A 144,179-nucleotide genomic window follows, 5' to 3' on the forward strand; every position below is an offset into this window, starting at 1 on the left:
ACCTCCAGAGAGCTGCAGCATCAACTTGCTGCAGATGGTGTCACTGTGCATCGGTCAACTATACAACGCACTTTGCACAAGGAGAAGCTGTATGGGAGAGTGATGCGAAAGAAGCCGTTTCTGCAAGCACGCCACAAATAGAGTCGGCTGAGGTATGCAAAAGCACATTTGGAGAAGCCAATTTCTTTTTGGAAGAAGGTCCTGTGGACTGATGAAACCAAGATTGAGTTGTTTGTGGTCATACAAAAAGGCGTTATGCATGGCGGCAAAAAAACACAGCATTCCAAGAAAAACACTTGCTACCCACAGTAAAATTTGGTGGAGGTTCCATCATGCTTTGGGGCTGTGTGGCCAATGCCGGCACCGGGAATCTTGTTAAAGTTGAGGGACGCATGGATTCCACTCAGTATCAGCAGATTCTTGACAATAATGTTCAAGAATCAGTGATAAAGTTGAAGTTACACAGGGGATGGATCTTTCAGCAAGACAATGATCCAAAACACCGCTCCAAATCTACTCAGGCATTCATGCAGAGGAACAATTACAATGTTCTGGAATGGCCATCCCAGTCCCCAGACCTGAATATCATTGAACATCTGTGGGATCATTTGAAGAGGGCTGTCCATGCTCGGCGACCATCAAACGTAACTGAACTGGAATTGTTTTGTAAAGAGGAATGGTCAAAAATACCTTCATCCAGGATCTCATTAAAAGCTACAGGAAGCGACTAGAGGCTGTTATTTTTTCAAAAGGAGGATCTACTAAATATTAATGTCACTTTTCTGGTGAGGTGCCCATACTTATGCACCTGTCAAATTTTGTTTGAATGCATATTGCACATTTTCTGTTAGTACAATAAACCTCATTTCAAGGAAGAAACATTACTGTGTCCAACAGTTATTACATATATCAAACTGAAATAGCTGCTGCAAAAACACCAATTTTTATAAAACAATAAGCTTAAGATTAATATGGGTGCCCAAACTTTTTCATATAACTGTACATAACATAGCTAACACTAAGGCTGGTGCATATACATCACATAGCAAGCACTGGGCTGGAGCATATACATCACATAGGTGACAATTGGACTGGAGCATATACATCTCGTAGGAGACACTGGGGCTAGAGCACATACATCACATAGCAGACACTGAAACTCCTGCCTAACAAGGGACAGAAGTGCAGAGCGCGCTGACTCCGCCTGCAAAAATATCATGAAACTAGCACTGGCCAGCATCAGGATGTAATCCTTCATTGCATGAGCCGCAGTGTTCCAATTAATGGAAACTATTGGCCGCAGGGAGAATAAAACTTAATTTTCTCCTTGTGGCCGTTGCTCTAGTACACCAGTCGGATATGATTGAAATGCTATTTACCTGCAGATTACCACAATGCTTCGAGGTGAATAGAGTTTCTGTGACTGACAGGTTCCCTTTTATGCATCTCAGTATTTCACTACTATTTGTATTGTGATTTCATCTTGTTGGGCAAACCAATATAGAATGAAAATACAAAAGGGCCGATCTGAGGTGTCAAATTTATAGATGGTTCCTGCTAAAATCTCAGATGCATGGCATCATAAAAGAAAAAGAATATTAATGCCATTTAAAAGTCAAGTATTTTACCATTCTGTCATCGTTCCATGTTTAATTTTAATGCTGACGTCAAGACTAATTGTAGGCTTGCCTTGCGCCCCGGGTTGTTGCCTAATTTTTACTCATAGACTGAAAGCCTATATTGTATATTACCTTGTTTTATTCCCAATTTACCCGAACAATAAATTTTTATTTTATGTGTGGTAGATTGCCTTTAGGAGATTATCATTTGTCATTACAGCAATGCTAGGTTATACATTTTCAGCAATTCACATTTTTTGACAATTCTCCACAAGGAGATCCAGTTAAAACCAAAGAAATGAATATTCTATTCCTAAAAAAATACTTTAAAATTCAATTGTTTCTGATCTAATTTACAATGTAAACTGGGCATTAATATTAACAGTTCATTTCTAGAACATTGATGTTATTATATGGCACCAAGTGGTCATTGTAGATTTTGGTGGAAATTACTTCTTCTTCTTTCCTTTCTTCCCTTTCTTTTTGGAGCACCAGACCAGCTAAATCCACGAAATTCCAAGCAGTCCACTGCATTATGGGAGATGTAGTAGGCAATCAGCATGGCGGCTGGACTAAGGATGTCCACTTCAGGTTTAGGTTCCTTACTCTTCTTTGACTTTTTTGACTTCTTTCCTTTGCGGGACTTTGAAGAGCCCTTGGATTTGGCACTTTTTGTGGGCTGAAAACATACAAATTACTTCAGTATAAAATGAAGGCTAACATTAACTATTATAGCATTTTGGCAAATGATAGGACAGGCAGCTTACCTCCACTTATAACAAAAGGGGCAGGTGTTAAGATTTAACATGATAACCCCACCCCCCTAAGAGCCTCAGGGACCCCATACTCATTAGGCTAGGCTCACACGTCCAGTGGCCGTCAGTTAGAACAGATCCAGCAGCAATCAGTTGACAAAAGACTTAGTTCTGATGGATTATTACTGGACATGTGAACTTGGCCCTAGATGATCGGCCAATCTAGCAGAAATTAGAGGGTTTACATGACATTAATGTAATGTAGAAGGCTGGCCATACACTTTACTTGGCTGTGGGTTGACAGATGCTTCAGCTAATCATTCGGCTGAAAGCCATCTTAGACGACTCCCCCATACACAGCAGCACTCGTTTGCCTGAGCTTTCCTGGGTTCTTTATGAGAAAGCCGCCCGCTAACACATCTGCTAGTGACTTTTCTCCAGAAGAACCATGCAGTTGACAATTCAAAATTAAACATGCGAGATCTACATCTCTCCCAACCAACAATTGGCCGGCACCCCCATACACATTAGTCAGTCGGCTGAAGCCGTTGATATCAACGAACTTGGTCGACATTACCCTTATATGTATGGGAGCATTAAAGGGGTACTCCCTCCAAGATCCCAATATGTAGTAAGTGTAATAATAATAATAATAGCAAAAGGTTCTTCTGATAAGCTATGTCACTTACCCCATGTGCAGGGCATTGCAGTAGCTTTGGAATCCATGGTTACGACAACTAACTAACTGTCACTATATGAGTGGTTGTAACCATAGAGAGAGACCGGCCAGAATGCCTCTCTGAGAAGAGTCTGCACAGGCCACGTGCAGAGAACCGTAAGTATAACTGGTTGCTATGGACAATAGCTGTTTTGTTTGTCCGAACTGGGACTAGCTCAGCCCTGTATGAGTAGCCAAGATCTGTTCTGTTCTGTTTAGTTAGCACCTGGACAAGGCTAGGGATTTATATTTGAGTTTGTTTTTGTGCTGTACAACCCATGGAAAGCAACAAAAACTGCATGTGTTTGGAACAAAACTGCATTGCCTGTGTGAACGCTACCAAATGCATTATGCCTGCCAGAGATGGAAACCCATGGATATCTAAGCTACTGCAATGTCCTGTACATGGGGTAAGTGACATCGTTTATCAAAAGAACTATACTACATTTCTAATTGGAGGTATTTGCTAATATTGTTATTACACCTTCTACATAATGGAATAGGATCATGTGGATAGGAATACACCTTTAAGGACAGCTTTACCTGGATAACAAGAACCTCTTTTATTATTTTTTACATGTCCAAACCATCCATTGTTTACAAGGCAATTTAGGCCAAAATAGTTAATGGGTTCCCTTCTTTATCACCATGTTCTATAAGACCTTTTTTAGGTGGTCAATCATTTCTATGCAATTAAACAGTTAAAGTGTTAGATATTTTATCACTGGATATTAAGAGTCTTATCTGATAATAAAGGAAATCAAGACAGAAGATACGTGTTCTTGTAGACTTTACTGAAATGCTATATTCACAAATGACGAAAAGACTTGTTATTACTAGGAGTCCGTGGGATGTTATGTTGGACAAGAGGGGAAGATATTTGAGTATGTTTGCTGTCCATACATCTAGTTCCTAGATTGACTGACTGATTTTGTTAAATAATGGAGTTTATGTTGCCATAAAATATCTTAAAGGAGTTGTTCACTACTGGTAAACTTTTTGAAAATAGGCCTATTGTGGCGCTGATATAGACAATCGTACCAGCCGTAACCCTGCTTCTCCTTGTACTGCTGCAGTTGCCACTGCCAAGTTCCAGGCTTGCTGTTATGGTGAAAGCTGTCAGATGTGCACTGTGGCCAATCAGTGGCCACTATTTGGCTGAAGATGCCATGTTCCATCCAAGTTGGAAAAGAGAGCTATGGGACTGTTTCTTCCGGCTCAGACGGAACATGACGTTGTAGCCATTCATTTATCACCTGCTTTTTTTTAACCCCATTACAGGCCCATTTTTAAAATGTTTAATAAAAGTGGACAACACCATTAAAATAAAATATCCTATCTGGGACTTTGAATTAAATTGACGGTCTGTTAGTTGGCGGTCTGACCCTGGACACCCCCTCAAATCAGCTCCAAAGAGCCACATTTCCATCATAGCTTACCAGGGATAGTTCTGTACTTTTAGTAGTGGCTGTGCCCAATATTACAACTCACTACAGCACTATGCCATTTAAAGGGAATCTGTCACAGGTTTTTGCTATCTCATCTGAGAGCAGCGTAATGTAGGCAAGAGAAGCTGAATCCAACGATGTGTTACTTAGAGCACTGAGTGCAGCCGTTCTGACACAATCAAAGCTTTTAGATTTAGAACCCGCAGAGGCGCCTGTTTGAGCGCAAAACAGCTGTTGTCTGTTCCTTCTTCCCAGCTCCCCCTGCTTGTTTGTCCCACCACATAAAATAAAGGACATATATTTTTATGGCATGGTGAGTGCTGCTTTTCTTTTTTTTACGATATATTTGAACATTACAGCACGGCATAGCACCACCGCAAGCCTTTAGCGCGGTACCTGGCCCAAGTTACAGGTGTATGTTTATACCTTTGTTAGTTTCGTGCCAATTTTCTTTTTTTACAAAGCTTTTAGATTTAGAATGCAGCAGAGCTGAGAAAGCTAACCCTGCCCACACCAGGCTCTCAGTGTACATAGACAGTGAGCTGCTTATCACAGGGGGAGAGGGCGTTGCTGAACTAGTGTAGTTCAGCAGTGTTAATCTCTTAGTGATAAATCCTTCACAGTTAATAAACAACAGTATGCACTTTGACAAGTGAGTGACACATCCCTGAATTCTGTGTTTCAGCCTCTATTTCCTACGGTCTTCACATTACATAGCAAAAATCTGCTGACAGATTCCGTTAAAGCGCACCTGTCAGCAGGATTGTGCTTAGTAAACTACATACACTGTCAGGTGGGAGCCTTTACACTGAGTAAAATAATACCTTTGTTGATGAAACCTGTCCAGCGGTTCTTTTATAATCTTTATTTTCAGTTCTGCCATAATGATATTCTCGTGCTTCAGGGTGGGACTTTAGGGAGGGGCTGTAGCTGGTGCTCTCATTATGTATGCCTATCTCTGGCCTCTGACAGGTCACTGTGCTTTCAGTCACCTGCCTACTATTATAAAAACTGCGTGTGTAATTTCTGTGGCAAGTGAAAATTTACATCCTTCAAAATGGCAGCCAGCGCATGCGCAGTAGCATCTTTCGGTTGCCGAGATATGCTACTGCGCACGCATGGGCGCCATTTTGCTTTTGGAAAAAGAATTTGGATGCAGAAATATGGCACCGCGCATGTGAAGTAGCATCTCTCAGCAATCGAGAAATACTACTGCGCAAGTGTGGGCGGCGGGGACTATACTTCTGCAGGCAAGTTTCTTTCTCCTCTAGCAAAATGATGCCTGCGCGTGCGCAGTAGCATCTCCCGGCAACGGAAAGATACTACTGCGCATGCGCGGGCGGTGGCAGCCATTTTGGGGATGTAAATTTTCACTTTGCCACAGAAATTACACAGGCAATATTTATAATAGTAGGCAGGTGACTGAAAGCACAGTGACCTGTCAAAGCCAGAGATGGGAATACATAATGAGAGCACCAGCTACAGAGCCCCTCACTAAAGTCCTGCTAAGAGCACAAGCATATCATTATGGCAGAAATGAAAACAAAGATTGTTTTATAATCACTGGACGAATTTCATCAACAAAGGTATCATTTTACTCAGTGTAACGGCGCCCACCTCACAGTGTATGTAGTTTACTAAGCACAATCCTGCTGACAGGAGCGCTTTAAGTAATAAGGTACCACAGCTGCACAGATGTGGTATTGGTGAGCTATCCCAAGGAGCAACTTAGTATGGGTACAGTAGTAAAATTAGTAAATAAGAAAAAACTTGTCTTATTACCATTTTTGTTAGTAGAGAGGTGGCTATCTTTCCATAATATCACATATTACCTATAGAAAAAAGCAGAAAAAAAGAACAAATTAGTGCAAAACTGATTCAAGACCTGAGTATTTCTATATTAAAGAGGACCTGTCACCTCCCGTAAGTAAGTGTGAGAGTTTGTGTATTATTATTTTTTTTTTAACCTGGTGTAAATGCTGCTGTTGTCCTGTTGCTAAGATATGGCCCCCTATTCCTTGTATATAAATCTAGTCTTGTTAGCCAAGTGGGTGTGGTCCCCACCTTTTATCTGTGTGTATCTACAAGACGACATTGCCTTTTTGGCTACAAAGTCTAGATTTACAGCATTTACACCAGGTAAAACAACACATATTTATGGGGAGTGACAGGTCCTGATTAGAATAATAGCAGCAGTGATATTGTATGGAAATATCCTGAGATCTGTGCTATAGAGAGAAATGATGAGTGGGGATATGGTGCAGCAGAAACCCTAGAAGTAAACCACTACAGGCCATTCGCAGACTGCCTCCTTATCTGCTGCTGTTCTCCTCTCACCCACCTAGTGACACAACGCCTATGGCGGTGGCCTCACGTGACTATGGCGGCCACCGTGCCATTATCAGCTGTCATGTCACGCAACATCATCATGGACGTGATGTCATCACTTTGCTTTATAATAGAAAGATTTTTCTTTTCCTATAAACTATTGATGGAAGGGAATTTCCATCTTGAAGGCTTATTTCTGGGAGCCCCAATAACCCGTCCCCTAGTAATGATAGTGATGCCTGCAGCCACCATGTCATCCTTATAAGAGCTCATGTGCACTGGCAGGAGGCGCCTCCGGGCTGCTGGCGGCCACACATGGATGGCTGCCCGTAGGATACTGTGCGCTCACCGGGCAGCGCTGTCCCCGGGGCTCTCCGGTGGTTTGATGACTGCACCGCCTGCCTCCTAGCTGTATACTATAGCATCGTTGCCTTGACTACGAAGGCAGCTCAGCGTGGAACGGTTGCCGTGGTGACAAGGAATCCCGCCTACCGCCTACCCGGATACAGGTGTCACGTGCCAGGAGCCAGGTGGGCGGGGCTTTACATTCGGCAGTTGTGTTGTGGTGGTCACCGATCGGGTTGTGAGGCTCTGATCTGAATGAAAGGTCCGGGCCGCAGTCTCCACCCGTGCGGATGACAGGAGGCGGCCATGTTCACACAGAGGCTTTAAAGGAATTGTCCACCTTTGGGGTCAATTTCATTTTTTTTCCTTAGTTGCTTGTATTTTAGGTTAAAATCATTTTTGCAATTAGGTTTTATTAAAACAGTTCTGCTTTTTCAGGCTCTTTGCTTCCCGCACATTCAACTTTGTTGCCAGAAATCTGCTACATTCAGAAAAGACATAAAAGAGGGTTACATAGACCCTATCAGACGACCACAGGGGGCTGCCAGACGGACCCTCAGATAACTCATCCAGACCCTATCAGACCACCATAGCAGACTGCCAGAGAGACCCTCAGATATCTCATCCCGACCCTAGCGGACCCCCAGACAGACCCTCAGATAACTCATCCAGACCCTATCAGACCACCATAGCAGACCGCTAGACAGAACCTCAGATAACTCATCCCGACCCTAGCGGACCGCCAGACAGACCCTCAGATAACTCATCCCGACCCTATCAGACCACCATAGCGGACCGCCAGACAGACCCTCAGATATCTCATCCCGACCCTATCAGACCACCATAGCAGGCCGCCAGACGGAACCTCAGATATCTCATCCCGACCCTATCAGACCACCAGAGCGGACTGCCAGATGGAACCTCAGATATCTCATCCCGACCCAATCAGACCACCATAGCAGGCTGTCAGATGGAACCTCAGATATCTCATCCCGACCCTATCAGACCACCATAGCGGACTGCCAGACGGACCCTCCGATAACTCATCCCGACCCTATCAGACCACCATAGCGGACCCTCAGATAACTCATCCGGACCCTATCAGATCCCCAGAGCGGGCTGCCAGACGGACCCTCAGATAACTCATCCCGACCCTATCAGACCACCATAGCGGACCCTCAGATAACTCATCCCGACCCTATCAGATCCCCAGAGCGGGCTGCCAGACGGACCCTCAGATAACTCATCCCGATCCTATTGAACCACCATAGCGGGCTGCCAGACAGACGCAGATAACTCATCCCGCAGTTAGATGGTGCAAATATTTTAATGAAAGTCAATTGAAAAAAGATTTTTCGCCCTAAATACATGCATTTATATAATTGACCTTAGAGGTGGACATCCTCTTTCATTGTTGAATATATCCATGTAAAAAAAAAAAGACAGTGTGAACATGTGATAGAGGTGCGTTCACAGAGGGTGTTTTGACATAAAAAAATGATTCAAATATTCTTTGATGTGAATTATGAAGTAGATTCGCTTCACAGTGCACAAAATCCACGCTGTGTGAACACCCTCCTAGATAGGCAGTTTGCCCTGCTGTTCGTACTGTTGTGGACTGTAGATTTAAAAAATAAAAATGTTATTCTACCATTCTCGTCTAAATTGGACTTTTCCATATACGGCCCGCAGTATACTGCAGTATAAAGTAGTGTTCAAAATAACAGCAGTCCAATATGACTAACCAGATTAATCACTGTTTGGTATAAATTATATTACCACATGTTAAACAATGAAGCTAATCACTTAGCAAGAAGTCCCCGCAAAGTCCCACTGTTAAAAAAAAAAGAAGACATGTACTGAAGCGGATACAATTTGCCAAAGAACATATCTAACTGGCCTAAAGAGAAATGGAGAAGCATTTTATGGACCGATGAAAATAAAATTGTTCTTTTTGGGTCCAAGGGCTGCAGACAGTTCGTCAGACGACCCCCAAACTGTGCATTCAAGCCACAGTACACTCTGAAGACAGTGAAGCATGGTGCAAGCATCATGATGTGGGCATGTTTCTCTTACTATGATGCCGGACCTACAAGTGCTTCTCACTAAATTAGAATATCATCAAAAAGTAAAATTTATTTCAGTTCTTCAATACAAAAAGTGAATCTCATATTATATGGAGTCTCCACGAGTAGATACATAACGCTCAAGAACATCCTACATGAAGCAAGCATCCAGCATATCAGCAAGGCATTACAGTACTACAAAACAGTAAAAAGCAAAAGATATCACTCTGGACAAACATTTTTAACCCCTTTGCCCTGAAGTCTGTTTTCCCCTTCCTGATCAAGCCAAATGTTTCCAATTCTGACCAATGTCACTTTATGGAGCAACAACTCTGGAACACATCAATGTATCCCAGTGGTTCTGAGACTGTTTTTTTTCGTGACACATTGTACTTTATAGTAGAGGTAAATTTAGGTTGATATTTTTTACATTTGTGAAAATATTGGAAATTTGGCAAAAATTTTGAAAATATTTTCAAATTCTTAATTTCTATGCCCTTATAACTTTCTGGTTTATCAACCAAAATAGTTAATAAATAAATTAATAATAGAGTACACTATCGCGCTGCTCATTAATCACAATCTATCATAAAACTAATCTGAACTAGGTGGCTAGATCATCAATTGGAATGTGCATACAATATGGTGATATGTCCTCAAAACATATGCAAGTGCTTCTCACTAATTTAGAATATCATCAAAAAGTTAATTTATTTCTGTTTTTCAATACAAAAAGTGAAACTCCTATTATAGAGTCATTACAAACAGTGATCTATTTCAAGTCGTTATTTCTGTTATGTTAATGTTGATGATTATGGCTTACAGCCAATGCAAACACAAAAGTCATTATCTCAGTAAATTAGAATAATTAACAAAAAACACCTGCAAAGGCTTCTGATGCGTTTTGTGACACAGCACAATAGGGAGGAGAGGTAACACAAAACCCACAATTCTGATATTTTGATTATTTTTCTACCTATGGCATTTTCCGTAGGGGTTAATTAATTTCATATTTTGATAGCCTGGACTTTTACAGCGAAACCAAATATGTTTTTTTTTTTTCTGAAGAGTGAACAGTAAAATTTTAGCTGAAGCAACCACAATATAGGAGATTGTGGTTGGATGCTAAACTGGTCCCCTGTGGCCTGTGGCTGCCATATTTGATGTAACAGCTCGCTCCCACTTGCGATGAAGCCAGGCAACTAGATGTACCAGACAACTGGATTACCTTCATGTCAGACAGGTGAGGATTATGTTGGTTTATTATTTTTATACAGGGGACATAGGTTTCAGTGGATTAAAATTAAAGGTGAGTATAACTGTGCTTTTTATTTAAAATAAAGGTGTCTGTCAGGAAAATATTAATGTCAGGGACATATTAACAGAATATTAGCCCCTTCTCCCATGCCATCTCCTGTAGTGTTTGTCCAGAGATGACAATTATACAGTGTCTTACTGCAAATTATCACCACTTGTCAGCACCGAGCTGTCCCATTTTCCTCAGCACAAAAGCCCCAATTAACACACACCTGGGAAATAGCTTATGCAAACAATGCCAGCTAAGGAGTGTTATAACTTCGTTAGGAAGCAAGCATCTGGTCTCTGAAAGACGAAGGAGGTAATTAAAATGCAGGCTTGCACTAATTTGCGTGTAACCGTGAGGCTGCTTCCCGAGCCTCAAAGGGAAATGTGCAGACACGCTGACTCCGATATGAACTATGAAATATTATGAGTTCCATATGTCTGACAGTAACGGGACCAATATGTTTAGTGACAAAATCAGCCCAGGAATATATAGGTAGTTTTCCAGGGCTGTAGGCAAAAATCAGGGAGCTGTAGCGCAAAAACACCATAATAGCAGACTGCACCTATGTGATGTGTGGTCTCTAAATAAAAAGATAAAATCATAAGGGAAAGAATGGCGTAGTTTGCAAGCTTCTGCGATCAACGAGCGATGAGTTATTGCAGAAGTTAGCGTTTTTAATAAAAATTGACAGGCAGGAGACCGGCCCACACGATGTTACCACAAGGAGCGTGTGGGCAGATCTCCCCTTAGGTATAAGAGAACTTATAGACAGTACTGAAGCACTCATTGCCAGGGGGGAAAAAGCATTATAAGCAACGGGTTCAATAACAGCATAATCCATCTGGGGAGCCCCTCCTCCACCTATATTGAATCGTCTCCACGATTGTATAGTATAAGTTATCTTCTTTCATCCTGTTTATTTTCTGTAACTGCTTATGTATTTTAATGTCTCCTTTGTAACATCCTTATGTATATATTTTTCCTAAACACTGCCTCCCTTTTGGATTAAACATAAAATGTAATAGTTCTGTTTCTTTTGTTCTGTAATCGTTCCCTTCCCCGAAGCCATATACGCTACCAAAAGGCAGGCGTCCGGCCAGGCCTGTATTATATTTCAAACTCGGCCGGTGGTGGCAGCGAATATTAATAATTGGGCTATCGTGAAGCAGACAGTGACCATACGGAGGGTGTTAAACATGGATTCCAGGCATTCGAATCCCCGAAGTGTGGCGCCATACGCTCACTGATCGCTTGCCGATATCCACGTAGCGAGTAGTCTGGATCGCGTGCTCGCGACTCCGGACGAAAGACGGATGGTGTGACGGCAACGGCGAGAAATTGCGTGATATTCCCGGTGTCGTCCCTCAGTGTGGGTTGGAATTCCTGACAGTGTCATTGTCATTATTTCAATTAAAAGAACTTTATTCTGGGTGTTTTCTATTTACAATATAACTATGGGGTTAGTAATGGGGGCATCTTATAGACGCCTCTCCATTACTAACCCCTGGGCTTGATGTCAACAGCCAATACAAAGCTGACATTAACCCCAACCCTATTACCCCATGTAATGCAGCGACTTGCTGGCATTACGGTAATGGTCCAGGATGTGTTTTACCTGACCATGTACCTTCCCCCTCAGGTGACTGGTCACATGACTGTGACATAGCACAGGTCCTGCGTGCACAGAGTGTCTGTCTGATCACATGACTGTGGCATCAGCAAGGTCCTGTCAGTATGTGTGTGTGTGCGCACGGGATGCATATATAAACCCTGCTTGATGGGAGACAGGTGTGTTCGGTGTGAGGCGTGAGGCCTGTGCTCCGTGTGTGTGGGACACCGTTTGTGAGAGGCCTAGTGAGGCCGAGTGAAGCCTGGCAGCCTAAAAGGCAATGACTGGATCCTGTGTAGATGCTAGTGGCCTTGGAAGGCAGAGGCTTGAGGAAGAGTCCTGAAAGGCAGAGCCTGGATCTTGTGTGGATGTAAGTGGCCTTTGAGGGAACGACGGCTGGAGACCCCTACCTGGGAAGCCGTAAAGCCACAGTGGTGGCAAGCCTAATGGACTGCAGCAGCTAAACCCGGCAAAGGTAATACCCTGTGTTATATGGACATTAATATGGACATTGCTATTTTATTACCTTGCTGAAGGCTGTTACTTGGGCCTGTCTGCTACTTGAGAGACTCCCGGATGTTAAGTGTGTAAACATGCCGGTCATAAACTAAGATGGACTGTGTGAACTGTGGTTTATGAAGTGTAATAAACTGCAGCTTTAAGAAATACCGGAAGGACATAGCTGGTGTGCTTTGATTTACCCGATGCAGCGAGTATTCCCCATTATGATGTCTAACGCTGCCTTACATATGGTTCGAGAATGCGGGCAACTGCAGCCCGGTTGCTAGCGGCAACGACAACCCAGTTGCTAGGGGCAACTGCAGCCCGGTTGCTAGCGGCAACAACAACCCGGTTGCTAGGGGCAACGGCACAGGACGAGTGTGGATTAAAGCATCTGGCTGCAACTCGGTGGGGTTGCGAAGATTGGCGTCGCACTCAAACCTGGTTTGCTGTGGATCGGTGGGGCTCACGAAGTTTAAAGCATCTGGCTGCAACTCGGCGGGGTTGCGAAGGTTGTCATCGCACTCAAATCCGGTTTTGCTGTGGCTCGGCGGGGCCACGAAAATTTTTCCGGGGGAGAGCGGTGTGTGAATAGTGTCCTGAGGAAATGCACGAGCAGTTAAAAATGGCTGTGAAAGGAGCAGCAACTGAATCTGAAGCTATTGAGCGATTAGAGCGATTCAAGTGCCTGTTAAAACCGGAGCAGGTATTTGAGAAACGTCTACTGGACATGAAACTGGACATGGTGCAGGAACCACAGGAGCCGTGGGCACCGTATAGAATGGTGGCAGTGGACCATTCTGTGAACTCTCCGGGGGCGCCCTTGTTGTCCCAGAGTGCCCGGGGAGGTGGTAAGAACTGAGTCCTAAGACTATTGTTGATTTTTCTTGTAAAAATTCCCCTGCCGGTGTGGTTGTTTAAAAGGGGGCGGAGTCGGGGGAATGGGGCGGTTGTTCAAAACAGCGTGGAGGATAGAAAATAAAAAAAAATTACTGGTGGTGGGTTGGTACCTCCTAAAAATGACAATGTGACCATTGATAACGGGGTAGCTCCAGTAGAAGGGGGTGACGTCAAAGTGGGAGGTGACCTGTTAGTCCACAACACCATGGGGAGTGACACAGACCCCGTAGCTGACGGTTACACTACGAAAGTAGAAGGAGAGGTCAGTCAGGAGGGGCTAGACGAGGTGAGAAAGTCCCCATCTCGTAGACGGCGCAAGGGCCACAAAAAGGTTGCTCCAGTAGACTTGGCTGAAAATGAAAATAAAGAGAATGTAGTGTGCCTTTGCTTCAAGTGTAGATCCTCCATTAGAGGTAAAAGAGGAGGCGGCCAGTCGTGACCAAGAGCTGGAGCCTATCGGCCAGCAGGGTCAGAGTGACATGCAGCAATTATGTGAAAACCTGGGGAACGTGTCCTCAGACCAGTTGATCCTGGAGTCTGAACAGCAGAAAATACACCAGCTTATGAGGGAACTGGCAGCGAGACGTGGAGCAAAGCCACGCGGAAATTAACCAGTGGAAGGAAATATTCTACGCAATTAAGGAGGACCGCCGCAAAATCAAGGAAGAGGTTTTGCAGTTGAAGCTTGAGAAGGAGGCGCGGCAGGATGGTGTTTCTGGACGCGAACAAATCCTAGAACGACTGCGCAAACAGCTCAACCAGGAGCTGTGTGACTCCAAGAAGGAGTGTGGTGAACGCAGTAGGGAACTGCAACAGAGTAAGAGAGATTATGAGGATCTCCTCAAGGTGAAGGAAAAACTAGAGGAGGATAAGGCGGGTGCAGAGCAAGTGCGCCAAGTGGTTGAGACCACTCTGCAAGACACCCGTGAGGAGAATGACGATCTCCGGGGAAAGACCCTTGATCTGGAAGCTCAGGTGAAGGAGCTACAGATGTCCTGTGATACTCTCCAAAAGGCGGAGACGTACCTTAAGGAAACAGTCAGGAAGATGGAAGCTGAGCGAGAGAGGATGGAGGAGTCCATCGGAAAAGCCACAGACCAGGGCCAGGAGTTGACCGCTGGTGATGGGAAGTATGAAGCAGATACCTCCTCGAGTGATGTGGGCTCGGAGTGTTCGGTGGATGTCGGAGCCGAGATCAAGCAGCTCAAGGAGATGCTACAAACCCAGTGGACGCAAGAGAAGCGTGAGAGACTGGCTATTGAGAGCCGAGTGGGCGCATTGGAGACGGAGAGGTCTGAGAGAGCTCTGCTGCTGGAAGAGCAGTTGAAACAGGAAGAGCTTCAGAGACGGGCCGCTGAGAGGCGAGTGGCGGAGCTAGAGGAAGAAGTTTCCGGGCTCAAAAGTCGCCTGACAAAGTATCACTCAGTGAACGAGGCCTTCTTGGAGAAGGAAAAGGGCGAACACATTGCACTCACTCCCTTATACCATGAGAAGGTGGACCTGAGGAGAGCTAAGAGAGTGTTAACCACAGATAAATATGAGATGGAAGTGGTCAAGACGAAAATTCGTGAATTTGTAGCTGTGAGTCAGCTCAGGGGAAGCATACAGGGTGAAGAAGCTGGAAGTCAGTTGTCCCTGTAACCTGAGCTGGTTGATCGTCTGAAAACCACTGGTGAGACCGAAACGTCTCGGTACAAGTGCCTCGTAGATGTACCCGAGGATTTGAGGGAAGAATGCACCAGTGAGTCCGTGCATGAGGAGTTTAAGAAGGCCGTGGGAGCCTGTAAGGTGTACTTGACCTCAGAAGCTAAACAGCTGGTGGTCCTGTCCACGACCGAAGTCACAGTGAAGAGGGTGGCTATCCTAAGTGACATGCACTGGCGATGTATTCGCACGAAGCGGTTTCTCCGGTTGAAGACGGAACAAGCCGTCAGACAACTGGAGTTGATGAGGAAAGCTCACAGTATGCGTGAAGAGGTCATCCGGGTGCCTCATGTTCTAGTGAGGAAGCTCGTTGGGAGAAATGGTCGAGCCATGCAGATGATGGTCAAGAAGTCTGGTGTGGTGAAAGTAAGCAGTCCACGTGATCGTCAGGACTGGATACCAGACGAAGACGGCATGGTATCATTCTCCACTGTAGGAACAGAAGAAAGCCTGGGATATATGCGCATGCTGTTGGAGTACCGAGTGACCTACCTGCAAGAGGTAGAACAGTTGAATCTCGCTAGATTGCGAGTGGATAGACAGCATCGTCTGATTAGCAGAAGATGGCAGCCGTCTAGAAATTATGAGACCAGACAGAGAAAGGGCCCCCCAAATAACAGAACAGCGATAGCTGGAGTTAGGGACCTTTCAAGATGTCCTGAGAGTAGTGGGCATGAGTTTAGAGGTAGTGAGACCTCCAGTAACTCAGGTTTGAGCAGCCCATACAAACAACCCAATAGAGGACGGGACATTACGGAGTCGAACCGGACCTTAGATACCAGGGCATGTGAGTCACATCGCTGTATGACTGACCGCTGGGAGCAGGGGAGACCTGACAAGTTAACGACTGACCGCTGGGAGCGGGGGAGACCTGACAAGGTTACAACTGACTGCTGGGAGCGGGGGAGGTCTGACAAGATTATGACTGACCGCTGGGAGCGGGGGAGCTCTGACAAGCTTACGACCCGGAAAGGTGACCTGACGAAGTCAGTGGCTGTGACAAATGGTAGGTCCCTAAGGAATGGGCTAATGTCGTTGACTAATGTTCCAGGGGCTGAGTAGCACAATTGTAAAGTACATGGACTCTATGTGAGCTGGGGGGTTATAGTGATTGTGTATATTATGTGTTGAACCCCACAAGTTTGAACAGAGGGGAGGGATATGTAATGCAGCGACTTGCTGGCATTACGGTAATGGTCCAGGATGTGTTTTACCTGACCATGTACCTTCCCCCTCAGGTGACTGGTCACATGACTGTGACATAGCACAGGTCCTGCGCGCACAGAATGTCTGTCTGATCACATGACTGTGGCATCAGCAAGGTCCTGTCAGTATGTGTGTGCACGGGATGCATATATAAACCCTGCTTGATGGGAGACAGGTGTGTTCGGTGTGAGGCCTGTGCTCCGTGTGTGTGGGACACCGTTTGTGAGAGGCCTAGTGAGGCCGAGTGAAGCCTGGCAGCCTGAAAGGCAAAGACTGGATCCTGTGTGGATGCTAGTGGCCTTGGAAGGCAGAGGCTTGAGGAAGAGTCCTGAAAGGCAGAGCCTGGATCTTGTGTGGATGTCAGTGGCCTTTGAGGGAACGACGGCTGGAGACTCCTAGAGAAGCCGCAAAGCCACAGTGGTGGCAAGCCTAATGGACTGCAGCAGCTAAACCCGGCAAAGGTAATACCCTGTGTTATATGGACATTAATATGGACATTGCTATTTTATTACCTTGCTGAAGGCTGTTACTTGGGCCACTTGGGCCTGTCTGCTACTTGAGAGACTCCCGGATGTTAAGTGTGTAAACATGCCGGTGATAAACTAAGATGGACTGTGTGAACTGTGGTTTATGAAGTGTAATAAACTGCAGCATTAAGAAATACCGGAAGGACATAGCTGGTGTGCTTTGATTTACCCGGTGCAGCGAGTATTCCCCATTATGATGTCGAGCGCTGCCTTACACCCACTTGCCAAAGCACCAGGTCAAGTGGGAAGAGCGGAGGCTAAGCCCCAGAATTGGTGCATCTTCTGGATACGCCATTTCTGGGGAGGCTGAGAGGTGATATTTTAGTCTGTGAGGAGGCCAATATCCATGGCCCCTTCCTAGCTTATTAATATCAGTCCGCAGTTGTCTTCCTAGCCTTTGCTGGTTAATAATTATAAGGGGGGGGGGCACTTTTTTATTTTGGAGTCCCCCATTTTAATAACCAGTAAAGGCTAAGTATACAGATGTGAGCTGATATTTATAGCCTCGGGAGCTCCATGTGTATTACCCCCTTCCCAGGCTATAAAAATCAGCCCCTAGCTGTCTGCTTTCCCTCTGCTGGTTAATAACATTTTGGAGGATCCCACGCCATTTTTTTTTTCAGAAACTTATTTTTTTATTAGTAAAATACATGTACAGTAAGCTAGACACGCAAAGCACTGATTATATATGTCACACATTTCTATCTACAGTGGGGAAAATAGGTATTTGTTACACGGACGATTTTGCAAGTTTCCCCGCCTACAAAGAATGCAGGGGTCTGTAATTTTTATTGTAGGTACACTTCAACTGTGAGAGACAGAATCTTAAAAAAATCCAGAAAATCACATTGTATGATTTTTAAATAATTAAATTGCATTTTATTGCATGAAATATGTATTTGATCACCTACCAACCTGCAAGAATTCTGGCTCTCACAGGCCTGTTAGTTTTTCTTTAAGAAGCCCTCCTACTCTGCACTCATTACCTGAATTAATTGCACCTGTTTGAGTGTGTGGACAGGTATCTTTTATCCAGGTAACGAGTTTACTTAATCACACTCCAACCTGTCCACCCATGGTCAAGACCAAAAAGCTATCTAAGGACACCAGGGACAAAATTGTAGACCTGCACAAGGCTGGGATGGGCTACAGGACAATAGGCAAGCAGCTTGTTGAAAAGGCAACAACTGTTGGCACAATTATTAGAAAATGGAAGAAACACAAGATGACAAAATGTCAATCTTCCTCGGTCTGCACTCCATGCAAGATCTTGCCTCGTGGGGTAAGGATGATTCTGAAAAAGGTTAGGAATCAGCACAGAACTACACGGGAAAACCTGGATAATGGCTTGAAGAGAGCTGGGACCAGAGTCTAAAACATTACCGTTAGTAACACATTACGGCATCATGGATTAAAATCCTGCAGGGCACGGAAGGTCCCCCTGCTCACGCCAGCACATGTCCAGGCCTGTTTGAAGTTTGTCAATGACCATCTAGATGATCCAGAGCCGGCATAAAAAAAGGTCATGTGGTCAGATAAGACCAAAACTTTTTGGTATCAACTCCACTCGCCGTGTTTGGAGAACGATGAGTACAACCCCAAGAACACTGTCCCAACTGTAAAGCATGGTGGGGGAAACATAGTACTTTGGGGATGCTTTTCTGCAAAGTGGACAGGACGACTGCAATGTATTGAAGGGAGGATGGATGGGGTCATGTATCGTGAGATTTTGGCCAACAACCTCCTTCCCTCAGTAAGAGCATTGAAGGTGGTTTGTGGCTGGGTCTTCCAGCATGACAATGACCTGAAACACACAGCCAGGGCAACTAAGGAGTTGCTCCATAAGGAGCATTTCAAGGTCCTGGAGTGGCCTAGCCAGTATCCAGACCTAAACCTAATATAAAATTTTTGGAGGGAGCTGAACCTCAATGTTGCCCAGTGACAGCCCAAAAACCTGAAAGATCTGGAGAAGATCTGTATGGAGGAGTGGGCCAAAATCCCTACTGCATTGTGTGCAAACGTGGTCAAGAACTACAGGAAACATCTGACCTCTAATTGCAAACAAAGGTTTCTGTACCAAGTTCTGTTTTTCTATTTATTTCATGCAATAAAATGCAATTTAATTATGTAACAGTCATATAATGTAATTTTCTGGATTTGTTTTTAGATTCTGTCACAGTTGAAGTGTACCTACCATAAAGATTACAGACCTGCCAATTCTTTGTAGGTGAGAACACTTGCAAAAATCGGCAGTGTATCAAATACTTTTCCCCACTGTATATAGGTATTGAAGAATATTTACTTTGAAAACTGTTTAAATGACAGAGAATTACTCTATGTAAAAGCTACTGTTAAAATCACATTTCATGAGGATTGCATTTTGATGATAGGTTATAAAAAAAAAAAAAAATCGCATTATACTCTCATGAAAATCGCATGCCACTTGCATGACACCCGTCCAACTCTTCTGCATCAAAATTGGACCGATTTTAAAAACGTTAGTGTGTCTTTGGTCTAAATGTTCTGCTTAGACACTTAGGCACCGGAAAAATAAAACTGGCAGCCTCCAGTGGCTGAAGAAAAAAATACATCACTTAATTTCAAACAGCCATAAATACATTTTTAAACAAATTATAAAAAACATTAAAGAAAAATTTGACACATTCTACTTAACAATAACAATCTACACTATATCCACGTTCACATGTTCAGTATTTGGTCAGTATTCTACATCAGTATTTGTAAACCAAAACCAGGAGTGGTGACGTGTTTCTATTATACTTCTCCTCTGATTGTTCCTCTCTTGGGAGAGATATTATAATGTTGCTTATTTTCATGTGTACTATTGATTTCTGAAATAAAAATGAAAAACGACGGTTACTCTTTAATCCCAGAGTACATCACAGCTTCAATTGGCAAGTTTTGCAAAGTAGTAAATGGGGCATATTACAGTATGACAACTATAGCCTTATGCAAATATGCTCTGTATTATATCATGCCAAGTCATCTCCTTGTGTCAGTATTAGAAAGCTGCCCAGGTGTTTGTCCAGTGAAGGGCCATAGCTTAGGACACGTGCACATCACAGAGGTTTTTTGAGCAGGTTCGCTACGAGAGGAGGGAAGAGGTTAAGGTGGAAATCGCTGAAACCGCTTGAAAGATTCTCTTATTCTTTGTTATTGTAAAACCACTTTGCTGTATTTTTTTTTAGCTTTTTTTGTGCTTCAAGCTTTGAAAACTGCCCGGTGGGAGAAAAGAAAATCTATGTCAATTCTTTGAAGCATCTCCTAATGGAAAACACCCAAAACTAAGAATTGTCCAAACAAAAAGCTATGGAAAAATGATTAAGAAAATAAACTCTTCAAACACACTTGGAAAAATTATTCAAAACCACTTAAAAAAAAAAAAAAAAAAAAAACCTCCAAGAAAAAAAAACTGTCCAAGGAACATTTCCTGAAGCCCTTTCCATTGGAAAACTCGTCATTTTTTTACCACACATACCCTAAAGATTTCATTCAGTTGAGTGTATTTTCCATCCTTCTAATAATCTAGTTGCCCACCTTTGGACTGACTCAACTTCTGAATATCCTTTTAAGCCCCAAACTGGATCCCATATTCTAGATGTAGCCTCACCAGCGCTTTATAAAGGAGCAAGAGTGCGTTGGGATCGCGGGATTTTCTCTCTTTTTATACACCCTAAAATCTTGTTTGCTTTTGCAGCTGCCACTTGACATAGAGTACTGCTGCTCAGCTTACTTGTAACCAGAATACCCAAGTGTCTTCTCCTCTTCTGTAGTCCAGAGTATACTCCCATTTAATGTGTATACAGCAATAGGATTACTCCATCCTAGGTGCATTACTCTACATTTATCTACATTAAACCTCATCTGCCAAGTGTTTGTCCATTCAGTCATCTTATCCAGATCGTTCTGCAATATCATGTCAAGATCAGATTTTAATATCCTACATAGTTTGGCATCATCAGCAAAGACAAACACTTTAAGGCCCCTTCACACTTAGCAACGCTGCAACGATCCCGACAAAGATACGACCTGTCAGGGATCGTTGCTGCGTCGCTATATGGTCGCTGGTGAGCTGTCAAACAGGCAGGCTCACCAACGATCAGGGGAGCAGCGACATCGTGGAAAGAATCTTTCCACGATGTCCTGCTCCTGGTTACGAGCCTGCTGAAGCAGGAGCAGGCTGGTAACTATGGTAAACATCGGGTTACTAGGGGCACACGTGCTCCTAGTAACCCGTTGTTTATCATGGTTACCACTCTGCTACAGTGAGCGGGAGGTTACCGCTCACTTTAGCAGGTTCGTAACCATGATAAACAACGGGTTACTAGGTGCGCGTGTGCCCCTAGTAACCCGATGTTTATCATGGTTACCAGCCTGATCGCTGCTCCCGCTGGTCACACACAGCGATGTGTGCTGACCAGCGGGAGGGCAACGACCAAAAAATGGTCCAGGACACTTTGCAGCGATCAGCGACCTCACAGCAGGGGCCTGATCGCTGCAAAGTGTCACACATAGCGACATCGCTGGTGAGGTCGCTGTTGTCACCAAAACCGTGACACAGCAGCGATCTCGCTATGTAAGACGGGGGCTTTACTCTCAATCCGATCCCCAAGGTTATTAATAAAGAGGTTAAAAAGAATCGGTCCTAGAATAGATCCCTGCGGTATCCCACTGCTGACTATATCCCATTTAGAGAATGTACCATTTATGATGACTTTGTTTCCTGTCATTTAGCCAATTCCTTACCCATCTTAGTTCCCCCAAGTCCTTGCTTCTGTAGCTTCAGTATAAGGCTGTTATATGGTACAGTATCAGATGCCTTTCCAAAGTCCAGATAAATCACATCAGCCGCATTACCAACATCCAAATTTGCACTTACCTCCTCATAGAAACCCAACATGTCTTATTCTTATTTGTTCTGCGGATCAGACTACCATTAAAGTCTATGCGGATGCATTAATATTTTAAAAACGGAAGCCTTACCATGTTCTTCATAGTTCCATCTGTTTTTCACTGGTCCATTGTTAAGAGTCAATGTGTAAGGGAGTGAGTGATTCACATAAGGAATATGTACAGTGGGGACTTATATGTAAGAATGTTGCCATACACTGGACAGAGATATTAATAAAAAAAAAAAAGAGATGGAAACTAACGGATCAATGGAGAAACTAGAATGAAGCTTGCTTGCCCAAGAGGAGGAGAGACCAGAGTCACAGGAACACGTGATCTACTGCGACACAGAAAATATTAAAAAAAAAACCCGAGGTCAAGGCAGGGGGGTGGTTCATTGGCCAGATTTGTATAAAGTCAGATGTGCACTGTCAATTGAAATGGCTTAAAGCCGCAACTCAAGAGAAGAATTGCTCAGGAGAGCAGCAGGACTGATCTTTAGCCCAGAGTCAGATGGTCTACTTAATGGGACGGTCGACCGAGTGAGCTGAAAGGCCAGCTTAATGGGACGGTCAACCGAGTGAGCTGAAAGGCCAGCTTAATGGGACGGTCGACCGAATGAGCTGAAAGGCCAGCTTAATGGGACGGTCAACCGAGTGAGCTGAAAGGTCAGGAGTTCTACTTAATGGTACAGAAGGGATTTGAGCTGCGCTCCAGGAGATGCAGGTAGCCAGTATAGCTTGCTGCTACAAGACGTTGCCAGTAGACTACAGCACAAGTTTTGCATTTTAATGGGGAAACAGAGCAGAGCTTAGGTGGGTATATCAACACAATAAATAGAAAAATTGTATAACTGCTCAAAGTTTTGTGATTTGTGCATTATCATTTGCCAGACCCTGCATCTTTGGCTACTTGAATTGTAAATCGTTACTAAATAGCAAAATTGTTTTTAAAAACGGATGAGGAAAAAAAACAGGTGCATCACAGATATTGTGGATGACACATGAAGAAAAAATGTTTTGTTTTTCAATGATGCAAAAACTGAAACGGATGTTTAAATGTAACCTTATTGCTGAAGAGGTTAGGAGTGGAAAGTGACCACCAAAAGAATCTGTCTTTCTGTAGGATTTATCATATAAACGTATTACAAGGACAGACCACTGATCTCTTAGGATTTCCCCTGAGGTGGTGATGCATTGGAAAATTAACTCTTTGCTGCTGGGTTCCCCAACAGTTTACAGCTATTCAGAATTGCAGCATGGAGACACCCTGTAAAAAGCTTCATGTTAGGGGGACTAGGTAACAAATGAGGCGATTCAAAATGGACAACCCTTTCTGGCCATCTGTACATTTATTGCATTGTACTTATATGCGGAGTTGCTACAGTGGCTTTCCAGGACTTTTTTCTTTTGCTTGTGGGGCCAAGCACTATCTCAGCCGAATACAGTGGGGAGCAGACAATCAATCAGTAGGACACCGACAGTGACGCCCAACTGACAAAGCAGACCAGAAGAGAAGACACTGCTCTGTCAACATGATATCTCCGGAGGCAGGAGTGGTCCGTCACTGCTCTTAATCAAGAGACATTGTCTCAGGGCAGAACAGCCAGGTAGTGAGCAACTATCTGATAAGTTCTTAGCCCCAAGTGAAAAAAAAAGTCCTCGACAAATCCTTTAAGCTGCATTTACACTGAAAGATAATCGTGAACATGATAATCTTTCAGTGTAAACAGGCTGCCGATCACCTGATAAATGATCAAAATGCCTGTTCATCAAATGAAATGATCTTTTGGTTTGCAGAAAATGTGATCGTTCTGTGTAAACAGGACTTGCTCTGCCAAGAACTATGACAGCCTATGTGCACTGAGCAATGTATTACAGATCTCTCAGTGCGCATCATTTAGTACAGTCTGCCTGTGTAAACAGGCTATTAAACAGCAGCCGATCAGTAAAGGCTTACCCATCAGTGGTCATTAAGTGCCTCCCGTCAGTCCCCGTGTAAATGGACCCTAACTTCATAGGAGAGTAACAATACGACAACCAACGCATTATGTCAGCATACTGAACCTGAGGCAGACGGAGAATGTGCCATAAACGAAGATTACACATGCATCATCATTTTCTCTAGGACATGTGAGAAGCAGCAAAGTAGTGTCACCAATAGTTTATATTCCACAGATTGTAAAACATGGTCTCTTTGCCAATAATAATTACAATCCAAGAACCGGATGGAAAGCAATAGCCTTAATTTAATATTCATTTGGTTATAAAAATCTTCAACAGGCAAAATAGAGAAGCAGCAAACATTTGGTGTTTCCAGTGAATACTTTGTATGTATGAACTTGAAATACTGTCTGGTGAGGTGAAACATGTCACCCCAGAGGTCCTTCACTGCTCTCACATTTAAGTAATGTCTTATGGATCAGTTCTGACCAAAGTTTTTCAGAAATATCCTTAACAAGGCCATTTTTTCTACTTGGATTCATGTATTTTCAGCTAAAAATCACTTTTGAAAAGTGGGTTTCATTGAAAATATTCCACATTTTGCCTTTTATAACCTCTGTGTTGCACTGTCTATTGCTGGCTGCAGAATGAGGTATCAGTGAATCCATCAGTAAGCTCACTATGATGGTCTGACAGGGAGTCTGTAACTCTTATCTGTCTTTTTCTTTCTCTCAATTTTGATGTCATCTTTGGTTTTAAATCAGCTGAATGTACAAAAAAATAAAGCCTGTAAAAGAAAAATGGTTAAAGATTTTTATTAGTTTGGGTCACAAAATCTGTGGTTGGCCAGGAATGGTCTCTGTGAGGGCGCAGTCAGACGGCCGTATAACACGGATGATGATCACATAGCAATGCTTGGACTAGCCGACAGCCCTCATGACCGGAGCGTGACAGCTGCATAGAAATACATGCCGTCATGCACGGATCAAGAGAGCTGCCGGCCAGTCCGAGCATTGCTATGTGATAGTCATCCGTGTTATACGGCCATCTGACCGCGCCCTAATAAGAACATACAGGTATCCTGTAGCCGTGTGAATTAGTCCTTTTCTGACTAAGGCATATGGGTTCAGGATCCACCACTATGATCCAGAGAGAAGAGTTGCTTTCCTTCTGGAGGACCCTGCCTATCGGTGAAATATATTGGCGTCCCATTGATTTTATTGAATAAGTGCCATTGAATGCTTCATTTATTCATTGCTTTCTCTGGAAGCAGAAGCTGATGGCGAGATGGGGGCGGAGGGGTTGCCACATTGAGTGCAATGTATCTGAAGAGGTATTCCAGTTTAAACATTTTAACTAATTAACTGTATAATAAAGTTTCTTGAGTACTTAGAGTATCAATTCTTTACAGTTTTTAGTCATTTTGAACATTCATAAGGTTTTTTCTACGAATATAAATCGGTCGTTGCCACGTGACGTACACACAGATGCAGTGCATGGCACCGGAAACACTAGTCTGTATACTGTGACAGGCCGCGCTGGTGTGTGACCATCACAAGACCCGGACAGATTGCTAGCCTCAGGAAGCAATCCAATATGGTTCTCATTCAGTGACTACAATTAGAGATTTTGAATAACGTGAGGAATTGGTACACAAGGTAGATCACGTTTTACTTTATAACAAATCACATTTACTTGCCATTATTGGCAACCTGAATAATGGGTAGACAAACCAATATAGGCAGCTTGGTGTAGGATTACAGGAAAAGTCATCTCAGCTTGGCTCCTAATTGAATTCCTGCAAAGTTGGGGAAACAGGATAGGGATACATTTATAGCTACTTGGATCTATGATGGGTCTTTTTGACAAGTGATCTAAGACAGTGGACCAAGAAAAGGACGAACAGCAGGTGCTACATTCATCAGTCAGGAATATTGTAGAAGGTCTTCCCACTGGATTGGATTGGAGAACACTTCCCTTTCCAGCCAGAGCTCATAAGTATAATGGAAATCTTCAGGGAGTTCAAGATTTTGTCCCACAACACTCTGCAAACAGTTATCCACCGGGGCAAACTCCCAGTTTGTATTCTTCTCATATCTCCGACTGTTGAAACTCTCGATGTTTCCCCGCAAAGTGCACTCTTCAGCCTGGAAGTCCCAGGGTCTGGCATCTATGTCTAATGTAATAAATAGGAATAGAAAGTCACCAAAATATTATTTAACTATGCCATTACTAAGAAACATGAATGGGTGGACAATGACCTCTATATTCTGCTGCAATCTCCAGATTTCACACTACAAACTGCATACATTACTAAACTGATCTCTTAGGGTATGTGCAGAAGATCAGTAAACGCTGCGGATTGGTCGCAGCACACTTGCACTGCGTGCAATCCTCAGCGGCCAGATGTTACAGCATAGTGGATGGGATTTGTACAAATACCATGCCCACTATGCATTCCCGTGCTCATGCGACTCACCAGCGGAGATGGACATGCGGTGCGTCTTCACAGAACGCAGCATGTCAATTCCTCTTGCGGAGACGCTGATCTCCACAAGAGAAATTCAACCAGTGCAACGCACATGCGGCTTCACCTGCGTGCAGCGCTTTGAACGCAGCATAAAGTATACTGCATTCAAAGTGCTACCATTCCTGACGGTGTGCATATACCCTTAGACCTGATGAGGATGCAGAGGTTAATTTGAAGAGCCATGTCAAAGTGGCTGCATAATCCCTTTATGAATATTTAAAGGGGTTTTCCCACAAACAAAAGCTGATTTTAATCAATAGACCTTGGAATAATAATTTCCACAATTGGATGTGTTAAATAAAATGTTCCTGTGCTGAGATAATCTTATAAATGTGCCCCTGCTGTGTACTGTGTAATGGCTGTGTCTGACCCTCCAGGAACATGGTCTGATCATACCACAGCTCCTGGGCAGGGAAGGAAGTAACAGAGTATACAGACATTACAGCAGGGAACGCAGCTGATTCTTTTCTTTTTGTGAGGTAAAACGTTTCACTGTCTGTTTTTAAACAATGTTTTACTTCAAAGAAAGAATCAGCTGTGATCCCGTGCTGTAATGTCTGTATATTCGAGCTGTGGTATGATCAGATCGTGTTCCATACACGGTCAGACACAGCCATTGCACAGGGGAACACTTATAAGATCATCTCAGCACAGGGACAGTTTATTTAAACACATCCAATTGTGGAAATTATTATTTAAAGATCTATTGATTAAAATTAACTTTTGTTTGTGGGAAAACACCTTTAATTCAATTTCACTCTACATAGCCAGAAAGCGCTTCAGGGACCCTCCTGCTGCCGAGATCTCACATTGCTCAGTACAAGCCGCAGCTCTCAGTCCAGCTAGATGGTTGGAAATTGTATTCACTTGAATTAATGAGCCATTTCTTTCTACGGTTAAACTAAAAATTATCACCTTAATATCTTAACACGTATTTTAAAAGTAAATAAATTAATCTCTAAGACCTGATGAGGTTGGTGTAATAAATGCATTTTTTGTGTATTGTGAAAACTTGTGACTGATCCACTTTAAAGGGCATCTGTTAGTAGGTTCAACCCTTCTAAGTAGTTTATATGGGCATGTAGGTCATAAAAAGTGGACTAAAATGATACCTTAATATCTGTAAACCGATATATTATTCCACAGATATCCATGTTTTTCCTATATGTAATGAGCTGTTAAGATCTATTGGCCGGACATAGATCTGCATGAGAATCTGCCTCCAGAGCTTATTTTAAATTAAAGGGGACATCACCATGGCGGACTGGAGAGGGAAGAAGGAAAGAAGAAAAGGGGAAGACAAGGAAAAGGAGTAGGGGAAGGAAAGAAAAGGAGTAAAGTAGGGAAAGAAAAGGAAAGAATGGGGGGGGAATAAAAAAAATAAAAAAATAAGAAATAAAGGTCTCCATGGGGGGGGGGGGGGGCGACTTACTGTAATATTGTAAAACGAGTACTATCATGTAATATCTGTTCCAAGTTTTGGTATGTTTAATAAAAATTTATCTGATTAAAAAAAAAAAAAAGGGGGACGTCACCAACATGAGACATGTAGATCAAGAGAGCAGACTTTCAGTCATTACATGTCTCATACTGGTAATGTCCCTTTTCATTTAAAATAAGCTCTGGAGGCAGATTGTCATGCGGATCAGTGTGAATGCACCATCCAAACAATGTACTAATATAATTCCAAGTAATGGTTAAAAGGGTAACGGTCACTTTAATTTTTCTTTCATAAATCAATAGTACACATGAAGGTAAGCAACTTTGTAATATATCGTATCAGAGATCTGCTTCTTTCTGTGCCAGAAATGATCAAATTATCAAAATTCTCAATTCTGAGATAAAATCTGTATTCAGTGAAGACATTTTCCCATTCCTGAGATAGGAGTTGGCAGCTGCTATTGATGCAAACCTATGTAGACGGGAGGAGGAGCTAGAGACAGACCTCCTCCCGCCTACATAGAATTGTATCAGTAGCATCTGCCATCTCCTATCTCAGGAATGGGAAAGTCTGTCTTCACTGAATACAGATTTTAACTCAAAATCAAGAATTTTGATAATGCCTGATCAATTCTGGCAAAGAAAGAAGCAAATTAGTCTGATAAGATATATTACAAAGTTGCTTATTTTCATGGGTACTATTGATTTATGAAATAAAAATGAAAAAACGGCAATTACGCTTTAAGTATTAACCCCTTAAAAGCCCAGGGCGCCCTGGGATTTAAGAGCTAGGTACATATTTGTACACCCAGTTGATTTTGCCTGCACACAGGCTGTGCGGGCGCGATCGCCGCCGGCTGTCAGATGACACCCGGAGATATGTGCTGGGAGCGGTCCCACACCGCTCCCGGCACATCGATCGCAGCATTGCGGAGGTAAGTGCCGATACTCACCTCTTCCCCGGCGTCTCACGCTGTCTGAGGCCGGGTCCCGTGGTTGTCATGATGTCCCGGATGTCGTCATGACAATATCTGGGTCACCAGACAGCAGGAAGATACTTTGATCATGCGCAGTGCATGACCAAAGTATCTTCTGCATCTGCAGCGCTTACAGCCTGTATAGCACAGGGATGGTGCTCCATCCCTATGCTATACAGGCGATCAAAGTAAAAAAAATTCCCATAGTGGGATAAAGTATAAAAGTAAAAAACTGTTAAAAAATGAAAAAAATAAATAAAATAATAATAATCCACCAAAAATAAAAATATAATGTACCCATCAATAAATATTATGAAAAAAAACAAAAACAATAAAAGTACACATATTTGGTATTGCCACGTCCGAAACGACCTGACCTATAAAACTGTCCCACTATTTAACCCCTTTAGTTAACACGGTAAAAAATAAAGATAAAAAACGATGCTTTATCATACCGCCAAACAAAAAATGTAATAAAACGCGATCAAAAAGACGAATATAAATTAAAATGGTACCTCTGAAAACGTCATCGTGTCCCGCAAAAAACAAGCTGCCATATAGGTCCATCAGCCGAAAATAAAAAAGTTATAGCTCTCAGAATAAAGTGATGCAAAAAATATTTTTCTATAAAATAGCTTTTATTGAGTAAAAGCGCCAAAACATAGAAAAACTATATAAATGTGGTACGGCTGTAAACGTACTGACCCAAAGAATAAAGCTACCTTATCAATTTTACCACACGCAGAAACAGCATAAAAAAAACACAATTCCTGAATTGTTGGTTTTTGTTTATTCTACCTCCCAAAAATCGGAATAGAAAGCGATCAAAAAATGTCACGTGCCTGAAAATGGCACCAATAACAACATCAACTCATCCCGCAAAAAACAAGCCATCACACGACTGTCGGCCAAAATATGAAAATATTATAGCTCTCAAAATATGGCAATGCAAAAACTAGATTTTGCAAAAAAATGCGTCTTATAGTGTGTGACAGCTGTCAATCATAAAAACCCCATATGATTCTGGTATCGCTGTAATCGCACCGACCCGAAGAATAAAGTCGTCTAATCACTTATACCGCACGAGGAACGGCGTAATAAATAACCTCTAGGGTTAGGGTTAGGATTGGGGATGTATTAGGGTTGGGATTTTTTTCAAAAGTAAAAAAGAAAAAAAAAAAAAGATGATGATATGGCAACTAGTGTTGAGCGCAAGTGCTCGCTACTTGAGTTTGCATGGGGTGCTTGGGTATACACTAAGTATTGCGGATGCTCCAGTGACATGCTCGTGTCTCCGCCTCATATGCTTCGCGGCCAAAAAAAAACCTCGCAGGGATTGCCTGCCATGCACGAGCAATCCTCGTATGTTTTTTTTTTGGGTGTCTAATAACAGTAAAACATGCAGGCGGGGACTCGAGCACGCGCGATACATGGTGCATACCTGAGTACCCACACATCTAGATAAGTTCCCTGAGGGATATAGTTTCCAAAATGGTGTCACTTTTGGGGGGTTCCCACTGTTTAGGCACATCAGGGGCTCCCTAAACGCAACATGGTGTCCGCTAATTATTCAAGCAAATTTTCCATTCAAAAAGTCAAATGGCGCTCCTTCCCTTCCGAACCCTGCCGTGCGCCCAAAGAGTGGTTTTTACCCACATATTGGGTATCTGTGTGCTCAGGGGAAATTGCACAACAAATTTTGCAGTCTATTTTTTCCTGTTATCCCTACAAAAATAAAAAAAATTGGGTCTAAAGTAACATTTTTGTGAAAAAATGTAAATGTTCATTTTTTTCTTCCACTTTCCAAAAATTCCTGTGAAGCACCTGAAGGGTTAATAAACTTCTTGAATGTGGTTTTGAGCACCTTGAGGGGTGCAGTTTTTAGAATGGTGTCACTCTTGGGTATTTTCTGTCATAAAGACCCCTCAAAGTGACTTCAAATGTGATGTGGTCCCTAAAAAAATAGTTTTGTAAATTTTGTTTTAAAAATGAGAAAATCGCTGGTCAACTTTTAACCCTTATACAGTGGTGGCCAAAAGTATTGGCACCCCTGCAATTCTGTCAGATAATACTCAGTTTCTTCCTGAAAATTATTGCAATCACAAACTCTTTGGTATTATTATCTTCATTTAATTTGCTTGCAAGGAAAAAACACAAAAGAGAATGAAGCAAAAATCAAATCATTGATCATTTCACACAATGCTCCAAAAAAGGGCCAGACAAAAGTATTGGCACCCTCAGCCTAATACTTGGTTGCACAACCTTTAGCCAAAATAACTGCGAACAACCGCTTCCGGTAACCATCAATGAGTTTCTTACAATGCTCTGCTGGAATTGTAGACCATTCTTGTTTGGCAAACTGCTCCAGGTCCCTGATATTTGAAGGGTGCCTTCTCCAAACTGCCATTTTGAGATCTCGCCACAGGTGTTCTATGGGATTCAGGTCTGGACTCATTGCTGGCCACCTTAGAAGTCTCCAGTGCTTTCTCTCAAACCATTTTATAGTGCTTTTGGAAGTGTGTTTTGGGTCATTGTCCTGCTGGAAGACCCATGACCTCTGAGGGAGACCCAGCTTTCTCACACTGGGCCCTACATTATGCTGCAAAATTTGTTGGTAGTCTTCAGACTTCATAATGTCATGCACATGGTCAAGCAGTCCAGTGCCAGAGGCAGAAAAGCAACCCCAAAACATCAGGGAACCTCCGCCATGTTTGACTGTAGGGACCGTGTTCTTTTCTTTGAATGCCTCTTTTTTTCCCCCTGTACACTCTATGTTGATGCTTTTTCCCAAAAAGCTCTACTTTTGTCTCATCTGACCAGAGAACATTCTTCCAAAACGTTTTCAGCTTTCTCAGGTAAGTTTTGGCAAACTCCAGCTTGGCTTTTTTATGTCTCGGGGTAAGAAGTGGGGTCTTCCTGGGTATCCTACCATACAGTCCCTTTTCATTCAGATGCCGACGGATAGTACGGGTTGACACTGTTGTACCCTCGGACTGCAGGGCAGCTTGAACTTGTTTGGATGTTAGTCGAGGTTCTTTATCCACCATCCGCACAATCTTGCGTTGAAATCTCTCGTCAATTTTTCTTTTCCGTCCACATCTAGGGAGGTTAGCCACAGTGCCATGGGCTTTAAACTTCTTGATGACACTGAGCACGGAAGACACAGGAACATTCAGGTCTTTGGAGATGGACTTGTAGCCTTGAGATTGCTCATGCTTCCTCACAATTTGGTTTCTCAAGTCCTCAGACAGATCTTTGGTCTTCTTTCTTTACTCCATGCTCAATGTGGTACACACAAGGACACAGGACAGAGGTTGAGTCAACTTTAATCCATGTTAACTGGCTGCAAGTGTGATTTAGTTATTGCCAACACCTGTTAGGTGCCACAGGTAAGTTACAGGTGCTGTTAATTACATGAATTAGAGAAGCATCACATGATTTTTCAAACCGTGCCAATACTTTTGTCCACCCCCTTTTTTAGGTTTGGTGTGGAATTGTATCCAATTTGGCTTTAGGACAATTCTTTTTGTGTGTTTTCATTGAAGACAAATTAAATAAAGATAATAATACTAAATAATTTGTGATTGCAATCATTTTCAGGAAGAAACTGAGTATTATCTGACAGAATTGCAGGGGTGCCAATACTTTTGGCCACCACTGTAGCTCCCTAATAAAAAAAATGTTGGTTCCAAAATTGTGCTGATGTAAAGTAGACATGTGGGAAATGTTATTTATTAACTATTTTGTGTGACATATCTCTCTGATTTAAGGGCATAAAAATTCAAATTTTGAAAATTGCAAAATTTTCTAAATTTTCACCAAATTTCCATTTTTTTCACAAATAAACGCAAGTGATATTGAATAAATTTTACCACAATCATGAAGTACAATATGTCACGAAAAAAAAGTTTCAGAATCGGGGGGATCCGTTGAAGCGTTTCAGAGTAATTACCTTAGAAAGTGACAGCGGTCAGAATTGTAAAAATTGGCCTGGTCATTAATGTCCAAACCACCTTCGGGGATAAGGGGGTTAAACCTCCACTAAACTTCCATATTAACCCATGGCCTTCATGTATAACTTCTATCAGTACATTATTTTTTTCACCCTAAAGCACCAAAAGAAGTATTGAGTATTAAATACCATCACTTATACCAACCCAAGTACAAATCTATGATGTAATTTGTGGATAAAGTTGGCAAAGTCTGAGTAATTGGGGGGATTTTGCAGTTTTTTGTAGGAAACACCAACACACTGGGAAAACTCGTTTTAAAAATCCTAAGCTTGCCCCTGGGCTTACAGTACTGAATGAAAAAGGACATTTGTCACGTGCGCTTTATCTAGAGAAATCAAGGATCTGAAAGGAATTAAATGAATTCTCAGTGGAATTTTACGTTGCCGCCAGTTCCTTACCATTGCCATAGGCCCAGTCATCATTCATCCTGTGGCGCACCATTTGGTAGATAGCTGACATGGTTTTCATGTTGCTCTTTCTCCACTGTCGTCCGAGGTATTTTGTCTGGAGCTTCAGAAGTTTTAGCACATATAACTGCATCATTGCCTGCTTAACCTTCAGAGCACGTTTTAGAATGGGGGCAGATTTAAATACCACCAACATCTGATAAGAGAAGACAAGAACATAAAACCGCAATTAATGTTTAATTACCATGAAACTGTTATTTCCACTGTGGAGATCTTCCCTACATCGGTGTGCTAAAACAGAATTTCAAGAATACATCAAAATGGCTTAAATGTAGTTAAAACGGCTCTCCGGAATCTTAAGCCCCCTATACACAAGATTGCTGTTGGCTAAACGATGGTTAGACTGGCAGAGATCTCACCCGTAACTCGCACACACAGGAGCACTTTCTCCACCAAGTCCCCCATGTATTCTCTGTAACAGAGTCAATACCAGACACTGGTGCCCGTGGCCAGATCCTTAACTTCCCTGACAATCATCTGTCCAGGGCCCACAATCACATAAGACTTGTTGACTGGACTTGTCGATATCAGAGAGTTCAGCTGACGTTAGTCTAATGGATGGGGGGTGGGGAGCTTAACACTGGTGGCCTATCAGCTAAGAACTGAGCATTGTATGCTGTGTGTACCAATTTTAATATACAAGAAAATAATTTTGGTGAGTCCCAAAAATAATTAAAATCCTCAATTTATTACAAAATAGTTTAAAAGATCATACAGGTTGGGAATACATCTCAACGCGTTTCTGGCAAAAAGCCCTTATTCACTGAGATACAGATTCCTTATGATACATGGTATAAAAACAAAATGGTAACCAACCATTGATCACTGAACACATATGTTAACAATCAATCACATTTGAGAATAATTAGCATAATCACAAGGCTAAATCACAAGGAAAACCAGAAGGAGAGGAAAAAAAACCTGCATTCAAATCCCTAAGATTTAATATAGGTAAAGAGTATCATTCCTATGGTTCATGCCGTTGGGGTATTTTGTTTCAAGTTTAATGATCCAAAATAATTCTCTTAGGAGGAGTTTTTTCCTCCAATCCCCTCCTCTAATAGGAATATCCACTTTTTCTAGCCCATAGAATGAAAAATTGTTTAATTCCCCTTTATGTCTCTCTACAAAATGCTTGCATGCTCCTGAATAGGATGCGTTTTTATTTTTGATGTTGGTAACATGTTCCGCCATCCTTTTCTTTAACTTGCGTATTGTGCAGCCAATTTATTTTATTTTACATTCTTTGCAAAATATGCAACACACAACATAATTTGTATTGCAATTAATAAATCTTTTAATAGCATTGGCTGCATCAGTTTTTTGAGTTTGCAATGTATACTGGCACATCGTACATTTGGAACATGCACATTTAAAAAAACCTTTACAACTTAGCCAGGTTTTTTTATCACTTTTTTGGGGTATGTATAGACTTGGGGAAAGAGTAGCACCTATTGAGCTCCCTTTTCTCAGCACACATACTAAATAAAATCCTGAAAAATGGATTAAGTCCCGATTTTGGAATAATGGAATAATACAGGGCCATATCTGTTTATAATATTTTTTATTTCCTGAAATTGGCAACTATATGGGGTGCTGAAGATGTTTTTTTTGTCCATATTATTTGATTTTGTTGTAATTCGTTTCTAGTTATTAATACCATCATCTCTGTTTAAATAAGTATTTCTTACAAAAACTTTTTTTTTAATGCTGAATCAATATGTCTTTTCTTATGCCCCCTTTCCATTAATCTAGATGTTGCTACCTTGGCTTGTTCATTGATTAGTATGATATCAGAGCTATTTCTATAAATTCTATTTAATTCACAGTATGTGTGGGATGGCAGCCGTCTGCTCTAAGTGTAGTGTTCCCACTAATAGGTTTTCTATAGTTGCGATATCTAACCTTTTGTGGTTTAACATCCCCTATGAGAAACAAATCCAAAAAACTGATTTTATCCTGCGGTTCAGTATAAGTACATTTTAAATTTACATCATTAGCATTGATATAGGATAAAAAAATATGGGATTTTTCCACTTCTCCGACCCATATTAGTAAAACATCGTCCAAATATCTAACATATAATTCAATGTCATTTTTAAAAGGATTTTGGTCTGTGAAAATAGTGCTTTCTTCCCACCATGATACAAAAAGTACGGCTAAAGATGGAGAGAAACATGTATTATATATATATTAATATATATCCATATTGTGACGAGATGGGTCAGTGGGTGCTCTTGTCCGCTGGCCCGGCTGTCTTTAAAAAGACCGCATGGACCAGGGCTCATACCACTGAACACCCCCGCTCTCTTTTACTGTGGGCAGAACACTACTCAGATAACACAGGGTGATAGTAAATAGTGTGGCAATCATTTATTGAACAACCAACAATCAATAACATATAGAACAGTCCCAGCAAAACACAAGATGGTGCAAATTACATAGTCTCACCCTTCCGCTGGCTCGCCAGGATTAGGGTAGTGAGAGATGTGGCCAAGTGACCTGATTGAGACGATTTGAAGAATCCAGGTTGGGACAGAGTTCTGCAATGTTCAATGGAGCAGTTCTGTATTTTTCCAGCCAGGGTTGTGGTCTCTTAGGCTGACATCCTGTAGAGTCTCTCAGAACAGAAGCAGAGACCCCCTTTTTATAGTTCACATTTGTCCTTTCAAGCCATGACTCACAGGTCAAGGGTCAGGGATCAGGATATTAATTCACAATGCTTGAGTATCCACAGCTCATCCCCACGATGTTGGCTGGCAAACACCCTACAATGGAATTGAACATATCTAGCAAACATCCATTGTTCAACAACCCTGAGTCGCCGTATTGCAAAACTGGCAGACAATACGTTGTAGGAGCGGATGTAAGATGTAGATAACAGCCATTCATCAATTACCAAATATCAACTCTAGTGATCAATATTCAGGTTTATAAGAACAATAGGCTGTGTTGACCAACCAAAGAAGAACACAAGTTCAAAGGTCAACATAAAAATAAAGGTATATTGCTCCTGGCCTATGGAATGTACAGTACAGACCAAAAGTTTGGACACACCTTCTCATTTGAAGAATTTTTTTTTCATGACTATGAAAATTGTACATTCACACTGAAGGCATGAAAACTATGAATTAACACATGTGGAATTATATACTTAACAAAAAAGTGTGAAACAACTGAAAATATGTCTTATATTCTAGGTTCTTCAAAGTAGCCACCGTTTGCTTTGATGACTGCTTTGCACACTCTTGGCATTCTCTTGATGAGCTTCAAGAGGTAGTCACCGGAAATGGTCTTCCAACAATCTTGAGGGAGTTCCCAGAGATGCTTAGCACTTGTTGGCCCTTTTGCCTTCACTCTGCGGTCCAGCTCACCCCAAACCATCTCGATTGGGTTCGGGTCTGGTGACTGTGGAGGTCAGGTCATCTGGCGTAGCACCCCATCACTCTCGTTCTTGGTCAAATAGCCCTTACACAGCCTGGAGGTGTGTTTGGGGTCATTGTCCTGTTGAAAAATAAATGATGGTCCAACTAAACGCAAACCGCATGGAATAGCATGCCGCTGCAAGATGCGGTGGTAGCCATGCTGGTTCAGTATGCCTTCAATATTGAATAAATCCCCAACAGTGTCACCAGCAAAGCACCCCAACATCATCACACCTCCTCCTCCATGCTTCACGGTGGGAACCAGGCATGTAGAGTCCATCCGTTCACCTTTTCTGCATATCACAAAGACACAGTGGTTGGAACCAAAGATCTCAAATTTGGACTCATCAGACCAAAGCACAGATTTCCACTGGTCTAATGTCCATTCCTTGTGTTCTTTAGCCCAAACAAGTCTCTTCTGCTTGTTGCCTGTCCTTAGCAGGAGTTTCCTAGCAGCTATTTTACCAAGAAGGCCTGCTGCACAAAGTCTCCTCTTAACAGTTGTTGTAGAGATGTGTCTGCTGCTAGAACTCTGTGTGGCATTGACCTGGTCTCTAATCTGAGCTGCTGTTAACCTGCTATTTCTGAGGCTGGTGACTCGGATAAACTTATCCTCAGAAGCAGAGGTGTCTCTTGGTCTTCCTTTCCTGGGGCGGTCCTCAAGTGAGCCAGTTTCTTTGTAGCGCTTGATGGTTTTTGCAACTGCACTTGGGGACACTTTCAAAGTTTGCCCAATTTTTCGCACTGACTGACCTTCATTTCTTAAAGTAATGATGGTCACTAGTGTTTCTTTACTTAGAATTTGTATTATGGCAAGAAAAAAGCTAACAGTCTATTCAGTAGGACTATCAGCTGTGTATCCACCAGACTTCTGCACAACACAACTGATGGTCCCAACCCCATTTATAAGGCAAGAAATCCCACTTATTAAACCTGACAGGGCACACCTGTGAAGTGAAAACCATTTCCGGTGACTACCTCTTGAAGCTCATCAAGAGAATGCCAAGAGTGTGCAAAGCAGTCATCAAAGTAAAAGGTGGCTACTTTGAAGAACCTAGACTAGAAGACATATTTTCAGTTGTTTCACACTTTTTAGTTAAGTGTATAATTCCATAGTTTTGATGCCTTCAATGTGAATGTACAATTTTCAAAGTCATGAAAATACAGAAAAATCTTTAAATAAGGTGTGTCCAAACTTTTGGTCTGTACTGTATGTCTAGAAGAAACATTAAGAAGAAAAGCTGTGCCATCACACAGATCTATATCTATCTATACACACACACACACACACACACACAGTTAAGTTATTCCTTCTATCCTTAGCAGATAGGCCACCAGTATTCGATTGGATGCACACCAGCCACATCAAGGAATACCTCTTTGATGGGACCCCAACTATTAAGCTGCGTTCACACATTGCGTATTTGCGCGCGCTTTTTCAAAATACGCAATGTGCTTTGTGTCTGCCAGCAAAGTGAATGGGAAATTCACTTTGCCGTTCAGACACTGCGTGATTTTACGCAGTGGGAAAGCACAGCTGCGTAAAGAATTGACATGTCAATTCTTTGCGCAGCTGCGTCCTGCGCTTTCTCCTATTGTGCCCGTTCTAAGCGATCGAATTACGCAGCGGTGTTCACACACTGCGTAATTCCATAGCTTTTTGATGGAGGAGCAGGAGAAACTATGGATACTCACCTATCCGATGGATGGGAGAGGCGTCCGGTCCCACCGCTGCCAGCATCTTCAGTGAAGCGATGACAAGCCGGCGTCGGCTCCGGTCCCGCCGCTTGCAGCTTCCTGCCGTAAAGCGATCACAAGCCGGAGCTGTGCGAACGCCGGCTTGTCATCGCTTCACTGAAGATGCTGGCAGCGGTGGGACCGGACGCCTCTCCCATCCATCGGATAGGTGAGTATCCATAGTTTTTTTTCTTTTAAAGCAGTGTATGTACTGCAGCCAGAAGCTGTCAGTACATACACTGCTAGGGGGACACTCACACACACACACGACACATAGACACAGACAGTACATTACATTACATACATACAGGTGTCCATCCTCACACTTCATTTCTCCTGCACCTCCGTAAAAAAACACAGGAAAAAATGCAGTGTGTGAATGGAGGTGCTTTTTTTTACCTGCGTAAAAAAACGCAGGTAAAAAAAAGCAGGAAATACGCACGCGTAAAAATACGCAGGAAAAAAAGCAATGTGTGAACGCAGCCTTAGACTCGCTTCTCCTGGGTCAAGGCCTTTAAAATGACGATAGGATCCAGAACTGATTAAAAACAATGTAAGGGCTCATTCACAAGTCTGCACGCGTATGAGAAAAACTATTTGTGTTATTCATGGATAGCACTTGTACGTATTATAGTCTATGGGGAATTTCACTTCTGATTTGTGTTCCTATGACTGAGTTGTTCGTACAAAAGCATGGAGACTTGTTCCATATTGATCCGAGTGTCAGATCAAACTAGTCAACACAAATCTATATGTCCATAAAAAAAAAAAAACAGCACTAGGATACCATCCGTATGCGGTCCCTTTTTCACTGACTGTTTATTATGAAAAGCTTGAGAAACCTTCATTTTTTTACTTCATCCAAGAAAAACTGATGAAACTCTGATGGTAAAAACAGACACATGGACCAAACTCTGATGAAAATCAGATCAAAAATACCATAAAACATGAACCGTTTTTGCATACGAAAAAAAAAAATAATTAAAATATGAAGGATCCCCTTACACTGATGGGAGGAGTGCTCAGCCAACCAAGGAGAAAGTGGATTCCTACAAAAAATAAGTCTGACCACACCGACTAATAGAATAAAGGAATTGTAAACAGGTGCAAGCTGTGGTGACTGCAATATATACATCCTACCTTCCCTTTAATTTTGTAGGTTTTTGAGGCAAGAGGTATATATGGAAAAGTAGGGTCTCATCACAGAAAGGGATGACTTGTCATGGCTTGTGGCACACACAAGTTGCCCAATTTATAAAGGACAAGTAGCAGTAATGTGGTTTAAAATTCATATATTCAATGTTTTCTTGTTATGCTATGCAATGTTTGCTGCTGCCCTCTTTGGTACAGATTGCAGACGGGGGGCCATGTGTCTGCTGCACACTCACCATGGTACGGGAATGCTTCCATTTAGTGAGCTTGTTGAGGACCCTCAGCAAATTAATGCAGGAAAATAGATTTCTCCAGCAAAACTGATTATTGTCCCCAGACTCCTGCATGATGGAAACAAAACAGAATACATGGTTCTTATTCTTATGTCCTTGTCACAGTCTTACAATATTTTTTTACACTAGGACACAAAAAAAGTAAGTAACGATTTCTTATTAACATATTTTCAACATATGCAGTGAATTGCTTTTACAAAAATGTACTAAGGTCTTTTTACATTTGCTTTTATTTCAGAGACTGAAAAGTAATGAATTGCAATGTCACAAACATTGCTTGCCCAAGCTAGTAGGATTAATGGTCTATATTTCTTAATCAATATACCATGTACAAAGAAACAACTAGTCAGACATCATTCCCTAAAGTAACAAATTATATATGCAATGGAGCCATTATCATAAAATGTGATCCTATGATAGTGCATAAAAATAAAGGACACACCTAAAGCAAATACACAGGTGAATCCATATTGTATGACTTGCATTACCAGCAAATGGCCACTTGGTGGCAGCAAAATATGTTTTTCTCTCTATGTAGAGATAGATCTATAGATGGATAGATTAGATATATATAGATTGCGAGAGAGAGAGAGATCTATTTATCTATCCTACAGGGAATATCTTACTAGTAAAGTTAATAGGAAGCCATCATCACAAAATTACCTGTTGTTTTACTTTTAAAGTCGGTTTTTTATGTGATATTTTTTTTTTTCTTCCATTTCATGATCTTTATAAAAAAACAAAAATTAGCAATCTTGCAATTTATACACTAGCCCATGGGGCTTTTTTAGATGACTAATTCCTGTAGTTTCAGAAAGACTTTTCAGCAGGCTCGGTATGATCAGAGGCGGGATTATAATGACAGGTGACACCTCTATACACAGCTGATAACATAGGATCCGGCAAACACAATAGGTGATATCACAGCGGTCCCTGCTCTCCCTCCCTTCACAATGACTTTTGCACACACTCATTAGATGCTTCAATACTAAAGAAAGGGTGGTTGAGGTTTGACCATTATAGTTAATGTGCAGGTGTTTTTTCCTGAAACGACAGGAAGTTAAAGTCTAAAAAAGCCAAAATTGCCAGTATACAAACTGCAAGATTACTTTCTTTTTACTAAAAAGATTGTGATATGAAAAAAATATTGGCAAAAATTTTAAAATAAAAATAAATAATAATACAATTTTCCTATGATATCTTCCCTCTAAGTAAGAAAACAGTCATTAGACCAAGAGGGATAGAGGATACTGCCTTTACAATTAGCAAAGGTTTATGTAAGCCCTCATAGGCTATACTATACTGTAACTTTGGTTGCTTGACTTTTAGTCTACGCCAAATCGCCGATAGATTGCAGGTAGATTGCAGTCACGTTCAACTTGCATTTTGTGATAGTCAGATCACTGTTTCTTTAGATGTAATGCAACCCCATTTACAGTTAGTAGGTGTTATGTTGCAGAGCATCATTGTGATCATCATGTATCCCTAGCCTTACCCATAAAACGTCAGGAAAAAAAGCACAAAAGATGGTGCTCATCTTGCAAAAGAAAAAGGCTATGAATGTAAAGTTGCTGTCAGCTACAGATCTCTTACCAGGCTTTCAGCTGTAAGTTCAGGCAACTCATGGACAACACATGTTGGGAACTCCAAAATAGAAATACTAAGGAATCAAGGAGAAAACACAAAAAATAACATGTAGTGTAATTTTTGGCGATTACTACTGTATATACATCTATGACTTCTCACAGCTTTAATTCAATAATCTTTTTTTTTTTTATAAAAAGACTTCACTTTTCTTTCTTTCCTTGGGCAGGAGGTGGGGGGGAGCAAAAGAGTATACAGACATTACAGCACGGGATCACAGCTGATTCTTTTTGTGAGGTAAGACATTTCACTGCCTGCATTTAAGCAATGTTTTACCTGAAATAAAGAATCTGCTGTGATCCCTGTGCTGTAATGTCTGTATACTCCTTTCCTTCCTCCCCTGCCCAGGAGATGTGATATGATCATGTTCCTGTAGGGTCAGACACAGCCATTACACAATACACAGCAGGGGTGCATTTATAAGATTATCTCAGCACAGGAACATTTTATTTAACACATCCAAACGTGGATCTTATTTTTATTCCAAGATCTAGTGAATAAAATTAACTTTTGTTCATGGGAAAACCCCTTTAAGTGCATGAAAGCACAAGTATGAGAGATCAGGGCCATAAGTAAAATCTAATTTATACAAATGTAGCCTATGTTCTTTGTGGTAAGGGATAGGTGCATTTTTTGTTTTATGATCACCAATAATGGTCCAACCACAGATCCCTAAGATCCTGTTAAATCGGGTCATTAAACCTGCAGTCAGGCCATGAACTGCACCTGTATTATGATCGTGTGAAACTAGTATATGGCAAAACATGACAATTTCATGCCAACTTTGCCAAAACCAAAGCTTAATCAAGTGAAAATTAAATGGAATCTGTACCCATATTTGAGCGATCTGACCTATTAACATGGGCATACAGGTTGTAGACTGCTGAAATTAGTCATCCTTGTATGCCTCATGGATGATGGCTTGTTGTTGAGAAATCTTTATCACTTTATGTAAATGATCTCTTCAAAGATATGGGGAGGACACTGCCTGAAGATAACGCTGTCTCCTTGCTTAATTATCCTATATTTCTCCTCACCTCTCGCCATTGTGTCTGTGACGTCAGGTGCGTGGCCAGAAGTCCCGCTTCTGCGCATTCTGACTGCCGTTGCTCATCTTCACTGTTCCGCCCTTCTCTTTAGCTTTACTTTTGTTCTGCGCAGACGCCGGAGAGTCACTGTAACTTCTGCTCCCAGTGTTCTCCAGCATGCAAAGAAGGTGCACTCCTGACTTCCTTCCTCCCGCCTTGCATAGTAAGCATGTTATTTGCAACTTTTCTGGCCGCCGGAGAACACTGGGAGCGGAGGTCACAGTGACGCTCTGGCGCATGCGCAGAACAAAAGTGAAGCAAATGCCCATAGAAGGAACAGTGAAGAGGAGTGACAGCAGTCAGAATGTGCAGGCGCGGGATTCCCAGCCGTACCCCTGACGTCACAGAGACACAGTGACGAGAGGGGAAGAGAAATATCAGATAAAGAAGCTCTGGAGGCAGGGATATCTTCCAGGCAGTGTCCTCCCCAGAGCCTGGAAGACGTAATTTACATAAAGCGATAAAAGATAATTTCTCAACAACAAGGCATCTGATATGAGACATACAGGTATCACGCTCCTCAGCAGTCCATAACATGTATGCCCATATTAATAAGTCAGATCGCTAAAATGTGGTGACAGATCCCCTTTAACAGGAGGGCAAATGTGAAGGAATCAGTCAGTACGTTATTACATAAGAAAGTAGTGATATGAATGTTTGGGCACTTTTATCCCAAAAAGAATGATATCTTTGTAGAGATCCGATGTGCCAGTCACAAGAAATTTATCGTATAAGTCATGAGTAAAATCAGGCCAGAAGTGCACTGGGGATGTTAATGTACTTGTACCTTATTTTATATTGGGCATATCACCACTTCTATAATGTAAAACCGTTCTGACAGGTTCCCTTTCATAGTTTCTTTATATGGTTCGGTTTTGACAGCAGTTTCTCTCTAGGGGAAACAAAATGTATGGTGAAATGTAGCATATGATCTTTGAATAACACTTTGTAAAACAAGAGGGTTAATGGACTATTCACAACGTGCTTTATATTGGACCAAAAGAACACCACCATTACAATTAGCTACATAAGTAGCAGCAATCTAGAAAAGAGAGTTTTCAATGAGAAGAAAGAAGTAAGTCATGTACTGTACAGTGTCCCCAGGGATAATCAGACTACAATGGGCTTTTGTAACCTGAAATCTCATCCAATTAATGCCACAGTGCCAAACTGTGCCACATACAACTGTCAGAAAGACTCAATCTATCATAATGTGCACTCAACAAGTGAAATGCCAGTGACTAACAAACCAGTGCATCAAACTTGGTGCAGGCCAATAATGGGCTCTGTATTACGGTATGACTGGTGGTCTACTTACGGTATGACTGGTGGTCTAAGTAAATCTACAAGTACTGTACTGCTCTTTACCTGTGTATGGTAAATTACTCTTTGGCTATGAAAGGAGGATGATTTTGTTATATTTCACTGAGCTCTGACTTCTGTACAGGATCCTCAACAAAGAAAGTTATTTGCAACTTCCAGCAGCTGTTCCTGGCTGTATAGGCGGGAGATGATGCCCTCATCATCTCCTGCCTCGACTATTGCAACCTCCTGCTCTGTGGCCTCCCTTCCAACACTCTCGCACCCCTCCAATCTATCCTAAACTCTGTAGCCCGACTAATCCACCTGTCCCCCCGCTATTCCCCAGCCTCTCTTCTCTGTCAATCTCTTCACTGGCTCCCCATTATCCAGAGACTCCAGTTCAAAACCCTAACCATAGTATACAGAGCCATTCACAACCTGTCTCCTCCATATATCTTTGACCTAGTCTCCCGGTACATACCCGCACACAACCTCCGATCCTCACAAGATCTTCTTCTCTACTCCCCTCTTATCTCCTCTTCCCACAATCGCATACAAGATTGCTCCCGTGCATCTCCCCAACTCTGGAACGCTCTACCCCAACATATCAGACTCTCTCCTACCGTAGAAACCCTCAAAATGAACCTGAAGACTCACCTCTTCCGACAAGCCTACAACCTGCAGTAACCACCACTCCACCATACCGCTGCACGACCAGCCCTACCATCACCTACTGTATCCTCACCCATCCCCTGTAGACTGTGAGCCCTCGCGGGCAGGGTCCTCGTCCTCCTGTACCAGTCGCCGTCACGTTTTGTTCACGATTAGTGTAATTGTTTTTGCTATGTATACCCCTTTCTCACATGTAAAGCGCCATGGAATAAATGGTGCTATAATAATAATAAATAATAATTTAGCCCATTATCACAAAAGCCTATTTCTCAGATGCTTCATTGGGGAACACAGGAACAATGGGTTTATATGCTGCCACCTGGAGGCTGACACTAAGAATACATACATCTTAGAAAAAAAACGATTCCTCTCCAATAGGTTACTCCTGGGCAGCAGTCATCCAGCTGTTCAGTTTAGCTTAGTGTCATTCGGAGGCACACATGGGTCTGAGTAGCTGATCCGTCTTAACCTTAATTAGGCAGGTTAGGAACTAACCTTCTTCCCCTTGTCTTTCTGAAGACGTGGGCTGTGGCCCGAATTTTTAATAGGATGGGTAACAGAGTGTGAATTAAGCCACTCTTAGTACAGCCTGTATCCTCCCTCATGAGTATGGCAGGACCATGTACTTTCACGATCGGCAATCCAGTACCTGGGCGGTTGGTCCTTTTGACTTTGACTCCTGCCCGCCCCCTGCCACCATAACACGGCACGTTTGCATGGAGCAGAAGATGGAGTCCAGACATACCGGCACCTGTATGTAGGATCAAGCTTCTTTTTTTCAAGGTGTCCCCAGATTTTCTGCCCTTGGCAATGCATCATCCCTGGGTAGTGCACCACGTTAGACAAAATGAATGGCTATTCTAGTCTCCCTTTGAGGTGGTTATTTGAGTACTTTGGTTCTTATGAGATCTTGATCCACAGGGCGGTCTCCATTTTACCCCAGTCTTTCACCTGGAGTCATTAATGGCTGGGTTAGAAAATGCTAGCAATGTTTCCATCCTTTCACCTCCAATGGGAGAGCTGGTCAAGTCCATCTCTTTCAAGGCTTAAAGCATGTCATTCAGATGATCAATTTTTTGTTGCATTACCTGGACAGGCTGGGAGTTTGGTTATGGTCTCCCAAGAAGCCTATTACCTCCACTAGAGATTCCACTGGTAGGTGATGGGTCAGGGTGAAGGTCAAGGCGCTTCTACATTCCAGAGGAATCTTGATCTTTCCCCATCACTGCAAGATTCTCCTCTTCTACTCGGCTTCGGGCCTTTCAGAATAGGTTTGTCTGGCAAGGATTAGGAAACAATGCTCTTAGAAGTCACATTTCTACCATTACATTTAAAAAGCCTCTTGTTCATAAGTGAGAACCGATCGGCACTTGTCCTAAGGTTAAGGTGTTCCCCTTTTTAATTTTTGCATGCCTGTCTTGAGCCAGGGCTGACTCCCAAGGGTCAGGTTCCTGCCTTGGCTATCCTGTTCTAGCAAAACTTGACTTGTAGGATACAGGTCAGGATTGCCCACCTGGGCAGGGCGAACTCAAGGCTACTGTAGTAGTTCCCCTGCATCTGGGTAACCTCCGCTCAGTCCTCTACTTTCAGCCCAATCAGACATATCTTTCCATTTCGGCTTTCCAGCAGGATGATTTTAACTCTTTAGTTATTTCTTCCATTAGGCGAGGCTCTAATGAGGAGGCTCTCACCTGTCTTTCTCCTTCTCTGGAACACGAATCTAAATCACATTGGACACCTGTGGAAATTTCTTATTCTTCAATTCTGACCACTGTCACTTTATGAGGTAATATCTCTGGAACGCTTCAACGGATCCCACTGATTCGGAGATTGTTTTTTCGTGACATATTGTACTTCATGATAGTGATAAAATTTCTTTGATATGACTTGCGTTTATTTGTGAAAAATACGGAAATTTGGGGAAAAGTTCGCAATTTTCAAGCCCTTAATCAGAGAGATATGTCACACAAAATAGATAATAAATAACATTTCCCACATGTGTACTTTACATCAGCACAATTTTGGAACCAAAATTTTTTTGGGTTAGGAAGTTATAAGGGTTAAAATTGACCAGCAATTTCTCATTTTTCCAACAAAATTTTTTTTTGTTTTGTTTAGGGACCACATCACATTTGAAGTCACTTTGAGGGGTCTTTATGACAGAAAATACCCAAAAGTGACACCATTCTAAAAAGTGCACCCCTCAAGGTGCTCAAAACCACATTCAAGAGCTTTATTAACCCTTCAGGTGCTTCACAGAAATTTTTGGAAAATGGAAGAAAAAATTGAACATTTACATTTTTTCACAAAAATGTTACTTTAGACCCCAATTTTTTATTTTTGCAAGGGTAACAGGAAAAAATGGACCCCAAAATTTGTTGTGCAATTTCTCCTGAGCACGTGAATACCCCATATGTGGGGGAAAACCACTGTTTGGGAGCACGGCAGGGTTTGGAAGGGAAAGAGCGGCAATTGACTTTTTGAATGTAGAATTTGCTTGAATAATTAGCGGACGCCATATTGCATTTGAAGAGCCCCTGATGTGCCTAAACAGTGGAAACCATTTTGGAAACTAGACCCCTCAGGGAACTTATCTAGATGTGCGGTGAGCACCTTGAACCCCCAGGTGCTTCACAGAAGTTTATAACATTGAGCCGTGAAAATAAAAAAATCAAACTTTTTCCATAAAAATTATGTTTTAGCCTCAAATTTTTTTATTTTCACAACGGTAAGAGGAGAAAATGGACCCCAAAAACTTGTGCAATTTCTTCCGAGAACGCCGATACCCCATATGTAGGGAAAATACACTGTTTAGGCGCACGGCAGGGTTCAGAAGGGAAGGAGCACTGTGTGACTTTTTAAATGCAAAATTGGCTGGAATTGAGAGCGGACGCCATGTCGCGTTTGGAGAGTGCCCTGATGTGCCTAAATAGTGGAAACCCCCCACAAGCGACCCCATTTTGGAAACTAGACCCATCAAGGATTTTATCATGGGGTATAGTGAACATTTTGAATCCAGAGGCACTACACAGAAATTGATAACATTGGGTCATCATATTGAATAAGTTGTCATTAGTCTTGAGCGCAAGTGCTCGCTACTTGAGTTTGTATTGGGTACTCCAGTATACATCATGTATCGTGGGTGCTCGAGTGACATGCTCAAGTCCCCGTGCATGGCAAGTAATCCCCGCGAGGGTATTCTGGCGGCGAAGCATATGGGGCGGGGACTCGAGCTTGTCACTCGAGCACCCGCGATACTTGGTGCATACCCGAGCACCCGATGCAAACTGAAGTAGCGAGCACTTGCGCTCAACACTAGTCCCCATATCGTCATCATTTTTTTTTTTTCTTTACTTTTGAAAAAATCCCAACCCCAGCACAACCCTAACCCCAGCACAACCCTAACCCCAGCACAACCCTAACCCCAGCACAACCCTAACCCCAGCGGTAATTTTTAACCGCCTTTCCTCGTGCGGTATAAATGATTAGACGACTTTATTCTTCTGGTCGGTGCGATTACAACGATGCCAGATTTATATCGGGTTTTTATGATTGACAGCTGTCACACACGAAAAGACGCTTTTTTTTTTGTAAAGACTAGTTTTCGCATAGCCATATTTTGAGAGCTATAATTTTTCCATATTTCGGCCGACAGTCATGTGATGGCTTGTTTTTTGCGGGACGAGTTGACGTTTTATTAGTACCATTTTCGGACACGTGACTTTTTTTGATCGCTTTCTATTCCGATTTTTGGGAGGCAGAATAAACAAAAACCAACAATTCAGGAACTTTTTTTTTGTTTTTTTTTATGCCGTTCCGCGTGTGGTAGAATTGATAAGGTACCTTTATTCTTCGGGTCAGTATGTTTACAGCGCTAGCACATTTATATAGTTTTTTTATGTTTCGGCGCTTTTACACAAAAACTATTTTAAAGAAAAAAATTTTTTTTGCATCTCTTTATTCTGAGAGCTATAACTTTTTTATTTTTCAGCTGATGGAGATGTATGGCAGCTTGTTTTTTGCGAGACAAGATGACGTTTTCAGCGGTACTATTTATATTTACATTCGTCTTTTTGATCGCGTATGGCGGTATGATGTTAAAGCATCGTTTTTTGCTTAGTTTTTTTTTTTTACCGTGTTCACTATAGGGGTTAACTAGTGGGACAGTTTTATACTTCAGGTTGTTCCGGACGCGGCGATAACAAATGTGCACTTTTTTTTTTCATAATAATATTTATTAATGGGTACATTATATTTTTATTTTTTGGAGATTATTTTTGCATTTTTTTTTTTTAAATATTTTTACAATTTTTTATTTTTTTTTTCACTTTCACACTTTTCTTACTTTTATACTTTGTCCCACTATGGGACTTTCACTTTTTTCAGTCGGATCGGCTGTATAGCATAGGGATGCAGCAGTATCTCTGTGCCATACATCCTGTCAGATCTGTACAGGGAGAAGATACTTTGATCACGCACATGACTACCACGGGACCCGGCCACAGACACCATGGGATGCCGGCGAAGAGGTGGGTAGTGGCGCTTACCTCCTCTTGCCATCGGAATGCTGCGATCGACTTCGATTAACCCCCGAAACGCTGCAATGTGCTGGGAGCGGTGCGGCACCGCTCCTTGCACGTAGTACCAGGTGTCAGCTGTGACAATCAGCTGACATCCGGTGGCAATCGTGCTTGCACAGCCTGTCTGTGGGCGAAATCGCCAGGGCGTACTAATACATATCATGCTCATAAGGCCCAGGGCACAGATACGTATTAGTATGCCTTGGGACGGAAAGGGGTTAAAATTGCTGTTGGGAGAAGGCGCCCTTCAAATATGAGAGACCTGGAGCAGTTTACAAAAGAATGTTCCAAAATTCCAGTTGAGAGGTGTAAGAAGCTTGTTAATGGTTATAGGAAGTGATTGATTGCAGTTATTTATTCCAAAGGGTGTGCAACCTAATATTAAGTTGAGGGTGCCAACAATTTTGTCCGGCCCATTTTTGGAGTTTTGTGTGAAATTATGTCCAATTTGCCCTCTATTTTTTTTTTTGTGTTGTTCCAATACACACAAAGGAAATAAACATTTGTAATTGCAATAAATTTTCTGGTAGAAATTCTTCATTTTCTGAAACAATTTCAAGGGTGTCAACACTTTCAGCCACGACTGTATATATTACACATATTTATCCATCTGTAGCTTTGTCGCCTCAAAAAAAAAGGGGGGCCCAGACATTTCTTGCAGACGGGCCCCAAGCAGTCAATGTCCGCCCGTCCATCACCAGAGAATTCCAACAGCATGCACTGTGAGCAGTCACATAAAGGGTTGTCCAGGATGGGAATCAAAGTCTGCAATCTGTCTAAGTGCAGAAAGAACAAGATTCTCCAGCGGCTTGATGCCGAAACGTGTTGGTTCTGTGGTTTGCCGATAATATTGGATTTTAAAGATTTGTAAAGAAAAAGTGAAGTTTTATGCTTACATTACCTGCCATTGCTGGAGAATCTTGTTCTTTCTGTATTGCTACTTTGACCCGGACTACGGCGGCTCCGTGTGGTCATGTTCATTCTAACAAGGTGCTACTGAATCCGTTGAGCTAACTCTCCTGTTCCCTTCCCGGCTTCGTATTAACCCCTTTAAGTGGGTTGCCCAGGTCTTAAAAGGATTTTTCCTTTTGAGTAAATGAAAGTCATCAGTTGCAGGTTGTTATAAAGAAACAAACCGTGCTGTACTCACCTCCCCGAGGTCCACGATGAGTCTTTGCCGCTGCTCGCGGTGGCCGGCATTGGCTGATGTCACATTGACAGTGCAGCAGCCAATCGGTACGCTCAGTGGCTCTATCAGTGTAAACTGAACACCGCGTTGTTGACATGACGTTCAGGTCGCAGCCAATGTTAGACACTGGAAGCTGCTGCAGACACTTGCCGGTGGACTCGGGGGGGGGGGGGGGGGAGGCAAATACGGAACGTTTTGTTTCATTATTACCATCTGCAGCAGGGGACATTCATTTATTAAAATGGAACAACCCTTTTAACCACTGATGACCCATCTCAATATGAAAGCAGTTGAAACCTGCTCTGGCAGAATTCTGATCTAAGTGATCTACCGGCTGAATACAGCAGCCCTGTACATTGCTTAATGGCGGATGCTGGGCACTGCAGTGCATTTACTTCAGCACCAAATAACAGATTCATTTAGAGTTGTGATCTCAATTTTCAATGGTCACCCGGAAACAAATATTGCAACATAATCACAGCCAGTAGTCAAAGAGCCATCCTCAAACACTGCTCCGGTCACGTGCCGACAGACAAATCCTGTGTCAAGCAGAGAACCAGAAGACTAGCTGTCCGAATGCACAATGGAGCGGCCACTAGTGGATCAGGGCACCTGGCCACAGGACTGTATTAGTAAGGCATAGAACTATAAGTAATTTATGAACATGTTTCCTGGAAAAACCATGTACAATAATTCAAACAATACTCATATTAACCCATATACCATTACCCCTCATAAGTGAAAAAACTGTTTCTTCCATTTTGTTGTGTATGTGAGAAACTAAAATGTCACGCAGCCACCGCTCCCACCTGTTCTTGGCACAGATGAAGGACATAATGTTCTGGTTGAAGAATTTCAGGATCAGAGGGATGCAGTTAGCGAACACCAGGTGCTGGGCGACATATTCAAACTGCAAAGCAAGAATAGAAGAAAATGGGGGTAATCAGTATTCCAGTAATCATAAAGAGCATAAGTATTTTATTGACGGAAATAAAAAAAATATGGCCACAATGTTTTGTAGTATGTTCACTTCTTCCACTGTAATTTTAGTACTACAATGGAAGAGGAGTATTAAAACATAATGTGCATTAACCAATTTACATACAGATTTTGCAGAAAACTGAGCTCCAAAAAGTTTCAAATACTTGCAGAAAGTTGCAAACTGCACAAAGAGTTGCCAACTGTTCCCTGCACTGTGTCTAGCTTGCCTAGAGTTGTTTTTTTAAAGAATTTCATTTTAGTGCAAGTCTAGCAGGTAATGTTTTCATTCTCTAACTTTAGCACAGTCCAATATGCACAACATGAATTAGCAGCCATGCATCTTTTATGACGTTTCATGCAATTTACTCAATATTTATTTTGTAGATTGTATAAAATATCACTCCTAATAAATCTACCACAATTTTTTTGTCATTTATTTCCAGAATAAGATAAGTCTAGTACGTAGTAAAGTGGAAAATGGCTAACCTGGTAAATGTGGTTTAGCTTGAAGTGTTTGAGCAGCAGCAGCAGCAGGGCCGACACACTCTTCACAATGATCTCTTTGTGCCGATTCACATCTATTCCTAGCTTCATGCTTTGCAGTACAGTGACCCTGAAGACACAATACAATGGGTGAAGACTTCCACCGAAGCTGGGTATTTGGAGTAGCAGTATAGTTTTACTTTCTTCCAAAAACTACATGTTAGCCAGAGGAAAATCTAAAAAGAATCCCCAGCATTTTTTATTTTATTTTTATCAGTCCTGTTACTGAAGAAGAAAGAAGAGGCATTTCTCTTTACATGGTAAAAAAATATGCCCTGCTCCTCACTAGCGATCACTGGAATGGCAGGTTAGGTGTACAAAGATCTAAAGAGGTCTATGCACTTTAAAGGGAATCTGTCAGGTTTTTGCTATGTACTCTGAGGGCAGCATAAGCTAGGGGCTGAGACACCGATTTGAGGGATGCGTCACTTTTTAGGCTTTGCGCTGTTTTTTTTTTTATACAAATCAGTGTTTTATCAGAAGGAGATTATCACTAGAGGACTACAGCTGGCATGCATACTGGTCAGACCACGCCCCCACCATTGATTAGCAGCTTACTGTCAATTTACAATGTAAACATAAAGCTGTGGTGTGAGCGAGGTTAGCTTTCTGAGCTCTGCTAAATCTAAAAACACATTGCATCACAACTGCTGCACCCAGTAACCTAAGTGATACATCGCTGGAATCAGGGTGTCTTTCTCTACATTATGCTGAGATCAGATGAAAAGCCAAAGAGAGAATTCCCATGAAAAACAAAGGATGAGATTCCAAATACATACATACAAATGCCCTGCATATTTGGAATCTCATCCTTGATGATTTTTCTACATTCTGGTTTTTAGTGGCTCCATGTGCAATTTATATATGTTTGTAAATTGTTCTACCCTCTAGGACTAGCATGCTAATTTGTATTCATCCATCATCTCTGTAGTAGGACTCCATGTTTAATTGTTTTTTTTAAATGTTGTTTATTTGATTATTTAATTAAATTTGATTTTTGTACATGGGCATTCTCTCTTTGGCTTTTTGTTAATTTAAATTCCCATTTATTGATACGGCCCTTCCATAGGTTATCTTATATCAGATGAAGTATCAAAAACCTGGTGACAGATTCCCTATAAATAGTTGAGGAATTGGGAAAGGCTCATCCGAAAGCTATGTACAGATGGGCTGAGTGTTCAAGTGCTCTCTATGGGGAGAGTAGAGTAACAGCTTCCAGACACCCCTGGCAAAGGTTTCTCTACCTAGAGAAAAAAATGGATTGGATTTTAGATTCCAACTGCCTGATCCTGATTTCCCCCTATTATCATCTGTTCGAGGAGTCAGGAGACCACGCCATGCACATTAGCCCTCATTCAGATGTTTTACATGTATGAGTATTATCAGCGTTTTTCAAGAATAAAATGTGTAGCTATTCTAGTCTTTGGTAATTTTTTTTAACAAACAGTAGTCTGCAAGAAAGTAAAAAAAAAACAACACACGTCTGTTTTTGATCTGAATCAAGGATCAAAATTATCAATATAAATCCATGAAAATCATAGACAGACAACCTAGGTATGCCATTCATGTGCAATAATCATGCTGTCTGTGATCAGCATTGTAATGGGTAGAATAAGCTTTGCAATGTTATATTTATAATACACACACATATATATATATATATATATATATATATATATATATATATATATCTATATATATATCTATATATATATCTATATATATATATATATTTTTTGTAAGATGTACTGATGTAAAATTGATGGTAAAAACGGACATGCGGAGCAAAACTGATGAAAATCGGGCCGTACTTTAAGTACCATAAAAATCACTGGCATTTGAACGAGGCCCGAGACAGATGCCTGGTCCGGCTGAACCTGTTGGGTTTGGCGGAGTATGATCTATGGGATCTTTAATCTGCATGTGTAGATATCTGCAGTGCTACTCACGGCATTTCCTCAGGCAGGATATCAGCCAGAATATTAATGGAATCGGTCTTGGCTTTGGAAGTGGGTGCAGCTGCCAGGAGTATCTTCAATAGGGCAATCTGCCAAGAACAACACATTTAGTGACACACAAAACACAGATATATACATTGCTTCCCTGATTTATAAAAGATCTTTATTTTGGAGAATGTGTCTTCAGTCACAGATTTCAAAGCAACCACTCAGAGAAAGTGTATGTGCATCTGGGAAAAGGTAAATGTAAGGGCGGCATTCTGCAGATGTGCTTTCCCTGTTACCCAAATTGTTCCTACTTATAAAATGAGCAATTTGGATAAAGGGTGGGGTCACCATATTAAGGACAAAACGTTTTATCTTGTATAGTCATTATGGTGTATGATATCTAAAACGAGTGGAAGTCAATTGACAGAGAATGTCACAGATTTTTGAAGTCTAAAAAAAAAATAAAAATGATGTGACTATTGAGTTCAATGTACAGTCTTTTTGGTGGCTGTATGCTGCCAGCATCGTATTTGTCACCAATACGTCTCTAAGGGTTTTGGACCTCTACACGACAAAACTAGAGCCGAAACCCCCCAAGAAAATACACTGCTCAAAAAAAATAAAGGGAACACAAACAGAATATAAGTCCAAGTAAATCAAACTTCTGTGAAATCAAACTGTCCACTTAGGAAGCAACACTGATTGACAATCAATTTCACATGCTGTTGTGCAAATGGAATAGACAATAGATGGAAATTATTAGCAAATTATCAAGACACCCTCAATAAAGGAGTGGTTCTGCAGGTGGGGACCACAGACCACATCTTAGTACCAATGCTTTCTGGCGGATGTTTAGGTCACTTTTGAATGTTGGTTGTGCTTTCACTCTCATGGTAGCATGAGACGGACTCTACAACCCACAGTGGTTGCTCAGGTAGTGCAGCTCATCCAGGATGGCACATCAATGTGAGCTGTGGCAAGAGGGTTTGCTGTGTCTGTCAGCGTAGTGTCCAGAGGCTGGAGGCGCTACCAGGAGACAGGCCAGTACACCAGGAGACGTGAAGGGGGCCGTAGGAGGGCAACAACCCAGAAGCAGGACCGCTACCTCCGCCTTTGTGCAAGGAGGAACAGGAGGAACACTGCCAGAGCCCTGCAAAATGACCTCCAGCAGGCCACAAGTGTGCATGTGTCTGCACAAACGGTTAGAAACCATGAGGGTGGTATGAGGGCCCGAAATCCACAGATGGGGGTTGTGCTCACAGCCCAACACCGTGCAGGACGCTTGGCATTTGCCACAGAACACCAGGATTGGCAAAGTCGCCACTGGCGCCCTGTGCTCTTCACAGATGAAAGCAGGTTCACACTGAGCACATGTGACAGACGTGACAGAATCTGGAGACACCGTGGAGAGCGATCTGCTGCCTGCAACATCCTTCAGCATGACCGGTTTGGCAGTGGGTCAGTAATGGTGTGGGGTGGCATTTCTTTGGAGGGCCGGAGAGCCCTCCATGTGCTCGCCAGAGGTAGCCTGACTGCCATTAGGTACTGAGATGAAATCCTCAGACCCCTTGTGAGACCATTTTTGGAATGTGGAAGAAAACAATGAACATTTAACTTTTTATCACAAAAAATGTTACTTTAGACCCAATTTTTTATTTTCACAAGGGTAACAGGAAAAAATGGAATACACAATTTGTAGTGCAATTTCTCCTGAACACGTTGATACTCCATATGTGAGGGAAAACCACTGTTTGGAAGCACGGCAGGGTTTGGAAGGGAAGGAGCGCCATTTGACTTTTTGAATAATTAGCAGACGCCATGATGCATTTGGGGAGCTCCTGATGTGCCTAAACAGTGGAAACCCCCCCACAAGTGACACCATTTTGGAAACTAGACCCCTTAGGGAACTTATCTAGATGTGTGGTGAGCACCTTGAACCCCAAGGTGCTTCACAGAAGTTTATAATATTGAGCTGTAAAAATAAAATTTTCACATTTTTCCCACAAAAACGTTTTTCATCCCTTAAGTTTGCATTATCATAAGGATAACAGGAGAAATTGCACCATTAAATTTGTTGTGCAATTTCTCCTGAGTACGCCGATACCCCATATGTGGGGGAAAAGCAAATCTTTGGTGTACGGCAGGGTTCGGAAGAGAAAGGAGCGCTATGTTGACTGGGATAGGTTGCAGACACCATGTCACATTTGAAGAGTCGCTGACATGCCGAAACAGCAGAAACCCTCACAAGTGACCCCATTTTGTAAACTACACCTCTCAAGGAATTCATCTAGGGAAGTAGTGAGAATTTTTAAATTTATACCATTGGGCAGTGAAGAAAACATAATTGTATTTTTACCACAAAAAAATGTTTTACCCTCAGATTTTACATTTTCACACAGGGCAATGGGTAAACATGGTGCCGAAATGTGTCACACAATTTGTTCCAAAAGTGGCAATACCCCATATGTGGCTGTATCGTACCGCTCAGCCATACGGCGAGATCTGGGAGGGACGGAGCGCTATTTGACAATTGGAGTACAAATTATTGTAGATTAGGCATTTGGATTTGGGAGCACAAAATTTTCTGAATTTCTTTTGGGGGGGCAAGGGCCATTTCGCTTTTCCAAAGCCTTTCTGCTACCAGTAACTTGGAAGTCCCTTATATTTTTAACAGATGACGGACCTGAGTGGGGACTAGCATTTTTTGAGGACAGAGTTGAAGCTTTTATTGGGAACATTTTACGTAACATTTATCCGGCGCTCTAGGCTGAGCACTTACATCGGGGTTTCCATCTAAATTTCCAAGTGAGGTATTTCAGATGAAACCCCTGCAGGATCCATTCACTATAATGAGGCAGCAGAGTTACTCTGGACTCCGTCTGGCCTCTGTTTAGCGGTGTCCTTTTTTTCAGAAGTGCACAAAACTGTGGCCAACTGGACTATTATGCACGCCTAAAAAAAATGACACCGTGGGATCACAGGCCAGATGGCATCCACAGTGGCCTATATCTGCCTCATTACAGGGAATCTTCCGTCATGGGTTCTGTCTGAATCACGTATTTCAGAGATTTACACGGAAACTCTGGTGTAAGTGCTCAGCGCAGAGCGCAAGATAAATGTGAGCAGAGCCTTACTGCGATCTTTGGGAGACATAATAAACAAATCAGTAGCAGGTGAAGAATTGGTTTTATTTACCTCGTGCGGTATAAGTGATGAGATTACTTTATTCTTCGGGTCGGTGCGATTACAGAGATACCAGATTCATATCGGCTTTTTATGACGGACAGCTGTCACACACAAAGACGCTTTTTTTGCAAAATCTACTTTTTGCATCGCCATATTTTGAAAGCTATAATTTTTCCATATTTCGGCCGACAGAGTCATGTGACGGCTTGTTTTTTGCGGGACGAGTTGACATTTTTATTGGTACAATTTTTGGGTACGTGACATTTTTTGATCGCTTTCTATTCCGTTTTTTGGGAGGTAAAATTAACAAAAACCAACAATTCAGGAATTGTTTTTTGAGTGTTTTTTTTATGCCGTTCTGCGTGTGGTAAAAGTGATAAGGCAGCATTATTCTTCGGGTCAGTACGTTTACAGCGATACTACACTTACTGTATATTTTTTAAGTTTTGGCGCTTTTACACAAAACTATTTTATAGAAAAAAATATTTTTTTTGCATGCTTTATTCTGAGAGCTATAACTTTTTTATTTTTTGGATGATGGAGCAGTATGGCGTTTTTTTTTTTGCGGAACAAGATGACGTTTTCAGCGGTACCATTTTTATTTCCATTTTGCTTTTAGATCGCATTTTTTTCCACTTTTTGTTTGGCGATATGATGGGGGTGGGCGAGCGGTCCACGTGGGGGAGCCCCGACATTACAGCTTGTAGCCCAGGTAACCTTCTTGATATTATGCAGTATTTGCCTTTATTCAACTCTACACCTACCTATTTTCATACTGTGCATCTGATACGATGAAAAGCACAGTCTAGTAGCCCACATATGGCATTCAGATAGTACTGATTATGAGTCCCCCCTGAGGAAATCTTCAAGTACTTTGATACTGCCTGTGACATGCATTACTATATGTATATTACTATGGGTATTTCTCTGTGGCTATCCGATAGTCCTCCTTATTGACATTATAGATGAAGGACTAGATATATATATATGTTTTTGCTGTGGTGCTGAGGCCCCCCCTTCGTCATTTGTGGACCACATCGTCCCTTCAGTGAGACGGTTTTTTCTACATGTTATATGTCTTTTCGTATTTCTGTACTGTGCCCTATATTGACTATGTAGTAACTTTTTATACTATTTATGAATAAAAGTTAATTTTTATTATAACTTTGGGTTGATATGGTCGGATTTTCTCTCTTCAAGTATTTAGATATGATGAAAAAGCAGTTTTTTGCTCCGTTTTTTATTCATTTTTATTACGGTGTGCACAGGAGTTAATTAGTGTGACAGTTTTATAGATTGGGTTGTTTCGGACACGGCGATACCAAATATGTGTACTCTTTGTTTTTGCATAAATATACAGATTTATTGGTTTAATATTTATTTATTTTTATTTATTTTGTGATTTTTTTTAACAGTTTGAAAACATTTTTTAGACTTTTTTTTTACATTTTTACTTAGTCCCTGTATGGGACATTAATTTTTATTTTTCTAATCATTGTTCTCATGCAATGTAATAGACATGTACTGCATCGCATGAGAAGTTTGCTGACTGTTTCACACCGTCTGTCTCCTGCTGGACTCAGCTGAAAGCCTGAGCTCAGCAGGACACCATATATGGCAGATCTGGAGGCGGTCATGTGACCTCCAGCTGCCATAACAACTAGCAGGTCCTGGAAGGCATCAGGGGGCCGTCGGAGAGGTAAGTGGACGACCCCCTCTCCTCTCACTATCTTCTATATGCCGCGATCACTATAGATCGCGGCATATAGAAGATAGCAAAGGGTTAACATCGTTGGGACCTGATTCAATCTGGTCCCGATGATGTCCCCTGTCAGAGCTGTCGCTCTGAACCGCAACCGCAGAACTTGCAGGACCCTGGTGGTCCTGACGGCTGCGGGACCACCGACTGTTCATAAACATCGGCGCTGCACAGAGCCCAGGCAGCGCCGACGTTTATGTACAGTGGGCGGTCGGGAAGCGGTTAAAAGGGATCTGGCATCAGTTTTTTTCTACCCCATTTGAGAGCAGCATGATGTAGAGACAGACCCCAATTCCAGTGATTTATCAATTACTGGGCTGCATGTTTTATATATATATTTTTTAACAAAATCACTGTTTTCTCTGCTGCAGATCTACCAGCTCTCTGAATGCAGAGCTCTGTATAACCCCACCCACACTACTGATTAACAATTTGTGTACACTGTGCATAGGCAGAAAACTGCCAATCAGTGATGGGGGCGGAGCTATACAGAGCTCATGAATATGGAGGACTATATGGCAGCAGTTTTACTCATCTTCTAGTTATAATCTGCTGATAAAACAGTAATTTTATCCAACCGGTCGCAATCAGCTCAGCAAGTGATACATTGATGGAATTAGGGTCTCTGTCTCTACATTAAGTTGCTCTCAAATTAGGTGGCAAAAAAACCTGGTGCCTATTTTATGGCATAAGCAACAGCCTAAAAAGAGCACGCTTTACACACACACACACACACACACACACACACACACACACACACACACACACACACACGAAAAAAAAAAAAAAAAGATACAGACAAGCACAATTTTGCAGCTATCCAGCAGATCATAAAGCAACTGTAGCTCAAAATTGAATTTACAGGGAAGGTTCTCATGGGGCATGACTGTAAAGGGATTTTCCATCCAAATTCTGCTAATAGAAAATCTGCTACATTTTACAGTAACCGCATTCTGCATGGGAATTTTAGAAGTCTCATCCAGGTACTACAGAAAATATCTGCAGAGTAAACTGACCAGCACTGCAGATTAAAAATCTGCAACATGTGCAGACACCAGCACCACTTTCACATCATCATCATCTATAGCGGTACTCAATGCTGCGGCATTTATCACTGCAAAAGTGCCCTGTGTGAATATAGCCTAAATATAGCATTTCATAAACGGTTAACAAAACTTTATGAAAAGTGTACAGAATGACAAGGATAGTGCTAGGGACTGAATGGCATGGGAACAGCTTACCATGTACTGGGGTATGTTGACCAACATGGCCTTGTACAGACACTCAGCCGCAGTCTCCTCCACGTCCTCTTCTCCCTACAAGAACAACGCATTGGCATTGGTCTTTATAGGATATGGGGCATAGTCACAAAATAAATATATCTCATTTGTCTGACAGGGTATTTAGCTGAAGATGAAAGGACACATGCCTTGAAAATGTGCAATTTTAGACTGAGATTTAAAAGTGAGTTTTGGCAATAAGAATTAGAGGACAACCCATCTTCATTGCCTAAATGTGGCGAGCTAAATGGTACACTGTAGTCTGACTGTATTTGTGCCAATGGAATATATGGGTGAGGAAAAGGACTGGAGTCTGTGTAATCAGCACACAATACTAACATGCCTGATACGACCTCCACCCAATCAGCAGCAGGAAAGCGCTGAAAACCTTGAATTAATTCAAGACGACTATAGAATGGCCCCATTTCATCAAGATGACTGGTGTGTGGCGCTGGAGTAAAATTTGCCAAATACATTAAGAGGTGTAAGTTATGATGAATTTGTTGACTTCACCACTCCATGATAAGCTCCACACACTTTTCAAAACATTGGCGGTACTGACTTAAAAATGCAAAAAGGCTCAAAATTTGTCCGCAATTACAGTTTTACACCAGAATACTAGAAAAAAACTGGTTGATGAATTGGAGCCCTTGTCTTTTTACAACTTACATATTCAACGAAGGTTACAGTTTAACTACTTAACAACCTGTGACATACATTTTCGGTACAGGTCTTGTGCAGGGTATATAGAGCGGGGGCAGGAGTTCAGCCCGTTCTATACGGGCCAAATGTAGGCTGTGTTAAACAGCAAACATCAGCCTCTAACAGCAGCAACTGGAGCATGCTCAGATCGCTGCTATTTAGCCTTTTAAATGCCGCTGTCAATTACTGACACCAGCTCCATTCAGTATTGCAGCAACATGATCAAACCGATGGGTTACTATGGAAGACGAGGGCCTGCTGAAGGGTTCCAGGTCTTTCTGTGAAGCTCAGCTATGGACTGGGCTTCACAGGATAAAATCAGGTATACTATATACTGCAATAATGTAGTATTCCTCTCCTAAAAAGAAGAAAAAAAAATTGAGTAAAATAATAAATCTCATAAATAAAAAAAAAAAAGTTAAAATAATTTTTCCCCCAATTAAAAAAAAAAACACAAACCGTAAAAAAAAATAATTGGTATTGTCGTGTCTGGTAAAGTCCAACCAAAATATAAAATAAATTGAAACTATAACATGCTGAAAAGAAAAAAAATGAAAAAAGCAAGAAGTTCTGTTTCTCCGTCACTGCACCTCCCTAAATTGCAACAAAAAGTGATTAAAACATCACTTCGTACATTGTATATGCCTTAAAATAATATATGAAAAATATAGAGCTCAGTGCGCAAAAAACAAGCCCTCACACAGGTCCACTGACCGAAAACTTTAAAAGTTACAGGTCTTAAAATATGGCAACTCAGAACTTTCTTTCTTTTAACAAAGCTATAAAAAAATGTTTTTCTTAAAACCACTAGAATACAGAAAAAAACAAAACCTTGCAAGTTTCGTATCACCAGAATTATACTACAGTTTCATATTGGCAGATTATTTTTACAACACAATGAAAGCTGCAAAATCAAAACCCAAGGAACAATGGTGGAATATCATTTTTTATTTTCTTCACCATTTCACTGCACTTGAAATGATTTCACATTTTTCTGTACAATTACAATATATGGTAAAATGAATGGTGTCATTCAAAACTACAACACGTTCTGAAAAAAAAAAAAACAACCTAGGTCCTGAAAGAGTTAAGGGATTGTGTTATTTTGAATATTTATTTTTGGAGATGATTGTGGTAGGTGGAATGAGGATGCTGCTTGCTCAAGACTCTTAACTTAAAATGACACCGAGGAGTAAGGTCATAGAAAGCTGATGGATAGAATTCATACATAACAGAATAGCACAAAGGACAAAGTACATATTGTCCATGGCGATCTGCTCTTACCAGAGACATGGGACATTTCTCCATTTCCTCTTCCTTTTTTATCAGGATATCAGCGACTGAGACATATTTATGCTGCGCAAATAAACATGAACATTTTCACAATTAAAAGCAGAAATCTAAAACGGAAAAGAACTCTGATTATGGTTAGCCAAGTTCCTATTAATAAATCGCTGACCTACATTGAATAGGGAAATGTGTCTCACATACTCAGCTCTTTTTAGAGGTCGTTTTGACTTCTGATTACAGATACAATTATACTTGTGACCTAATTCCAGCATTTATACTTCTTGACTTCTGATTCTTGCATTTACTTAAAAAGATAGAGTCTTAAAAATAACATGATAATGCATTTACAAGTAAACTGTCAATATGGTTTTACCAAAAAAAAGAAAGAAATGCAATCCTTAACATTAAAATGGTAACACCGAGCTGTTAGTGTACCTGGAATGGAGATTAGAGGGGTCCGGCCACGGTACATTATCCCACCTCACAGGATAATCCCAGGAGTAGGATCAGTGTTATGTTCCCTCTTGAAGGCCTCTATGTGGCGTTGACCACATGGTCTCCAAATGGAGACCAGAGGCTTTAATGGAGCGATGGAGGCTGTAATGGAGATATGTCCTCCTCAGCTGTAAATCCTGCTTTTGTCTTGGATGCATTGATAGCCAAAGATTGGTCCTGAGACCATGTGGGGTAAACACCATGAAGAGGCCTTCAAGAGGGAATGAGACACCGTCTCTACTCCTGGGGTTATGGTGTGGGGTTGCATAGTGTACAGTAGCCAGACCCGTCTAGTCTTCATTCCAGGTACACGAACAGCTAATTACATTGTTTTGGTTGTGGAACTAGTGGTACGGCCATTTTTCTAAAAAGTGTCCCAGCAGACATTTTTCAACACAACAATGCCAGGCCATATGTTGCTTGTGCTGTGAGCAGCCTGCATGCCCTAAACGTGCTACCAAGCCCGGCAGCATCTCAGTAATGTCTTTAGTCGGCAATTGCAAAGGCAGCTGCCAGCAGTGAATCTTGATAATTTGCTTGTCGAAGTGGCAGAACATTTCTCAGACAACCACTGAAAACCTCACTGAACATGCCCTGTGGTTTGCAGAGAACTGGCGATGACGGGTATTGCAAATCATGTTATCACTCCTATATGGGTGTCATAACATGCAAAGAGGGCCGACTACTCTGGGGAAACTAAGGCCCAATTGACTAGTCAAAAGCCTAATTAGCATAAGAAAAACCCCAACCTGTCCACCATGGCCAAGACCAAAGAGCTGTATAAGGACACCAGTGACAAAATTGTAGACCTGCACAAGGCTGGGATGGGCTACAGGACAATAAGCAAGCAGCTTGGTGAGAAGGCAACAACTGTTGGTGCAATTATTAGAAATGGAAGAAACACAAGATGACTGTTAAATCCTCCTTGGTCTAGGGCTCCATGGAAGATCTTGCCTCGTAAGGATGATTCTGAGCACAGGAATCAGCCCAGAACTACACAGGAGGACTTGGTTAATGACCTGAAGAGAGCTGGGACCACACAGTCTCAAACATTACACACTACGCCGTCATGGATTAAAATCCTGCAGGGCACGCAAGGTCCCCCTGCTCATGCCAGCACATGTCCAGGCACGTTTGAAGTTCGCCACAGACCATCTGGATGATCCAGAGGAGACATGGGAGAAGGTCATGCGGTCAGATGAGACTAAAATGAAACTTTTTGGTATCAACTCTACTCGCCGTACTTAGAGGAAGAAGAACCCCAAGAAAACTGTACCAACCATGAAGCATGGTGGAGAAAACATCATTCTTTAGGAGTGCTTTTCTGTAAAGGGGACAAGACGACTGCACCAATAATGAAAGGAGGATGGATGGGGTCATGTATGGTGAGATTTTGGCCAACAACCTCCTTAAGAAAAGTAGAGCATTGAAGATGGGTCGTGGCTCGGTCTTTGAGCAGGACAATGACCCGAAACACACAGCCAGGGCAACTAAGGAGTGGCTCTGTAAGAAGCATTTCAAGGTCCTGGAGTGGCCTAGCCAGTCTTCAGACCTGAGCCAAATAGAAAATCTTTGGAGGGAGATGAAACTGAAATGTTGTCCAGCAACAGACCCGAAACCTGAAAGATCTGGAGAAGATCTGTATGGAGGAATGGGCCAAAACTCCTGCTGCAGTCTGTGCAAACTTGGTCAAGAACTACAGGAAACGTCTGATCTCTGTAATTGCAAACAAAAGATTTCTGTACCAAATATTCAGTTCCGTTTCTATTGTATCAAATACTTTATTAATTTGCATTGTATTGCATGAAATATGTAAAAATCATACAATGGTATTTTCTGGATTTTTTTTTTTTTTTTTATAAGATTCTGTCTCACAGTTGAGATGTACCTACGATACCCTCTCCATTCTTTGTAGGTGGGAAAACCTGCAAAATCAGCAGTGTATCAAATACTTATTTCCCCCACTGTAAGTGAATGCTGCTGGGTTGGAGGGCATGGGGAAGCTGACAGGTTCCCTTTAAGAACAAAGTAAGTTTCAAAATACACAATATAAAAATAAGTTTCGGGATACTCCCGTTAATCACTGAATTCAGGTTTTTCATTTAGTTTCATTACAACAAGTGTATAAATTCCAGCACCAGGCATTGCAGCCTTCACACACATTTGTGAAGGAATGGGTGATTCTAAAGAGCTCACGGTGGTCCTGTAATAGGATGTCACTGTTGTAACAAGGCAGTTTGTGAAAGTTCTTCTCTGCTAAATATCGTGCTGTAATTGGTATTATTAAAAAGTGGGAAGTATTTAGGAACTACAGAACTCACCCATGAAATGGCAGCCCTGGTAAAGTTACAGACTGGGGTAGCGAAGTGCTGATGCGTATAGTGCCTAAAAAGTTACCAACGATCTGCTGACTCAATAACGTTCTCTGCCATTAACATCAGCACAAAAAATGTGGTCGCAGAGCTTCATGGCATGATTCTCCATACATTAGCAACTACAAGCAAGCCTTACATCACCAAGCACAATCAAGGGTCAGACAGAAGGGTGTAAAAAACGTATTGCTTTCAGTGAAGGGAAACCTTAAAGCTTCAGAACATTAAGATATTTTGGACAATTGTAACTGTCAACTGTGTGGGAACAGCTTGGGGAAGGCAATTTTCTGTTCCAGCATGATTGGGCCCCAGTGCACAAAGTAAGGTCCATAAAGGCATGGTTGGGGAATTTTATGTTCAAGAACTTGACTTCCTGCACAGAGTCCTGATCTCAACTCCATCAAGCACCAGAGGATAAACTAAAACAGATATTGTGAGCCAGGCCCTCTTGTCCAACATCAGTGTCTGACCTCACAAATGTTCTTCTGGATGAATAGGCAAAATTTACCACAGACAACCTCCAAAATCTTGTAGAAAGCCAAGGGGAACCAGCTCTATATTAAATGTCTATGGATTTACAATGGAAAGCAATATTTTTGTCCATATAGATTGTTATAAGTACAGTGTAAGACAATATGGACTTATGAAACCTGCAAAAACCTGACAGGAGGAGGAATTAAAGGGAACCTGTCACGTCCTAGTTGCTATGTACACTGCCCCCATCGCCTTGTTAGTGATGCAATGTGCTTTTTTTCATTAAAATTGGTGGTATTATAATGAATCTATAACATTTTATACACTTAGATCATACCTGCTTATTTTCAGTCATAGGGGTGTGATCCTCATATTCAGCCAGGGGAGGGCGCAGCATTCAGTCACTGCTGGCGCCACCCACGTATTTGAAATGTGCTCCCGGCCAGCGCTGATATTTGTGGGGCACATGCGCAGTTTTACATGTCCGGCCACGGGTCCCCACACGTGCGCAGTGAGGCTGTGTAATTTGCAGCTTCACTGCACATGTGCTATGACGACCCGCTGTTCCCTGCGCGTGCGTAGTGAGGCTGCGTAGTTCTCAGCTTTACTGCACATGCGCTATGACCTGCGGCTCCCCGCGCTTGTGAACTACACAGTCGCACTGCGCACACACGGAGAGCAGCGGGTTATAGCGCCTGCGCAGTGAAGCTGCAAACTACACAGCCTCACTGAGCATGCGTGGGGACCCGCAGCCGGACATGTAAAACTGCGCATGCACCCCACAAATATCAGCGCTGGCAGGGAGCACATTGCAAATATGTGGGTGGCCCCAGCAGTGACTGAATGCGGCGGCCTCCCCTGGCTGAATGCGAGGATCACTCCCCTATGACTGAAAACAAGCAGGTATGATAGAAGTGTATAAAATGTTATAGACTTATATTAGCATTGCATGTAATGTACATTGCATTACTAACAACGCAATGGGGGCAGTGTAGATAGTAGATAGAATACTTTTAAAGGGTACCTGTCATGTCCTATTTTTTTTCAATTGCAGTGGTTTTGGAGTAACTACTGTATTTTTCTGACTATAAGACGCACTTTTTTTCCTCCAAAATTTTGAAGGAAAGTGTGTGTGTGTGTGTGTGTGTGGGGGGGGGGGGGGGTCCGTCGCATAATCCGGATGTACCATATAGTGGGGCCCTGGGGGAGGAAGTGGCAGTGTTGGACGAGTGGGTCACAGGAGGCAGGAGCCCGCTGCTGCAGCTAACACGTGTGCCCGCTGTTAAAGAGAATGAATATTCACTGCTCTACACTCCCATAGTCCCACCCACCTCTATGCACTGAAACCAGCGCCGAGAGGTGGGCAAGACAATGGGAGTGGAGAGCAGTGAATTCTCTTTAACGGCGGGTACAAGTGATCGCTCAGGCGCTGCAGGAGCCAGCGATTGCGGCTAACAGTGTGAACGCTATTAAAGAGAATAAATTCACTGCTCCCATAGTCCTGGACATGGGGAGCAGTGAATATTCCGGCAGCTGAACTTGGCGCGTGGGGGCGCATGGCAGTGACATCATGCGCTGCTTACACATTGAAATAAGCTGCTGGCATCAGAGCCGGACACCGCTGGAGCAGAGGGAAGTGGAGTAAAATTGTTTACTTTTTTTATGTGTGCAGCGTGATGGGGGGGGACCATGTATACCAGGATGGGGGATCATATATATCAGGATGAAGGGGCCATATATATACCAGGATGGGGGATAGTAGTACAGAATTGGGGAACATTACCCCTATAACAGTGTCAGCAGCAAACTCCCTTCCCCATAACAGTGCATCATGACTACATTTTTTGCTTCAATTTTTTTCTCCTATTTTGGTCCTCTAAAACCTAGCTGCGTCTTTTAGTCCGAAAAGTACGGTAGATGCCAATGACTGGAGCTTGCAACATCTTCTCATAGGTAATGCAGGTTTTGGAGCATACAAAGTGTTCTTCATTACCTGCTTTAAAATTTTCACACTCTCGTGGATAGGACGAGGCAGTCCCACTAATGTGTCAGTGTCACTGATCCAGAAAATGGTAGGAAAAAAAAAAAGAAAAGAAAAAAAAGTTAATTCATCTGCATATAACTAAATAAAAAATATGTCTGACCCTATTATGTTTTTCTACGTGTAATAGCCATATGAAGTGGTTTTCGTTTTCCCACAAAACTATTTTGCGTCATAGTACCAAGTTATGCCATATAAGTGTGTTCTGTGGCAGAAGGTCTCCATCTCATTCATTATAAGGAAGAATATATAGGTTTTTTCAACCAGAAACAGAAGCACATATTCCCATCTTTGTGATTTATCATTCCTTTTGCTATGTCTTGTGCCTTAAAACGTACCTAAATCTATACATGCAATAAAACAGCAGACAAAGCAACACAGATGAGATTCGCAGAAAGAATATAAATAGCAAACAAAGTGCACTTGATTTGTAAGGATACGCACTGTCCCAGGGTGAAGCCAATGAACTTGTTCCGACTCATCTCCAGGAAATCTTCAATGTCTTTCTGTCTAAATGACAATAAAAGATAAAATGGGATTTATAGATCCAAAGTTAAAACATAAGATCAGCGTGGCTATCGTTTTTTTTTATATATTTTAATAATTCAGTGCAGAACTGTCCAGTGATTTCACCTTATTAACCCAGCAAACCTTATTAGGGCCATCAGCTTCTGCTAACATTTTAAAAGCAATCCATCAGCATCTCCAAACTATTTATATGCATATGTAACTCTTTGAAAGACAAGTTCAGCAATATCTTTTCCTTTACAGTCTCTGTTCCTTGGTCACTGAGAAATCAGCGTTTGAACCGATATGCAAATGAGGAAAAAGAACTCTTTCTAGATTGGAAGCCTCTGTCACTCCAGCTCTATACCCTGCCCAGCAGCACCACCTTCTATTTGATTGATGGCTCCTTTGGCTGAAGTCACACAGCACAGAGGCTGTCAGTCAAACAGGAGGTGGTGGTGCTGGGTGGGGAATAGAGCTGGAGTGACAGAGGCTTCAGATTTGCCATAGTTCTTCAGCCTCATTTGCAAATCAATTCAAACGCTAATTTCGCAGTAACAGAGGAACAGATTGGCCATGTAAAAGTATTGCTAGATTAGATTTGAAAGAGCTACATGAGCATATAAAATAGTCTGGGGTATGAAATCCTGCTAATAAATTCTTTTTAAACTATTAATTTGCACGTAATTAAAACAGAAAAAGCCATGACAGGTGACAACCAGGCTTTCATGAACTGAGGAACTTTCTTCACCTTCAAATACTGCTCTATTTGCTCCTTTAGAGGAGTGCCTTCTGTCCATATGTGCAATGGACCACACGTGGACCAGTTGAAGCCCACTTGCTAGTGCACGTGGCTTTTTTTTTTCCCCCACATGGATTGATGTTCTGCATGTCAAAAAAAAAAATATTGCAGCATATACAAATCTGGTGGATTATACGGACCAGATTAGTGCACGCAATAAAAAACTGCTCAGGCATCTGTCACTATGAGGATGAGCAAGCAGAGCTGCATATGAAGGCAATCCATCTGCAATTTGACTGGCCTGTATTTTTTTATATGTCCATCTGAAATCATCCTACTTATTTTACCAGCACTTGTTCAATTATGTCAAGCTTCGGATCAAATATTGTATTAAGAGCACATATTCGGCTTCAGCTCTGGCACAGTCAAGAATTACATGGGCGGCCATTAATTTCATTGCTACGTAATGCTATAATTATATATATATATATATATATATATATATATATATATATATATATATATATATATATATATATATATATATATATATATATATATATATATATATATACAGTACAGACCAAAAGTTTGGACACACCTTCGTATTTAAAGATTTTTCTGTATTTTCATGACTATGAAAATAGTACATTCACACTGAAGGCATCAAAACTATGAATTAACACATGTGGAATTATATACTTAACAAAAAAGTGTGAAACAACTGAAAATCTGTCTTATATTCTAGGTTCTTCAAAGTAGCCACCTTTTGCTTTGATGACTGCTTTGCGCACTCTTGGCATTCTCTTGATGAGCTTCAAGAGGTAGTCACCGGAAATGGTCTTCCAACAATCTTGAAGGAGTTCCCAGAGATGCTTAGCACTTGTTGGCCCTTTTGCCTTCACTCTGCGGTCCAGCTCACCCCATACCATCTCGATTGGGTTCAGGTCTGGTGACTGTGGAGGCCAGGTCATCTGGCGTAGCACCCCATCACTCTCCTTCTTGGTCAAATAGCCCTTACACAGCCTGGAGGTGTGTTTGGGGTCATTGCCCTGTTGAAAAATAAATGATGGTCCAACTAAATGCAAACCAGATGGAATAGCATGCCGCTGCAAGATGCGGTGGTAGCCATGCTGGTTCAGTATGCCTTCAATTTTGAACAAATCCCCAACAGTGTCACCAGCAAAGCACCCCCACACCATCACACCTCCTCCTCCATGCTTCACGGTAGGAACCAGGCATGTAGAGTCCATCCGTTCACCTTTTCTGCGTCACACAAAGACACGGTGGTTGGAACCAAATATCTCAAATTTGGACTCATCAGACCAAAGCACAGATTTCCACTCGTCTAATGTCCATTCTTTGTGTTCTTTAGCCCAAACAAGTATCTTCTGCTTGTTGCCTGTCCTTAGCAGTGGTTTCCTATCAGCTATTTTACCATGAAGGCCTGCTGCACAAAGTCTCCTCTTAACAGTTGTTGTAGAAATGTGTCTGCTTCTAGAACTCTGTGTGGCATTGACCTGGTCTCTAATCTGAGCTGCTGTTAACCTGCGATTTCTGAGGCTGGTAACTCGGATAAACTTATCCTCAGAAGCAGAGGTGACTCTTGGTCTTCCTTTCCTGGGGCGGTCCTCATGTGAGCCAGTTTCTTTGTAGCGCTTGATGGTTTTTGCAACTGCACTTGGGGACACTTTCAAAGTTTGCCCAATTTTTCACACTGACTGACCTTCATTTCTTAAAGTAATGATGGCCACTCGTTTTTCTTTACTTAGCTGCTTTTTTCTTGCCATAATACAAATTCTAACAGTCTATTCAGTAGGACTATCAGCTGTGTATCTACCTGATTTCTGCACAACACAACTGATGGTCCCAACACCATTTATAAGGCAAGAAATCCCACTTATTAAACCTGACAGGGCACGCCTGTGAAGTGAAAACCATTTCCGGTGACTACCTCTTGAAGCTCATCAAGAGAATGCCAAGAGTGTGTAAAGCAGTCATCAAAGCAAAAGGTGGCTACTTTGAAGAACCTAGAATATAAGACATATTTTCAGCTGTTTCACACTTTTTTGTTAAGTATATAATTCCACATGTGTTAATTCATAGTTTTGATGCCTTCAGTGTGAATGTACAATTTTCATAGTCATGAAAATACAGAAAAATCTTTAAATGAGAAGGTGTGTCCAAACTTTTGGTCTGTACTGTATATACACACACACACACACACACACACACACACACACACACACACACAGTTATATGAAAAAGTTTGGGCACCCTTATTGATCTTAAGCTTAATGTTTTATAAAAATTGGTGTTTTTGCAACAGCTATTTCAGTTTGATATATGTAAAAAATAACAGCCTCTAGTCGCTGTTGCAAAAACACCAATTTTTATAAAACATTAAGCTTAAGATTAATAGGGGTGCCCAAACTTTTTCATATAACTGCATATGCAGAAATTTATATATTTATATATATATATATATATATATATATATATATATATATATATATATATATATATATATATACACACACACACACATATATACAACTCAACCCTGTTACACAACCACTACTTTAAGGATTTAAAATGATGAGCCCTTTAATGACAGTCCCTACCAAACCACTGACACATTTTCTCTGACAGAAACATGTACCCATACTTATACAGAAGTTTCCCCACCTCACTTTGGGTGCCCAAGGCAGGCCCTTAGGAAAGCACACCCTCTCCATGTGATTCCTTAGGGCCGCCAAAGGTTGGGACATAAAATCCCTTTCTTGCACATCTGACTCTGAGTCCATCATGTTTTCGGTCTCCTCATTCTCTTCCTCTTCTGCTCCAGTAGATTCTTCGCTCTTGAAAGGATCTTTTTCATTGTACAGATCCAGGCTGTCCTGTATAAAACCAATGATGGTGCAGTTATTACTAATGGAAAAGCCAAACAATTCTAATCAACCCATTGACCATGTGAACTTTCAGAATTTAACAATGGTTCTGCCTTTACATTTGGGTTCCCTCCTATAACCTGAAATCCTAAAACCAAAAGATGTAAACTAACTGAAATCATACCCTCCGGCTGCGTCGCCCACGTTTCTGCTGTTCCCCTAGTTCAATGCCATAAGATGGTGGAGCTGTGGCCTTCATGTTCTTCATTACTTGGATACTGTCTTCAGATAGCGGCAGAAGACCCAATTCAGCTCTCTTCTGGTCCTTATTCGTCTGTAGCTCTGAGAATCCTCCTAGTGTGAACTGATACAACAGTTACATTAGCACCATACATTAACCTGTAAAACATGTCAGACACCATAAGTGTTCAGAGAAACTTACCAGCAACACTTTCCAAAGCAGCAAAAGCACTTTTTTCATAGGAAAATGCGGGGAGTGGCCGCTGCAGAACTTGGTTACCATTGTGAAAAGGAGATGAGAAAATGGTTCTTCCCCATTAGATGGAAGAGCTTGGTTTAAAAATAAACCAAAAAAAAGTACCATTATAACAATTGTAATAATAACCAAATTATGAGATTGGAATACTTGTGTTAGGAAACTTACAAAAAGGAGGGTTCTGCAGTTAAAGAATAATTAAAATAAAAAATGAAATCAGCTTACATGTTTGGGAATATTGGTTTCAGACCTTTTCATTGTGAGGCGCTATTCCTGCATCCTTGTGTATAACTGACGTGACTTCAGTACTCACCAAGTTCTATGCGGAAGGCCTCCCTCTGCGTAGTCCACTCTGTGTCATCTTCTGGTGATGCCTGCCTTATATTCTCCACCACTAGATACATAACGCTCAAGAACACCCTACATGAAGCAAGCATCCAGCATATCAGCATAGCCTGACGTGCAAGGCATTACAGTATTACAAAATAAAAATAATTAGGATGGTTAAATCCAGAGTAAAAAGCAGAAGATATCACATTGGACAAACAAATTTTTAACCGCTTTGCCCCGAAGCCTGTTTTCACCTTCCTGATAAAGGAAGGTTCCAATTCTGACCAGTGTCACTTTATGGAGCAACAACTCTGGAACGCTTCAATGTATCCCAGTGGTTCAGAGATGGTTTTTCGTGACACATTGTACTTTATGGTAGTGGTAAATTTAGGTTGATATTTTTTGCATTTATTTGTGAAAATATTGCAATTTTCAAATTCTTAATTTCTATGCCCTTAAACCAGAAAGTTATATCACCCAAAATAGTTAATATATAACATGTGCATTATGTCTACTTTACAGCATCATTTTTTAAACATAAATATATATATTTTTTGTTAGAAGGGTTAAAAGTTTATCAGTAATTTGTCCAACAAAATTTACAAAACCATATTTTTTGGGGACCACATCCTGTTTGAAGTGACTTTGAAAGGCCTTTGTGACAGAAAGGAGTGCCATATTATAGTGCAGATTTTGCTGTTATGGTTTGCGAGTGCCATATCACATTGGCAGAACCCCTGTGGTACTAGAACAGCAGAACCCTCCCAAAAGTGACGCCATTTTGCAAACTACACTCCTCAATGAATTCATCTAGGGGTGTAGTGATCATATATTGACACCCAGGTGTGCCACAGAACCTTATACCATTGGGTGGTGAAGCTGAGGACCTTACAGGCTACCGTACATGGGTGACCAAGCGGCAATCTTTCGGCCCAGGTCACCATGGAGACCATCAGCACATCTCAATTGCGTTGTGCCGATTGGAGCAGAGAGGGAGCTCCCTCCTTGTGCTAAGCCGATCTATGTCATTGTCACTATTAACTGCGGCATCAGAGCGGTTAAACGCCCGCAATCGTGGGCGTTTCTGCAGGGTGTCAGATATGATATATAGCTGACACCCGCTGGTGATCGTGCTGGCTCTGCAAGTGAGCTGACACGATCGTCCCATGGTTTGCGGGAACGCACCTCCCGCGGCACCATACATGTACGGCGGATGTCATGAAGGGGTGAAAAGATGATTTAAATGAAAACGCCACCTTTCCCGGTGTGTGAAAATATCTCCAGGTAGGTCCTGATCAGTCAACCATTGTACTGAACTTGAAGTGACATTTACAAAAACTCCACTCCGTCTTTTAACATGGTTCAAAGTGGTTCAGCACAATTTATATCTACTACCATGGCATCCCAAGCCATGTACCACTATCAAAGCCACCCCAGTCTCGTCAACTTGGGAAAACGTTCTGCCTTAAAAGGTGCTTGCTCATCTACTATGTCTTGAAAACTCGCACTGTGATTCAAAGATGGGGGTATACTGCCTTCACATTATGGACATGTTCACACGTTCAGTATTTGGTAAGTATTTTTACTCTGTTTGACAATATGGTGTGAATTGGCTCTTTTTGTAAGTGCATTTTTTATGGAACTATCATTCTTCAAATAAATGAAAATTTTAATTACACCACACCGCTGGAGTCTCCTCACTCGCTGGATTTTGGTCTGAAAGTTTAGATCAGGAATAGGACAGACATTTATAGGACATTTCATAACTTTCCCAAATTCTTATGAAAAAATATTCCCCACAAACTTCATTGAACTACTGTACCCAATTTATTATATATTTTAGGAGTTGAAGTCGGTCCATTTTATACCGACTCCACCAAAATGGGCTCCGACTCCACAGCCCTGCCCCCGAAAGGGCCCTTACTATGCTGCATCAAGTTGACCTGGGGTCCTGTCTTCGCCCCTTACTTATGGCACTTCAGGAGATAATTTATCTTTAAATAGAAAACTTTATATGACATGGTGAACTTAAATAGCTTGTCTCACGAGAACGGGGCTCTCCTGATCCCCTGTTCCTTTAGTGAGACACTGATCTACCAGACACTTGTGGCATATCTTTTGGCTATACCATAATGTCTCATGAGCCAACCTCTGTAAATGAAGGAGTATCTATTGTACCTGAGCTCAGTGCTGTCAGCTAATGATAGAGCTGGTTTTCTCAGAGCCTTACTGCAGGCCTGGCTGTTCCTGAAACACCAAAAGGAAATGATACAGTATTAATGAGAGTTAGAAACCAGATGGAAACAAGCTATATAGAAAGAAAAAAGAGTGTTGCTTAAAATGACAAATCCAATTACAATGTTTTCTAAATGCAGAATACAAGAGCTGTGACATAAATGGTTGCTATAGCTAATTAGTATTTATATCATAGCACCATTAACTCTCAGGGCTCTGAATGCTGCAGATGAGCCTCAATAAAGGGTTGTTCCCATATTCTTATTTAAAAACAAACATCTCTGCAACTTACCCAACAACGGGGTAATTGAAAATTGTTTTGTCTACTCCTTGTTATCTAGGTTTCCAACCACCGCTGCAAATGGTAATTCTGTTTTTTTTAAATGTTATTTGCTGGATAGTGCTTGTAAACACTAGGACTTTTGTAATTTACAAAAATTTTGCTCCATTACCGTTACATTATAATTTTTTTGGTTTTTATCATTTAGATCTCATTTCAGGCAGCTTCTGCAGTCTACCTGTGGTGACCGAATATGCTCTGTACTTACAGTGGCTTACAAAAGTATTTACCCCCTTGGCTTTATACCCATTTTGCTACAGGTGGTAATGTGTTTAAATATTTTTGTAATCCAATTTGTGTGTGTGATGCATCAGCACTAGTGATGAGCGAGCGTGCTCATTTAACCCTTTAACCGAGCATGCTCGGGTGCTTACCAAGTAGCTTCAGCGTGCTTGTATATTATGGTGGAGTCCCTGAGTCTGCATGATTTACAGCTGTAAGATATGAGGATTCCCTATGTGTTGAGGCTAACAAACAGGCAATCCCTGCATGTGTTGAGGCTGTCTTACAGCTATAAATCATGCAGATGCAGGGACTCAAACATAACATACGAGCACGCCAAAGATACTTGTTAAGCACCCGGGCATGCTCTGTTAAAGGTTTAAACGAGCACATTCGCTCATCCCTAATCAGCACTAAATACTTGGTGAATAAAAGTGAGGAAATATAGGCATAAATTAAATTGATGGTATCGAATAACTAAAAATTGGTATGTGTATATGTATTCACCACTTTTGCGATGAAGCCTCTAAAAATTTCTGGAGGAAGCAATAAGTCACATGCTTAGTGAAAGGAAGTCCACCTGTGTGCAATCTAAGTGTCACATTGTCTGTCAGTATATACACACCTCATCTGAAAGGCCACAGAGGCACCACTAACCAAACAACACCATGAAGACCAGAGAGATCTCCAAAAAGTCAGGGACAAAGTTTTTGAGAGGTACAAGTCAGGGTTGGGTAATAAAAAAATATCCCAATCCCTGATGATCCCCAGGAGCACAATCAAATCCATTATCATCAAATGTAAATAACATGGTACCACAATAATCCTGCCAAGAGAGGACCGCCCACCAAAACGCTCAGCCCGGGCAAGGCGGGCATTAATCAGAGAGGCAACAGAGACCAAAAGGTAACCCTGAAGGAACTGCAAAGTTCCCAAGCAGAGACTGGAGTATCTGTCCATACGACAACAATAAGCTGTACACTCCACAGGAGAAAAAAACTGGAAGTCTGAACTGAAACGTAAATTGATGTGCATGCAAAATGTAAATGCATGCTCACATAAGGCCATTAGACAGAAAAAAAAACAAAGACAAAAGCTAAATACACTAATACCATTTAGGTATGTATTTAGCTTTTGTCTTTGTTTTTTTTCTGTCTAATGGCCTTATGTGAACATGCATTTACATTTTGCATGCACATCAATTTACGTTTCAGTTCAGACGCCCAGGTTTTTTCTTTGTAGTCTAATGTGCAGTAGTGCATATAAGGGTGTGGCCGCCCTTTGTCTGAGCTGAAAGGTTCATTCTGCCTCTCAGGTCCATGCTTCTACTAAGGGTTCAGTCCCTCTACCCTTATCCATATGTATGTCACTTGACAAATGGTAAGGTTTTAATATTAGAGTAAGGCTATGTGCCCACGATGCAGAAATTAAGCAGAAAATTTCCGATTCATTTCTGCATCTCCTTGCCCGGAAAAACGCGTGCGGAATTTGACACGCGTTTTTCGCACGTTTTGCACATGCGGAATTGCCATGCGTTTTCTAATGCATTGTAGATGGCAATTCCGCATGCGTAAACGCACAAATAATGGACATGCTGCAGATTTTTGAGCGCATCAAAAACGCTGCGGAAAAATCCGCAGCATGGGCATTGAAAGTGCGGAATTTCATTGGGGGACCATGGGGGAAGGATTACCAAGCGTTTGCCAAGCGTTTAAGCTGCAAAAATTCCGTAGTATAAACGCTTGAAAAACGCATCGTGGGCACGGACCCTTAGGACTGTCCCATAAGGGTTGCTGTGACGTGGCGGGATGGCTTTTATATTATTTTCATCAAAATTTATGTTAACTAAATACCCTTTATTATTTATCATTATTTCTATGCACTGTGCGATTTATCCATTTACTTTTAGGTATTAGTGTATTTAGCTTTCGTCTTTGGTTTTTTTACACTCCAATAGGAGGTAGCTTTTATGGAAGAGTGGCCAAAAAAAGCCTTTACTTACACAAAAATTGTAAAAACTCGTTTTGAGTTTGCCAAAAGACATGTGGGAGACTCTCCAAATGTATTGAGGAATGTACTGTGGTCAGAGAAGAACAAAATTGAACTTTTTGGCCACCAAGGTAAAAGCTATGTATGGTACCCAACCTACACAGCACATCACCCCAAAAACACCATCCCCACAGTGAAACATGGTGGTGGCAGCATCATGCTGTGGGGATGTTTTTCGGCAGCATGGACAAGGAAAATGGTCCAAGTCGAGGGGAAGATGGATGGTGCGAAATACGGGGACGTTCTTGAGAAAAAACTTTCAGTCTGTCAGTGATTTGAGACTGGGACGGAGGTTCACCTTTCAACAAGACAATGACCCAAAGCATATTACTAAAGCAACAAGAAAAAAAGAGGGTAATTTCCGGCACAACCAACTTGGTAAAGTTCAAGCTTTATTGAATGAAGTTCAAATTTATTTTAAAATGAAAACTCAGCACCTTAGGTGCTGAGGTTTTGGTTTTAAAATTAGCTTGAACTTCATTCAATAAAGCTTGAACTTTACCAAATTGGCTGTGCCGGAAATTACCCTCCGTTTTCTTGTTGCCAAGCTGCAATCAACAGAAGGTACGGCATCCACTGGTCAGCAATCATTGCAACAGATCCACTTATGCTTCCAGCGTTTTCAGCTCCAATACCCTATGTTAATTTAACTGGGAACCTAGAAGCCAGGCATTATTTTGATGACTACGGTCATGAATTATTCATATAATTTAAGAAACTATGTGTTTTCAACAATACATGTTTCATAAAAGATTTCCAATAAACGTACGCAATCTCCATGTTCAGCAATTCCAGGAAGACAGCGAATGTTCCCATCTGGTAGAGAAGGAAGCAGTTGTAGCGGGACCAGTGGAGAACATCAGATTCAGCTTCACACTCTCTGAAGACACCTGGCCAGGAAACAAATTATAGATGTCAGCCACTGAGCTTACTACTTCATCAGGAATAAGATCACTGGAGAAGAAAGATGCCCTGATAAAGAGTAAATCTACAAACATAAGTTTTCAGGAATTACTATCAAATAAAGCTCATTTTGCTAATATACAAAGTAATGTTTTGGTCGATACAAAACAGAAGACAAGGTTTATAACAAACATAGGAAAGTTTTCCAGGTAAAACACAGTAACCACAGTACAGAGTAAAGGATCCAAGGGCTTCATCCATGACCGATTTATAAAGCAGTAGTAATCATTACCCATAAATGACTAACATGCAATCAACAATACAAATCGTATCAATAAATCACAAAGCTATCAATCCTACCACTACCTGTCTTGTGTCTGCTTGACTTTATCTAAGAGGCATATAAACATTCCGGATATCGCCCTACATAAAGAGAAAGGATACAGGGGGCATGCTTCGTATATATTCTATACCGTCCTATTACAAATGTCAGGTATGCATTGGTGGAGTGGGGCATGCCAAACACTGCAGGGGTCAATAATAAACACCCCAGGTATTTGGGGTTGCCTCCCAATAATCTATTGCTTGCTTTTAAAAGAGTTCTCATTAACAAGTGAACGATGTAGGAGCTTCGAGCAGTGGGTAGCCTGTGCAACTTGCTGTCACGCGACTATTTCAGATCTGAGATTTTGCGACATAAAAAAAAAGACAAAATTGGAGATAAATCGCCAAGTACATCACAATCACGTGCTCGCATTGAAGACTATGGCAAATGAGATATGTTTTTGGCTCACGACCAGTGACAGAAAAATCCAACTAATTTGGAAACATTTGTGACTAAGTTGCAGTAGGTCGGAGTACAGTATTATATGTGTTGTAGCAATGCAAAACTGCGATTCGAGTGTGATGCGACACGTCGCCCCGTAGCATGGATTGTAACGGAATGTTTGACGCTGGAACAACCTTTTTCATGGTTTGATCCTTATTGTAGTGATCAACAATGCAGGTAAAGGAATGATAAGACATGTAGACTGCTATTTATTGCAAAGAGTAGAACCAGCTTGTCGCATCACCTTGTGCCAAGTACAGAATAGCTCTGGCAGCGGAGAGTCTCTTCTCCCTGATCACCACCTCCAATTCTTCAAGGAAGCGCATGACGTGAGTTCTGTGCTGTGCTGAACCCAAAGATGTCCATCTGGCTTCCTCTCCTGAAAGAAAGAGTTTATGACAAAAGTAATAAGACACTTTTTAGTGATATTTCTATAGATAAAGTCAGATTCTCGGCTGTCCCACAATTCATTCTGGAAGGATCATATTACCTTGCGCAAACATAGGCAGATACACCCACTCAGATGTGGTGAGAAACCATGAAAGCTTCCAATGACACCTAATCAAAAGTTACCTTGGAGTCTAAACCTTTCTTCAAAGCATCTGCGGTTAAGTGCTAGCTCTGGCTCCTCTGTGTAGCTGTATAGTTCTATGAGAAGAGAAAGACAGTAATGCTAGTACTGTTACACAATATATAACCCAACATATAGCATGCCTGCTTCTACAGTCATGGCCAAAAGTTTTGAGAATGACACCAAAATTATATTTTCACATGATCTGCTGGCCTCTGGTTTTTATTAGTGTTTGTCTGATGTTTATATCACATACAGAAATATAATTGCAATCATATTATGAGTACCAATAGGTTATATTGACAGTTAGAATGAGTTAATGCAGCAAGTCAATATTTGCAGTGTTGCCCCTTCTTCTTCAAGACCTCTGTAATTCTCCCTCGCATGCTCTCAATCAACTTTTGGACCAAATCCTGACTGATAGCAGTCCATTCTTTCATAATCAATGTTTGCATTTTGCCAGAATTTGTTGGTTTTTGTTTGTCCACCTGTCTCTTGATGATTGACCACAAGTTCTCAATGGGATTAAGATCTGGGGAGTTTCCAGGCCATGGACCCAAAATCTCTATGTTTTGTTCCATGAGCCATTTAGTTATCACCTTTGCTTTATGGCAAGGTGCTCCATCATGCTGGAAAAGGCATTGTTGGGCGCCAAACTGCTCTTGGACGGTTGGGAGAAGTTGCTCTTGGAGGACATTCTGGTACCATTCTTTATTCATGGCTGTGTTTTTAGGCAAGACTGTGAGTGAGCCAATTCCCTTGGCTGAGAAGCAACCCCACACATGAATGGTTTCAGGATGCTTTACAGTTGGCATGAGACAAGACTGGTGGTAGCGCTCACCTCTTCTTCTCCGAATAAGCTGTTTTCCAGATGTCCCAAACAATTGAAAAGGGGATTCATCAGAGAAAATGACTTTGCCCCAGTCCTCAGCAGTCCACTCCCTGTACCTTTTGCAGAATATCAGTCAGTCCCTGATGTTTTTTCTGGAGAGAAGTGGCTTCTTTGCTGCCCTCCTTGAAACCAGCCCTTGCTCAAAGAGTCTCCGCCTCACAGTGCGTGCAGAAGCACTCACACCAGCCTGCTGCCATTCCTGAGCAAGCTCGGCACTGCTGGTAGTCCGATCCCGCAGCTAAAACAGTTTTAAGATACGGTCCTGGCGCTTGCTGGTCTTTCTTGGGCGCCCTGGAGCCTTTTTGACAACAATGGAAGCTCTCTCCTTGAAGTTCTTGATGATGCGATAGATTGTTGACGGAGGTGCAATCTTTGTAGCTGCGATACTCTTCCCTGTTAGGCCATTTTTGTGCAGTGCAATGATGGCTGCACGTGTTTCTTTAGAGATAACCATGGTTAACTGAAGAGAAACAATGATACCAAGAACCAGCCTCCTTTTAAAGTGTCCAGTGATGTCATTCTTACTTAATCATGACTGATTGATCGCCAGCCCTGTCCTCATCAACACCCACACCTGTGTTAATGGATCAATCACTAAAACGATGTTAGCTGCTCCTTTTAAGGCAGGACTGCAATGATGTTGAAATGTGTTTTGGGGGTTAAAGTTCATTTTCTGGGCAAATATTGACTTTGCAAGTACAGTAATTGCTGTTAAGCTGATCACTCTTTGACATTCAGGAGTATATGCAAATTGCCATTACAAAAAATGAAGCAGTAAACTTTGGAAAAATTACTATTTGTCTCATTCTCAATACTTTTGGCCATGACTGTACTATTCAAAACTGGCAATAGGTAAAAGAGGTTGTTTAGACGACCGGCCTATTAGGGAACCTGGGAGTCCATCGTTAGGGATCACTGCCCTTATCAGTCACAATGGAAGCCCGCTGCTAGGAGAGACTCTTGCTATTAAGGCTTTCCACAACTCATGCTAAGGCTACGCACTTTTGGTCTGAGTGCTGTCTGTGGACACGGGCAGCTCTTAGGCCAATGTAATTCAATTTCACCCTACAGATGACCACATTTTTTTTATTCACATGGACAAAATTTCCATGTGAAAAAAATTGCATCATGCAATAGTCTCTGCAATATTTTGGATAAGAGTTGCCCATCCAAGTCTATCGGATCCCATACAGATCAACCAAATAATGTCTAATTTTTACTGATACATTGCAATTCTTAACATAGGAAACTGTTTTTAGTTTTGTAAATGTTATTCATTGCTGATGTATAAAAATAAAATGCCATACAGATAACATATGGAGGACTTTAAAATTGAAATACTGTCCGTTTTTTTTTCCCCGATGAAAGAGGGTCAATTTTTTACACTTATATGAACATAGGGATGTCTCTTCTTGTATGCTTCTTGAACAACTATTGTTTCATAGTGAAATATTCAGGACACTGGTCAGACAAGTATTTGTACTGTCTATGGCCTGAGTAACCAGCTTTCCTTGCCTCTGCCTTAATTTTCATGTAACTTACCTGATAACTCTGCAGAAAAGTGGTCAGAATCATTGTACTCAAACTCCAGACTTGGACAATCCAGTGAACCCTTCAAACAAAATCAGTAAAAAAGATTAGATCTTCTGGACTGGCATTTAGTGAGAACCAAGAACAGATCCCAAAAAAGAAGTAGATAGCTTTGTATGAAAGGATCCTCAGTGGGGACAATTATAATAGAATATTATTATAAAATTAGATTTCTCCCCACTTTCAGATCTGTTCTAGATTTTCTACAAGAGGAAATCTACACACAGCTGCAATGAGCAAAACTGGATAAGGAAAGTAGAAAATGTTGTAAAAGGATAAAAAAAACCTACAGAGCGCTAGAAATCATTATATGTAATGTGCATACATACTACTTGATGTGTCGTTGTTTTAAAAAGTCTAATAACCCCATGTCCTAAACTGGCCAGAATTTCAGCTTGGGGTGTGTGACAGACCGCTGTTCAAAAGCTAAAAATAAACGGAGAATCACCAGCTGCTCGAAAACTATCCATGTACAGTTACATGGAAGAATGCGCAGATTACTACACTTACACCGTGCCAGGAAGAGGAGCAATGCACTACTGTACAATATAACCCATATACATACACTGCATTCTGAGATAAGACAAGGAACCTCGAATGTTACCCAGAGAAGACCATCTCTCACTCTGGAGGACCCAGTAACCCATGCATTACACAGACAGCTCATCCTTGGAGACACTTCATTTCTCCTGTTAAGGCACATCACACTGTAAATTGCAGCTTCTGGACAAGCTCTTGTCCTCTTCCTCTATTAAGAGGCAGTTTGCATATTTAATTTCCCCAGAGGAGCATTGCATGGCCTATAAGTCTCCTTAAACCGGCTTGGAACTCTCCAAAAGGAGAAACTTTACCCCTTAGGCTGCGTGCCCCCTATGTGTTTTTCAAGCGTTTTTGCCGCGGAATTTCCGCAGCGAAAACGCTTAAAAAAAGCTTGCTAATACGTGCCCCATGGTCCCCAATGATAATCCGCATGTGCTGTGCACATGCTGCGGAAATTTCCGCTGCGGATTATCATTGCGGAAAAATACGCAGCATGTCCATTAATTTTGCGGAACGCAGTGTAATTGCCGCCATTGACTTGCATTGAATTGCTTAATATCTGCATGACTACATGTGCACATGCGGATATTACGCGATTCAATGTGCGGATGGTACCCGGGTCTGGAGAAGAGGAGACTCTCCTCCAGACCCGAGTACCATAGTACCTGAAAAAAAAGAATTTAAAATAAAAATACGTAATTACTTACCGGTAACGGGATTTCTCAGAGCCCATGACGGCACCACGGAGAGAGGGGATCCGCCCTTCAAGGACAGGAAACCTACAGATAAAAAGGGCGGTACCTCTCGCCCGCATCAGTTGTTTACAGAGCATGAGAGGACCACCAGGTTAGTAACACAAAATTTTACAATTTAAGACCTCGCTAGACACACCACGTGGCTACAATAATTAACTAATAAGAGTGCGCACCCACACGTGAAGGGGGGGAATGTACGGGTGCCATCATGGGCTCTGAGAAATCCCATTACCGGTAAGTAACTACGTCTTTCTCCTTCCCCCATGACGGCACCACGGAGAGAATTGCAGAGAAGTGACTCATTAGGGGGGGGACCACAGATTCCAGAACCCTTCTCCCGAAAGCAAGGTCTGAAGAACAGGTTAAGTCTAGCCGGTAGTGATTAAAGAAGGTAGAGGGGGAAGACCAGGTTGCCGCTCTACATATCTGCTCTATCGTAGCACCGGCTGCCACCGCTCTTGTTGAGTGGGCCTTCAGTTTCTCCGGGGCAGCTTCTCCACGTGAGGAGTAAGATAATGTGATGGCCTTCCTTATCCATCTGGCCAGCGTGCCCTTAGAAGCTTTCTTCCCCTTACGAGGACCCTGAAAGGAGACAAAGAGAGAACTATCCTGACTACACTCGTGTTGCCTCTAGATACTGGATTAGGCACCTTCTTACGTCTAGTGTATGCAGGACCCTCTCTTTCGTGTTCCTAGGGTTAGGGCAGAAAGAAGGGAGGGTGATTTCCTGGGACCTGTGAAATCTTGACGCCACTTTTGGTAGATAGGCAGGGTCAGTTTTCAGAATAACCCTATCCTCCAAGATTTGTGTGAAGGGGGGGCCTGCCGATAGGGCCTGAATATCACTAACCCTACGTGCGGATGTGAGAGCTACCAAGAGTGCTGTTTTTAGAGACAGAGTTTTTAGGGATGCTTCTGACAGGGGTTCAAAAGGTGCCTCAGTTAGGGCTGAAAGGACCAAGCTCAAATCTCAGGGTGTAGTATTTCGGGATGGGATAGGGCGGGATCTAGCTGATGCCTTAATAAATCTAGATACCCATCTATCCCTGGCTAGGTCAAAATTGTAAAGTGCTCCCAGGGCCACAACTTGAACTTTTAAGGTACTTGTGGCCAGGCCCTGCTCCAAACCCCTCTGTAAAAATTCCAGGATAGCTGTCAACAGAACCTCCCCACCCAACCTGGAACCGGAGACTGACAGGAATTTCTTCCAGGGTTTCCCGTATAGTTTGGTGGTGACTGGTTTTCTACTTTGAAGTAGTGTGGTGATCAAATTTGGGGAGAAACCTTTGTCCTTCAGAAGAGCCCTCTCAAATTCCAGGCTGTCAAGTGTAAGCTTGACACCTGAGGATGGAGGACCGGACCCTGAGAAAGAAGGTCCGGGAGCTCCGGGAGAACCCATGGATCGGAGATTGACAACCTCCTCAGCCATGAAAACCATGCTCTCTTTGGCCAAAAGGGAGCTATTAGGATTACCCTCGCTTCCTCTTCTCTGATTTTCCTCAGAACAGCTGGAATCAGAGCGGTCGGAGGAAAAGCGTAAGCTAGAGGGTAATTCCAAGGGATCATAAAGGCATCCACGGCTACCGGGTTCCCTTTGGGATCTAGGGAGCAAAAAGAGCGTGTTTTTTTGTTCTGATTGCTGGTAAACAGATCTATGGAGGGACGGCCCCACCTTTGTACAATCTGCCCAAAAACCGCCTGACTTAATTCCCACTCGCCCTGCTTCAATTGAGTCCGACTCAGAAAGTCTGCGGTGTGGTTTTCTACCCCTTTTATGTGTAGAGCGGATAGGGATTGCAAGTTCTTCTCGGCTAGGTGAAAGATGACCCCTGTCGTCTGCATTAGGGAATGGGAGCGTGTACCCCCCTGGTGGTTCAGATATGCCACTACTACTCGGTTGTCTGAGAAGACCCTCACGTGATGTCCTTGTAGTGTGTGCATGAACTCCCGGAGTGCCTGCTCTACTGCTAGGAGCTCCTTCATGTTTGAGGACATTAGTTTCACGCGTTCTGTCCAGACCCCCTGAGCTACCAGGTTGTTGAGGTGGGCCCCCCAGCCCCCGGGGCTTTCATCTGTGGTCAGGACTTGAGGTGTCGGGATTGTCCAAGGAATCCCCCAGCCCAGATTGTGTATGTTCCCCCACCACTCTAGGGAAAGTGTGGTTTTTACAGATAGCGTTAACCGCCCTTCTAAAAGCCCTTTTAGTGCTTTTTCTGCCTCTAGGATTTCCCACTGAAGGGTTCTGGTATGTATTTGAGCCCATTGAAAGGCCGGAAAGCACGCTGTCAGGGAACCTAGCAGGGACATGGCCTTCCGAAGGGACATAGACGGGTGGGATTTTGCCCGTGATATCAGGTTTAAGATTTTTTGAGTTTTCCCTGAGGGGAGATGACACTCCTGAATTTTTGAATCCAGTATGACGCCTAGGTACTCCTGTATCTGGCATGGTTCCGTCTTGGACTTTTCCAGATTCAAAAGCCACCCTAAGCGAGTCAAGGAATCCATGGCCTTTCCCAGATGGGATTTGCAGTCCAGGAAGGAGCTGCCTATTATCAGGAAGTCATCTAGGTATGGGACGACCAGGGTATTCTGCTCCCTTAGATGAGCCATCACCTCTGCAACCACTTTGGTGAAGACCCTTGGGGCTATGGCAATGCCGAATGGGAGGGCTGTATATTGGTAGTGCTTGACCACTCCACCCATAGGAACAGCTACCCTGAGGAACTTCTGGTAGTCCTTGTGTATCAGGACATGATAATAAGCGTCTTTTAAGTCCAGGACGGCCATGAAACAACCAGGAAACAGCATTTTTATTGAAGATGTTATTGTTTCCATTTTGAAGGTTTCCACCTTCAACAGCTTGTTCAGCTTTTTCAGATTCACAATCGTCCTGTATGTCCCATCTGTTTTTTTTCTCAGGAATAGTGGAGAATAGAACCCCATGCCTTCCTACCCCCCCCCCGGGACCTCCTGGAGGACTGCTTTCCCTACTAGTCCCCGGATTTCCTGCTCCAAGGCTAGTTGCTCCTCGTTTGAGGATCTTTCGGGGGTTATAATGAAGTTTCTCTGAGGGACTTTGTAAAACTGAAGTTTCAGACCCGATTGAATTAGGGTCAGAATCCATGAGCTGTTGGATATTAGCTCCCAGTCCGGGAGAAAACTTGATAGCCTTCCCCCCACCCAGGGCAAAACTTCATTGGGGGGGGGGCCTTTCTGTTATCACTGGAGGGCTTGTTAAATAGGAATCCCTTGGTCTTCCTTCTCCTGTCTTCCCACCTATCCTGCTCTTTAGGGGGTTTCCTACGCATAAGTAGTCTACTCCAAAAAGGTTTCCTGTAAGCAGTATTAGACGGGACAGGAAACCGTTTCTTATCTCCTGCTTTATCCAGGATGTCATCAAGGGCAGGCCCAAATAGAAACTCGCCCTCGCAGGGGGTGGAGCACAATCTGGATTTAGTTTGTAGGTCCCCGGGCCAACATTTGAGCCAAAGTGCTCTTCTAGCCGCGTTGGCAAGCCCCGCCGCTCTAGCACTTAACCTGACGGAGTCCGCTGAGGCGTCTGCCAGGAAGGCTGCTGCCCCTTTCATTATCGGGATGGCTTCAAGGATTGAGTCTCTGGATGTCTTCTGCCTCAGTTGTGATTCTAGCTGGTCCAACCAGACCATTAGAGATCTGGCCGTACACGTGGCAGCTATCGCTGGTTTTAACCCCCCCCAGCGGCTTCCCAGGAACCCTTTAAGAAGGTGTCTGCCTTTTTATCCATGGGGTCTTTCAAGACACCCATGTCCTCAAATGGAAGGGAGTATTTTTTTGAAGGTTTAGCTATAGCGACATCCAGTTTCGGTGCTTTCTCCCAAAAGGAGCATACGGGGTCCTCAAATGGGTACTTTCATTTAGGGGAAAGGAAGCCCTTCCTCTCAGGTCTTTTCCACTCTTTCATAATCAGCGAATGAACATGTTCATTGAGTGGAAAAGATCTCCTCTTTTTCTGTTCTAGGCCGCTAAACATCAAGTCTTGTATGGATTTTTTGGGCCGGGGATTTGTTAGACCCATGGTAGACCTGACTGCCTTGATGAGGCTATCTGTTTCCTCAAAGGGGAAACAGCTCCGACCTCCTCTAACTGTAGACGAGGAAGAGGAGGAGGAAGAGGTGGAAGTGTCTGAATCCCCGTCATCCTCAGAACTACTAGACGTGGACTCGGGGGATATGTTTTTAGTTTTCTTTACTCTTTTGCCCTGAAAAGATTTAATAGTGTTTTCCACTTGTGACTTAATTAGGTCTCTAAGATCAGAGGCAAATCTCGGGGTTCCCTCGCATATGGTCTGCTCAATGCAGGAGCTGCAGAGTCTCTTTTCCCAAGTAGTGGGCAAGTCCTCAGTGCATAATGCACAAGTCCTATTTTATGTTTTCCCTTTACTCTTTTTTCCCTATGGGAGACAAAAGAGAGGGCCCCTAGTTACAAAGTGGACTTTCACGAAGTTCACTTACCAACCAGACGAAAGAGAAGGTACCGGTTCAGGAGGTGGAGCCATCTTTGTAGCCGGAGTCCTCCTGGAAGATGCCGAAGTGGAGTCCTTGCTGCGCTGCGACGATCTGCCAGAGCGCCCGCTTCCACTCCGGTCCTGGCCTTCCGGTCCCTTTTTCCGTTGGGTTGGCGGTGGTGGTGGTGGCGACTGAGGATGTAGCTGCTGCTCCTCAGGTAGGTCCTGGTCACTCATTGTTACAGTACAGAGCCCAGAAGAGCAAATACTGGCATTCTCAGCTGTGTTTTAAGGCACTGGGAGTCCCTCCCATAGTGCCTGTAGTGACCTGCCCCCCCCCCTTCCTCCCCTGCACCCGTGGGGGGGGGGGGGGTCACCTGCGCCTGCACAGACTGGTTACCCAGTCATACATTGCGGCGCCGCGTCATCCGGGGGTGCCCCTGCACGTGCATGCGGGGGAGGACGCCCGTGCCTGCGCAGACTGGATTACCCAGTCATGCTTTGCGGCGCCGCGTCATCCGGGGGCGCCGCGCATGCGCGGTGAACCCGGAACCTTAAATACATGCTGTCGGGCCGCGTGCGTTCACTCCTCCGCAACCAGGGGGGTCTAGCACAATCCTGCACTCCTCTTCGTCTAGACCCCCCTCCGCACACCCTAAAGGCCCACTTACCTCAGCGGTGGCGCTTCAGGACACCGCACAAGCCGAGGCAGGGGGACCGCCGCTGCCTGGATCGGACTGGCCGGGCCTGGCATCCCATGACGTCCATCTTCTGGCACCCCGCAGGTATGCCTCCTCCGGACTGTAGGGTCCCGTCAAGGACAGGAAACCAACTGATGTGGGAGAGAGGTACCGCCCTTTTTATCTGTAGGTTTCCTGTCCTTGAAGGGCGGATCCCCTCTCTCCCTGGTGCCGGCATGGGGGGGAAGGAGAAAACAAACATATACTCACCTTCCGATGTCCCCCGGTTTCCTGTATGATGCGTGCTGGCTCCCCGACGGCTCGCGATGGTCTAAAAGGACCTTCCATAACGTCATTTAGTCATGTGACAGGTCACGCGACCGCTGACGTCGACGGTCGTGTGACCTGACACATGACTAAATAACGTCATGGAAGGTCCTTTCACACCACCGCGACCCGTACAAGAGATCGGACGCAGCGGAGAAAAGACCAGGGGCCATCAGAAGGTGAGTATAATGTTTGTTTGTTTTTTTCACCAGTTTTAATCTTTTTATCAACTATTAACTTGGTCACACTATATAAATCTATGCCGGTAGCATGGATTTATATACACTGTGTTCCAAATTATTATGCAATTAATATTTTCTCAGATTTTCCCAAATTACCTATATGAATTTGTACAATTGAAAGGTTTTTGTACAAACTGCCTATGATAACAATATATTTTTTAAAAAATAAACTCAAACTGCACTCAAAATGCATGTTCCAAATTATTATGCACAGCAGAGTTTTCAACCTTTTCATTTTAATAAAGAACAAAAAAATGGTCATTTTTGAAATTATAAGCATTAGCAGGTTATTACAAACTGAAATCAAACAGTTTGTAATAATCTGCTAATGCTTATAATTTCAAAAATCACCATTTTTTTGTTCTTTATTAAAATGAAAAGGTTGAAAACTCTGCTGTGCATAAGAATTTGGAACATGCATTTTGAGTGCAGTTTTGAGTTGTTTTTTTTTTTTAAATAAACTGTTATCATAGGCAGTTTGTACAAAAACCTTTCAATTGTACTCTAATAGTTATTTGACTGGAAAATTACAATGACTGCAATTCATATAGGTAATTTGGGAAAATCTGAGAAAATATTATTTGCATAATAATTTGGAACACAGTGTAGTGTGTCCAAGTTGTCAATCACTTTTCCAAGTGATGCTAAAATCGCTTGGAAAAGCGCTTGATAACCCTCATGCAGAAATGCATGCAAAAACACTTGACAAACGCTTCTACCTGGCAGGAAAAACGCATGTAAAATCTGCATGCGTTTTTCCTGCCAGGGAGATGCGGAAAAAATCTGCAGCATTTCTGCATCGGGGGCACTTAGCCTTAGACTCAGTCAGAGGCCTCTCACCCAGCCAAATCAGACCTCTTGCTTTGCACTGATGAGGGGCAAACACCCCAAAACAGATGTCTGCAAATAGTGTAAAGAAGCCAAACCAGAAGTCATGTTGCAAGCAGGGCTGTGGAGTCGGTAAGCCAACCCTCCTACTCGGACTCCTCAATTTCCATGACACTGACTCCACGACTCCCTCATACATGGCTCATGTTTAAGTGATAAATTTACTGGAGCACAGATTCATCTCAGCTAAAAATCTAGTCCCTTAGATCAGGAATAGGACATTTCATAACTTTCCCAAATTCTTATGAAAAAATATTCCCCACAAACTGCATTGAACTACTGTACTCAATTTATTATATACTTTAGGAGTTGGAGTCGGTCCATTTTATACCGACTCCACAGCCCTGGTTACAAGTCCCTATAAAGGGTTGATATTGTGATTTCTACACCCAACAGATGGTGCTAAAGTTCAGGTCATTTTCCTCTCTGAAGAGCCTATTTGGATATCAGCTTTATATGCCATTTTGTTTATGCTTGAAAAAGGCAGATAGCTGGTCGAAACGTTGCTTTTATGATGCATTTTGGATGAATAAAGGAATAGAACTGTCCCTCTGGTGCCTTGGAAACTATAGGTCTCTGAATTTGCTGGTGACTTGGTGGGAAGTTGCCCCCATGGAAGCACGGAGCCTGCGGAGTGGTGCAAAGGGAACTACCATTACAGACACTATTTGAATATCTATATCCTTAATATTTAAGCAAAAACATGCCAGATGTATTCATGTAAATTGCTTTGAAAAGTAGCAAAGTTTTGTGCCCTTTTGTCGTTTTCTTGCCAGGTTATCAAAGCTTCGCCAAGTGGGCGGAGCCAGGGTAGGACGTCACAACTTATCTACTTCACATGAAGCGGTGGCGTTCACTACTCCAGACACTCCCGATCTACTAAGAGGCGTGTGGCTTTTAATGAACCAGGAGGGTCTGACTCCAACACACCCAGTCAGCATGACCGGCAAGAAAATTGAATCAGGGCCTATATTCGTATTTAAAAAGGGGCTAAATGCTTTTCTCACAATACATGGCATTGTGGGTTAGAAATTACATAGCAACAGAAAATTTATAACTGGTGGAGAAAGGCTGAACTTGATGGACCTATGTATTTATGTATTTTTTTTTTCAACCTTTGCAATATACATTATATGTCTACAATGGAGCATGTCATGATTTTGTCCTTTATAGCATTACATATTCCAAAAATACGGATTATTCATCCTATGTCCTCCACTCAGCGTTGCTAATCTATCCCTGCGCAGCTGAAGCACAGCCCTGCGCAGGAACACTCTGCTCTGCCCTACTACTGCCTGTAATGCACATGCGCCAGTAGTAACTATGCAAAGTTTGCCTGTGCAGTCCTGAGCTTCAACTGCGCAGGCATGAGACTTACAGAGGTGTGGATAACGTAGGACACGTCATCCACATCAAGGCAGGGGGATGCTATTTCAGGGATAGATGGAGGGACTGGGCAAAGACCAACCACACCCTTCAGATGGCACAGCACCAATTAGCATACGGCAAGGGGGAATTATAAAAGGTATTTTTTGGATATGTAAAAATGGTCCTCGCTCCTCCTGTACCAGTCGCTGTCACATTGTGTTCAAGATTATTGTAATTGTTCTTGTATTATACCCCTTTTTCACATGTAAAGCACCATGGAATAAATGGCGCTATAATAAATAATAATAATAATTTCTAACAGAAAAAGAAATCATACAAGAAAACTGACCAGTACATCCACACCAGTGTGTACAGGTGCAAGCTAACCAAGTCAATAGAACTAAGAAAATGCAAAAAAAGGAGCATAGACCGCACCTTCAAAAAATCATACTATAGACTGTAGGCTTTTCATCCCAGGAGAGGTGTCATAATCAGGTTAGTTCCCCAACACTGAGCTACGCCTTGTCAATGGCTTTTGGGCTCCCGTGAATTGGCCAATTTATGTGCCAAGTACCTTCTCTTTTTTTTCTGTTATTTTTGTAGCAATATTGCAGTTCCATTTTTCCAATATTCCGTATGTACATAAAGTAGTATTTACCTATTTTCTATGGCAATATTGCAGTTCCTATTTTCCAAGCTTGCAATTTTTGACATTTCAGAGTGTGTCTTTTATTTTCTTAGTTCTGCAAAAAAAAAGGAGCATGGACCACACCTCCAAAAAAATCATACATTTGATCTAATGCCTCTCGGCAACAATATATATAACTGAACATGAGGTTCTTAGTTTAACATTCTGATCAGGCTGTATGAAGCTCATTGCCACGGCAAACCTCGTAGTGGGTCCTAACATTTCCTGCCTGAACGGGAGCGGAGCCGTGCGCCAACCACCGCCACAGCGACAATGCACCAGCAGGGCGGGCGGCTTGGTGCCTCACAGCACCCATGCTGCAAGACCGAGTCCCCATGACTCCAGGCCGCGCCGCCCCGCAAGCACAAAACCACAGCAACAATGGCCAACACACTGCACCAACACCACAAGAAAGGAGAATTGTGACTCACCCTCCTCAAGCTCTCAAATGAGAGCAAAAATAGGCTGGACCCTCTTTGCAGTCTCCTGCTAATTAAAATCGCCTGTGTCAAATGGGAGGAGTGCTAGTCCAAGAAAGGGGAAAGAATATGCAATGCAAAAAAAGGAGCATGGACCGCACCTCCAAAAATCATACATTTGATCTAATGCCTCTCGGCAAAAATATATATAACTGAACATGAAGTAACATATTCATGTTAGGACCCACTACGAGGTTTGCCGTGACGTGGCAGTGGGCTTCATACAGTCTGATCAGAATGTTAAACTAAGAACCTCATGTTCAGTTATATATATTTTTGCCCAGAGGCATTAGGGCAGGGAGGATCCAGATAATTAAAACCCCCTTAGGCTGATGGGAGTAGGAGTGCACATGTCATGGGGAGGATACTGCATACAAAAAAAACTGACCAGCACATCCAAACCAGTGTGTACTGATGCAAGCTAACCAAGTCAGAGCTAAGAAAATAAAAGTTTCATAGTTTTAAGGCTGAAGGTAGACTTAGATTATAGGTTGAAATTGATGGACCTAAAATGTTTAACATACGTAGATTGAAAAAATTCCATATGTATGCGGTGGAACTTGCCATTTCTTTTTCTGTCAAAAAATGTGTTTGTTATAGTTTTGCATATCAAAAAAATACCTTAAAGAATTCTCACTCGCCATATGCTAATTGGCGCAGTCTGGTCTGAAGGGCGTTGCTGGTCTCTGCCCAGCGCATAAGCCTATCCCTGCAATTGCATCCTCCTGCCTTGATGTGGATGATGCGTCCTATGTCATCCACTCAGAGCTGTAAATCTTGTGCCTGCGCAGCTGAAGCACAAGACTGCGGTGGCGAACTTTGCCATGTTACTGCCAGTATACAGGGCAGAGCAAAGTGTGCATGTGCTTCAAGCAGAAGATTTGCAGTGCTGTGTGGAGGACGTAGGGTGCATCATACATATCAATCAAGCCAGGCGGACGAGCCAATTAGCATATTGCATGGGAGCATTATATAAGGTATTTTTTGGATATGCAAGGGGGAGTTGGGGGTCTTATATACAAATTGGTAAACTGTTGTATAAGAGGGGTTAAAGGTGGAGGTATTCATTTATTTTGGGAAAACCTTTAAATTCTATGTGCCAGACACTGATCTACATGAGAATCTGCCTCCAGAGCTTATTATACATGAAAGGGGGCATTACCAGTGTGATGTGTAATGGCTAATAGTTGTAATAATACACAGCTAACCCGTCTTCAGCTTACATCTCACAGGAAGCCAGTGTGGAAGAAGGAAAGTACAGCTGAGCTGACAGCACTACAAGAGGAGAGCTGCAACTGAAGATATGTTTGTAATGAGACAAAGCTCAGCTCTTCTGTTCTGATCCTCCCCCCACAGGCTGCCTGTGAGATGGAAATGAAGAAGTGTTAGGTATAATCACACACAGCACTGCAGTGAGATCAGCCATTACACATCACACTAGTAGCGCCCCCTTTCATGTACAATAAGCTCTGGGAGATCAGTGTCCGGCCCATAGATCTAAACAGCTCATTTACATATTACGAAAACATGGATTTCTTTGGAATAAGACATCAGATCGCAGATTTCAAGGTATCATTTTACTCAGCTTCCTATAACCTACACGTCCATATAGATGACTTAGGAGCGTTGATCCTACCGATAAGATTCCCGTTAAGTAGAAAAAGAAATTCGTAAAGAAAAAAAAAAATCCTTGTATTGCTGTGTTCTGAGGCCTGTAATGTTTTACTTTTTCGGTCGATGGAGCTGTGACAGGGCTTGTTTGTTTTGTTTTTTTCCTATTCTTTGTAGTATTGCGGCAACCGGAAAAAAAGCACTGATGGTCAGTTTTCAGTCTAAAAAAAGAAGGCACAGTGGGCATGAGATTACTAGAAATCCATTTCACTTTGCTGGAACTGTAATATGCTGCATCTTTTGAGTACAAAAATGCACAGTGGGGAAAAAATGCATCAAATACTCTTTGTGGGAATTTAGCCTAAGGCCACAGCCCCACTATCAGTATTTGGTCAGTATTTTTTCTCAGGAGTGGGAGCCAAAACCAGGAGTGGGTGATAAATGCAGAATTGTTTCTATTATACCTTTTCTTGTAAGGTATAATAAGATTGTTCCCCACCTGGTTTTGGCTCTCACTGCCAAGAAAAAATACTGACCAAATACTGATAGTGGGGCCATGGCCTAATACAGTGATCATGTGCCGGCAACAATGCACGCTCAGCTCCTGAGCCTGTCTGACAGACAGGGAACTGACAAATGACAAAAATAGAACATCATATGCTGATTTTAGAAGGAAATTTACTAAAAATCTTTTCTGATATAACCTTTGGTTTGGAATTTGACTGCAGCATTTGAAAACTATTTAGTTGAAAGCTTCAATATTGGTTATTTCTGTAGATGGGTAGCATGGTGGCTCAGTGGTTAGTTAGCACGTAGCACCATTTCCTGGAGTGACATCTAAGGGCTCCTTCACACCTCAGTTCTTCTCATACGAGTGCTATCCGTGTTATTCAGTGATAGTCTATCGCTGGTGGCAATTAATTTTCCTGAGGGGCCACATGACAGACTGTGGCTGTTGTGGAGGCCGAACCAATAGGCTGAAACTATTTCTGCTCAATATTAATATTAACATAATATTAATGTAAAATAATTAATATCACTTAAAACTGAGCAGAATTAAGTATGCTGACAGCCCATCTATATACAGTGTGAGCCCCCACACAGCTCATCTCTATACAGTGAGCCCTCACATAGCTTCTGATATACAATATGAATCCCCACATAGCTTCTCTATATAGAGTGAAAAACTGATAAAACTGACCAAATATACTGATGGAACGCCAAGGAAAAATAACACTGATGCCTGACAGAGCACTTAGGGAAGATTTACATGGAGTTTATACCGTATGTCCATCCAACGTTTACTGATTTTTCCTACCATACAAATATACTGGCTTCCTATAAAGATGGCCTTAGTGTCTGTCAGTGAGTCTTTACACTCTGCACAGTGCTGCATTATTTAGAGAGAACAGGAAACAGATAGGTGATAATACCGCACAACTGATCTATCCAGCGAGTGAGCAGACAGCCCCGTGATGTAATGTGCCCCCTTTAGGTTACTGATCAGTACGGCCTAGTTCTCCATGGCGTCTATTACACACAGTATTAACATTACGATATCGTATTACTAAATCACAACCTGTGGGTAATGACACACAATCACATTCACTGGCACCAAAAACCAAACGTGTGACATTTCAACACTTTACAATAATTGCTCATTTGCAACTAATGAGGAATCTAAGACCATGTTCCCACGTAGCGTAAACGCTGCGTTTTTTTTCTGCTACGTTATTTTGTGCAGAACATCTGCTGCATTTACTTGTCCAAGCAAAGCGGATGTGATTTCATGAGAACTCGTTATTGCGTAGTGGTGCAGATAAAAAGAAGCATTTACACAAAGTGTGAGCACAGCCTTAACCTACAGCTGAACAGAAAAGTGACCAGACAAAACCTTTAGGGCAGAATCTTCCAGGAAGCTTCCAGGTGCACAGATCACACCCTGCGACATTCCATGCGTTCCTATGGAAAACACAGCAGCTCCAGAGATCAGTGACCCTGATATGGCCGCAGCGCAGGGAACTCTATCGACTGTGACACTTTAGGACCTAACTAAAGCAGCCTAAGTTATTGCTGCTACTGTGGAACTACAAGTCCCAGCATTCCCATCACATTACCACCGATGTCCGCCCACCCCCTGAAATCCCTTTACTGCCATCTCCTCCTCACGGCACTGGTATAGGACTGGCCCCATTTCCTGCAGGTTGCCCCCTCGCCTAGGCCACTGCATGCAGTCCTGCAGGTCGAGCTCTCCGTACCCCCCGAGCCCTCTCCTCACCTCGGGGTCCCTCCTCCTGCCCTTGCTGCTCCCCTCCATGCCGAAGCTACAACTGTCACTCACAGCTCCGTGACAAGCACGTGCTGCATAGTGGGGCTGACAGACACCGCCTACTCTCAACTCGCACACTGATTGGCTGGAGTAAGGGGGCGGGTACGAGAACTTGTTTTTCTTCTTAATTATTGGTTAGAAGTTCGGTGTGGGCGGGGCTGTCAGACAGGATGAGCGAGCAGTGCTGCTATACCTGGCTATGGGGTGGTGGCGCACGTGGGCGGCGTAGCTCAGGGGAGAGCAGTGCCGGGGGCTCCGTGCTTCTCTAGGTGCCCCCCGGAGAACACTGGGGTTTATATAGATTATGTTTTATTATGGGCTTTAGTTCGGATTTCCCTCTAATGTGTCAGTCAATTAATACTATTCCTGCTGCAGGGACTGGAATGCCCCAAACAGGTGCCTGGTCCCCCAGACTCTGCCCTCAGCCCCATCTGCCACATCAGCTGTAGCCCCCTAACCCCCAACAATAAGGGCTCTGTGCTCTTACACTTGGTTATGTCAGCAATGCAACCTTTCAATGGCGCATTCTTTACTGATTGGCTTGGAAGGATTTTTTGTCTCCTTAGGGTGGTGTGTGATGTGGTTACACCACAGGGATGTGTTATTCTGCCGGCGCTGCAGTTCCAGTCTTATTTATTTTGAAAAAAGTGTTAAAACTATAAAAAAAACAATTTTTTTTGTTAATGAAACGTGCATTTTGGGTACAATTATTTTTTCCCAATTTATAGGACGCTGTCAAGATGAATAACAATGGTGGCACTTTTTTATTTTCCATTATTGAAATGATTGCAAAAAATAAAATAAAATGTATATCATTTTAGAGGGAAGGATTGCAAAGTCTCCTGAATCAAACAAGTCTGTGTTTCAGCTTAACCCCTTGTAGCTTCCCAAAGTATCAAGAGCAACATTGAAATCCTTATAATTTGCCAGGTAGGAAATTAAGAGTCCAATTCTCAGGTGGCAGCAACTGTTTACTGAAAAACTCTCACTACCTGATCGATATCAGTTTCTCAAGATACAAAAAACTTTTTTGTATCTCGACACCGTGATCACAAGGATTGTTTAGCATTGCTGTAAAGTTTACTTTCCTTGAACTTTGTCCCTTCTCTCTCCCTGTTTCCCTCTCATGTGGCTGTGATGCAACTATCCCCTCCCTTCTTCTTGCTGCTTCTCCTCATTCTCTATCTTGCCACCATTAGAAGCTCATGTGCTCACAGCCTCTCAGCAAAAGTTGTATTTACCTGCTGCTGATGTATGCACTTTTACAAGATTTCTGCAAGGAAAATAAAGCTTCTTCTAAATCTTCACAACGTGCGTGCCTGCAGCCGAGTTAAAGCTATCTGCGACCATCGCCCTTGTAAGTAAGGTGAATCGATAGTCTGGAAACAGCGTCTCACAGCGCCATATATTTACAGCACAGCCATGGGGAGAGAATAGTAAGGCTGTGTGCCCATGATGCGTTTTTTAAGCGTTTCCGCAGCGGCAGAAACGCTTAAAAAACGCATGGTAGAAGGCCCGCCATGTTCCCCAATGATAATCCGCATGTGCTGTGCACATGCTGTGGAAATTTCTGCTGCGGGTTATCATTGCGGAAAAAAACGCAGCACTACCAATTATTTTGCGGAAGTGCTGCGTTTTCGCCGCCATTGACTTGCATTATAACGCGCCAATTCAGCAAGACTGCATCTGTACTTGCGTAATTAGCGCGTTCTAATGTGCGGATGGTACCCGGGTGTGGAGAAGAGGAGAGTCTCATCCACACCCAGGTACCATTAAAAAAAGCTGTAAAAAAAGAAGAAAATAAATGTATACTTACCTTCTGGCGGCCTGCACTGCGCTCCTCCTTGCTTACCGGCACTTCGCGATGGAATGAAGGACCTGCGCTGACGTCAGAGTCATGTGACCAGTCACGCGACGCTGACGTCGGCAGGTCCTTCAATCCACTGCTGCCGGCAGCCGGTACGGTGAAGCAAGACAGCGCGGGCCATCGGAGGGTAAGTATAGATTTATTTTTTGACATTTTCTCGGTCACACTATATAAATCCATGCCGGTTGCATGGATTTATATAGTGTGACCTAGTTGACAAGTACTTTCCAAGTGATGCTAAAATCGCTTTGAAAGCGCTTGTCAACCCGCATACGGAAATGTAAGTGAAGAACGCTTCACTTCCGCTTGTCCCTGGCAGGAAAACGCATGTACAATTCCGCATTCGTTTTTTTCTGCCAGGGAGATGCAGAAACGCTCAGGAAAAAATCCTGAGCATTTCTGCATCGTGGGCACATAGCCTAAAAAGAACTTCCCAGATTCATCTGTAAAGCCAGCCACAGCTTCTATACAGTAAAGCTACAGAACATACAGCGTCTGCTCTCAGCATATAAGAGACCATCCAGTGTTCCTTCTCCCTGTGAATTAATATGGCTGAGGGAATGACTATCCGGTCTCTGCCAGACCCATTGTTAGATGAAGAATGTATAGAACTTGATCCACCGTCTAGTGAGAATGCTAAACGTCCTACAAAACCTACATGGAGAGAACTTTGAAACCATTAAACATGAACTTTCCTGTGTTAGGTTATGTGCCCACAATGCAGAAATGCTCCGGATTTTTTCCTGAGCATTTCTGCATCTCCCTGGCAGAAAAAACGCATGCGGATTGTACATGCGTTTTTCCTGCCAGGGAAAAGCGGATGTGAAGCGTTCTTCACATGCATATCCGCATGCGGGTTGACAAGCGCTTTCCAAGCGATTTTAGGATCACTTGGAAAGTGCTTGACAACTTGGTCACACTATATAAATCCATGCAAACGGCATGGATTTATATACTGTGACCTTAAAGAATGGTAAAAAATAAATCTATACTTACCTTCTGATGGCCCCCAGAGTCTTTATTCGCTCCGTCCTGGCTTGCCAGCAGCTCACGGTACACTGAAGGACCTGCCATCACATGACTATGACGTCAGCGCAGGTCCTTCAGTCCACCGCGATCTGCCGGCAAGGGAAGACAAGCGCACTGGGGGCCATCAGAAGGTAAATATATTTATTTTTTATTTTATTCTTTTTTTTTTTTTTTACAGGTTCTATGGTACCCTGGTCCGGAGGAGAGTCTCCTCTCCTCCCGACCCGGTTACCATCCGCACATTGAAACGCTTGGATTTTGCATGTACAGATCCAGTGATGCGGAATCCAAACATTCCAATGCAAGTCAATGGTGGCAAAAACGCAGCACTTCTGCAAAATAATTGGTAGTGCTGCTTTTTTTTCCGCAATGATAATCCACAGCGGAAATTTCCGCAGCATGTGCACAGCACATGCGGATTATCATTGGGGAACATGGCAGGCCTTCTACCATGCATTTTTTAAGTGTTTCTGCAGTGTTTGTGCCGCTGCGGAAACGCTTAAAAAACGCATCGTGGGCACACAGCCTAATAGCAGACTTATGGCAAAAACTGCTGAGTCACATTGACAGCCTCTCTCACCAAGCTTCTCTCAAACTATCACTAGTGGGAGCCCTTGCACAACTGTGTTCAGATTAGCAACTGTATGTCAGAACAACGGATGAATATGTCACAATTCTGCAAAAACTTAATACATCTGTTTTCTGTAAAGAGCTGCAAGCTTTCCAACAACTTAACTCAGAGAGAATGCATGATATTAAATCCAAGAATTGCACAAATAGCTGAGATGTCATCTCACATTTCTGACTCAGCCAGGCAGTCAAAGCGATCATCTAAGTCCTGCTCTTCAAAATCTTCAACCCTCAGCGAACAGCTTATAAGCGCACGTGCTGAAGCCGAGGCTACTAAGGTACAAGCTGCTTTTGCACAAAAGAAAACTGAGATGGAAGTAGAGGCAGCCGAAGCAGTGTACAGAAAGGCAGAAAAGGAAGCCAGAGCAGCACGCCAGACAGCAGAAATGGAAGCAAGCACAGCACGCAAAAAGGCAGAAATAGAGGCCTTAGAGAAGGAATGTGAACACGCCATAGCCATGGCAAGGTTAAAGGTCCTGGAACAAGCTATCAGTGGGAGCCAAAGAGACAGCATCAGTTTAAGTGATTTTGATACTGAAGACCCTCTTAAGCGTACAATAGACTATGTACAAAGCCAAAATAGTGCACCCCTAATTCCAGCAGTCATTCCTGATGCAACAGACGTTACTCTAAGGCAACAGGGCGCAGAGCATTTATCAGTATCCTGCATTCAAGGTCAGTACAAGACGCTGCCAACCCGCATCCTGAAACTCCTTTGTGCACCAGAATGTACCAGGCCCCTGTACCTCACCAAACCCTATACATAGAAGCACACATGCAGGCCAATATGCAGGCAAGTCATCACATTCTGGTCAGCCACACAGTTTCAGTTCCATGTTAGGCAGAAACTATGCACATTAAGCCAGTTACTGAACTGAATGCCTACGCTGCACCATACTTTCCTGCATTCCTAGGTCAAAACAAACAGACTGTATGCACAATGCTACCCAGCCAGCAACTGTCTTTCCAAAATCAGAGAATACTGACATGTTTACCTTTGCAAGGTACATGATTCGCCGTGAACTACCTCAGACCCGTCTTACAAGGTTTGATGATCAACCTGAAAACTACAGAGGTTGAAAATGCGCCTTTAGAACCACAATTAGTGACCTCAGCATCACCGCTGCTGAAGAACTAGATCTGCTGATCAGGTGGCTCGGGCCACAATCCACAGCATGGGTCAAGAGACTCCGATCTGTCCACATCAGTAATCCAATGGCTGGTCTCACTGCTGCATGGGAGAGACTAGAACAAAGATATGGTAGTGCTGAGGCCATAGAAAACGCCTTGTTCAAGTGTCTAGAGGATTTTCCAAAAATATCCAGTAAGGACAGTCTAAAATTCCAAGAGCTCAGTGACCTCCTGTTAGAACTTCAGCTGGCCAAAGCAGACCCCGCACCTACCTGGCCTCAGCTACCTGGACACTGCTCATGGGGTAATCCCAATAGTTTCTAAGCTGCCATTCAATATCTAAGATAGGTGGGCCACACTTCGATCAAAATACAAAAGGAAAAACCGAGTCTCCTTTCCTCCATTTTCCTACTTCTGTGAGTTTATCGAAAATATTGCAGAGGGTAACACTGACCCAAGCTTTTTCTATGGAGAACCTAGTGGCCCTGGTTCATTCCCTCCCAAGTACGAAAGTCTACCTTCAAGCAATAGAAACCGCAGCAGTCCAGTGTCAGTGAAGAAGACTGATGTTCTTCCCATATCTTCACCAGCTCCAGACAAGAGCGAGGTATGTGAAAAGGTTGAAAATCCTAATCATATGTGTCCCATTCATAAGATGCCACATCCCCTAAAGAAGTGTATCGACTTCAGAAAGAAACCGCTCCAGGAACGTAAGGAGCTTCTAAAGAAGTTTGGGGTATGTTACAGATGTTGTGCATCTACTGAACACCTTTCTAAAGACTTTAAAATCTCTATTAAGTGCTTTGAGTGCGACAGTGAGGACCACGTACAAGCGCTTCATTCATCCCAACCTGACTCTGCACCGCTTACGCCTTCCCCCACAACAAGGCATGGCAGGGAAAATGCAGAGCAACCAGCAAATCCTACCACAATATCTTCTTCATGCACAGAAGTCTGCGCAGAAGACCTGTGTGACAAGTCCTGTGCGAAGATATGTCTGGTGAACGTGCATCCTAAGGGTCAACCAGAGAAAACCGTGTGAAGATATGTCTGGTGAACGTGCATCCTAAGAGTCAACCAGAGAAAACCGTAAAGATGTACGCTGTTCTGGAAAATCAGAGCAACCGATCCCTTGCAAGGTCAGAACTCTTTGATCTGTTTGACTTAAAGGGAAACGCTCACCCCTACACCCTGGGCACCAGTAGTGGTGTTACAGAGGTTTCTGGGAGAAGAGCCAATGGTCTCATAGTATCTTCTCTTGAGAGCAATGTGAAGATACCCCTACCCACTTTGGTCGAGTGCAACCACATACTGTAGCGTCGGCGTCCCTGCCTCCTGCTAGGCAGGGACGCTGTTCCCCTCACCTCTCCGCTCCGTGCCCGGCATCTTCCTCCCGCTCTGCTGGCAGCGCGCGCTGCTTCTCGGCCACTGTGCTTAGGGCGCGCACGCTCCCCCTCTCTTAAAGGGGCCGCGCGCGCCGTCCTAAGGAGTCCCCGGCCAATGGCCGGAGGACCTCACCATATATAAGGCACCTCCTCCAAAATGGAGGTGCCCGAGCAATGTTGTTGCATAGCCTATCACTCTGCTTCAGCCCTCAGGTCCCGTTACCAGATACCTGCCAGTTACCTGCCAGAATTCTGCTTGATACCTGCCTGTTACTTGTCTATCTACTTGCATTCCTGCGGTCCGACAGTCTGCCTACCAGCCCTGCCAGTCTGTCTATGGATCTGATTGCCCGCTCACCTGGGAGCGCTCATCTGCTACCTGCCTGCTAGCCTACCTGGAGGCTCTGCCGTCACGTGCTGTGACCACCTGCCTGTCCAGAGACTCTTACCCGCTCACCTGGGAGCGCTCATCTGCTACCTGCCTGCTAGCCTACCTGGAGGCTCTGCCGTCACGTGCTGTGACCACCTGCCTGTCCAGAAACTCTTACCCGCTCACCTGGGAGCGTCCACCTGCTACCTGCCTGTTAGCCTACCTGGAGGCTCTGCTGTCACATGCTGTGACCACCTGCCTGTCCAGAGACTCTTACCCGCTCACCTGGGAGCGTCCGCCTGCTACCTGCCTGCTAGCCTACCTGGAGGCTCTGCCATCACCTGCTGTGACCACCTGCCTGTCCAGAGACTCTTGCCCGCTCACCTGGGAGCGTCCACCTGCTACCTGCCTGCTAGTCTACCTGGAGGCTTAGCCGTCACTTGCCGTGACCTCCTGCCCTTCTACCCAGAGACTGTCCCCGTCACTTGCCGTGACCTCCTGCCCTTCTACCCAGAGACTGTCCCCGTCACTTGCCGTGACTACCTGCCCGCCTACCCTGGGAGCCACCCGCTTCCTTACAAGGACTGCCCCTTTGTATCGTTGCTCAGAGGTTCCACCTCCCAGACCCGTTACAGTTTGCTCAGGCCATGGAACCAGGTGGCACCCAAGCTCCCTCGCTCTCGGACTTGTGTCATGAACTTTCCCGTCAGAGGTCCCAACAGGAGTCCATCCTGAGTCATCTGCGTAGTGTTAACTCCCGCCTGGACACATTGTCTACCTCTTCGGGAGCTGCCTCCACACGCACACTTACTACCCCGGCACCGCCGCAGCCCATCAACACCATGGCATCTCTTCCCGGTCCCCGCCTCTCCACTCCTCCTCGTTTTGGCGGAGATCCCAGCCAGGCACGGGGCTTCATTAACCAGTGCACTCTGCACTTCGAACTGTTGGCACACCAGTTTTCCACCGACAGAGCCAAAGTAGCCTTCATCATGTCCCATCTCACAGGAGAAGCACTGGCTTGGCTAAATCCTCTATGGGAGAGAGGAGACCCCCTGGGGTCCAACCTGCCAGCCTTTCTCACGGCTTTCCGGAAAGTCTTCGACGAACCAGGACGGAAGACCTCATCTGCATCATCTCTGCTACGCCTCCGTCAAGGAAATCTCACCGTGGGCCAATATGCCATACGGTTCCGTACCCTTGCTTCGGAGCTGGCCTGGGATAACGACGCCCTGGTGTCTGTCTTTTGGGAGGGTCTGTCTTGCCGTATTAAAGATGAACTCGCCGGTCGGGACATTCCTACCACTCTCGACGACTTAATAACTCTTGCCACCCGGATAGACATCCGGTTCCAGGAGCGCACCAAAGAGGTCACCCGTGAGAGGAGGTTTCCACGTCTAGCCCCTACCTTCCAGAAACCCGTCACTTCTCCCGTTACTCCCCAGGCGCACTCACCCGAGCCTATGCAGGTCGACCAGACCAAGATGGTCAAGACCCGTCAAGAGTTACGCCGAGCCGAGGGGAGCTGCTTCTACTGTGGCAGTAAGGAGCACCGGATCCGTTCCTGCCCGGAGAGGTCGGGAAACGCCTGTGTCTAGGATCGCTCAGAGAGGTCGTCCTAGAAAAGAGTAAACCCTCTCCATCTCTGTTGCTGTCGGTCTCTATCATCTGCGGGGAGAACCGTTATTTTGAACTAGCCCAACTTGACTCTGGAGCAGCCGGAAATCTCATTTCTCAGTCCCTGGTAGAGAAATACCGCATTCCCACCAAACCTCTAGCTGTACCCTTGTCTGTCGCTGCCGTAGATGGGGGCCTGTTACCACATCCCATCCAACTCATCACCGAATCCATAACCCTGCAGGTGGGAATGCTGCACTCAGAGAGCATCTTCTTTCATGTTCTGCCTGGACTCTCTCACGCCCTCTTGCTAGGCCTACCTTGGCTTCAGAAACATGCACCCATGCTTGATTGGCAGACCGGAGAAGTCCTTCGCTGGGGACAGGACTGCCATAAGACTTGTTTAGTTCCCGCCCATCCTGTCCGTCCTTCTCCTACCCCAGCCAATCTACCTGGTCTTCCGGTTCCCTATTGGTCTTATGCGGACGTCTTTAATAAAAAGGAGGCAGAGACATTACCCCCTCATAGACCATACGAATGCCCAATCGACCTGATGCCCGGTGCTACTCCTCCCCGTGGGCGTATTTACCCTTTGTCCGCTGCTGAGACCCGGTCCATGTCTGAATATATTGAGGAGAATCTGGCCCGGGGATTTATCCGGAAATCGACCTCCTCGGCGGGAGCAGGCTTCTTCTTCGTCAAAAAGAAGGACGGCTCACTCCGTCCCTGTGTAGACTATAGAGGCCTTAACCAGATCACGGTGAAGAATAAATACCCCCTTCCGCTCATTCCGGAATTATTTGACCGTCTGAGGGGGGCTAGAATCTTCACCAAGCTGGACCTCCGTGGGGCGTATAACCTGGTCCGTATCCGTCAAGGGGATGAATGGAAGACGGCATTCAACACCCGGGACGGCCACTATGAATACCTGGTAATGCCCTTCGGTCTCTGTAACGCTCCCGCCGTCTTTCAAGAGTTGGTCAATGACATCTTCCGTGACCTTCTCTACTCCTGCGTGGTGGTGTACCTGGATGACATCTTGGTCTTCTCTCCGGATCTTCTCACTCACCGGAGGGACGTTCGTCAGGTCCTGCTCAGGCTCAGGCAGAACCACCTCTACGCTAAATATGAGAAGTGCCTCTTTAAGCAGACCTCGCTTCCGTTTCTGGGCTACATAATCTCTCAGACCGGCCTACGAATGGATCCTGAGAAACTGTCTGCCATCCAGAAGTGGCCCTGACCAGAGGGGTTGAAGGCTATTCAGCGGTTCCTGGGCTTCGCCAACTACTACCGCCTCTTCATACCGCACTTCTCTTCCCGGACTGCCCCAATCTCTGCGCTCACCCGTAAGGGCACTAATCCCAGAGAATGGCCGCCCGAAGCAGAGGAAGCCTTTCTTTCCTTAAAACAGGCTTTCTCTTCCGCCCCGGTGCTGCATCGTCCGGACGGCAACAAACAATTCTTCCTGGAAGTGGACGCCTCCTCCTCTGGAGCCGGAGCGGTACTTACCCAAAAGTCGTCTTCCGGAAGAATGGTAACTTGCGGCTTCTTCTCCAAACTCTTCTCCCCTTCTGAGCGCAATTATTCTATAGGAGACCGAGAGTTATTGGCCATTAAGCTGGCACTGGAGGAGTGGCGTTACCTGCTCGAGGGGGCTCGTCACCCGGTAATTATTTACACGGACCACAAGAACTTGGCTTACCTCCAGAGCGCCCAGAGACTTAACCTGCGCCAAGCCCGGTGGTCCTTGTTTTTTGCCCGCTTTGATTTCGTTCTTCATTTTCGCCCGGCAGACAAAAACATCAAAGCTGACGCCTTGTCCCGATCCTTCCTGGTGTCTGATCTAGAGGAGGAGCCTAAGCACATCATTGATCCCGCCAGAGTAATGCAGGTGGCCCCCGTGAATCTAAATTGTCTCCCTCCCGGTAAGACGTTCGTAACAGTACCTGATTGGAAGAAGATCCTACACTGGGGTCACTCGTCTAAGCTAGCTGGCCACGTCGGTCAGAAAAAGACCCTCCAGCTTATTACCCGGCATTACTGGTGGCCTACCCTGCACAAGGACGTAATAGACTTTGTTTCAGCCTGTGTGGCCTGAGCCCGCAACAAGGTTCCGAGACATCTGCCAGCCGGTCGCCTCCTTCCTCTTCCAGTACCTGTTGCCCCGTGGCAGCATATAGCTATGGACTTTATAACGGATCTCCCTGTCTCTGCCGGTTGTACGGTTATTTGGGTGGTCGCTGACCGCTTTTCCAAGATGGCTCACTTCATTCCCCTGCCGGGCCTCCCGTCTGCACCCGAGCTGGCTAAAGACTTTATCCGCCACATCTTCCGTCTCCATGGCCTGCCCCTCCACATCGTGTCAGATCGTGGGGTTCAGTTCACCTCACGCTTCTGGAGAGCCACATGTAAGCTGCTGGACGTCACCCTGGATTTCTCCTCCGCCTACCACCCACAGTCCAATGGTCAAGTGGAGCGGATCAATCAGATCCTGACCAGTTACCTCCGGCACTTCGTTAATGCCCACCATTCGGACTGGGTGGATCTCCTACCATGGGCCGAGTTCTCTTACAATAATCACGAGAGCGAATCTTCCTGCAAATCCCCGTTTTTTGTAGTCTTCGGTCAGCATCCTCGGATCCCATTTCCCGTCTCCACCTCGGTGGACAATCCGGCTGCGGAATCTCTCGTTAGCGAATTCTCCTCCATTTGGGAGAGTACCCGATCCGCACTCCTTCAGTCGTCCGAGCGGATGAAAAGACACGCTGACAAAAAACGCCTGGATCCTCCACAATTCCGTCCTGGAGATAAAGTCTGGCTCTCGTCCAAGTATGTCCGGCTCAAGATTCCTTCCTACAAGTTAGGGCCTCGGTTCATCGGCCCACTGGAAGTTATCAAACAAATCAACCCAGTGGCCTATAAATTGAAACTCCCGGCCAACTTGCGGATCCCTAACTCCTTCCATGTATCTCTCCTCAAACCCGTGGTACTTAACTCTTTTTCCAAGTCTACAGGTACACCTCCTGCTCCGGTTTCCGCTGAAAACGAGTTTGAGGTAGAGAACATTCTGGCCACCAAAAGGGTAAGAGGAAAGACCTTTTTTCTAGTGGATTGGAAGGGGTTTGGTCCTGAGGAGAGAACGTGGGAGCCCCGGGAGAACATCCATGCCCCTCTCATCCTTGATAAATTTCTGTCTGGCCTAAAAAAGGGGGGCCTAAAGGGGGGGGTACTGTAGCGTCGGGGTCCCTGCCTCCTGCTAGGCAGGGACGCTGTTCCCCTCACCTCTCCGCTCCGTGCCCGGCGTCTTCCTCCCGCTCTGCTGGCAGCGCGCGCTGCTTCCCGGCCACTGTGCTTAGGGCGTGCAAGCGCTCCCCCTCTCTTAAAGGGGCCGCGCGCGCCGTCCTAAGGAGTCCCCGGCCAATGGCCAGAGGACCTCGCCATATATAAGGCACCTCCTCCAAAATGGAGGTGCCCGAGCAATGTTGTTGCATAGCCTATCACTCTGCTTCAGCCCTCAGGTCCCGTTACCAGATACCTGCCAGAATCCTGCTTGATACCTGCCTGTTACTTGTCTATCTACTTGCATTCCTGAGGTAAGACAGTCTGCCTACCAGCCCTGCCAGTCTGTCTATGGATCTGATTGCCCGCTCACCTGGGAGCGCTCATCTGCTGCCTGCCTGCTAGCCTACCTGGAGGCTCTGCCGTCATGTGCTGTGACCACTTGCCTGTCCAGAGACTCTTACCCGCTCACCTGGGAGCGTCCGCCTGCTACCTGCCTGCTAGCCTACCTGGAGGCTCTGCCGTCACCTGCTGTGACCACCTGCCTGTCCAGAGACTCTTGCCCGCTCACCTGGGAGCATCCACCTGCTACCTGCCTGCTAGTATACCTGGAGGCTTAGCCGTGACTTGCCGTGACCTCCTGCCCTTCTACCCAAAGACTGTCCCCGTCACTTGCCGTGACTACCTGCCCGCCTACCCTGGGAGCCACCCGCTTCCTTACAAGGACTGCCCCTTTGTATCGTTGCTCAGAGGTTCCACCTCCCAGACCCGTTACAGATACCATCTAACATAGAGGAGATCCCAACTCCAGAGGCTGCTCTTCGTCACCCCCATCTAAAGACTATAGCCAACAAGATACCAGCTCTTGACAACAGCACGAATATCCTAATTCTGCTTGGCAGAGACATTCTGCGGCTACACAAGGTACGTTAGCAAATCAACGGACCACATGATGCTCAATTTGCTCAATGCTTTGATCTAGGCTGGGTTATCATAGTTGATGTCTTCATGGAAAGGACAAAGAGACCTACAGGGATCTTCTCATTTAAGACTCATGTCTTGCCAAATGGTTGCAGCACTTACTTTCATCCATGCCCACATCATTACTGGGTGAAAGAGAAACCGAGTAACAGTAAGGGTATGTGCACACGATGCAGAAATGCTCAGGATTTTTTCCTGAGCGTTTCTGCATCTCTCTGGCAGGAAAAAACGCATGCGGATTGTACATGCGGTTTCCTGCCAGGGACATGCGGAAATGAAGCGGTCTTCACTTTCATTTCCGCATGCGGGTTGACAAGCGCTTCCCAAGCGATTTTAGCATCACTTGGAAAGTGCTTGTCAACTTCACACTATATAAATCCATGCAACCGGCATGGATTTATATAGTGTGTGATGTCAAAAAATAAAAAATAAATCTATACGTTACCATCTGATGGCCCCCGGTGTCCTGCTTCATCGGTCCCGGCTGCCGGCAGTGAAGACTGTAGGACCTTCCGACGTCAGCGTCACGTGACCCGTCACATGACTCTGACGTCAGCGAAGGTCCTTCATTCAACCGCGAAGTGCGCGGGAAGCCGGCAGGACGCAGCGCGGGCCGTCAGAAGGTGAGAATATATATATTTTTTATTTTATTCTTTTTTTTTTAATGGTACCTGGGTCTGGATGAGAGTCCTCTCATCCACACCCGGGTACCATCCGCACATTAGACCGCATGAAAAGCGCATCAACATATACAGTGATGCGGATTCCATGCGGTCTAATGCAAGTCAATGGCGGCAAAAGAGCAGCGTTTCCGCAAAATTAATTGACATGCTGCGGATTTTTGACCGCAGCGTTTACGCTGCGGAAAAATCCGCATCATGGGCACAGCACATGCGGATTTCCATTGGGGAACATTGCTGCCCTTCTACCATGCGTTTTTTATGCGTTTCCGCGGCGTTTACGCAACTGCAAAAATGCCGCGGAAACGCATGAAAAACGCATCGTGTGAACTCAGCCTTAGTGGCAGCAAGAAACCCCTGACAACACAAACATGTTCCTGTCCTGTGATGACATCGGGTCAACAGTGTTGAATCCTACAAGTGAAGATAACAGGCTGGTACCTGCAAGAGAAGACAGTGGAAACTATCTCAGGTTCTTATGGCACAAGGATAATGACGTCCACAACGAGGTCATAGACTACCGGATGAAGGTACATGTCTTCAGGAACAGCCCCTCACCTCTTGTAGCAATCTGTGGACCGAGACGGACAGCCCAGGAAGGTGAGAGAGAGTATGGATCGGATGCTCATCTATCTGTGGATAAGAAGTATGTAGATGATGTGCTTAAATCTCTACCCACAAGTGAAGAGACAGTTGATCTGTGTAGCATCAGCATCTCTGCCGGGCAGAGACGCCATTCCCTTCACCGCCGCGGTCCCGGTCCGGCGTCTCCCTGCTCCCCTGCTACTGCTGTGGCGCGCACTGCACGCAGCTTCCCGGACACTGTGTTCAGGGCGGGCGCGCGCGCGCTCCCTCCTTCTTAAAGGGGCCGCGCTCGCTGTCCTAAAGAGTCCCCGGCCAATGGCCGGAGGACTTCCCCTTTATAAGGCACCTCCTCCAAAATGGAGGTGCCTGTGCAAGGTTGTTGTTTAGTGTGCTAACACTTTCCTCAGCCCTCAGGTCCCGCTGCCTGTCAGTCCAGCCCGCCAGTCTGTCTACAGTCCAGCCCGCCAGTCTGTCTTACAGTCCTGCCTGCCAGTCTGTCTTACAGTCCTGCCTGCCAGTCTGTCTTACAGTCCTGCCTGCCAGTCTGTCTAACAGTTTTGTCCGCCAGTCTGCCAGTTACCTGCCGTGCCCGCCAGCCTGCCTACCTGGACCACCTGCCAGTAACCTGCCGTGCCTGCCATCCTGCCTACCTGGAACACCTGCCAGTAACCTGCCGTTCCGGCCTACCTTCCTACCTGGAGCACCTGCCAGTAACCTGCCGTGTCCACCAGCCTGGAGCACCTGCCAGTTACCTGCCGTGCCCACCAGCCTGCCTACCCGGAGCACCTGCCAAGTAACCTGCCGTGTCTGCCAGCTTGCCTACCCGGAGCACCTGTCTGGCTATCAGCCGTACCTGCCTGCTTATCTACAAGGACCACCCGCCAGTCTTCCTGCGGTGTTCATCCGCTGTACCGATTAGCTCCTGTCATCTGACCTGTGGGAGCCCCATGCTCTCACATAAGGTCAGTCCCAGAGTGGCACCTGGTTCACCTGTCCGGTCCCTCCCTGGTTCACGGAGTCGATTAAGCCGCCGTGTGACCTGGGTCGGTTCGAATAGGAACTTAGTCACGCCCCTTTGGTCCCTCCTTGCACCGAAGCACAGAGGTTCCACCACCCGGACCCATAACAATCTGCTCTCTAAAACGCAGGAAATGTTAGCAGCAAACCTCAGACCTCACAAGATCATCATCTCCATCAGCCAGGAGGTAATGAAGGCATTTCCATCTGAGGACCGTACAACGAGTTTAATGGATCTTGATCTGGGTTTTGACGTTCCTCCTATGCAACGCAGCCTCATTTCAGGTGTCAGTCTGCATTAAACCCTTTACCAAACGAGAAGTCTTACCAGTAGTGAACAGCATCTACGATCCTCTTGGGTTTACAGCACCCATCACCATTCAAGGCAAGATACTGTTGAGACAATTGACCGCTGAGAACACGGATTGGAACACTCCACTACCGTCCCAGAAACCACAAAGGTGGGGGGCATGAAAGACGTCTGCGAAGATCTTAAAACATCCCATCTCGTTCCTATCTGGTTCTGCCTTAAGTTCTCTTTCAGCCGCCACTAGACGAGAAGTCCACATTTTCTCCAACGCACCTACAAAGGCCACAGCTGCAGTGGTCTACCCGAAGACCTCAGAAGTCGTCAACAAGGTACATTGTGGATTTGTCCTGGACAGGGCCAAACTAGCCTCAAGACCTGTTCACACTGCACCAAGACTTGTTGGCGGTGGACGTTGCTGAAGTTGCTCCTGAGCAGTGGCACCACATCTATGCTGATTTGCATCCAACTTACCCAGAAACAGGACTCATGGCTGCATCTAGCCCTTGTGACAATACCTGGCTGTCGTCTCCAAGTTTTGTTCCTGAGGACCCTTGTTCTGTTAATGCTGGCAGCTCATTTGAACTCGAGGAACCAGACGCTGACGGAGAGATCAGACTCTACACGCTGCATACATGTGATACCAAAGTTGAAGCTGAGGCCTCATCACTCTGGAAGCTTCTCGAGCTAGCCACCAGTTGTGCAGGCTGGTATTCATTTGACTCATACCGCCAAGTGCTTCATGAGAGAAGGTATCACATGAAGGACATTGCTACTGGACACAGCTTACGGCGGGGAGCTTACCGCTATATGCCTCAAGCTGTGTTAGGACGTTGGCACTTTTTCCAGTGGATTGTTGGGTTGGTGGAAGTGTTTGCACGTTGCGGCTTCCCCAATCCGAAGATGGGTTTCCATTTGGACTCGGATTATCCGGCTGTTGAGGACTTCAGGCCTCCAACTGAAAATTGGACTACAACTGTTATTGTTGTATTCTTGTTTATTTCTTTTTGTCTTCAGGTCTACTGTGGCATCTTCAGAAGACTTCACGTCAAAAGAATCATTGTGAAATCTAAAGATTTCAGACGGGGAGTGTTATGTCCCATGATTGGGAATTTCAGAGACTATAATGGACTTCTTACAGTTGCTATGTATTACTGTTTATTGCATTGCTGTAATGTTTACTTTCCTTGAACTTTGTCCCTTCTCTCTCCCTGTTTCCCTCTCATGTGGCTGTGATGCAACTATCCCCTCCCTTCTTCTTCCTGCTTCTCCTCATTCTCTATCTTACCACCATTAGAAGCTCATGTGTTCACAGCCTCTCAGGAAAAGTTCTTTTTACCTGCTGCTGATGTATGCACTTTTACAAAATTTCTGCAAGGAAAATAAAGCTTCTTCTAAATCTTCACAACGTGCCTGTCTGCAGCCGAGTTAAAGCTATCTGCGACCATCGCCCTTGTAAGTAAGGTGAATACGATAGTCTGGAAACAGCGTCTCACAGCTCCATATATTTACAGCACAGCCATGGGGACAGAATAGTAACCACTGCTTAGACGACAGCCTCTCATAAGAATGTATGCTTTGCAGAACACGAATGATCACTTTAGTAGGTAGAGTATATGTAAGCAGCTACCTAATATTTTTGGGAATGGCTTTTTTTCTCATGGTAGCAGTAGATAAAAAGATGGCAGCACGGTGGCTCAGTGGTTAGCGCTGTAGCCTTGCAGCGCTGGTGGTTCAAATCCCACCCAGGACAACATCAGCAAGGAGTTTGTATGTTCTCCCTGTGTTTGCTTTCCAACGACATACTGATAGGGTTTAGATTGTGAGTCCCATTGGGCACAGCAATGGTGATGAACGTAAAGCACTGCGGAATACAGGGCCGTATTTGGAGTTCATGCTGCCCTAGGCACTTTAAGTGGTCACGCCCCACTGATAAGTCAGACTAAGGCCTGATTCACACGTCAGTATTTTTTGATCAGTATTTGTATGCCTAAACCAGGAGTGTCTCCAAAACACAGAACAGGTGTCAATCTTTCATTTATAGTTTTTCTCTGTAAGTTCCACTTCTGGCTTTGGCATACAAACACTGATGCAAGATACTGACGTGTGAATGAGCCCTAAAGCTAGGGTAGATTACCGGTTTTCTCTCATCCAAGAAAATCGGTTCAATTATGCTGATAAGACTCTGATCAGATTTTCTTGGATGTGAAGAATAAAAAAAAAAAATCTCCATCTTCTCTATTATGTCATCCGAGTGTGCTCTGATTTTTCCATGGACCTATAGACCTGAATGGCTGAGTGCGATCTGAGAATTGGAGGCAAATCGTGCATGCTGCAATTTATTTCCGACTTGGTCAAATTCAAAAAATGGGACACGTAAACTACACCATAGAAGGAGGAGTGCTATCTGTCAAAACAACGGGCATCGCTCGTCCGATTTTTACGGTCGCGTGCACGAGCCCTAAGGGTATATGCACCCAATGTCTATCTCAGATAGATCCACTCTGGAACCCGCCTGAAAAAGCACTAAATAAATGCTAAACAGTATGAACATATGCAATGTAAAAATGACTTACAGTGCATATGTTTAGTCTTTTGATCTTATTTTAACAGATTCAGGTTTCCAAAGAAGCAAAGCAGTTAAAAGAAGTAACTTAATTTATTTAATACAATTTAAATTAAAAGAAACAAAAAATGGTGGCCAAAAGATGTCAGGAACGACAACTAAAAAATAGCAAAAAAAAAATTGCTTCAGGACAAAAAAAGATGCCGGTGTGTCCTGAAGAGACTTCTGCCTGAACACTTGCAGAGTTTGCAGACATCTAAAAGACATTGTGTGCACATACCCTAAGGCCTTACACATTAGATGACTGTCAGCCGCTTCAGCTGAGGGGCAGACATACCGCTGGTGCAGCTGCACAGGGGCCCCGGAGGAGAGGGGCCCGATCAGCTGCTGCACTGTCTGATTCTTACATAGAGCCAAGCGGCTGCATCTACACTAAGAGAAGTGGAAGGGGGCCAGTACCTGAGTCACTGGCTGTCAGCTAGGGGTCTACAGACCAGCTGGCAGGGCCCCTTTCCCTCCTCTTAGTTGGTGCTGCCGCTGCTCTAATACGCAGGAGCTCTGGATTCCTGGACACGCCCCCGGACACGCCCCCGGCCTCAGGTTCAGACCCAGGCAGGAGGAAGCAGCGTGGTGAGTATCGCTGATGCTCTCAGCCAATCCTGTCTCCTGCCTCTGAGCAGCCTCCGAGCAGTCAGTACATCTGACAACTCTTCTTCCTTCTGAGCAGTTTTGACAACTGAACTGCCTGGCCAATGTTCACATGATCTATCACACCAGTCCGCCCTGGCCCCCTGAAGCTTCCTCCACCTCCTGTACTGAAGGGGCTTTATTGCAAAACCGCTGCACTGGTCCATTCACAAGCAGTGGCTGCAGTGTGAATGCTGCCTGAGTGGCTCAGGTCCCCAATAAAGGCCCCCTCAGTACAGGGGTGGTAAGTGGCTACAGGGGGGAGGGTGATGTGATGGCCGATGTTACTATGGGTCAGGCAGCTATCAGAGGTAATGAGGCAGAGACAGGACAGGCTGACCGCTGGAGAGCTGCCAGTAGTGCTTATAGAGGACAAAAGACCACCTGGATGCAGCAATGCACCTGCCCGAGGGACTTCATATTAAGTATGTGCACTGTACTGTATTGTATGTGTACTCCATATACCAACCCCTTTTGGTTGGTATATGGAGGAGGCAGGGATACGTCTAATGGCAACAAAGGACGGTCCGCACTCTGTATAGGAGGTATATGAGGTAGTGAGTATTGGTCATGATGAGAATTGTAAGAAAAAATTTCCGTATAGAGAAGTATGGTAAATAATTATGTGCACAAAAGAAATCGGTATTGAGCTGATTTGTATGCTGCCGAGATACCAAATGTGTTTGCAGTAATTTATTTGAAAGGGGCTGTGCCTTTAAATAATATGAGAGAGAGCGGTGCAGTGAGCGGTAACACTGGTTTCCAGGGTTACCAAGTGATACCAGTTGCATGTGACCACAGGTTAATGAATGAGGTCCGGTGCAGGACCTTCCGATGTCTGGATGATCGGTTACCGTGGTGACCATCGGACGCCGGATGCACATGACCATGTAGTAGTGAGCAAGGCCCGCTTGAGGACCTTACTTGCCGAGGTGATCACTGCACGCCGGAAGCTTGCTACCGGAAGTGGTATGGCGTTTGCCGCAAACTGAGAGCGGTCGCCTAGTTTAGGTGACCGCTCTGCAAAATGAGTTTAAGAGCAAGCACGGGGGACAGCATCAAAGGGGTACAGTACATTTGAGTGATTTCTGCCTACAATGATCACACAATGACTGATTACATAATGACTGCAGGATGATATAAATGACTACAGGATCAGGGAACCCCATTGGAATTATAGGCGGTTACCATGGTGAAGGTAAACAATGATGGGGGAAGGTTCCCTCCCCGGTAAATTATTTAGGAGGCTCATCAAACAGCGGTAAATGAGAATAAACAAGAAGGGAGAGACATGTGGCCATCTCCCCCTTTTTTCAGGAGAGTGTGGCACTCTGCACCTCCTCAGAGAAACCCACCACTGTGGGACCTCCATATGTTCGGATATTTTTGATATCTCGTTTTTAGGCACAGAGCACTTTATTTAAGCACTGGGACGCTTTTTGTTGGATTGTAATAATGTTTAGCAACTTGGTCTCATATTAATAGTGCTCTATTGCATGGCTTTTTTCCCAACAATTACAGTACACTCACCTGATGACTTCTCCTCACGGAGAAAGAAACGCGTCAGGAGGGATGAACCACACTTGTGTACTGCCCTTGTTAGGGCGGGAGTGCACGGGGTACGACAGGGTAGTAAGGAATATATCCTGTCGATCTCTACATATCTGTACCCCTGAACGTTTGACTCCCCTTCAGCCATAAACGGGTGAGAGCTATACATGTCTTTCTTCTTCTTTGAATGTTGGGGTATGATGCACTTTAGCACCTTGTGATTTTTAATTGTTCTAATGGAGAGAGGTAATGGATGTATGTTTTATGTTATATGATGCTTAATATTTATTGGACCAAGATAATTTGGGGTCTTTAAAAGTGTTATTATCTGCAAAATGAACTAAGGAAAGATAGGGGAAGGCTGTCCCTACAGTAAGACTAAAGCCCCCGTCTCACATAGCGAGATCGCTAGCGAGATCGCTGCTGTGTCACGGTTTTGGTGACGCAACAGCGACCTCACCAGCGATGTCGCTATGTGTGACACTTTGCAGCGATCAGGCCCCTGCTGTGAGGTCGCTGATCGCTGCAAAGTGTCCTGGACCATTTTTTGGTCGTTGCCCTCCCGCTGGTCAGCACACATCGTTGTGTGTGACCAGCGGGAGCAGCGATCAGGCTGGTAACCATGATAAACATCGGGTTGCTAGGGGCACACGCGCACCTAGTAACCCGTTGTTTATCATGGTTACGAGCCTGCTAAAGTGAGCGGTAACCTCCCGCTCACTGTAGCAGAGTGGTAACCATGATAAGCAACGGGTTACTAGGTGCTGGTAACCAGGAGCAGGACATCGTGGAAAGATTCTTTCCACGATGTCGCTGCTCCCCTGATCGTTGGTGAGCCTGCCTGTTTGACAGCTCACCAGCGACCACATAGCGACGCAGCAACGATCCTTGACAGGTCGTATCGTTGTCGGGATCGTTGCAGCGTCGCTAAGTGTGACGGGGCCTTAAGCTGAATCCCTACAATGTAGCGGGCTGCCTGTTCCTAGCGAACAGACCCGCCTTAGTCCTCGGCTAGTCTGAACGAAGACCTATAGCATAAGGGAGGGGTCCCTAAAAGAATTAAGGACTGGGACAAAAATTGGGACACCTCCTAAACAGAAAGTAGTTGCAGAACACTAAAAGACAAACTGACAAAAAGGTACTAGAGGTCCCAGAAGGACCAAGCGAACTGACAGAGAAAGGCACAGAAGCACCTGGTTAGAGAAACAGTCAAACACTGAAGTCCAGCACAGCCAAAAGGGCGGAGCTGGAATATAAAGGCAGATGGTCACGTGACCGCATAACACAAGATGGAAAAAACAAACAGGAGGGTTCTAACAAAGACTATATACTGTGTCATACTCTGATGGTATTGGAGTTGGTGGGGTGTTAGCAGTTGTTAGCCCACCCACCTTTCTAATTAAGTATAAATAAAAGGTATGTTTTAAAGGGATTTTCTATGCTATAACAAAAATTGGCAATGCAGCTGCATCAAGGTGGAGGGGGGCCTGCTGACACCACAAATATTTCAGCTAGATGAGCATCCTCGGACGCACATTCTGCTGCAGTATATTGCAGCGCAGGGGATCCTCCCGCTCCCTGCACTGCACTCCAATTTGCGGCCAGTAGCTGACCTCTTCGTGCCCATGACTGGGGGCATTGACGTTATGTGCGATGGTGGGTACACCAAAGTCAGCTGGCGGCTCCGGCTCCTGCTCAGCTTGGTCACTATAAAAGCAGGGGGGCCCAAACACATTTCTTGCACAGGGGCCCCAAGCTGTCTGTGTCCGCCCCTGCTTCAGCTGATCGTTCAGCAGACAGCCTTTCAGTCGACATTCTCATACACAGGAGCACTCGCTCAGCCTACTGCTTACAACATCTAAATTAATACATCACCAGGACCGCCGCCAGCAGACTGCTACATCACCAGAACCGCCGCCAGCAGACTGCTAGATCACCAGAACCGCCGCCAGCAGACTGCTACATCACCAGAACCGCCGCCAGCAGACTGCTACATCACCAGAACCGCCGCCAGCAGACTTCTACATCACCAGAACCGCCGCCAGCAGACTGCTACATCACCAGAACCGCCGCCAGCAGACTGCTACATCACCAGAATCGTCGCCAGCAGACTGCTACATCACCAGAACCGCCGCCAGCAGACTGCTATATCACCAGAACCGCCGCCAGCAGATTTCTACATCACCAGAACCGCCGCCAGCAGACTGCTACATCACCAGAACCGCCGCCAGTACATGAATACAGAATCAGAAGTACCATCAGGATATCACCAGAAACGCTATCAGTACATAAATACAACACTAAATCCATCATCTTTACGTGAATACAGCACCAAGCTTAGTGATCAATTGCAATGCCATATCAGTTCCATATACAGTGGAGAAAAAAAGTATTTGCTCTTCTATTCCAGTGTCTCCTATGTGTTGTATATACACCAGTCCCAAGGTTTCATATGTGACGTATATGCACCAGCCTCAATGTCTCCTATACAGTGTGCATGCTACAGCCCCAGTTTCTCCTATGTGATGTATTGTACAGTATATACTCCTGCTCCAGTGTCTCCTGTGTGATGTATATGCCAGCCACAGTGTCTCCTACATGCTGTATATACTCTAATCCATCGTCTCCTATGTGTTTTAAATACACTAGTCCCAGTGTCTCCTAGAGTGGGGAAAATAAGTATTTGATACACTGCTGATTTTGCAAATTTTCCCACCTACAAAGAATGGAGAGGTCTGTAATTATTATCGTAGGTACACTTCACCTGTGAGAAACAGAATCTAAAAATACGAGGGTCAGTCAATAAGTAATGCCTCCTATTTTTTTTTCTCCTTAAATATTCGAATTTGGCACAATTCCTCAAACCTTCTTCTCCAGTCCACAGCAATTGCAACTTCCTGCACCAACAGGTGGCAGGACTGTATCCATTTGCAAAATGGCTGACATCGATGTTCGTATTAGACAACGTTCTGTGATTCAATTCTTGCATGCAGAAGGTGAAACGCCCATTCCAATTCATGAGGCTGAAAAATGTGTACGGTGATGCAACAGTGGATGTCAGTACTGTTAGACGATGGGGTCGTCGCTGTAACACAGCTGAATGGCCATCACCGTTGGCTGACAAAATGCGGAGTGGCAGGCCAGTAACCGCAGTGACTCCAAGCAACAGTCAGCGAGTCGATGCCATCATTCGTGGTGACCGCCGGGTGACTGCAGATGAATTGTGTGGCATTATCTGCCTCAGTAAAGGCAGTGTGATGAAAATTATTGGACAACTGGGATACAGAAAAGTTTGTGCACGGTGGGTCCCAAGAATGCTTTTTACCATGCTGGAATACATGCCCTTGTTAAACGGTGGACCAAGACTGTGGAAATGGATGGAGATTATATTGAAAAGTGACAAATTAATCATTAATGTTGTGGTTTTCAACCTATGTAATTGCATTTGAATTTCTTGCCAATTAAAAGGAGAAAAGAAATAGGAGGCATTACTTATTGACTGACCCTCGTATAAAACAGAAAATCACATTGTTTAATTTTTAAATAATTAAGTTGTGTTTTATTGTGTGAAATAAGTATTTGATACAATAGAAAAACAGAACTTAATATTTGGTACAGAAACCTTTGTTTGCAATTACAGAGGTCAGATATTTCCTGTAGCTCTTTACCAAGTTTGCACACACTGCCGCAGGGATTTTGGCCCACTACTTCATACAGATCAACTCCAGATCTTTCAGGTTTTTGGGCTGTCACTGGGCAACATTGAGTTTCAGCTCTCTCCAAAGATTTTCTATTGGGTTCAAGTCTGGAGACTGGCTAGGCCACCCCAGGACCTTGAAATGCTTAGTTTCCATGGCTGTGTGTTTCGGGCATGCAGTGATTAAAAGTATGTTTTCCTTTTAAACGCTGCAGGTTTGATTGCAGAGAAAAGCGTTTTAATCAATTCTATTTTGTACAGGCTTGGCGTCCGGGGGACGCCAAGCAATCCCCACCTATGTGCTTAGTATTCCCCCAATCCTCCCCTCCCCTGCATGTCACAGGGCCCTGTGATGTGCACTGTGCTCCCTGACTTCCCGGGCATGAGCAAAGCGTTGCTCACATGGAGCTCACTTTGCTTCATCCCTGACCCATCTGCCTGTGCCCTGCGCTGCAGGGTTCTATTGCGCAGGCTCCGGGAAGTGACAGTGACTCCTCGGCGACTGCGCAATTGAACCCTGCAGCGCAGTGCACATAGAGACAGGGCCGGGAGGAAGCAAAGTGCGCCCCATGTGAGCGGCGCTTTGCGCATGCCCGGGAAGTCAGGGAGCACAGTGTATTTCACAGGGCCCTGTAACGTGCATGGGATGGGGGGAATATGATAATTAAGCATTTAGGCGGGGATTTAGGGGAATAATAAGCTCATAAACGGGGATTGCTTGGCGTCCCCCGGACGCCAAGCCTGTACTAAATAGAATTAATTGAAGCGCTTTTCTCTGCAATCAAACCTCTACTATGGGCCATACAGGTATGTATAGATTTACTTTTCTATGCCCTGTATGGCCATAGTAGAGGTCTGATATCACCAAGGGGGGTGACACATTCCCTTTAAGCAAGAGGCACCACTAACCAAACAACATCATGAAGACCAAGGAGATCTCTAAACAAGTCAGGGACAAAGTTGTTGAGCAGTATAAATCAGGGTTGGGTTATTAAAAAAAAATCCCAATCTCTGATGATCCCCCAGAGCACCATCAAATCCATTATCATTAAATGGGAAGAACATGGTACCACAACAAACCTGCCAAGAGGGCCGATCACCAAAATGCTCAGCCTGGGCAAGGAGGGCATTAATCAGAGAAGCAGCACAGAGACCAAAATTAACTGTAAAGGAGCAACAGAGTTCCCAAGCAGAGACTGTAGTATCTGTCTGACGCGCCCCTGGGCCTTCTGTGTCGTGCAGCATCGCGTGCACGGGGGCTTACCCGGAGCCGGATCAGATGGGGGTAGTAGTCTCGTGGCGGTGACCCGGTCCGTGCCCAGGGAGTCAAACTAAGTGGCGAGTCTATTAGCCGTAGATGTTGGATGACTACGCCACCTGTTGAATGCAGCTTTGGAGCTGCCGCTGCAGGGCAGACCGCTGAGGCCGGTGGAAGGATGGTGCAGCGGGGATGGTATAACCCCCAACGGGAGGGGTATGGCCTCAGGGCAGCCGACGTGGATGATGGGGGTAGCAGGAACCACTCGGAGACGGTACGGTGTAGTTCAGGGTCTTTACTGGTGACAAAGATAGACCCTCCCGGAGTACTGGCTAGCAATTGGGGCCTGGTCAATCCTTGAGCAGATGGGATCTCCCCTGGCCAGGCGGAGTTGTAGGCCTCCCAAACTAACTGTACTCTTCTGGCTACCTTGCTAGAGGCGGGTATAAGTAGCCCACGTCCCTGAGTGTACCGTGTGGTGCTCACCCGTATGGCCGGTGACTCGGGGCCTTCTAGTAGCTTCCGCTCCACGACGGCGGTGCTGGTCCCATGCGTGTGACCGTGCCTTCGGGTTTCTTGGCCAGAGGACCTGAAATCCCCTGCCTGACGGATTCTGCTGCTGGGTAGGAGTTAGTCCCCACAGCCTCGGACTCCGGGTCTGGTAAGAAATCTTCTCAGTCAGGGCGAGCTCTGCAGCTGCCAGCCCCTGACTCCTTGTAACACTGCTCCCACAGAGCTCCTGTTGTTTCTTCCCATAGCTGCTTCTCTTCTCTGTCTCTACTTCTGGCATGGCCCAGGAGCTGGGCCCAGCCGGAGCCACAGCTCCCTGTCAGCCCTCCTGGCTGCACTCTCCCTCTGAACTCCCTAACCCTGCCTCAGCCCCAGGTTTATATAGGGGAAGTTCTTCCCCTCCCAGGACTGGGCAGGAGGTGTGGCATGCATAGGATTCCTGACCAAGAGACCTCCCACCTGCTCTCAGACATAACATTGCTGTTACTGTGGAAACCAGACCCCTGGGGTGCCACATTCCCCCCTAGTGAAATTTAGTACTCCGGGACTAAACATATTTTTAGAAAAACAACAAGGTATAAACAATAATAATACAATAAGAAAAACACATAAAGATGGTTACGGCGTGTCCGCAACCGGGTGCAGTTTTGAAGAAAAGCAAGGTGTCCATTTCACCAAAACAGGGAGACTTTACCAGGTAGGGGTCTGTCCTGCCCCGAGTCCTTAACAGTCTTTAGTCCATTCCTGGGTTACGCTCCAACCATGTACAAAGGATTCCCGGTAAATCCACCAAAGACTCCCATAAATTACTAGAAACACATAATTATTTACAGGATATGGCCGCTCTCAGTCCTCGGCCAGTGGGGATAAGGAATGGCTGTTCACAGTCCTCAGCCTGTTAAGGGATAGGGACACACGGGTAACAGTTCACTAGTCCCAACGGGGACCATATTTTAATTAGCAGCAGTTCTTGTACCCTTACGGGTAACTATTTACAGCTCTTTATTCACGCTACTTCCCTTCAGTAGCTATGTCCTCTTTGTGCTCCCTCCTGAGGGTAGTCCTCAGACCCGTCCGGGTCCTCTTGGCTTTCCTCGTATTGGTAGTACTGCAGCTCCTCCTCAGTTAGCTGGGTTAGTATCTCTGCGACAGTCCTCCTCCCAGGTGGCCAGGACTTTACCTCCCTTTGGGCTGCCCCAGTTAATTGGGCCACCAGGATGCTCACTTTTTGCTCTTCTGTGAGGGGGTACACCTGGAAGAGGCTATCCAGCTTTTCTCTAAAGTCATGCAGAGTATGTGACTCCCCTGAGTACTGGGGTAGCCAGGCTGCTCCCGGGATATAGGGCATGGTGATGTTAGAACCTTGCTCTTAGGTTTTTTTTCCTTTGCTGGTCACATGACCTTGTTGGCCTATTTAAGCCTGCTCCGCCCTTCTGGCTTTGCTGGACTTCATTGTATATCTACTTTCTAGCTAGCCTGTGCTCTGTGTCTTGCTCTGTTAGTTTGCTTGGTCTACTGACCTCTATGTTCTATATATTTTGTTTGTTCGTCTGTCTGCTACTATTTCTGTTAGGAGGTGTCCCATATTCCTCCCAGTCCTTAGTACTTGTAGGGATTCCTTCCCCACATCTATAGGTCTCCGTACAGACTAGCTTAGGACTTTAGCAGGTCTGATCGCAGGATCAGGTTCCCTGTTACATCGTAGGGATTAAGCTGAGTTCTATCGTAGGGACAGATCTCCTCTCTTTCCTTAGCTCTGGTAGCAGAACATAACAGGTGAAAGGCATGACTGCAGCAGCGGTGGCGCTGGCGGGGGTTGAGGCAGTGAAGCTCTCCTCCGTATCCGACATCCTTCTCCCCCCTAGTGGACCGTGGCCTACCTTGCGATGATCCTCTTCCGTAGGCCGCGGCTCCGCAGTGGATCGTCAGGGTTGAGGACCTTCCGTCGCGCTCCTGTGACGTCGGCGTCTGCTGGGCTCCTTCCAGGACCTTACGCAACGTCCGGACGTGAGGCGGGGCTTCAGTTCTCGCGCGCTTTCGGAGTCCACGCCCCTCTTCTTCCCACGCGGCGTCCTCAAGATGGCGTCCAACGGCGGGAAAACTCCACGGAAGTCGGGAAGAAGGCTGAAAATGGCGCCGGATGGCGGGAATCTTCACCGATGGCGGGAAGAAGGCTGAAGATGGCGCCAGATGGCGGGAATCTTCACCACTGGTAAGTTTGAACAGTCTTTTTCAGGCACGCAGTACCCGGTGGTTGCGGGCACGAAATCCTGCCGACTACGCCAAAAGTTGACGCGCCCCTGGGCCTTCTGTGTCGTGCGGCATCGCGTGCACGGGGGCTTACCCGGAGCCGGATCAGATGGGGGTAGTAGTCTCGTGGCGGTGACCCGGTCCGTGCCCAGGGAGTCAAACTAAGTGGCGAGTCTATTAGCCGTAGATGTTGGATGACTACGCCACCCGTTGAATGCAGCTTTGGAGCTGCCGCTGCAGGGCAGACCGCTGAGGCCGGTGGAAGGATGGTGCAGCGGGGATGGTATAACCCCCAACGGGAGGGGTATGGCCTCAGGGCAGCCGACGTGGATGATGGGGGTAGCAGGAACCACTCGGAGACGGTACGGTGTAGTTCAGGGTCTTTACTGGTGACAAAGATAGACCCTCCCGGAGTACTGGCTAGCAATTGGGGCCTGGTCAGTCCTTGAGCAGATGGGATCTCCCCTGGCCAGGCGGAGTTGTAGGCCTCCCAAACTAACTGTACTCTTCTGGCTACCTTGCTAGAGGCGGGTATAAGTAGCCCACGTCCCTGAGTGTACCGTGTGGTGCTCACCCGTATGGCCGGTGACTCGGGGCCTTCTAGTAGCTTCCGCTCCACGACGGCGGTGCTGGTCCCATGCGTGTGACCGTGCCTTCGGGTTTCTTGGCCAGAGGACCTGAAATCCCCTGCCTGACGGATTCTGCTGCTGGGTAGGAGTTAGTCCCCACAGCCTCGGACTCCGGGTCCGGTAAGAAATCTTCTCAGTCAGGGCGAGCTCTGCAGCTGCCAGCCCCTGACTCCTTGTAACACTGCTCCCACAGAGCTCCTGTTGTTTCTTCCCATAGCTGCTTCTCTTCTCTGTCTCTACTTCTGGCATGGCCCAGGAGCTGGGCCCAGCCGGAGCCACAGCTCCCTGTCAGCCCTCCTGGCTGCACTCTCCCTCTGAACTCCCTAACCCTGCCTCAGCCCCAGGTTTATATAGGGGAAGTTCTTCCCCTCCCAGGACTGGGCAGGAGGTGTGGCATGCATAGGATTCCTGACCAAGAGACCTCCCACCTGCTCTCAGACATAACATTGCTGTTACTGTGGAAACCAGACCCCTGGGGTGCCACATGTCCATATGACCACAATAAGTTGTATACTTTATAGAGGTGGCCTTTATTGAAGAATAGGCAGAAAAAAGCCTTTACTTAAATACAAAAAGTGTAAGGCTTGTTTTGAGTTTGCCAAAAGACACCTGGGAGACTCCCCAAATGTATGGAGGAAGATGCTATGGTCTGATTAGACCAAAATTTAACTTTTTGGCCACAAGGTAAACTCTATGTCTGGTGCCAAACCAACACAGCTCCTCACACCAGGAACACCATCTCCACAGTGAAATATGGTGGTGGCAGCATCATGTTGTGGGGATGATTTTCGGCAGCAGGGACAGGGAAAATGGTCTGAGTTGGGGAAAAGATGGATGGTGCGAAATACCGGGATATTCTTGAGCCAGTAGCATAGCTACTGAAGGGGCAGAGGGGGCGGTCGCCCCGGGCCCCGCGCTCTGATGACGCCCACCCGTAGCTACACTATTGTAACTGTAGCAGCGTGAGCAGCACGCCGCTACAGTTACACTCCGGGCAGAGCAGGGAGACTCTATTGCGGCCGCTATGGGCCCTTGAGCAGGAGGGGGGCCCCAGGTGCTAGCATCAGGCCCCCCCCACCATTCACCGCAACCACGAGCTCAGTGATGGGAGAGGGAGCGACGCTCCCTCTCCTATCAGTCCCCATAGCGTTCTCTGTGTTTGACTTCACTGACGTGATCACTTGGCGCCTGGTCCGCTGTGCTGAAGATGTGTGCGGGCCGGGCGCTCAGAGCAGCGGGGGAACCAGGAGGAGAGAGAGGTGAGTATTGTGCTTATTTTTTTTTTTTTTTTCTTATGGGGGGGATTATGCTACAGACTGCCTATGGGGGGGGGGGGAATTATGCTACAGACTGCCTATGGCGAGTGGGGGATTGGATTATTCTACAGACTGCCTATGGGGGGCTGGGTGGATTATGCTACAGACTGCCTATGGGGAGGGGTGGGGGGATTATGCTACAGACTGCCTATGGGGGGAGGATTATGCTACAGACTGCCTATGGGGGTGGGGTGGGGGGATTATGCTACAGACTGCCTATGGGGGTGGGGTGGGGGGATTATGCTACAGACTGCCTATGGGGGGGTGGGGGATTGGATTATGCTACAGACTGCCTATGGGGAGTGGGGGATTGGATTATGCTACAGACTGCCTATGGGGGTGGGGGATTGGATTATGCTACAGACTGCCTATGGGTGGGTGGGGGGATTATGCTACAGATTGCCTATGGGTGGGTGGGGGGATTATGCTACAGATTGCCTATGGGGGGCTGGGAGAATTATGCTACAGACTGCCTATGGGGGGGTGGGGGGATTATGCTACAGACTGCCTGTTGGTGGATTATGCTACAGACTGCCTATGGGGGGTGTGGGATTGGATTATGCTACAGACTGCCTATGGGGGGCTGGGGGAGGATTATGCTACAGACTGCCTATGGGGGGCTGGGGGGATTATGCTACAGACTGCCTATAGGGGGGTTGGGGGATTATGCTACAGACTGCCTATAGGGGGTTTGGGGGATTATGCTACAGACTGCCTACAGGGGGGTTGGGGGGATTATGCTACAGACTGCCTATAGGGGGGTTGGGGGATTATGCTACAGACTGCCAATAGGGGGGTTGGGGGATTATGCTACAGACTGCCTATGTTGGTGGGGGGATTATGCTACAGACTGCCTGTTGGGGGATTATGCTACAGACTGCCTATGGGGGGGTGGGGGGATTATGCTACAGACTGCATATTGGTGGGTGGGGGGATTATGCTACAGACTGCCTATGGGAGTTGGGGGGATTATGGTACAGACTGCCTATGGGGGTTGGGGGGATTATGCTACAGACTGCCTATGGGGGGTGGGGGGATTATGCTACAGACTGCCTGTGGGGGGGGGGTTATGCTACAGACTGCCTATGGTGGTGGGGGGATTATGCTACAGACTGCCTATGGGGGGGGATTATTCTACAGACTCTGCCTTTGGGGAGTGCATTATACTATATTGAGGACTATCTGGCGCATTATACTATATGGAGGTTATTTATACAGTGTGGGAGATTATGTGGGGTCTTTGCACAGTGTAGGGGCCATCATACAGTGTGGGAGATAATGTGGGGTCTTTGTATATTGTGGAGGCCATCATACAGTGTGGGAGATAATGTGGGTTTTTTTCACATTGTGGGGGCCATCATACAGTGTGGGAGATAATGTGGGGTCTTTGCACAGTGTGGGGGCCATCATACAGTGTTGGAGACATCAGTTTGGAGGCTACTAAGGGGTCAGTATATTGTGTGTTGGGTATTATACAATGAGGGGGCATTATACTGTGTATAGGAGAGTATCATACTGTGTATAGGAGAGCTGTACATGGGGGGAGACTTAAGACATTATTAAATGTTAAGTGGGCACTTATAGTTATAGGGGAACTCAGGTTATTGTGACTGTCAGAGGGGCACACAGAGGGCATTATTACTTTCTAGAGGGCAAAATGTGGTCCCTGTTTTCTAGGGCACTTGTACACTGCATTACTATATTCTAGAGGGTTGTTTTACCATATTGAGAGCACACAGCAGGTGCAGTAATAGGGACACATACAGCAACAGAGGCTCAGTATTGGGGTATCAGCAGGAAGAGGTGTTTGTGCAGGTTGGGAATAGATGGGGACAGGGCCTGAAATGTAAGGAGTCAAATGTGTCTTTGTTGTGATCTCTGCAGACCTGAGACTCTGAGTCCTGGATGGAGAAGTCGTCGTGTCGGTCTGGGCCAGATGGAAAAGATGGGAAAAAGTGAACAATTTAATCAGAAAGAACGTCAGCTGTAAGTTACTATATATAACTGTGCTGTGATCTCTTATATGTTCTGCAGGACTGGTAACTAGCAATATGTCACCATATGGCGGTAATATGAGTGCTGGTCTTTGTATAGAGATTATTTTCAGTAACAGCGCGGTCATCTGCTGAGGTTCTCCTACATCCACTATCTGGGTGCGCCACTATTTTTGTCAGGGTTACCTGGTTAGTGGCCCACTCAGAAGTTTCGCCCCCCCTGAACCAAAACCCTAGCTATGCCTCTGTCTTGAGCAAACCTGTTTCAGTCTGTCAGTGATTTGACACTGGCACGGAGGTTCACCTTCCAACGAGATAATGACCCAGATCATTCTGCTAAAGCATCACTCGAGTGGTTTAAGGTGAAACGTGTAAATGTTTTGGAGTGGCCTATTCAAAGCCTAGACCTTAATCCAATTGAGAATCTGTGGTCAGACTTGAAGATTGCTGTTCACCAGAGGAAACCAACTAACTTGAAAGAGATGGAGAAGTTTTGTGTTGAGTAATGGGTAAAAATCCCAGTGGCAAGATGTGGAAAGCTAAAGGAGACTTATCCAAAGCGGCTTACAGCTGTAATTGCCGCGAAAGGAGGCTCTAAAAATTACTGACTTTAGGGGGTGAATAGTTATGCACACTGAAGTTTTCGGTTATCTTGTCTTATTTGTTGTTTGCTTCACAGTGAAAAGAAAACCAAATGTTCACAGTTGTAGGCATGTTCTTTACAGGAACTGATGCAAGCCTTCAAAAAAGACAGTGAAATTCCAGGTTGTGAGGTAGCAAAATCAAAAAATGCCAAGGGGGGGTGAATACATTCGCAAGCCACTGTACATACAAATATCCCATACACATGAAAAAAACACAACCAAATACTCACCTCTGTCCCATGGTGCTCTATCATCGCATCTGCTGTCTCACACACTGATTTCGTGGAAGATGGAGCCGACAGCGCCATCCTCCACCAATGTATTCATCGCTGTCTGCATTCTGAGGATACAGAGAGCGGTGACTGCGTGTGGCTGATGGACGGCGGGCGGGGGAGGGCATGGTGCGGCCTTCTGGCTGTTACAGTCCAGCCCGTGGACTGAGACAGCCAAGGAGCTGAAACAGTGGCCCGCGGGCCGCGCTTTGCCCAGGTCTGGTCTAGAGTCTTTCTAATCAATGCCGCAATGAAGGGATTGTCCAGTGGATGAACAGGATAGGCAAAAAATTACTGATTGATAGGTGACCCACAATGATCAGCAGATTGGGGTACTTTTATCCCAGGAATGGCACTTTTAACCCTTTTATAAGATGGAGCTAGAGGTCAGATGATCAAGCAGCGCTCCATTAATTTTCTATGGGGCTGATTGAGCAGGTGGTCGAGCATACGCACTGGTGATCCATTCTAACGAGCATAAAAAATATCCGCATTCAGAGCAGGTCCCAGTGGTCAGACCTCCTTTGGATAGGTAACTTATTTTCACCAGACTACCCCTTTAAAGAAATTTGTACCTATAATCAAATGCACCACAATGAGAAAATTATTTTATAGGGCATGTACACCATCCTGGTCGTAGTATTCGTCTGCAACAGGTAAATGATGTATTAGTATTTAGGCTCAACCAAGTGATTCCAGAAATGGAGATGGTGTTACTAAAGTATATCGCAGCTGCAGCGATGCCCCGAGCAGGAGGGGCCCAGGAAGAATTAATGGAGGTGCATGATCCATCACAGCGCCAGGGCCGCAGCATTAACACTTAACAGGAGAGGCAGGGCCCCTCTGCTGCACACTACACAAGATTATGATGAAAGGGGCCCTGATCTCTGTGCAGAGGCTGCCAGGGAGGGAGTAGTTCATGCTGAGCCTCACACTGTGATTTCCTCTGCTGCTGACACCTGCCTGCAGGGCCAAACTGGGACTGAAAATCAGCCCTGGCACACAAACCAAAGCAGCTCACATGTAAATCGCTGTTTTTAAATAGGAGTGTATCTATTCTATACAACCTTTTCTGTACAGTTTGTGGGTTAGAACGCTAAGGGAGTTCAATAGGTGAAAAATTACTGTCTTTAAAAGTTGGGAGATACGCCATTCTGTGACTGCGCCTATGCCCCGTGACCTCGCTGAGAATTTTGGGTTTTGAAAGGGGGGGAACCAGAATTAGGACTTCTTCTATGTATGCCCCTAGCTGCAAGAGGACGTAAGGTCAGTGCATATTCTAATAATTATAGTTTATACACTCAGCCCACCCTACCTCCTAGTTATAGGGGTTTTTCACCCAGTGCACATTTTTTGTCAGCAGTGGAGCTCGCTGACTTCTGACAGTGTAATGTTGGGATTCGGCTTTACCAGGCGGTTCAGCCAGTTGTCATGTGACCATAAGTATGTGATGTGTCAAATGCATTCTCATCACTTCTCATCCAATTCGCTAACTTTTCTATCGAGGGAAGCAGATGAGAATGTGTTTGGTACAGCGAGGCCTCGCTCACACTGGTGTATAACACAGCTGAGTGCTATCCGATTTATCAGCTGTTCTCTGTGCCGGCAGGAACTGCTCAGTTACAGAACTGCACGGCTCTGTCTACTGTATAGTGGCCACAAGCTTGTTCTGCATATCTGCCCCTTATTGATTTAAATAAGTGTCAAATGTGCAGTACCCAGCTGTGGCCACTATACAGTAGGCGGAGCTGTGCTGTGCCATAACTGAGCTGTGAGAACAGCTGATCTGCGGTGGTGCCAGGTGTCACAACCACACCGATCAGACATTAATGCCCTATCCTAAGTATAAATCATCAATGTTAAGAGTGGACAACCTGTTTAAATTTACTAAATGTGTCTCTGGGCTGGGATAGAACACAAACTCACCCAGTGACCCAGATTGCTGCAGATTGGGGCAGGAACGACAACACAATGCGGCTGACTGCTAGTCTGGAGCACAGTCCTGCACATAGTATGATGGTCCCGCATACAGTCCTGCATATAGTAAGATGGCCTCATATATAGTCCTGCACATAGTATGATGGTCCCACATACAGTCCTGCACATAGTATGATGGTCCCGCATACAGTCCTGCATATAGTAAGATGGCCTCATATATAGTCCTGCACATAGTATGATGGTCCCGCATACAGTCCTGCATATAGTAAGATGGCCTGATATATAGTCCTGCACATAGTATGATGGTCCCACTTACAGTCCTGCACATAGTATGATGGCCCCACATACAGTCCTGCACATAGTATGATGGCCCCACATACAGTCCTGCATATAGTGTGATGACCCCTCATACAGTCCTGCACATAGTATGATGGCCCCACATACAGTCCTGCACATAGTATGATGGCCCCGCATACAGTCCTGCATATAGTGTGATGACCCCTCATACAGTCCTGCATATAGTGTGATGACCCCTCATACAGTCCTGCATATAGTGTGATGACCCCTCATACAGTCCTGCACATAGTATGATGGCCCCACATACAGTCCTGCACATAGTATGATGGCCCCACATACAGTCCTGCACATAGTATGATGGTCCCACATACAGTCCTGCACATAGTATGATGGCCCCACATACAGTCCTGCACATAGTATGATGGCCCCACATACAGTACTGCACATAGTATGATGGCCTTACATACAGTCCTGCACATAGTATTATGGCCCCCACATATAATGGCCCATATAGTATGACGGCTCCCACAGTATGACGGTCCACATAGTATGATGGCCTCCACATATAATGGCCCACATAGTATGATGGCCCCCACATATAATGGCCCACATAGTATGAAGGCTCCCCACATATAATGGCCCGCATAGTATGATGGCCCCCCCACCTATAATGACCCATGTGGTATGATGGCCCCACATATAATGGCCCATATGGTATGATGATGTCACGGGTGTGTCAGAGGTGATAGACAGTCGCCCTGCAGTTGGTTGCAGGAGATCTGTACATTTGGCATTACAGACATCTTCTTAGAGGCTGGCTGTCTCTAGGACCCAGCGGCTACCTCCCTCTGGCTAATTAGCTCCCTGGCCTGAGTGTATAATTACCTGGTGTGTCAAAGAGGGAGGTGCTGACGATAGTCTTTACTACTTGTGAGGCTTTAGCAAGAGCAGTACTTCTTCCTCTTTGGAGCTTGAGTCCGTGTGCGCATTTGTTTGGAGTTGTCTAATGCTAAGCAATTCCCCCCTGTTTGTCTACCCTTGTTGTCTATAGAGTTTAGTGGAGATCAACTAGTGCTCATCTCCTTCCTTCCCTAGCCTTAGCCATACGCCAGGGAAAGTCAGTGCGATTGGTGAAGAGCCAATATAGGGACGGTAGTTAAGACAGGTTGGCACTAGACCAGAGGTCTTCACTCCCCCCTTGTTTCCTAGTGTCTGGGCTCCCTTTTCCTCTTCCCTCTGTATTGCACTAAGTCTTTCCCACACCTTGCGTGATGTTCTAGCCGGCCGAGCACGTTTTGAAAAGGGGGCGGGGGAACTGACATTTTTTTTTTCCTCTGTGTGTTTTTGAGCTTGGACCTTTTTTTTTCCTTTCTCCTTTGCTATGGGTTCACTTGCAGAGCGGTTGCACAGGCTGTCTCTGGAGGTGAATGACCTCCACGGTGAGGTACAGCAGCAGCATCAGCGGCTACAGGTCGCCAATATGGGGGTCTCTGCAAGTAGGCCTGCCCAGCCTGAACCCAAGGTTGCCCTACTGGACAGGTTTTCTGGAGGTAGGGACAAGTTTTTTGTATTCAAGGAGGCCTGGAAATTGTATTTTAAACTTTGTCCCTATTCCTCCGGAAATGAGGAGCAACAGGTTGGAATTGTGATCTCTCTACTGCAGGGCGATCCTCAATCCTGAGCGTTTTCTTTACCGCAGGACTTGGTTGGTTTCCAGTCTGTGGAGGGTTTTTTTGGGGCAATGGCCCTTATCTATGATGACCCTGACCAAGTCGCCTTGGCTGAGTCTAGGCTACGTCGCCTTCAGCAGGGGAATCGGTCAGTGGAGATGTACAATTCGGAATTCCGTTGATGGGCAACGGATTCCAAATGGAATGACTCAGCCCTTAGAAGTCAATTTTGTGAGGGGCTAACAGAAAGGTTAAAAGATGCCTTGGCAATATATGAAACTCCTCAGTCCTTGGAGGCAGCCATGTCTTTGGCCATACTTCTTGATAGACGCCTTCGGGATAGACGAGTAAGACCACCTTCTCCGGGGCCTTCTTGTCGGGGTTCTGTACCTCTGCCATGGGAGCGATCTGGGGGTGAACCAGTACTGGGGGAGGCGAAAGAATCCATGCAGTTAGGGGGTGTCTCTACATCATACATCTCCCCGGAGATTCGCAAGAAAAAAGGTGTATATTTTTTTGTGGGGAAAAGGGGACATTTTGTTGGGACCTGTCCTTCAATTCCTAAACAAAAGGAGACTCTATTAACTCTTGGTAGTCTGGAGTTGGATAAACAAGGGGTGCATTTGTGGCCAAACTGCAGTTCCAGCTTTGTCCTGACAGCAGAGGTGGTGCTAGAGAGCAAAACTGAGAAAATTTCTGTGTTTGTTGACAGTGGAGCCGGAGTCAGCATGATTGATGCTGAGTTTGTGAAAACTCATGGTCTTGCTTGCTGTGCTTTAGATAAACCTATTTCCATTTTCACCATCGACTCGGAGCCACTTGCACAGAAAGTATTTACTCAGATTGTACATAATGTAAAACTGAGGGTGGGGTCAGTTCATTGTGAAATAATCCCTTGCTATGTTCTGGACAATTTTCCCACACCGATTGTCTTGGGTATCCCTTGGCTTGTTAAACATAATCTGTTGGTGGATTGGCAAATTATTGAATGGGGAGATTACTGCCATGAGATTTGTTTAGATATTTCCCTTGCTACTGTCTCTACGGAAATATTACCTGTTTTTCTGTCTGGTTTTGAGGACATTTTTTCTGAGAGGGGGTGTCAGGATTTGCCTCCTCATCATGCTTATGACTGTCCTAATAACCTGACCCCCGGAGCTAAACTACCGAAGTCCAGACTGTATAATCTTTCTGGCCCTGAGAGAAAAGTCATGAAGGATTTCATTGCGGAAAGTCTGGAGAAGGGACATATCAGAACCTCATCTTCGAAAAGAAAGTCCCTGTTTAAATTTCTGGGAATTAAATCAAATTACCATCCAAGATCCATATCCTCTTCCCTTGATTCCTGATTTGTTCAGCCAGGTTGTGGGAGCTGAGGTATTCTCCAAGTTGGATTTAAGGGGAGTTGACAACCTGGTTAGAATGAGAGAAGGGGATGAAAGGAAAACAGCGTTCAATACCCCGGAAGGACATTTCAAGAGTCTGGTCAAACGAAAAGGCATAGCCAATGCACCTGCGTTATTCCAGCATTTCATAAATTACATTTTCCATCATTTGGTGGGGAGGTTTGTGGTGGTCTATCTGGACGATATTTTGGTTTACTCGCCTGATTTTGAGACTCATCGGGGGCATGTTAATCAGGTGCTCCAGATATTAAGGGATAACAAACTTTATGCCAAACTAGAAAAATGTGTTTTCGCTGTTCAGAAGGTGCAGTTTTTGGGGTACTTGTTGTCATCTTTGGGTTTTCGGATGGATCCGGAGAAGATCCGTGAAGTCATTGACTGGGAACGTCCCGAGAACCTGAAGGCTCTACAACGTTTTTTGGGCTTTACTAATTTTTACCGTAAATTCATCCAAAACTACTCTGTAGTGTTGAGCGAGTATGTTCTGTCTGAGTATGCTCGGTCCGAGCTCCGAGTATTTATAGCTGCTCGGTGATATGGTTGAATCGCTCCCGTGTGCATGATTTGCAACTGTTTGACAGTTTTATTACATGTGAGGAATGTGTAAGAAATAGACATTCCTCACAAGTAATAAAACTGTCAAACAGTTGCAAATCCTGCACACGGGAGCGATTCAACCATATCACCGAGCAGCTATAAATACTCGGAGCTCGGACCGAGCGTACTCGGCGAAAGGGTTAATAGAACATACTCTCTCAACACTACTACTCTGTTATTGTGAAACCCCTTACTGACATGACTAAGAAGGGGTCTGATTTTTCCAAATGGTCGGAAGCTTCCCTCCAGGCTTTTTCTTCCTTATAGAATCATTTTGCCACTGCACCTATACTCAGTCAATCCGATGTTTCTCAACCCTTCATTGTGGAGGTTGATGCTTCGGATGTCAGGGTTGGGGCTGTGTTGTCTCAGGGTTCGTCCCCTGGTAAATGGCGTCCATGCGCATTCTTTTCTAAAAAATTGTCTTCGGCTGAGAGAAATTATGAGGTTGGTAATAGGGAACTTTTGGCGATCAAATTGGCGTTCGATGACTGGCGACATTGGTTGGAGGGGGCTGTCCATCCTATTACTGTTATTACTGACCATAAGAACCTGTCATATCTCGAGTTAGCTAAACGTCTCAACCTTAGGCAAGCCAGATGGTCACTGTTTTTTACTAGGTTCAATTTTGTTGTCACTTTTCGTCCATGGGTCAAAAACGTCAAGGCTGATGCTTTGTCCCGGAGCTTCCCTGGTGGTGGTGACCATGAGAACCCTTCCCCGATATTACAGAAAGGGGTAGTCATTTTGGCACTTTATCTTGAACTGGAGGGTGAGGTGTTGGAGGCACAGGGGGACGCCCCTGCCTCCTGCCCTTCAGGAAAGTTATTTGTACCATCTAATCTGCTCCGCAAAGTAATTAAGGAACATTATAACTCTGTGCTTGCTGGACATCCAGGTGGTAAGGCAACCGCGGACCTCCTCTCTCATCATTTTTGGTGGCCAGGGTTGCATCGGGATATAATTGAACACATAGCTGCTTGTAGTATTTGCGCCCGTTCTAAGGTTTTGCATACCCGTCCGTCTAGTACTTTTCTTCCATTACTTATTCCTAATAGGCCATGGACACACTTGTCCATGGATTTTATTACTGACCAACCGGTTTCTGCAGGCAAAATGGTGGTTTTGGTGGTAGAAGATAGGTTCAGTAAAATGGTTAATTTTGTCGCATTGCCTTTGTTTCCAAATGCCAAGACATTTGCTCAGGTGTTCATAAATGAGATCGTGAAGCTTCACGGGGTTCCTTCGTGTCAGATCGGGGGACCCAGTTTGTTTCCAAGTTCTGGAAGGCATTCTGTTCTCGACTGGGGGTGCAGCTGTCCTTTTCCTCTGCCTTCCACCCTCAGTCTAATGGACAGACTGAGCGTGTCAATCAGAATTTGGAGACCTACCTCAGTTGTTTCGTTTCTGAAAATGAGGAGGATTGGGCATCCTACCTACTGCTGGCAGAATTTGTCTTTAATAATCATCGTCAAGAATCCACTGGCAGGTCACTGTTCTTCGGTGCATATGGTTATCACCCACAGTTTGGTACCTTTAGTGGGTGAGGAGCTTCAGGAGTTCCTGAGGAGGAACGGTTTGCTTCATCGCTCTCCTCGGTATGGCAGGGTGTGCTGAGTAATTTAAAGATCATGGGAGACAGGTATAAACGTATGGCTGACAGAAAACGCTTGCCAGGTCCGGACCTGAATGTGAATGACTTTGTGTGGTTGTGTACCAGGCATATAAGATTGAAAGTTCCTTCTTGGAAGCTGGGACCTAAGTTTATTGGTCCCTATAAAATAACCGCCGTCATCAACCCAGCAGCGATTCGTCTTGAACTGCCTCAGGCCCTTAAAGTCCACAATATGTTTCATAGGTCCTTACTTAAAAAATATGTGGAACCTCTTGAGCCCTCGCCTCTACCACCACCCCCAGTAATGGTTGATGACCATGACAGACAGTCGCCCTGCAGTTGGTTGCAGGAGATCTCTACATTTGGCATTACAGACATCTTCTTAGAGGCTGACTGTCTCTAGGACTCAGCGACTACCTCCCTCTGTCTAATTCGCTCCCTGGCCTGGGTGTATAACTACCTGGTGTTTCTGAGAGGGAGGTGCAGGCGATATTCATTACTACTTGTGAGGCTTTAGCAAGAGCAGTACTTTGTCCTCTCTGGAGTTTGAGGCCGTGTGCACATTTGTTTGGAGTCGTCTAAGGCTAAGCAATTCCCCCCCTGTTTGTCTACCCTTGTTGTCTATAGAGTTTAGTGGAGATCATCTAGTGCTCATCTCCTTCCTTCCCTAGCCTTAGCCATGTGCCAGGGAAAGTCAGGGAGAGGCACGCATGCTGTGATTGGTAAAGAGCCAATATAGGGACGGTAGTTGAGACAGGTTGACACTAGACCCGACTAGGAGGTCTTCACTCCCCCCTTTCCCTAGTATCTGGGTTCACTTTCCCTCTTCACTCTGTGTTGCACTAAGTCTTTCCCACACCTTGCGTGACAGATGAGCCCCGCATATAATGGTTTCTATAGTATGATGGCTCCACATATAATGGGCCCCCACATATAATGGCCCATATGATATGATGAGCCCCACATATAATGGTCCCTATAGTATGATGGCCCCCATATGGTATGATGGGCTCACATAAAGTACTGTTTGATTATTAAAAAAACAAACAAAAAAACCTTGCTCCCTGCTGCTCTGGCAGGTCCGTGGATACAGCGTTGCTAGGGCCGCGGGCGGGAGAGCTGAGCATGCGAGCCACGCTGTCTGCTCACAGCCACCTGTGTGCGTCACAGCGTTAAAATGATGAACTCTGCGTGCTCGCGCCCTGCCCCCGGTGATGCCGAGCTACCAGGGCAGGCACCCGGAAAATTAAAGGGGCCGGCAGCCATGAAAACGGGTTGGCGGCCCCCCAAGGACTGCCACACCGTGGCCCGCCGGAAAAGTGCCCAGATGGGCAGATTACCAATCCGGGCCTGCCTGTCTGTGCCCTGCTGCTAATCTGAGGATATGAGAAGAGCGGGGAGGTGCTGGGAGGGAGAGGGGATTACTGAAGCAGGACATTAACCATGTCCTGATCACAATAAGAGGGGCCTCCAGAGCACCCCTTCATACACCATTATAAAGTTATAGGCACTGCACACTGACATTTGTGCCTCATTACCTGTCAGCCAATCACAGATTTTGCTTTATAATTACATCTGTGACTGGCTGACGGGGGATGATATTCAAGTGTCTTCTGTGCCCTGGAGTCACAGCTTGGAGCGGGAAGCTTCAGCAGAAGACAACTGTGGCCCAGACTGACAGTATGGTAAGACATACAGCCTCTCCTGTGGAAGTTCTGGAATAGTATTGTTTTAACCCCTTTCTGACGTGTTACCTAATAGTACGTGATGGTGACCTGGGCTGATTGGACCAATGACGTATTATTAGGTCATATAGCGATCGTGACCGCAAACAAGCGCACACAATAAGGTTTGGTCCCCACTTCCTCCCGGCATCCTGATAGTTAGCAACTATCCGGGAAGAAGTGGGGAGCAAACCTCATTGTTGCGCATGCCAGAGGTCACTGGAATGGAAGTGACTCCCCGGTGCCTCCGCATTTGAGCACCGCAGTGTAGCATAGGGCAGGGAGAAAAAAAATGCTCCTACCGTTATAGGCGCATGCTTGGAATGTGAACGAGAAAGGGGAGGAATATGGAAATTAAGCAGATAGGCGAGCCAAAAAAAAAATGCGCCTTATGTTATAGGCGCATTGCGCATGTGCGGAATGTGCAGTCCTAGACTGCATGTCACAGGGCCCTGTGACGTGCAGGGGAGGGGAGGAATATGGAGAGCATATAGGCCGGCATTTCTTGGCGTCCCCCGATTGCCACGCATATGAAAATTGATTTCTCTGCAATCAGACCGCTAATATGGGACATATAAGTATGTATAGATTTACATTAAAATATGGGACATATAGGTATGTATAGATTTACATTTCTATTACCTGTATGCCCATATTAGAGGTCTGACATCGCCCGGGGGGGTGACAGGTTCCCTTTAAAGTAAATTGCAGTCCTGATTCCCAGTGCCAGTGAGCGGTCGCGTGATCGCTTGTATGTGATTTGCGCTGCTGTTGTAAGCAGCATGTACACAGAGTTTGTGGCCCATAGGATTACTATTCACCCCATACACTGCTCTATGCGTGTGCTGCTTACAAGAGCAGCGTACTTCAGAGCAGTGTTTAGAGCAATTGGTTGGGGTCTCAGAACCCTAACGCCCACCAATCACAAGCTATTTGCAGTGCCTATTGTATATTTAACATAAAAATTGTTATAATACTAAATAAAATGACTGTTACACTTTAAAGAACTATATTCATTTTAATGCCGATCTCTGCTGTCAGACAGCGATCACAGACGACTCCTGCCAGCGATTCAGCGGCTTCTGCGGGGAGAAGCCCCCTGTCAATCATCATGACTTTGGCAGTGATCTCCCATCAACAGAGCAGCCTGGAAAAAAAATATGCTCTGTTTGTGTGAAGCAGCAGAATCCCATGCCAAAGCCGTCTGGGACCCCTCTATGCCAGCACTGGGTAGGACAGGCAGGAAGTTAGCAACAATCTGCCTTTTAGCTCATAGGCCCATAGTAAAAAAAGAAACAGTTCCGGATAATCCCTAGAGTTTTGAAAAAATCCATTTCTCCTAACTACAGTATTATTTCCTCCAATATGTAAAGTAGTGAGAGTCTGGAAAACTTGATAAGTGATAGGCCACGATAAGCACATCCAAATATGACGTATCAATGGCATGACTGCTTTGTGTCATATTTAGTTCTTAAATATCGAACTTACATTTATTGTTTAGATTTTATAATTGTGTTCTAAACTAGTAATAAATATAACAATCTAGATGTTTACATAACATTATTGCATTATGAAGGTGAGGAGCCAAGAAATATTTCTTGCACAGGGGCCCTCTGCAGTCTGTGTCCGCCCCTGGTGTATCTTATTGCTCTAATAGTCATTCAGCAGAGGCTATTAACTATATATTCTACATGCGGGCTTGTGAATTGTCCATTATTATAATAAACAGCATATAAAGCGCAGTGCAGGAGGCAGCGACGGACATGACAAATACCCCCAAATATTAATGACCGTATGTAAAATAATCACAGGCTACAATTACCCGCCATGTTTTTTGTTTTTTTTAAACAATTAAATCAACTTTTTATTGTGGTTGTAAATTTGAAATAACAGTGGCAGCTATGATGACATCACAATGCATATGACATCATAGACATTGCATGACATCACAATTGGAGTAGAATGTATAAAGTTCTGCACCGGAGCCATTATGTGTCACTAGTACCTGACAGCTGGAAGGGGACGAGTCCTGGTAGGTAGCTCTTTACTTTTAAGCTTTGGTATACTTATGGCATATTCACCGGATTTATCATGGATTGCCAGGAACACTCTGCAATAAGACATTTTTATGGCAAACCCTTCTCTAAATGAGGAGTCGCTGACGATCAGTTCATATTAATGGGTATGGCAGGTAAAACCCCTAGCAATTAGCTGCTATATTGCTGGGGAAGTTTCTGGTGAGGGGAGGAGAGGCTGCTGAGGGGTTTCTGGTGAGGGGATGGGAGGGTGCTGAGGGGTTTCTGGTGAGGGGAGGAGAGGCTGCTGAGGGGTTTCTGGTGAGGGGAGGAGAGGCTGCTGAGGGGTTTCTGGTGAGGGGAGGAGAGGCTGCTGAGGGGTTTCTGGTGAGGGGAGGAGAAGCTGCTGAGGGGTTTCTGGTGAGGTGATGGGAGGCTGCTGAGGGGTTACTGGGGAAGGGAGGCTGCAGACGCGAATCTGCTGAGGGGTTTCTGGTGAGGGGAGGCTGCTGAGGGGGGTTTCTGGTTTTTCTCATTCAGCAGTGATTTACATTGTCCTGGTGGCGGCTTAGAAAATCTTTTGGCCAAAACAAAAGCTGCTGGCTATGTATGTGATCTGGTGTTTGATGGGAACTGTTAATGTGTGATTGGTGAGGACGAGGTGCAGAAAGTAGAGTTTTTCTAAGAGTGGGCGGTGGAACTGTGGAAGGTTCGAGGGGTGGAGGCGCAGCTAGGTTGGTGCTTGGGCAGAGTCTCAAGGGGGCCCGAAAATTTTGCCAGTATGGGGCCCTAAAATTCCTGGTGGCAGCCCTGCCTACAGGACACAGTGTTTTACATGCCCCCTATAGTAGGAGGATCGCGATGTAATGATACATGTTTGTTGAGAGTCTTCCAGCTCTTTGCACTGGCTCCCCACTATGGAAGTCTTCAGTGGAGCTCGCCCTTTATGTTATCTTTATGCTCTAGTAGGCTATGTAGATAGAGAATGGTCAAAGTTGGGACATCTTTTTGTGACTCCCTTTTTTAGTAGCTTTGCCATATACGTGAACATATAGCGTTTTGGAACAGAAATCCAGTTGCAAATGCTATCATTCTCTGTTGTCAGCTTTTTTGTTCCTGTTAAATTAAGGGGGTGACATTGGATCTGTAATTTACTGTGGTCAGGAATGGCAGTATGGAGTCCTGTGTTTTCTTTTAGTACATAGAGCATTAGGTAATATAGATAAAATAAAAGGGTCCCTTTAAATGTCTATCTTATATTTATAAAATGATGTAGGGGTTTTGTCTTATTAAATTTTTTGTCAATGTTGTAAACTGGATCCATAAAAAAGCAGTGACAGTGTTATGACATCACAGTGCATGTGACGTCATCAACATTCTATGACATTACAACAGGGCCAGTTTTAGTCAAAGTGGGTTCCTTGGCAAAAGTTTAAAGTGGGGCCCTAAATGCTAACATATTGCACCATCACATAGAAACATTATGGTTGTATGCACTGAGTTCAGGCCGTTAAACCAGCGTTAATCGACAATATTGAAGTCATTTGATGCTCGTTTCGCGACCTCTTTCCACCGGCTGAGGAAGAATGATAGGCACAGAATAATCACTAGGAGATAATAATAATCTTTATTTTTTATATAATACACTCCCCATAGTCCTCCATATAGTATAATACACTCCTCATTGTCCTCCTTATAGTGTAATACACTCCCCATAGTCCTCTATATAGTATAATACACTCCCATAGTCCTCTATACAGTATAATACACTCTCCATATACCTCTATATAGTATAATGCACTCCTAATAGTCCGCAATAGGACAGAGACACACTGCCGTATTTCTCGTCTGAGGATCGTTAACCACGTACTGGCTGTCTGCTCTCCTGACCTGAGCATGACAGCTGTATAGAAATCCATCGTATCCATCGTGTTGTAATGCTCCAGTCAGGAGAGGTGCCGGCCAGTCCGTTCAGTTCGATGAGATCATCACATGAGTTATACGGCAGTGTGTCTCTGCCCATATAGTATAATACACCCCCCTAGTCCTCCATACAGTATAATGCACACCCCATAGTCCTCCATACAGTATAATGCACTCCCCATAGTCCTCCATATAGTATAATGTACTCCCCATTGTCCTGCATATAGTATAATGCACACCACATAGCATAAATATTCAATTAAAATGCACACTGGGTATTAAAAAACATCCCTGATCTACCTAAACTTTCTAATATAATCACTCATATGTTTGTTCTGATGGCCTCATAAGAAGCCACCATGAGCCAATGTCCCATCCCCTGATGACGCCGCTGAAGCCGTGAAACAATACCTTCTTATTCTGCCACAAATGGTGGCTTCCTATGAGGCCATCAGAACAAAAATATGAGTGATCATATTAGAAAGTTTAGGTAGATCAAGGATGTCATAGTCCTCCATATAGTGTAATGCACACCCCATAGTCCTCCATATAGTATAATGCACACCCCATAGTCCTCCATACAGTATAATGCACACCCCACTGTCCTGTATATAGTATAATACACTCCCCATAGTCCTCCATATTATATAATGCACACCACATAGTCCTGTATATAGTATAATACAATCCCCATAGTCCTCCATATAGTATAATGCACACCCCATAGTCCTTCTTATAGTATAATAAAGCCCCCATAGTCCTCCATATAGTATAATGCACAACGCATAGTCCTCCTTACAGTATAATGTACACCCCATAGTCCTCCATATAGTATAATTCACACCCCATCATCCTCTGTAGAGTGTAATGCACTCCCCTTCTAGTACATATAGGATCATGCACTCCCCATAGTCCTCGATAGAGTGTAATGCAGCCCTCCATAGAGTACATATAATATAATGCAGCCCCCATAGAGTATAAAGTGTTACGGGGCCGGGTGGTGGAACCTCTGTGCCCAGGAACAAGGCGGGACCCCGAGGGGCAGATGTTATACTGGGGACGACCTTGTAATAGAGCAGGTGGCTCCCACGGGTCAGGTAGCTGGGACTGACCGGAGTAGCGGGTGGACACAGCTGGTAGGTAGCAGTCTCTGGGTGAGTAGGCGGGTGGTCACGGGAAGTGATGGTAGAGCAGGTAAGAGTCTCTTGGCTGGCAGGCAGGCGGTCACGGCAAGTGACGGCTGAGCGGGTAATAGTCTCTTGGCTGGCAGGCAGGCGGTCACGGCAGGTGACGGCTGAGCGGGTAATAGTCTCTTGGCTGGCAGGCAGGCGGTCACGGCAAGTGACGGCTGAGCGGGTAATAGTCTCTTGGCTGGCAGGCAGGCGGTCACGGCAAGTGACGGCTGAGCGGGTAAGAGTCTCTTGGCTGGCAGGCAGGTGGTCACGGCAAATGATGGCGGAGCCTCCAGGTAGGCTAGCAGGCGGGTAGCAGGTGAGCGCTCCCAGGTGAGCGGGCTAGCAGGTACGGCAGGTAGCAGACAGGTAATTGGCAGGTGCTTCCTGGTCCGCAGGTGGACTCGCCCATAGACAGACTGGCAGATGCAGAAGGCAGACTGTCGGGCTGAAGAGAAGACAAGCAGGCAAACAGGACTGGTAGTCAGGCTGGCAATGGGACCTGAGGGCTGAAGGAGAGGTGAGTATGCTTTGCAACAACTTTGCTCGGGCACCTCCATTTTGGAGGAGGTGCCTTATATATGGGAAGTCCTCCGGCTATTGGCCGGGGACTCCTTAGGACGGCGCGCGGTCCCTATAAGAGAGTGGGAGCGCGCGCGCGCCCTAAGCACAGTGCCCGGGGAGGAACGCGCGCCGGCAGCAGCGAGGAAAGGAGCGCTGGAGGATGCCGCGCGCTGAACAGGAAGGTGAGAGGGACGGCGTCTCTGCCTAGCAGGAGGCTGAGACGCCGATGCTACATAAAGTATTATGGCCACCACGTACTCACTGATTTAAAAAAATTTATATATATACTGCCGATACAATTGAATGCGCAGTTGGGTGGGGGCTGGAGCCAGCACTGGGCCCTCCTGGCTATTAGCGGAATGCTACTGGCTGGGGGGCCCTGAGGGAGTAGGGTTCCTAGACAAATGCCTAGATTGCCTGCCCCGAACGCTGGCCCTGCATCACAATTGGAATAGAATGTACAAATTTCTAAATCTGAATTATTTTGTGTCTTTAGACCCTGACAGCTTGAAGGGGACCGGTCCAGGTAATCATCTCTTTGCGGAAGTAACGATG

General features: G+C 44.6%; 1 protein-coding gene and 1 long non-coding RNA gene across 7 annotated transcripts; both read right to left on the reverse strand.

Moving 5' to 3' along the window:
* Positions 1–2,258: 2,258 nt before the first annotated feature.
* Positions 2,259–7,363, reverse strand: LOC141165112 (uncharacterized). Its single transcript, XR_012251060.1, has 3 exons — positions 7,218–7,363; positions 6,323–6,372; positions 2,259–2,298 (listed from the first exon to the last, which is right to left on the reverse strand). It is a non-coding gene; the product is annotated as an uncharacterized lncRNA (long non-coding RNA).
* Positions 7,364–25,545: 18,182 nt separating this feature from the next.
* STRIP2 (striatin interacting protein 2) lies at positions 25,546–96,524 on the reverse strand. 6 transcript variants are annotated; one of them, XM_073652516.1, is made up of 22 exons: positions 96,401–96,517; positions 92,003–92,087; positions 82,014–82,083; positions 79,582–79,656; positions 79,253–79,387; positions 78,046–78,166; positions 74,609–74,677; positions 72,414–72,520; positions 72,047–72,174; positions 71,789–71,968; positions 71,402–71,613; positions 67,909–67,974; positions 67,417–67,480; positions 62,077–62,148; positions 60,052–60,126; positions 53,869–53,966; positions 51,863–51,989; positions 51,205–51,305; positions 41,514–41,580; positions 39,864–39,968; positions 33,245–33,449; positions 25,546–26,062 (listed from the first exon to the last, which is right to left on the reverse strand). In XM_073652516.1, exons 5-22 carry the CDS (start codon positions 79,332–79,334, stop codon positions 25,812–25,814), a joined length of 2,130 nt encoding a protein of 709 aa, XP_073508617.1. In that variant the 5' UTR covers positions 79,335–79,387; positions 79,582–79,656; positions 82,014–82,083; positions 92,003–92,087; positions 96,401–96,517; the 3' UTR covers positions 25,546–25,811. The 6 variants fall into 6 exon arrangements, 5 of the variants coding, with proteins under 5 accessions (XP_073508617.1, XP_073508614.1, XP_073508618.1 ...); XM_073652513.1 differs by lacking the exon at positions 92,003–92,087 and adding an exon at positions 96,017–96,084 and having other exon boundaries at positions 96,401–96,479; XM_073652517.1 differs by lacking the exon at positions 96,401–96,517 and adding an exon at positions 96,017–96,038.
* Positions 96,525–144,179: the final 47,655 nt, after the last annotated feature.

The sequence above is a fragment of the Phyllobates terribilis genome, unplaced genomic scaffold (genome assembly GCF_046119375.1).
Source record: "Phyllobates terribilis strain yellow unplaced genomic scaffold, ASM4611937v1 Scaffold_11__3_contigs__length_659146591, whole genome shotgun sequence".
NCBI lineage: Eukaryota > Metazoa > Chordata > Amphibia > Anura > Dendrobatidae > Phyllobates > Phyllobates terribilis.

Bases quoted from the DNA above. Each gene is read 5' to 3' on its own strand.
- STRIP2 (XM_073652513.1), bottom strand. From the start codon at position 96,073: ATGTCGCAGGGTGTGATCTGTGCACCTGGAAGCTTCCTGGAAGATTCT. The intron at 79,388-79,581 runs GTAACTTTTGAT...TCTTTCTTTCAG, and splicing joins AGAAAGGTTTAGACTCCAAG to GAGAGGAAGCCAGATGGACA. The intron at 67,975-71,401 runs GTGGGGAAACTT...ATTGTCATTTAG, and splicing joins CCTTGGGCACCCAAAGTGAG to ACAGAAAGACATTGAAGATT.